Source organism: Myotis nattereri (genome assembly GCF_964212035.1).
Source record: "Myotis nattereri genome assembly, chromosome: 3".
NCBI classification, from domain to species: domain Eukaryota; kingdom Metazoa; phylum Chordata; class Mammalia; order Chiroptera; family Vespertilionidae; genus Myotis; species Myotis nattereri.
Genome location: NC_138077.1, coordinates 115,962,035 through 116,084,205, shown reverse-complemented (window position 1 = coordinate 116,084,205; position 122,171 = coordinate 115,962,035). Strand labels below are relative to the sequence as shown.

The 122,171-nt window shown below is 41.2% G+C and overlaps 1 protein-coding gene and 3 pseudogenes across 4 annotated transcripts; 2 read left to right on the top strand and 2 right to left on the bottom strand.

Moving 5' to 3' along the window:
* Positions 1–746: 746 nt before the first annotated feature.
* Positions 747–2,013, top strand: LOC308516421 (pre-B-cell leukemia transcription factor 2-like; annotated as a pseudogene). Its single transcript has one exon. The product of its transcript is annotated as a pre-B-cell leukemia transcription factor 2-like (transcript).
* Positions 2,014–21,771: 19,758 nt separating this feature from the next.
* GCC2 (GRIP and coiled-coil domain containing 2) lies at positions 21,772–101,968 on the bottom strand. The gene is made up of 23 exons (XM_081086172.1): positions 101,740–101,968; positions 101,330–101,386; positions 100,292–100,376; positions 99,108–99,175; positions 93,383–93,487; positions 89,858–92,317; positions 89,314–89,386; positions 86,687–86,787; positions 86,497–86,595; positions 68,200–68,319; positions 66,585–66,749; positions 65,207–65,311; positions 63,941–64,103; positions 50,408–50,508; positions 50,234–50,311; positions 49,568–49,705; positions 39,935–40,056; positions 36,366–36,542; positions 33,119–33,336; positions 31,154–31,348; positions 29,758–29,897; positions 27,474–27,675; positions 21,772–23,675 (listed from the first exon to the last, which is right to left on the bottom strand). The coding sequence occupies exons 1-23, from the start codon at positions 101,743–101,745 to the stop codon at positions 23,605–23,607; spliced, it is 5,049 nt and encodes a 1,682-aa protein (XP_080942298.1). The 5' UTR covers positions 101,746–101,968; the 3' UTR covers positions 21,772–23,604.
* On the top strand, positions 37,391–38,505 carry LOC308516902 (ornithine decarboxylase-like; annotated as a pseudogene). Its single transcript has 2 exons — positions 37,391–37,528; positions 37,838–38,505. The product of its transcript is annotated as an ornithine decarboxylase-like (transcript).
* LOC308515665 (large ribosomal subunit protein eL42-like) lies at positions 97,616–98,064 on the bottom strand (annotated as a pseudogene). Its single transcript has one exon. The product of its transcript is annotated as a large ribosomal subunit protein eL42-like (transcript).
* Positions 101,969–122,171: the final 20,203 nt, after the last annotated feature.

Sequence of the window (122,171 nt, the reverse complement as noted above, 5' to 3'; positions counted from 1 at the left end):
TCTAGAACGAACTTTCCAAAAATTCATCTGGAATAAAAAAAGACCCCGAATAGCTGCAGCAATCCTGAGAAAGAACAAAGTAGGTGGGATCTCAATACCAGATATCAAGCTGTATTACAAAGCCACTGTTCTCAAAACTGCCTGGTACTGGCACAAGAACAGACATATAGATCAATGGAATAGAATAGAGAGCCCAGAAATTGGCCCGAACCAATATGCTCAATTAATATTTGACAAAGGAGGCAAGAACATACAACGGAGTCAAGGCAGGTCCCAGACAGAGGGGTGGACGGTCCGAGGCCTTCGGGGCAGAGGGGCTCCTGCTTTGTGGCAGCAGTGACCGGGCTGCGCTGGCCTCGGCCACCCTCACTGGGCGGGGTGTCCTGGGCAGGGAGGCGGGGAAGAGGGGGCAGTGAACACCTCGCTGAGGCTGAGCCCTGGGCTGGAGGTTAAGTCCCGGGCCCTCCCCCCCCCCACCCCCACCCCAAGCTTTAAGGAGGGATGGAGGGCTCCTCCCTCTCGCTCACACACACCCCTGCCTGGGCTTCCTTTCTCTCCAGCTCCATTTTCTCCACCACCGGGGGCCAGGGTCTCCTGTGGAGGGCTCAGCCGGTACCCCAAGTCTCCCTTCAGAGCTGGGGTGAACCCCCGGGGGAGCCAGGAGACGGAGACACGTGCAGGGGTCAGGGCGAGTTTGGGGGGAAGTAATCAGGAGGTGAGAGGGCCTCAGCCCCCCCTCCCCCACTATGGACGAGTGGCTGCTGGGGCCACCCCCTCCAGGCAGGGGCCAGGGCGGCCTGGGGCTGGTGGGTAGGGTGCCTGGGGGCCCTGGCAAGCCTCCGGGTGGTGGGGGGGGGGGCGGGGGCGGGGGTCCCGGGAGACCAAGGGAAGCAAGACATTGGGGACATTCTGCAGCAGATAATGACTATCACGCACCAGAGCCTGGACAAGGCCCAGGCCAAGAAACATGCCCTAAACTGCCACTGAATGAAGCCAGGTCTCTTTAGCGTCCTGTGTGAAATCAAAGAGAAGACCGGCCTCAGCATCTGAAGCTCCAAGGAGGAGGAGCCGGTGGACCCCAGCTTATGCGCTTGGACAACATGCTTCTGGCAGAAGGTGTGGCTGAGCCTGAGAAGGGGGCTGGGGGTGGGGGCTCAGTGGCAGCAGCTGCAGCCGCAGCAACTTCCAGGAACCCTGTGTCCCCTGACAACTCCATGGAACACTCGCACTATTGCAACAAACTTGCCCAGATTCGCCATATCTACCACTCGGACCTGGAGAAGTATGAGCAGGCATGTAACGAGTTCACGGCCCACGTCATGAACCTGCTGAGGGAGCAGAGCCGCACGAGGCCTGTGGCACCCAAGGAGATGGGGCGGGTGGGAGCATGATACACCGTAAGTTCAGGCCACCCAGATGCAGCTCAGGCAGAGCACCTGCGAGGCCGTCATGATCCTGCGCTCCCGGTTCCTGGATGCCAGACCGCAACGCGGAAACTTCAGCAAACAGGCCGCGGAGGTCTTAAATGAGTATTTCTATTCCCACCTGAGCAACCTGTATCCCAGTGAGGAGGCTAAGGAGCAGCTCGCCAAGAAGCGTGGCATCACCGTATCTCAGGGCTCCAACTGGTCTGGCAACAAGCGGATTCGCTATAAGAAAAATATTGGAAAGTTTCAAGAGGAGGGAAACATCTATGCCATCAAGACCACCATGTCTATCACCCAGGGGGGCCAGAGCCGCACCAGCTCCCCGACACACCCTTCCTCTGGAGGCTCTGGCGCCTCTTTCAATCTTCAGGGTCTGGAGACATGTTTCTGGGGATGCCCTGCTTCCCAGGTGGAATCACTCCGACACTCGATGGGCCCAGGGGCTACGGAGATAACCTCAGGGAGGCCAGATGTACAGCCCTCGGGAAATGAGGGCAAACGGTGCTGGCAGGAGGCTGTGACCCCGTCCTCAGTGACTTCCGCAACAGAAGGACCAGGGAGCGTTCATTCTGACACTTCCAACTGATCTCACCCCTCAGGCCACAGGGTGGGGGCTCAGAGGTGACTCTTGACGAGAGGACAAAGGCATCCAGAGGATAAACCCCAGACACAGGAGAAGCACAAGATGGAGAAGGGCAAATGGCCGTCGCCCTACCCCAGCCGACTCAGTGCTAGGGTTGCTGACTACATGGCAAGGAGAAGGGGGTCCCCTAAGGGGAAGGTGGGGTCTGTCTCCTCTTTTTTCCCATCTTTTCAATCTTTTTCTCTCCCCATTTCTTACACAGAAACACACCCAGAACCCTATCTTTCAGATCCTCTCTCTCTCATAGACTCATACACAACTATTTTTTCTCTATAGACACATATACATTCTCTCTCAGACACATATACAACTCTCTCTCTCTCTCTCTCTCTCTCTCTCTCTCTCTCTCTCTCTCTCTCTCTCTTCACCCATTCTCTCTTCCCCGCCCCTTATCTGCTCTGGGATCTGTGGAGAAGCCAGCCTTGCCCAACCTACCAGAGATGCCAAAAATGGGACACAACTTCTGGACAGATGACCTGACCACGCCCCCGGGCCTCCCATCCCTCCCCCTCCAGATGGCTTTATTACCTCATATGCAGCTCATCTTAAACCAATAGAATTGCTCGGTGGGAAAAAAAAGGGGGGGGGGAGGAGGGAGGGAAGAACTTTCTAAAGGAGTCAGTAGACAGCAGAGTTAAAGAAGGAAAGAGGATGTATGAGTGAACTGTAGGAGCTATAATGAAAATCAAGTATAGTTGTGTACTGGGGACAGATTTTAAAAGTAGGAGTCAGAAAAGTAAAAAGATAAATGATAGTGAATAATTAGGCAGGTAGATAGATAGATATTAAAACAGTGGAAGTAAGTAGAGAAGAATGTATGGGAAAGGTAGGATGAGAGAGAAAAAGGGAGGGAAGAAAAGTTTTAAAGAGGAGCTGGTAGAGCTTAAAAGGAGAATGGGAAGAAGGAAGAAATGGGGCAGGGAGCAAAGCAGGTCCAAGGGAGGAAGTGAAGAAAAAAATTAAGGTGGGAAGGAAGGAAAAGGGGAGGACAGGGAGGGGTAAAGATAAAGGAAAGAAGGAATGTGGGGAGGGAGGGAGGGCAGGAGAAAGATGGGAAGAAGGATGATGGAACAGAAGTAGGAAATAAGGAGGAAAGGAAAGTTTATAAATGATGAGTCAGTAGGAAAAAGTGTTACATAAAGGAGAGAGAAAAATTGTGTGAGAGGGAGAAGCCAATAAGGAAGTCGAATACAATTGTGTGTGAAGGGGATAAGATTAAAAAAGAAAGTTAATAGGGGTGACCAGGCCAGCAGGGGAGGGCAGTTAGGGGGATCAGGCAGGCAGAGTGGTTAGGGCAGGCAAGCAGGTGAGCGGTTAGGAGCCAGAGGTCTTGGATTGCCAGAGGGATGTCCAACTGCCAGTTTGGTAAACTCCCCTGTGAATCCATCTGGACCTAGGCTTTTGTTTGCTGGGAGTTTTTTTTATTACTGCTTCTATTTCATCAGTTGTTATTGGCCTATTCAGATTTTCTGATTCTTCCCAATTCAGTTTTGGGAGATTGTATTTTTTAGGAATTTTTTCATTTCATCCACATTGTTCAGCTTGTTGGCATATAGTTGTTCATAGTATTTCTTACAATTCTTTGTATTTCTGTGGTGTCAGTGGTTACTTCTCCACTTTTGTTTCTGCTCTAATCTTTATTATTTTCTTCCTTCTACTTATTCTGGGCTTATCTTGTTGTTCTCTTTCTAGTTCTTTAAGTTGTAGGGTTAAATATTTTAATGTTGATTTTTCATGTTTTTTGAGTTAGGCCTGTAATACTATGAACTTCCCTTTCAGGACTGCTTTTTCTGTGTCCCAGAGATTTTGGATTGTTCTGTGTTCATTTTCAGGAAGTTTTTTATTTCTTTCTTGATCTCATTGGTAACCCATTCTTTGTTTAATAAAATGCCATCTTACTTACTTACTTAGCCTCCATGCATTTGAATGTTTTTGAGGATTTTTTTTTATTGTAGTTGTATCCTCTGCATTTTTAAAGAATTGACTGTACTATATATACTGTAATAGGAGAAAAAAATGTTCATAAAAGTCATTAATTTACTGTAATGAGAAATAGAGTCCTAATAATCCATTATTATTGTTTTCTATTGACATTTGATATCAATATTTGTTATCCACAATCAGTAGATTTAGTAAACACAACAAAAAAGAGAATAATATAAATCCCAAAAGTATAATTTTAATATATGTACTATATTGACATGTGTATCAATCAGCTTGAGCTGCTATAACAAAATACCATAGACTGAGTGACTTAAATACCAGAAATTTTGTCACAGTTCTCGAGACTAAAATTTCAAGATTAAAGGTCTGAATTTCTGGCCAACTTTGTTTCTAGTGAGGACACTTTACCTAGTTTTCAGACAGCCATCTTTCTGCCATGTCCTCACATAGCTTTTCCTTGGTGTGTGTGCAGAGAGAGAGGGAGAGAGGTTCCTTTTCTTATAAGAATACCAATCCTATTGGATTAGGATTCCACCTTTGTGACTTCATTTAACTTTAATTACCCCCTTATAGGCCCCATCTACAAATACAGTTATATTGGAATTTAAGACTTTAACATATGAATTGGGGTGGGGGGGGGGAGCACAATCCAGTCCATAACAACATGTGCAACATGTGTTAGAGTAGTTTTTCTGGTACCTTTGAGTTCCGGTTTATTATATAAATGTACAATTTATTTATTTATTTATTTGCTGTTAATCCTCACCTGAGGATATTTTTTCCATTTACTTTTAGAGAAAGAGGAAGGGAGGGAGGGAGGGTGGGAGGGGGAGAGAGAGAGAGAGAGAGTGAGAGAGAGAGAGATGTTAGATAGACACATCAATTGGTTGCCTGCCGGGAGCCGGTCCATCCTTGCTGTTTCAAGGGACCTGGCACATATGGCATACTGTTCTTAATATGTTTGCTCACTTTCTTGGCACTATGTGTTTTAACCAAGGTCACCTCTCTGAGAAAGGTTGTTTCCCCAGGTAGGGATTTTCCCCTGAAGTTAGGGATGTAATAAAACCCCTTAACTAAGTGCCAGGCGGGTAATTAATCACTTTAACTATGAACAATCATGCTTAAACTACATAATCTTTACTCCCTGGAATGGAGATAAGAAACGCCCTAACCTTTGGAATAGAGATTGATAGGATTGAATCAACTGGTATAAATACAGATGTAACAAGACAACAGGAGACAGAACTTAGAACACAGAACCTAGACACAGAACCTAGACACAGAACCTACACAGAACCTAGAGACAGAAGAACTTCGCTGGAGAGAACATGGCAAAAGATCCTGGACAGAAACTGGCCACAGAACCTAGAGACAGAACCTAGCGAGAGAACCTGGCTGAAGAACCTAGAGACAGAACCTGGCTACAGAACCTGGATAGAACATGGCAAGAGAACCTGACTAGAACCTGGTGACTGAACCTGGCTGGAGAACCTGGACAGAACCTGGCTGGAGAACCTGGAGAACCTGGCTGGAGAACCTAGCAAGAGAACATGGACACAGAACCTGGCTGGAGATCCTAACCAGAACTTCGCTGGAGATCCTGACCAGAACTTGGCTAGAGATCCTGGCTAGGCTGCTGATCAACTGAACGCTGTTTCCGTGTCATTCCTTCTTCGCCGGCTCCGTCCACACCTTTGGGGACCCCTGGACCTGCTGCGGTTGGACCCCAGCAGTTGCCTCCTGCACACACCCCAACTCGGCCCAGGGAACGAACCTGCAACCCTTCAGTGTGCCGGTCAATACTCTACCACTGAACCACACTGGCCAGGGGTATTTATTTTATTTTAAAGGATTATGATAAAAAACATTAATCCTATGCTCCACTTTTCTGATCCTAGGCCCTCTCTCCATAGGCACCTACTTTAAACTATTTTAGCTTTTTCTTCTAATATTTACCTTCATATTTCTATATAATATGCTCATAGATTTGTTAAATCTATTTTTTTATCATTTTGATTTACTTTTATATTAGGTAAGAATTTAGGACCCTTATGCCTCCTCACTATTCTCCTAATATAACCATTCTCCTAATATAACATCCTAATATTTTGCAAGTAGCATTTTGATATTATATTGTTATCCAGTGAGACAGAAGCAACTATGGCTATATCTCCTTTGTCATCCACCTTTTTGTTTTTTTAAAAGTTAACATTAGCTCCTCCCCCCTACATTTTCTTAGTCTCCTAGTTTCATTTCACTAATTCTTCAATAATCTTCTAGTCTTTATTTAATTTTTAGTAACTTTTTAAAAGTATATATTTTTATTCATTTCAGAGAGGAAGGGAGAGAGAGATAGAAACATTAATGATGAGAGAGAATCATTGATTGGCTGCCTCCTGCATGCCCCCCACTGGAAATAGAGCCCACAATCTGGGCATATGCCCTTGACTGGAATTGAACTCAGGACCCTTCAGTCTGCAGACTGACACTCATTCACTGAGCCAAACCAGCTAGGGCTTTAGTAACTTTTTATTTTAGAAAATTTCAAATACATGTCAAAGTAGTGAGAATAGTATTATATATATACTCTAGCCTTCATCATTAAGCTTCAAATAGCAATTCTTATTTACAGAAATGCAAAGTTAGTTTAACATCCAAAACTAATCAGTGTAATAATCAGTGTAATAATGCAAAGTTAGTTTAACATCCGACAACCAATCATTGTAAACAATCATGATTTAAAAAAAAAAAAACACCTCAACAAACTAGGTATTAAAATAAAATTTCTCAACCTGATAAAAGGACTCTGAAAATCTCTCAGCTGACATCTTACTTAATGGTGAAAGACAATGCTTTACCCCTAAGATTAGCCATATTAATAAAGGACAAAAACCTCACAATCATCTCAATAGACATTGAGGCCCTGACTGGGTAGCTAAGTAAGAGCATCATCCCAATGTGCCAAGGTTTTGGTTTTGATATCCTATCAGGGCATATATATACAAGAATCAAACAATTAATGCATAAATAAGTGCAATAAATTGATATATTTCTCTCTCTCAAATCAATAAGTCAATATAAAATAGATATTGAAAAATTAATTGACAACACAATCCCTGCAGCTGCGACTCCCAGGATGCACCAGCTCCCCTCTCTCTGGCTGGGGAAAGGGGCCGGGGGAAGGGGCGGCCACGCTCTGCTGGGAAGAAGAGAGCGAGTTTCCCGAGTTTCCCGGGGTTTCCCGCCCAGGTCTCAATGTTTTACTGGTAGAGTGACCTAGTGCATTTGTACGAAAGCTACTTAAAAGCAGGAACAGAACATGACAGCAGCGGTTGTTTCCCCCTGTCCACTGGAGTGAAGGCAGCAGCACGAAGAAATCCCCGAGCAGAGCCCTCTGTTTCGTATACTTTTAAACGAGCGGCTCCCAACAGTTTTGAAATCCTAAGAATGAACTATTTGTATATGTAAGTTATAACCCTTTCTGAGTCCAATATCTGCCAAGGCCTTACTGTGCTTCTCCAGTCACCCAGTCTTCTTAACTCTAATGTACTGACTCCCTTGGACTGTAAGTTACCACAGAAGTGGGTTAGGGATGCAGTCACTGCCCTATCTGCAGTCCAGTCTCAGCACAGCAGGCACAGTCAGTGCAATGCCCATGGACAGCACATAATCAAATAACACTCAATAAACTGTTGTAACGTACCCCACAAATCACAGAAGGACGCCTCAAGAAGTCGAATTAAAGAGTCACATTTATTGCAATGAGGGGTCATTCCCAAATCTTATAGTAGTTATTTGGTCACAGTTCCAGGGTTATATAGGCAAAAAATCACAAAGGTATTGATTACATCTCAGGGTTTGGAATGAGGAACCTGGTTCGCAAAAAAAGCAGTTTACAGAAGCAGAAATTAAGCATGTTAATTACAGTTTTGGGTCTCCGGATCACTGAGTTGACAGAAACACATCATCTGGAACCGCTGGGTTGACAGGAACACATTATCTAGAGCCGTCGGATCTCGAAACACTGAGTTGGCAGGAAGTCATTTTAGAGCCATCAAGGCAATTTAGAGTAATTGTGCTGTCCTGGTCTTAGGACCACTGAGTCAACTGGAATGCATCATCTGTGGCCACTAAAACAATTTAGGATAATTGTGCTGTCCTGTTTCCCAGGTACAGAAGAATGTGCTTCGATAACCAGTAAGATAACAATCAATGGGATAGTCATTCAATCGAATGGGATGATTTATACAATTCAGAAAATCAAAATAACCTGTCCATTGTTAAACAAAGCAAATAGGTACCATACTTCAAAACGAGGTATTAAAATAAAATTTCTCACCCTGATAAAGGGACTCTATGAAAATCTCACAGCTGACATCTTAATGGTGAAAGATTGAATGCTTTACCCCTAAGATCAGAAATAAGAGAAGGATGTTTTCTTTTGCCACTTCTATTCAACATTGTACTAGAGAATCTAGCCAAGGCATCAAGATTAGAAAAGGTTTAAAACTATTTTTAAAAAATATATTTTTATTGATTTCAGAGAAGAAGGAAGAGGGAGAGAGAGAGACATCAATGATGAGAGAGAATCATTGAATGGCTGCCTCCTGCATGCCCCACACTGGGGACTGAGCCCACAACCTGGGTATGTGCACTGACCGGGAATCAAACCATGACCTCCTGGTTCATAGGCTGACACTCAACCACTAAACCACACTGGCTGGGCCATTTTTTTAAAAAATTTAATTTATCTCCACATTAAAAAACAAACTTTATTGTTGAGAGTATTACTGATGTCCCTCTTTTCCCTCTCCCCCAATGTCACCCTCTACCTGGTTCCTGCCCTGCCCCAGGCCTTCATCACCCTATTGTCTGTGTAAATAGGTAATGCATATACGCATATAAGAGCTTTGTTTAATCTCTTCCTGCCCCCCACCCCCTTCCCTCTGAGAAGCATCAGTCTGTTGCATTTTCATGCCTCTGATCCTATTTTATTCACCAGTTTATTCTGTTCATTAGATTTCTTATTCATTTATTTTGATTTTTAGATTCCATTTTTTGAAATATATTTTTATTGATTACAGAGAGGAAGGAAGAGGGAGAGAGAGATAGAAACATCCATGATGAGAGAGAATCATGGATTGGCTGCCTCCTGCAAGTCCCCCACTGGGGATCAAGCCCACAACCTGGGCATGTGCCCTTGACCAGAATTGAATCTGGGACCTTTTAGTTTGCAGGCCGACGCTTTATCTACTGAGCCAAACCGGCTAGGGCTAGATTCAATCGTTGATAGATATGTATTTATTGCCTTTTTATTGTTCATCTTTTTTATCTTTTCCTTCCTCTTCTTCCTTTTCTTAAAGAATACCCTTCAACATTTCATGTAATATTGGTTTGATGGTGATGACTCCTTTAGCTTTTTCTTGTCTGTGAAACTCTTTAACTGACCTTCAATTCTAAATGATAGCTTTGCTGGGAAGAGTAATCTTGGTTGTAGGTCCTTGCTATTCATCACTTGAGTATTTCTTGCCACTCTCTTCTGGCTTGCAAAATTTCTGTTGAGAAATCAGCTGACAGTTGTACGAGCACTCCCTTGTAGATAACGAACTGCTTTTCTCTTGCTGCTTAAGATTCTCTCATTGTCTTTAGCCCTTGGCCTTTTAATTATGATGTGTCTTGGTGTGATCCTCTTTGGGTTCCTCTTGTTTGGGACTCTCTGTGCTACCTGGACTTGTAAGTCTATTTCTTTCACCAGGTAGGGGAAGTTTTCTGTTACTATTTCTTCAAATAGATTTTCAATATTTTGCTCTCTCTCTTCTTCTGGCACGCCCACTATACGAATGTTGGTACACTTGAAGTTGTCCCAGAGACTCTTTACACTATATTCATATTTTTGGATGCTTTGTGCTCTTCTGATTGGATGTTTTTTATTTCCTTATATTTCAAATCATTGATTTTATTCTCAGAATCCTCTACTCTACTGTTGAATCCCTGTAAATTATTTTTTATTTCAGTTAATATATGCTTAATTTCTGACTGGTCCTTTCCATTTTTTTTGGCATTCTCACTAAGATCTTTGAAAGTCTCATTAAGTCCCTTAAAGATCTCATGAAGATTCTTTTTTCTTTTTTTTAATGTATTTTATTATTTTACAGAGAGGGATAGTTAGAAACATTGATTAGAGAGAAACATCAGTCAGCTGCTTCCTGCACACCTCCTACTGGGGATGTGCCTGCAATGAATGTACATGCCCTTGACCGGGATCGAACCTGGGACCTTTCAGTCCGTAGGCTGATGCTCTATCCACAGAGCCAAACCAGTTAGAGCTTGAGTAACCTTAACCATGGTTTTGAACTCTATATCCAGAGTTGTGGTGTTTCTTTGTCTCTGCATTTTGGCTCCTTCCCTGTGTTTGTTTCTATGTATTGGGTAGGAGCTGCTTATGTCTCCTTGAGTTGGTAGAGTGGCCTTGTGTAGTAGGTGGTCTAGAGAGCCAAATGGCTTGGCCTCCCTGGTCACCTGAGTTGGGCACTCTAGGTGCACCCCTGTGTGGGCTGTGTGCAGTCTTGTTGAGATGTGATTGCTGTTGGTGTCACTGGGAGGAATTGACCTCCAGGCCACTTGGCTGTGAGGACCAGCTTTGACTACAGTGAGAGAGCTGCTATGCAGGAGATATCTCTATGGAGCAGGACTTGCTTCAGTGGGGCTTTGGTGCTCACTGAGTCTGCCTCTTGAGTGTGTCACTTATGGATGTATAGAGTTGTAATTTGCTATAGTCTGAAGCTGTTCATCAGGTGCAGAAACTCTAGGGCAGGGGTGGGCAAACTTTTTGACTCGAGGGCCACAATGGGTTCTTAAACTGGACCAGAGGGCCGGAACAAAAGCATGGATGGAGTGTTTGTGTGAACTAATATACATTCAAAGTAAACATCATTACATAAAAGGGTACACTTTTTTTTTTTTTTTTTTTTTTAGTTTTATTCATTTCAAACGGGCCGGATCCGGCCTGCGGGGGCGTAGTTTGCCCCCGGCTGCTCTAGGGCCTTCAGGGTGGTGCAGTCAGCCAGTGCCTGGGGCTATCCAGCAGGAGCTACAGAGAGATCTGCTGATTCTTCCTATTTGTATCATGTTTAGGAGTGCCCACTGAAGGCCCAGCTGTGAAGCAAGGCAGGCTGGTGCTAGTGCTGGGTCTTAGGCCTTTTATTGATAGGTTTGGAGCTCCCTGACCCAGCTGCAGCTTACTTGAGACTTTAGCAAAATCTGAAGCCTGACTAAGGATAGGCCATTCATATGCAAAAGCCGCTGCCCACAGGTTAGGTGGTGCTGCAAATTGGATGGGGCGGGGTCTCAGGGAATTACCAGGGCAGAGGTAACAGAAATGGCTGCCAGTCACACCTGTGACCATAGAGGTCCATCATAGTAACAATGGTCCCTATGAGCACCTCTGCCTGGGAGAAAGCTGCCCCCGAGTTCCTGCCCTGATGCCAGACAGTCCTCCTGTGTCTGTGTTCCCCAGATCCTCACCCTGACACTGGAGTTCAGAAGTGGGACCTTATAAGTTCAGTTCATGTGCTGACCCTTTAAGAGGATCACCTGGGTCTCCAGCAGCCTCCATGTCACTGAGCCCCAATCCCTGCTGGCTTTTACAGTCTATAGTTACAGAGACTTCTTTTCCCAGCTCTGGGAGCCTGAGCTGGGGGTCTGGTGTGGGAATGGGATCCCTTCCTCCTCACAGGGGGGACTCCGCAGAGATGATCTCCCTCCCAATTAAAAAAGCAGCTCATGTTGCCGAAACCGGTTTGGCTTAGTGGATAGAGCATCGGCCTGCGGACTGAAAGGTCCCGGGTTCGATTCCGGAAAAGGGCATGTACCTGGGTTGCGCGCACATCCCCAGTGGGAGATGTGCAGGAGGCGGCTGATCGATGTTTCTCTCTCATCGATGTTTCTGGCTCTCTATCTCTCTCCCTTTCTCTCTGTAAAAAATCAATAAAATATATTTAAAAAAAAAAAAAAAAAAAAGCAGCTCATGTGGGTGCCAGTCCAGCTCATTCCTCACTCCACCTACCAGTCTCAATGTGCTTTCTTCTTTACTTCTCTAGTTGTAAGACTTCCATTTGGCAAGCTTTCAGGCGGTTCTGGATGATGGTTATTCTGTATTTTAGTTGTAATTTTGATGTGGTCGTGGGAGGCAGTGAGTACAGGTGTTTACCTATGCTGCCATCTTGGTTCTCACTCCGGGTCATTTTCTTATTCTTAATAAATAATCACAAATGTACATTATACAAGAAAGTTTAAATTTAAAGAAGTCACCCCAATCTTATTTTTCTTAATCAGAGTAACCTTTATATTTATTCAATGGCTGGTAAAGCTTTGTTACTGCTATCCAGGCTGTACCTAGGTGGCGATTGTACAGGCAGAAGATGTACAGGTAAAATATGTACAGGAGGAGGATGTCCAGGTGAAGGTTGTACAGGTAGAGAATGTACACGATGTATAGGTAAAAGACGTACTGGTGGAGGTTATACTAGGTGAAGGGTGAGTTACATGGAGCACAGAGTGAAGGGAATACACTGACGATGTTTATTATTTCAAATTCTCCTACCATTTCTGTATTTCCTGTATTGGCAGAATGGCACTGATATCTATCTTCTAAGTTGGGACTTTTGAGAATGAAAGTGGGTGGGTGCTACTAATAATTATATGAGAACAATTGGTGTTAAAGCCACTGCTATCCTGGATAGAAGAGGATGCTAATCACTTATAAAAAGTATTGTTTAAAACGTGCATTTTGAGAATTTAAATATATTTGGTTAATAGTTTTCGGGCTTAAAAATGTTTACAAGGGGCCCAGCCAGTTTGGCTCAGTGGTTGAGTGTTGATCTATAAACCAGGAGGTCATGATTCGATTTCCTGGCAGGGCACATGCCCAGGTTGTGGGCTCCATCCCCAGTAGGTGGCATGCAGGAGGCAGCTGATCAATGATTCTCTCTCACCATTGATTTTTCTATCTGTCTCTCCCTCTCCCATCCTCTCTGAAATCAATAAAAATATATTTAAAAAAAGAAAAGCCCAGAGTAAGTAGAAGGAAGGAAATAAGAAAAGTTGGGGCAGAAATAAATGACATAGACATACACACACACAAAACAATACAAAAAAATCAATGAGACCAACCGCTGGGTCTTTGAAAGGGTAAACAGTTGATGAACTGTTAACCAGACTCATAAAGAAACAAAGAGAGAGGACCCAAGTAAATAAAATCAGAAATGAAAGTTGAGAAGTTACCCCTGACATCATGGAAATACAAAGGATTGAACTATATGCCAACAAGCTGGACTATGTAGATAAAATGGAAAAATTCCCCCAAAAATACAATCTCCCAAACTGAATCAGGAAGAATCAGAAAGCCTGAATAGGCCAATAACAACTGATGAAATAGAAGGTATAATAAAAAAAATCCCAGCAAACAAAAGCTCGGGTCCAGATGGAGTCACAGAGGAGTTTACCAAATATTCAAAGAAGAACTAACATCTATACTCCTCAACCTATCCCATAAAATTCAAGAGAAAGGAACATTTCCTCTTCTTATGAGGCCAGAATTACCCTAATTCCAAAACCAGATAAAGACACTACAAAGAAAGAGAATTATAGGCCAATATCTCTGATGAACATACATGCTAAAATCCTTAACAAAATATTAGCAAATCGCATCCACCAACATATTAAAAAGATCATACACCATGACCAAATGGGATTTATTCCAGATAATGCAAGGCTGGTACAATATTCACAGATCAATAAACGTGATACATCATATAAACAAACTGAAAGACAAAAATCACATGATCATATCAATAGATGCAGAAAAAGTATTTGACAAAATCCAAAACACTTTTTTGATACTTTCAGCAAAGTGGGAATAGAGGGAGCATATCTCTACATGATAAAGGCCATATATGACAAACCTACAGCCAATATCATACTCAATGGGCAACCTCAAACCATTTCCCCTAAGAACAAGAACAAGACAGGAATATCTGCTTTCACCACTCTTATTCAACATTAGAGGCCTGGTGCACAAAATTCATCACCTTTCACAGTTCTGGACCCCTCGGGGGATGTCTGCCTGCCAGCTGATGCCCCATGTCTGACTAAGCTGGCAGTTGGACATCCTTCTTTTTTTTTTTTTATTTTAAAAATATATTTTATTGATTTTTTACAGAGAGGAAGGGAGAGGGATAGAGAGTTAGAAACATCGATGAGAGAGAAACATTGACCAGCTGCCTCCTGCACACCCCCCACTGGGGATGTGCCCGCAACCAAGGTACATACCCTTGACCGGAATCGAACCTGGGACCTTTCAGTCCGCAGGCCAATGCTCTATCCACTAAGCCAAACCGGTTTGGCGGACATCCTTCTTGCAGTCCGGGATCTCTCACTCCTTACTGCCTGGCTTGCTGCTCCTTAGTGCTGCCACAGAAGCAGGAGAGGCTCCTGCCACTGCTGCTGTGGTACCCAGCCATGAGCCCAGCTTCTGGCTGAGCGGCGCTCCCCCTGTGGGAGCACACTGACTACTAGAGGGCAGTTCCTGCATTGAGCTGCCTCCTGGTGGTCAGTATGCATCATAGTGATTGGTTGACAAGGTTGTTCTGGTTGTTCCACCATTCAGTCGCTGGGCTTTTATTTTATAGGATAGTACTGGAAGTCCTAGCCACAGCGATCAGACAAGAACTAAAAGGCATCCAAGTTGGAAAGGAGGAAGTAAAACTCTCATTATTCGCAGATGACATGGTATTGTATATAGAAAACCCTAAAGACTCCACCAAAAAACTACTAGAATTAAAAAATTTGGCAATGTAGCAGTATGCAAATATCAACACTCCCAAATCAATGGTTTTTTTAAATACCAATAATGAATTCTCAGAAAGAGAAACTAAAAAACCAATCCCATTATATTGCAACAAAAAAAGTAAGATTCTTAGGAATAAACTTAACCAAGGAGACAAAAGGCCCATACTTAGAAAACTACAGGATGTTGAAAAAAAAGATAGAAGATATAAACAAGTTGAAGAATATACCATGTTCATGGATTGATATAATCAACATCATTAAAATATCCATACTACCCAAGGAAATCTAGAGATTCAATGCAATTCCTATTAAAATACCAACAGCATATTTCAGAGATCCAAAACAAAGATGCCAAAATTTATATGGAACCAAAAAAGACCCTGAATAGCTTCAGCAATCTTGAGAAAGAAGAACAATGTTGGAGGAATCACAATACCAGATATCAAGTTGTACTACAAAGCCACCGTAATCAAAACAGCCTGGTACTGGCACACGAACAGGCATATAGATCAATGGAACAGAACAGAGAGCCCAGAAACTGACCTAAGCCATTATGCTCAATTAATATTTGACATAGAAGGCAAGAGCATACAATGGAGTCAAGACAGTCTCTTCAATAAATTGTATTGAGAAAATTGGACAGATACATGCAAAAAGAATAAAACTAGACCACAAACTTTCACCATACACAAGAATAAAGTCAAAATGGATAAAAGACTCAAATGTAAGTCAGGAAACTATAAAAATCGTAAAATAAACCATATAAAGCAAAATCTCAGATGTCTCTTGTAGGAGTGTGTTTACAGATACATCTCTTGGGGCAAAGGAAACTAAGGAGAAAATAAACAAATGAGACTACATCAAAATTAAAAGCTTCTGCACAACAAAAGAAACCATCAACAAAATGAGAAGGGTGCCACCTTATGGGAGAACTATTTGTCAATGATACATCTGATAAAGGGTTAGTATCCAAAATATATAAGAAACTTCTACACTTTAACAAAAGGAAGACAAACAATCCAACTAAAAATGGGCAAAGGACCTAAACAGACACTTCTCCAAAGTGGTCATACAGATGTCCAAGAGACATGTTTAAAAAATGTTCACAAAGTCACTGATCATCAGAGAGATGCAAAGAAAAATGACAATGAGCTATCATCTCACACCTTTCAGAATGGCTACCATCAACAAATCAACAAATGACAAATGCTGGCAAGGATGTGGAGAAAAGGAAACCCTAATACACTGCTGGTGGGAATGTAGACTGGTGCAGCCATTATGGAAAACAGTATGGGGTTTCCTAAAAAAATTAAATATGGAACTGCCATTTGACCCAGTGATTCCCCCATCTAGGAATATATCCTAAGAAATCTGAAACACCAATCAGAAAAAATGTATGCACCCCTATGTTCATAGCAGCAAAATTTGCCATAGCTAAGATCTAGAAACAGCTCAAGTGCCCATTAGCAGATAAGTGAATAAAAAAACCGTGGTACATTGACACAATGGAATATTTCGCAGTAAAAGAAAGAGAACTCATACCATTTGCAATACCATGGAAGGACCTTGACTGGGACTTGAACCCACGCTAAGTGAAATAAGCCTGTCAGAGAAAGACAGGTATTACATGATCTCACTCATAAGTGGAATCTTATGAACAAAATAAACTGATGAACCAAATAGATCCAGAGACATAGAAGCATGGGATAGACTGATGATCCTCATAGAGAAGGGGAAGGGTGGTTGGGAGGGAGGACATCAACCATAAAACTTGTATGCATATCTGTATAACCCATGGACACAGACAATAGGATGTGAAGGCCTGGGGTGGGGAGCAGGGTTGGGCTAGAAAGTGTCAATGGAGGAAAAAAGGGGACATATGTAATACTTTCAACAATGAAGATTAAAAAAACACACCTAAGTTTATAGTTCAAGAGACTAGCAAAAGAAAAAGAAACTAAAATTAAGGTAGTAAAAGTTAGAAAATAATAAAGATTAGAGCAGAAATAAGTAAATAAAACATAGAAAAAACATTAAAAAAAACCCAATATTGATGTGACAGAGACACATCAATTGGTTGCCTCCCACAGCACCCCACTGGGGCAGGGATCAGACCTGCAACCCAGGGACATGCCTTTGATTGGGACTTGAACCCATGACCCTCTGATGTACAGGCTGACACTCTAACTACTGAGCCAAGCTGTCCAGGGCCCTTCTGAGTGTTTAGAAAGGATTTATCAGGCCTATTTTTTTTACACTATTTAAAAAATTTATTGACAGTATTATAGATACTACCTATCTTCCCCCCTCTACCTTTGTCCCCCTTTTCCCAGCCCCCAGCCCAGCCCAGGTGTTCCCTACACTATTGAGTGTCCATGGGCTATGCATATATGTATTTTATCAGGTCTATTGAAAGCACACTGATTTGGAACCACAGGTACCAGAAAATGTCTAGATGGTAAATATGACTTTCACTGGGCAAAGTGCCCTAGTATCAGAAACAGGCTCCACCACTTAGACAGGCTGTTGGGAATGAATCCCTCCCAGCTGGTGGACATAGCCTTTAAAGTTCATGCCCTGGAAACAAGGAAATTAAAGCAGGTTACCATTTTCCTAGAAACAGTGCAGGAAACCAGAAGAGGGGGGATTTGGAAGGAAAAGAGAAAGGCCCACTAGGCACCAATGAATGTGCCTATTGCAAAGTGGAGGGCCATGAGAGAAAGGACTACCCAGAACTCAAAAATAAAAATAAAAAGGATGGAAACCCTCACCTAGAAGTGTTAGGAAGAATGACGAATCTGGATGCCCAAAGGCTCCCCTAGACACCTCCCAACCTATTACCATTTCCCCACAGGAGACTGGGGTACAACTGACAGTGGGGAACAAGCTAATTGACTTCCTTGTAGATATGGAAGCTACATATTTAGTGCTAAATACCAAAGTAACTGAGAATGCATATAAGCATAACCAAAGGACACAGACAGTAGGGGGGTGAGGTCATGTGCTGGGGGGTGGGAGCAATCAGGGAGAGGTCAATGGGGGAAAAAAGGAGACATATGTAATACTTTCAGCAATAAAGAATTTAAATGAAAAAATAAACTAACAGAAAAAAGTGCAGCTGCGGTGATGGTTACTGGAGTTATTGGACAATTACAAAAACAGGCATTCCTTCAACATCTAGAATGTCAGGGTGGAGATAAAAAACTTATGCATAATTTTCTCTACCTGCCAGACTGCCCATTCCATCATTGGGTCAAGATTTACTTTGTAAACTGCATGTACAAATAACTTTTTCCTTTGAGAAATAGCAGTTATGTTTAGGAATCCTGCCCGAACATGCTCTCCAGCCCCAGGTGCTCCTGACTTACCTGATAGAACCCATAGGTGAACTCTTCCCACAAGATCTATGAACAGGTCAATCCAGCTGTTTGGGCTGACAGAACCCCAGTAGATCTGATCTATTGGATCAGCTGCTGACAGAATCTGACTGGAAATTATATACAGATGGGAGCAGATTCATGGGGGATGGCAATGACAAACCGTGTATGTGGTAGTCGCCATAGACAAGGTAATAGGAACCCACGTCCTTGCTGTAGGAACCTCAGCACAAAAGGCTGAACTGATAGCCTCACCAGAGCCTTAGATTTATCCCAGAGAAAGAATGTTAACATATACACTGACTTCATGGTAGTCCATGCCCATGGCCTTATATAAAAAGAGGGCTCTTAACTTTGGGGACTAAGGACATCAAACATGCAAGAGATTTAAAAATTGCTAGAGGCAGTGAATCTACCAAATCAGATTGCCATAATGCATTACCCAGGACACCAGGACAGTTCCAAAACAAGCCAGGGAAACCAAACTGCCGATAAAATAGTAAGACAAGCCACCCAAGACTGCCACTTCTTGGGACTTTAATTCCCCACCTGGACTTGTCAGAATTCAAACCCCATTACACAGAACAAGATGAGGAATGGGCCAGGGAACAGGGATTCTCTTAACACTGACCCTAATTCTATATGGAAGATCAACACCCATGGTATGACCTTCCTCCCTGAAGGTCCCATCCTCAAACACCTACATGAAGGGACCTGCTGTGGAAGGGATGTTTTAATGGACCTCATTAGACATCATTTGAAGGGCCCTCATTTACAAAGGGCATTCAGAAGATTATCCAAGCCTGTCAGATATGCACCCAAAACAATTCTAAGACAGAACGTGCCCCAACAGGAAAGGGAGTACAATATATAGAGTATACCCATTAGAGGACTGGCAGTTTGAATTCACACAGAAACTTTAAATTTTTTTGTTTCTGTAGACACCTTTTCTGGATGAGTAGAGGCATACCCTCTAGGACTGAGAAGGTAACTGGGGTAATAACACTTTTACTAAAAAAAAAAAAAAAAAAGTCCTTAGGTTTGGACTTCTTTACAGTGTTCAGAGAGACAATGGACTGTTGTTCAGACATCTCCCAGGAGATAGGACAGGCACCAGATTCAATGGTAACTACATGCATCTTGGAGACCCCCAATCTACAGGGAAGACTAAGAAAACAAAGCACACAATAAAGAAGACCCTGGCAAAAATATGCCAGGAAACACATTTTAAATGGGACCAGGCACTCCCTATTGCTTTGCTCTGGATTAGGATAGTGCCCAGAAGCAGACTTAAATGAAGTCTCTTTGAAATGGGAAGCCCTTCCAAGTTTCTGCTTTAAGAACACCCCCTTTAGATTTAGAACATATATAAAAAATCAAACAATATGTACCACATTTAGGGCAAACACTAACAACTCTGCACAAGGTCGCTCATTGCACATCTACTTGTCTGATGTACCCTTATACACCTGTTTCAGCCAGGAGACCAAGTGTTTTTGTTTTTTAATATATTTTTATTGATTTCAGAGAGGGAGAGGGAGAGATAGAAACATCAATGATGAGAATCGATCAGCTGCCTCCTGCATGGCCCCTACTGGGGATCAAGCCCATAACCCGGCATGTGCCCTGACTGGGAATCCAACCGGCGACTTCTTGGTTCATGGGTCGATGCTCAACCACTGACCCACACAGGTCAGCAGACCAAATCTTACTAAAGACCTGGAAGTCTTACTAAATAGCTGAACAGCAGTTAGCCAAGTAATGGACTGGTCCCTATGACCTGCTGACAACACACTCTTCCCTAAAGCTCATAGGAAATCAAGCCTTGGATCCACTACACATGGATCAAGTGGGCACCACCTGAGGAGGACTTGGATCTGACTGCTGCTGTTGATACTGCAAGGGAAAACTGTACCTGCGCTCCTGAAGGAGATTTAAAACTCCTTTCAGAAAAGGACAGCGCCTCCCAAAGCTAAGTGACAATGTTACTTGTATTTTATTATTATTTTTTACAATTGCTATACTTTATGCCCATGCTTGGATTGATAAACCTTTGTCAGCATCCCCCAAATAGTGGCTTCCTCGGCAACCTTACCCTGCTGTTGGGTGTGCCACCCAAAGCCTCACTCAGGGAATTGTTCAGTCTCTTGTTTCTAATTTTGTTATAATTTCCCCTGCACTGCTGGGCATATCCCTCACTAAATACTTGATTCGTTGTCTAAACAATAGGTCTCATTTTGGAAGCCCATCAGCAACACCACCCCTTGAAATATGAAGCAGTCTACCAGCTTCACTTGTTCAGCAGTGCCATCCTCTAGATGCTGCATATGTCGCCTTCCATAGACAGCAATTCTCCTCCCTCTTGTAAAGGCTTCTCTCTCTTCTTGACCCCCTTCTTCCTTTAGTAGATACCAAGAATCTCTGGAACCAGGGATGGGTAAGACTACATCCTTTGACAGCAGGAAGAAACTACAGAAGATAAGCCTTTATCTATTTACCCTTGTAAGAATATACGGGTCCAGAGTTCTGAAGGGGAGAATTGTTATCATAGTCAGGGAGCACAGGGGAGTCTCTCCCATTGGCCAAGATGGCACAGGGAGAGGTTCTTACACTGAGCATGCCAAAAGCTAAAAAGATGAATGGATAGGGCCCAATCACACCAAAAGCTAAAAAAGTAACTGGACAGAAAAAAAGTCCTCCACTCCCTATTCCTATAAGAACTACAGGCTTGAGCAGGAAAGGGAGATGGTCTTTTAGAAGGGAGTCTACCATTCTCCAGATCATGCCACCTGAATAAAACTCTTCCCTTTTGTACCAGCACCTATCTTACAAGTTTGGTTTTTGTTGCTGCAGGCAGCCTAACGTGTGTTTCATTGCCATATGTGTACTTTTTTTTTGTGTTGCACCATTCACCCAGTACCAAAGTTGTGTCTTTATGGAAAATGCTACACTCCTCAGACTATATATTTCCAGCTACATAATCAATTAATGTGAGGTGTAAAAAGAACACACAGCACTGTGGGCCTTTAGCAAGATTTAGCTTTGCTAGTGTGTAGTTTGGTTACACATTTGACAAAGTTTGTATAAAAGAATGTATGGTTAATTCCCAAAGTTTGTTTAAAGGAATATAATTCTTGATCTTATACTGTTTGGAGCGTAAGCAAAACTCATTATACAGAAAAGATGCCTTACATCCCAGAGAGGCTGAAATCTAAAGTGCCCACAGAAAGACTAAGCAAGGCTTGCAGTTTAAGGTGTAAGATGGTTGTCAGACATGAAGGCACCTCGGTCTACACATCACGTACCAAAAGGCTGACCTCTGTTCTCTCAAGCACCTGATATTCTATGTCCCAACTGTCTAAAGATGGTCATTAAGGACTTTGCAATTCCCACTCATAAACTAATTTAAAACCCAAAGAGACAGTATCTAAAAGAAAGAGTAAGCATGAAAACATAAATATAAACATATTTAATAGAAATATTAAAATAATCACTATATTTCCTCATGGCTAAAATCATGAAAGAATATTCCTTTTGTAATCAAATAACTTTTTAATCATGCAAAAAAGTATTTTTGTTATTACATTCATAAGCAGAAACTATATTTCAAAACAAGTGTATAGACTTAAAAAAGGCCTAGACTTAAAGAGAAAGTGGGATTTATTTAAGTACTATTACAGTTTTATTGTATGCTGTTGGCATACTTATATTCACAGTATATAAAGTAAAAAAAAATTAATCTTTTAAAGTCAGCTCTGAAATAGATGCATTTTCTTTAATACATTCACTAGTTAGTTCTGTTCTAAAACAGGAAGGAAGATAGATATATGACTCAACAAGTCAGCATCACATTTCAGTTAAATTAAATTGGAAGCCAATGTTCTGAGTAACTAAAGTACAAGTCAGTTCACCAGCTGAGAGTGAAAATTAGAATATAAATTGAAAAGCTCAAGAGAGACCTTCATAGAACATACTGTAACAAATATTAAAAATAGAATTCTCAAATTTATGATTTAAGAACACAATTTTTTTGTAGTCAATAAAATACATTCAGAGGCATCAAAAGCAAGTCATAACACCATCTAGAGTTATTAAGAAGAACTGTGACCCTGACCGGTTTGGCTCAGTGGATAGAGCTTCGGCCTGTGGACTCAAGGGTCCCGGGTTCGATTCCAGTCAGGGGCATGTACCTTGGTTGCAGGCACATCCCCAGGGGTGTGTGTGCAGGAGGCGGCTGATTGATGTCTCTCTCTCATCGATGTTTCTAACTCTCTGCCCCTCTCCCTTCTTCTCTGTGAAAAATCAATAAAATATATTTAAAAAAAAAAGAACTGTGAATTTCTAAGGGGTGTCTCTTAAATCCTTCTAATGGAAAACTTACAGAATAACATTATCTGCTGAAACATGGGAAGCACCAGTTTCATATTTTGCTAAAATGCTGAGTAATACAGTCATTGTTCTGATAAATTTTTATTTGGGGAAATGGAGAGAATTCTCAAAATAGACTCATGGCTTAGAAGTAGTTGAGCTGTAACAAGAGCCTGGAGAGACACCATGAAATCAGCCCACGGTGAGGTGGTGGTTCCATCTACTCACATTCAGTGTTACACCAGCCAATAAAGGGCTTTGACAAAACAGTGAGTTTTGATATAACTTACTTTAGAGTAGAAAAAACCCAGTTAATTTTAAAGTAAATAACTATATAAATTGTATTTTAACTTAGTCTCATAATTAACTGTAGTATATTTAACATATAGTCCCTTAATAAACAAACCAACTTTAACAATAAAGCATTTTCCTTCATGTTCTAATTAACAAATTTCTTTAACAATTTATAGCTAATTACAATCTACCAGCCCGACCTTGCAACAAATATTTGTGTAATATTATTTTAAAAGCCTAAATTCCAGTTGATATGATACCAAAATATCGCTTAATTTTAACATTCACAGTACTGCTCAGAAATAGGCAGGTCCTGAGGTTCTAGAGAACGGAGTGAGCTTTTGGTGCTTTCACCTGGCATGCGTGGATGACCACAGAATCAAAGAGCTGTGGACTGGGATCAACAGTGCAGGCTGTTGTACTTTTACTTCAAGCTGAAACTTTTAAATACAGGATACAGGGGTGGGTAAATGTAGGCTTTCAGCTATGAGTACGTGAAACACAGTTTATTCGTATATTATTTATTTGTATTACAACAGTAAACGTACTTTTGCCCACCCCTGTATCTGTGCACACATATGTACAAACACGTGTGGATATGGATATACACACACTTTTTGATGAAAGAATAACAGCAATATATGTGAACCATTTTTGCCAAATGGATTCCATTTGGTTAATAAAGAATGTTCTTTCCATCCATCTATCTAAGTCCAGACCAGCTATGCAGATAGGATGCCCATCCGGAGGAACGGGAAGCATTTTCTTCCTCACCTTTGGGGAGTTAAAAAAAAAAAAGTATTAATCTTCTCATATCATACTTCGACGTTACGAATCTTTCTGTTCTTAAACTTTCAGTATTTATTGTTTATTGTCTTTCTCTATTAGATAATTCAAAAATAAAGTCTCCAGTGCCATTACATATTATTGGAAATAAAAGTAACTTTTTATATTCTTTTAAAACAGAAGCCTTTACATAACTTAGAACCTAAAACCAATCAATTTATGGTAAACCTCAAAACAAACCCCAAACGACTGTTTTTTAATCATTTAAAAATTAGGCTTATTGAAGTATAATTTACTTCCAGTAAAATTCAACCTTTAAGTGTAGCACCACCCCAACCAAGGTATAATGTGTCAAAGTTCTCTCGTGCTTGTTTGCCAGCACCCCTGCTACTCCTTTATAACCATTGCTTTGCTTTCTGTCCTTATAGTGTTGTTTTTTCCTAGAAATTCATATAAATTGAATCACATTGTATATAGTCTTGTTGAGTCTTATAGTTGGCTTCCACTTGCACAATTCATTCAAGAACCATCCATGCTGCTGTGTGTATCAGTTCACTCTTTTCTTTTTTTTTTTTTTTTACTGCTGAGTAGGGTTCCATTGTGTGTCTGCACCAGTTTGTTTACTTATTTACCAGTGAAGGATATTTGAGTTGTTTCTAGTTTTTAGCAATTTAAAATGAAGCTGCTATAGTGGGCATGTGCTGGGGGTGGGAGTGGCTGGGGAGAGGTCAATGGGGGAAAAAGGAGACATATGTAATACTTCCAACAATAAAGAATTTAAATTAAAAAAATGAAGCTGCTATAAACATTTGTGCACAGGTATTGTTGTTTTTTGCTAATCCTCACCCCAGGATATTTTTTCCCATTGATTTCTTTTTTTACATAAATATATTTTATTGATTTTCCACAGAGAAGGAAGGGAGAGAGATAGTCAGAAACATTGATGAGAGAGAAACATCGATCAGCTGCCCCCTGCACATCTCCCACTGGGGATGTGCCCACAACCCAGGTACATGCCCCCGACCAGAATCGAACCCAGGACCCTCCGGTCCGCAGGCCGACGCTCTATACACTGAGCCAAACCGGTGTCGGCCCATTGATTTTTTTTTTCTGAGAGAATAGAAGGCAGGAAGGGAAGGAGGGAGGGAGAGAATGAGAGACAGAGAGAATCACTGATGTGAAAGAGACACATCCATTGATTACTTCCTGTACGCACCCAGAGCAGGATGGGGAAAAGAACCTGCAACTCATGTACATGCCCTTGACCAGGAATCCAACCGTGACCCTTCGGTGCATGGGCCAAGGATTTAACCACTGAGCCATGCTGGCCAGGGCTGTGCCTAGGTTTTTAATTTAAAAATTTGTGAACTAGTTCACATACCATAAAATTCACCCTTTTAGGGTATAAATTTAGTGGTTTTTAATATGTTCATGAGTTTCGTGTTTTTCTTTGTGTAGACATAGGTTTTCTAAACACCTTGGAATGGGACTGTTGCTGTACAGTGAAGGTATGCTTAACTTATCCTTCACTCCTCCCCTCTCCTCCACAGAGGCAATCATCATTACATTTAGCATGTACCCTCTTCCAGGAATCTTTCTGTGTTTTCAGACATATATGTACAGTTGGGTCTCATTCAGAGAAGCATTTTCAAAGTTTTAAATGGAAAAATTCTACAGTTTACACACCACTTTCATTTCTTTTTCTGTTCATTGTCTGGTTTTACTCATGCAGGGGGTGGGGGCGTCCCTCAGCCTGGCCTGCACCCTCTTGCAGTCTGGGAGCCCTCAGGGGTTGTCTAACGGCTTAAGTCGGACATCCTTACCGCTGCTGCAGAGGTGGGAAAGTCTCCCGCCACTGCCACTGCGCTTACCAACCGTGAGCCCAGCTTCTGGCTGAGTGGTGTACCCCCTGTGGGAGCACACTGACCACCAGAGGGCAGCTCCCGCATTGAGCGTCTGCCCCCTAGTGGCCAGCGCGCATCATAGCGACTGGTTGTTCTGCCGTCGGGCTGAAACTGGCTCTCTGACATCCCGAGGGGTCCCAGATTGCGAGAGGGAACAGGCCAGGCTGAGAGACCCCACCGCTGCACTATCAAGGCCAGGGAGGACATGGGAGATTGGTCACCAGGCCAGCTTACTGGCCATTTAAGGGGAGAGGATTACATAAAGGCACAGATACATGGAGGAGCGATTAATGGGGCAGGAGGCCTTGTAGAAGTCTGTCTTCCACAATCTGCAAGTAGAGCTTCTAGAAAGCTCTTTATTTAGGGATAGATAACTGGGCACTGACTCTGCTTTCTCCCATCAGAGGACGTGGCTTTGCTCCCAGGAACAATGAGAGCTAGGAGACTGTACACATTTCCCAATACAAAATGCAGAGATTATTGTGTGTTCATCTGGAATAAATGATATACTCTGAGTATAGGTCTTGTGACACAATAAAACTCAATCTGTGTTCTCAGATCTGGCATGTCCCTGCTCTGTCAATATTCCTGGCAGCTATTCATCTCAAGTAAGTAACCAGAGCAGAGCCAAGCTAAGATATGGTGCCTTTGCTCTTGCCCTGAGCAATTATTCTGTTCTGATAAGGTTCTATAGCCTCTACAGATCCAACCAGGCACTTACAGTGAGTATGTCAGCGTGCACTGAAGGGTCAAGGGTTCGATTTCTGTGAGGGCACATGCCCAGGTTGTGGGTTCGATCCCCTGTGTGTGGAGGCAACTGATGGATGTTTCTCTCTCTCTCTTCCTTCCCCTCTCTCTCTCAAATCAATAAAAATATATCCTCAGGTGAGGATTAAAAAAAAAAGCTTATGAGAGTCTTTGCATTTTTCCCCATTGTGTTTGTTGGACTTTTTCCTCTTTATGTGTACACAATGTTGGACCTTGGTATATAAGTAACAATATACAGTTCTGTAAATGATAACCTAGTTAGGGAGTAAAGATGTACAGAAGCAACTTTTAGTTCTGGCCAGAGCAGCAGAGCTGAGATTCCAGTTTTGCACAGGGAAGTACTATGTAATTAACATATCTGGAGAGCAGAGCTGATTTATCACAAGTTGTATCTCAAGTGAACTGCAATCTGTGAGTTGTGCTGGGATCTGAGAAGCAGGGAGCAAGCTGAGTTAACATTTACATTGCAAGTAGAGTGACAATATTTTCTCAGCAGTGTCTTCTTCATGTCACATTTTTGGGACGAATGTGGCACTTTATGTTGTGTTACTTATATAGAGATGTAACAGGCAGCAAACAGGAGCTCATAACACTTGCTTGGGGTGCAAGCTGGGCCCTTAAGAGGTGTTTATAATAAGGATTTTAATGTCACTTATCAGAGTTGGATAACCTTATTCCCTAAACTAATGCTTCTCAAATATTTGTGACCTAAACCCATAGGAAAAAAAAAGACATTTTATATTAGGAACTGACACAGTCAGACAAATAATCAATATCCATACATATACCTAGAGAGTTTTAAGAAATAATTCTTATTCTTACTAAATTCAATGTATTCTGATGTGTCTTTTTTTTTTCAAACCCTCACTTGAGGATATGTTCATTTTATGAGCTTAACAATAACCCACAACCGTTGGACAAACTAGGATATGTTCATTTTAGAGAGAGGAAGGAAGAGGGAGAGGGTGAGAAACATCAATAAACAAGATTTAAAAGTTATAATTTTAAGTCATAGTGTTAAGAAAAAGATTTTAAGTATACACACAAAGTCTCAACCATAAGACAACATTTAGTGTAAGTCATAAAACAAGTTTTAAGACTTTGCTTCACATACCTTGAGCAATTGCAGCAAGTTTTCCCTTTTCTTCAGGGCTGAGCTGTAACATTGTGTCTATGACAGGAAGAAGCCTCTCTCTTTCACTACCTGGTTTTAGGAAAATGAACTGTAGCAAGACATTCTTCAAGTACTCCAGGTTAGCTACGGACTTCTCTCGCTCTTGATTTCTTTCCAATCTTCTAACTTCACTTTTGAGAAGCTAGTATTAGAGAAATGACTTAAAAGTGGGTTTTAGGAGCTCTGGTTAAACATGGCAGACTGAACACATGCATTTTTCTTCTCTTCCCCCTGTCATGCCCCCAAAATGACAATAATGGAGAGCCTAGGAGAGGAGAAAAATGTAGATGAGAAATATCAAGAAAGTCCCAGAAAATGGGAGACCAGCTGCTGACCAAGTACCAAAGACAAAGAGGAGAGAATGGATTCCACAGAAACACAGAGAATCTCCTGCCTCAGAAGTACAGGTTACAATGGAAACTGAGGACTACATAAAGTCTATGTAGGTTAGTACCAGATGTTCCCTCTACCTGTGTACTCTCTATAGAAACTAAGCCAGAGGGCTCAGGGCTTTGGGTTGCTAAACACATTTTAAGGAGTGCAAGCCAGTCTAAGAGCAGGGGCTGAGTGAACATCTGTATCCACCACCAACCCCTTTCTCTGCCCTGCTCCCAGAACCCCCAGAAGTTAAGATGCACACAATAAAATTAAGTTTACATGATGAACAGCATTTCACGAAAAATAAAGTTTATTTTAGGATAGAGTGAAAATTCTGGAGTCCAAGATAATCTAAAATACAAGGAAAATGGAGCAAAAGATATGAAGAAGATGGTAGAATGTTAGTCTTTGAGGAATATTTCTGGGTTGAAACAAAAAAAATATATATTGTTTTAGTTCATCATTTTATAGGTTATTCCAGGAAAGTTAGCCAACTCTGTCCTAAAACCCAGGGCCATTTTAGAAAAGTGACAATAAGGTCTAAGAAATCATATGAGAATGTGTATTTGTGGAAATAAAAATATAAATAGTCACTTAGGTTCACGGGATTAGTGATTTGTTAGATGTGATAATATTTTGACTATGTGGGGAAATGTTTTTTTTTATTTATTTTTTAATAGAGATGCATACGAAAATAGTTAGTAATGGGATGTCATAATATATTTAAACAGAGGCCTGGTGCATGGATTCATGCACTGGTGGGATCCCTTGGCCTGGCTTGCTTCCTCTTGCAATCTGGGACCCCTCGGGGGAAGTTGGAGACCTGGTTTCGGCCCGATCCCTGCAGGCCAGGCTGAGGAATCCCACTGGTGCATAAATCCGTGCACCGAGCCTCTAGTATGCATATAAGATCTTTAGTTAATCTCTTTCTGCCCTCCCCCCTTCCCTCTGAGATTCATCAGTCTGTTCCATGTTTCCATGCCTGTGTGTTGAGCGTCTGCCCCCTGGTGGTCAGTGTGTGTAATAGCTACCGGTCAAATGGTCGGACACTTAGCATATTAGCCTTTTACATATATAGATGTACTGCAAATAACTGAATAACTTGGCATTAAAAAAGTTATTTTGACAAGGACAACTGGTGGTCCTGCATGGCACAGGCAGAAGCATGTGTTTCTTGGAAAGCCAGGGGTTGGAATTTTGCTCCACCATTTATCAGCGTCAGGTGTTCTCTTCAGTGCTTTTGTTAGAAAGGACAAGGGTAAAGGTCTGGTGGTTCTCACTAAATGCTATTCTTGCTAAATGTTAAAAACCCAGGGCCTGGCTCATGAGAACTACTCAACAAGTAGTATGACAATATTTAGAGAGTCTATATACCATTGAGCTAGGGTGGACTATATAATTTGTGTAATCCTCAACTGCTCCACAATATACCTTGTTCCTATACATTTCTGGTGTCTTTAAAGGAGGAAAAACTCCCTATGCTATTTTACCATCTGTGGAAAGTAGTTTAGTGCCATAAATAGCAGAATAATCTGAATAAGAAATGCTCCATGGTTTATCTTTAAATACCCATTTAAGTTTTATTTAAGTACATGTAGAATAATGACTTGTGAACATATGTCTACATTCTAAATCTATTACGTTTCTTAGAAAAAGTAGGAGTTAAAATAGTATTTATATAATAGATATAAAAGCAATTAATATTTCTTGATTTCGGGAATGTAATACCATTAGGAATCAAGATGTTATGGATACACCTGATCTGTGAATTTTTAAACTTAGATAAGTGTGTGTAGAGGGCCAAGACACCCAAATTGCATTTTCTTTGGCAGTTTTTGAGCCTTACCTTAATTTGCTCCATAAGGATTGCATTGGTTGCTTCCGTTTCCCGAAGCAGGCCATTTAAGTGATCGGCACTTTTTGTTGTGGAACTGAGCTTTTGCATCAATTCTTCTTTGGTAAATTCAACATGCCACAAAGGAGGCTCTGTAAGATGTTGTTCCAGTAATTAATTTTCAAAATCAAGATTACAGATGAAGATTCTAAATAAGAGAAATATCTTAGTACAGATATTTTGCCCTGCAATATTACATAGGTCCACTTTCTTTGCCATTCCTCTAGTCATCATAAAAGAGTTAAAAACTTACATGTTAAATGTAACAAAGACAATCTCTGTTGTAAGGCATATAACCTAATTACACATAAGTTCTATGAGCCCCAATTCTGCAATTTATTAGGCTTTTATTTATAAATCATTTTTAAAAAAAATATATTTTATTGATTTTTTACAGAGAGGAAGGGAGAGAGGTAGAGAGTTAGAAACATCGATGAGAGAGAAACATCGATCAGCTGCCTCCTGCACATCTCCCACCGGGGATGTGCCCGCAACCCAGGCACATGCCCCCGACCGGAATCAAACCTGGGACCCTTCAGTCCGCAGGCCGACGCTCTATCCACTGAGCCAAACCGGTTTCGGCTATAAATCATTTTATTAGTTTTATCACTCAACCTCTTCTATCTTGAGCTTGTGTCCTTTTACTTATAAATGAAGTAGTAACATTTACTGATCACTCATATCATGGCGCCTCAAGAATTTTATATGAGGTGGAGTAGTTATTATTCTTCAAATTTTACAAATTTTGAAAAAAGCTTAGAGTCAACAAGTAATTTTGGCAAAATCACAAAGCCAAGTCTGATTCTAGGGTCTAGTGCCACTCTATAGTGATGCTTCCATCTCACCACTATTAACTTCACTTAAGGAACCAGGAGTACAGCCTCTACCCACATCATAATCAATGATTGTGGATAATCAAGGACTCCAGATCCTGAAACTTCAGAAAGATGATAGATTCCCCCTGAATTGTGAACATTAGTTAGTATTCATTATAGGTAAGAAAAATATACCACACCTTCACTAGTATATGGAAGAAGGCAAATTTAGCACTACTGCTTTATCGAGAGGAATAAAATTGTTTCTTAGAATGGTGAGAGAATATCATACTTTGTAATACTACCTTAGAACTTCCAGCTATCTATTTCTGGCTCAAGCTTAGGCAGGACTAATTTTAATTAAGCAATTTTTTTGTTCCTTCATCCTGCAGGAAAGTTTTCCATTTGAAAACGGGTGGAACACTGAAAGAAATTTTACTGGAGTAGATATAAAAGCATTTGTAATTTTGAGTAATATTGATTAGACAAGACAGTAAAATTAAATAAAAACATATTTAAAAAGAGAAACGTACCAAGTTTAGTTTCGGGAGAATTAAGAAGTTGCTCTAAAGACTGCGTGTGAGTGCCAGTGGAAGATACAGACTCTGTATCAGTGGTCTCCATCCCTTCTCCCTCCTCCCGGGTTATACAATGCATGTCCAGCAGGGGGAGGTCTGTGTTTCTCTTTTCTCGAAGGTTCTTCACAGGTTGGTGGAAAGAAACTGGGCCTTTTTTTTTTTAAAGGGGAAGCGAGAGAGGGTTCAAAATTGATAAATTCAGCATTAACAGAGATACACAATAAAATTAAAATGATCCTAGGAATGTCAGATGATATGACAAGGAATTTGAATAAATAGAATAAAAAGTAAATGATGTATAAAAAATAATTTCTAAAATAGTCCTAAAAACTGAACTTGTAACCACACTTAGTCATTTCAGCAGAAGCTATAAATTAATTACTACTAGTTAGATATGATAAACTATTAGATAAAACAAAGCTCACAACATAGAGACCTCAACATTGGTAGAAATTCTAAAACTAGATTCCAGCTATTTTTGAGGATTAGGTATTTCAGCTGGCTGCATACTTTCTGACACAACAGACTTGCTGACGTCTGCTCAGCAAATGTTCTTGTTGATCACTGCCCTTATACCTCTACTGATTCCTACCATTGTCTGCTCAGTGTTCAGGCAAGAAGAACCTAGAGTTCTGGACAGGGAACTAATCAGCACTAATTCACGGGCAAGGCTCTCCTGCTTGCTGGTAGTGAACACTTGCAAAGAAACATACGGTTGGTAAGACACTTTCAAACACATCACATTATCGATCCCAAGAAACCTGAAGTTCAGAGAAAGTAAATGACTTTGCCCAGGGTCTCAGAGCTGGGTCAGGGACCAGAATTCTAACCCAGGTTTTTTAACTTCAAATTTCACTTATTTCCCATTCCATGAAGTTGCCTCCCATTTTCTTTTAATATATTTTTGTTGATTTCAGAGAGGAAGGGAGAGGGAGAGAGAGAGATAGAAACATCAATGATGAGAGAGAACTATTGATCAATCCACACTGGGGATTGAGCCCACAACCCGGACATGTGCCCTGACCACGAATCAAACTGTGATCTCCTGGTTCATGGGTCAACGACCAACCACTGAGACATGCTGGCTTGGTGGCCTCCCATTTTCTTTCAAACATTAGCCCTCTGGATACATTTGTTGAGGCATTTTCCTGGATTTCTGATATTTTCCTAACTGCTATTCTACTGCTGATTCTTAGACTACAATCTCTTATGCAACCCATGTTTCCCTGGCTGATTACTTCCTGTGCTGATTCTTGGCATATGTTACGTTTTCTTAAAAGCTGGTTTCTGACCCTGATGAGTGACTTTTAACTGATGACATTTTTCCATGGGAAACAGTGTTAAGTATGAAACTGATACTTAATACTAAAATGTAGCCTCATTTGGGCTGACATATTTCCATCTCTTCCAGAAAGTAGACTGCTACTGGGTTTGGCTGAACTAAAACTCCAACTAATCAGAAACTTGAGAGGGAAGAGCGGTATTGGCCAACCATCCCTGTAAGTTCAGTGCTGCTTGAGTGTTTTCAAGCCTCTTGCTCTCTTAATATTTCTAATTAAGAAATACATACATTTTGATGACTAGTGAATAACACCAAACAAATCCAGTGAACATTTAAATCTGACAGGTCATGAGACTACACAGTATGTTGGAGTCAGAGAAAGGAAATCCTCTATTACATGGAGGTTGACAAATACATGAAAATCAATATTCTCTGGTTACATAGGCTGGTTTAAGCACAATCAAGAATGGTTCCAATATCTTCTCTGTGAGCAAATCTAAAATTCATTAATCACAGAATCAATACTGGCTGTCACCTAGTAAATTTTCTATTTTCTTAAGAATTTTTGAAGAATGTATTTGAGTGACATAAATACATGAGAATATAAACAATGATTGTTTCCATGTGTACATACATACTTTTTGTGGTCGATTCACTCTTAAGCTGGAAAAGCTGAGTTTCCACCTTGGAGAGCTGTTGCTGCAAAGTTTCCACTGTCTTTCTGTGCTCGTCCTGCAAGTGCCTCACTTGATCTCGGAAGCTGCTGCGAAGGACCTCATTCTGGGATGTCAGGTGACTCACAGTTTGTGCATGTTCAGACTTCATCATCATGTTCTCTGATTGTATTGAACATAACCTGAAGGGTGACAGGCACGTAATTCATATGAGATCTTTCAACTTAAGATGCTGACTCAGCCTTTCTTAACTGGGCCCTGCAAGAGAATTAGCCCTGAGATAGGAATGAACTTCTCTCCTATGCATCTAAGATGGGACTAGCTGTGTAACAACCTGGGGAGAAATGACACTGGCTGTCATCTAGTTCAAATCCTAGTCTATGTTCCCTAGTTCAGAGAGGAACCTTGGTTGAGGAACTATGTTGTATGGTTTAGATGAGAAACTTCCTTCATAGTTTAGCAGAAAAAAGCACTATATTTAGGGCATAAATATTATACTTTTAATTAGTGCACTTTAGGTTATCTTATGTGGTAGCTCAAACAAATACAGGATTAATGTATTTTTCGATTATCCCCAAAACACACAAAAAGAACACTCTTTTGATTCATAAGGAAAGCCTTAAAGGAAAGCATCGCCTTCTGAGCGAATTAACATGACACTCCGAAACACAAAGACTTAGCTTACTATAACCGCTTCTGAATTTCCCTGCACCCAGGTACCCAATTAAAAATACAGGCATCTGGTTCTCTTCCTCGAGCCACTGAATCACAATATCCAAAGGTAATCCTAGAAGTTGCCTACTTTTAGCAGTTTTCCATGTGATTTTTATGTAGTCAGACTGATACTAGTAAGGGACCTACTATTTGGAAACTACTATTTTTAATAGCTGAGTTGTAGTATTGATGTTCTATGTTTGACGTTGGTAAAACAAAACATTATTTTTTTTTTTACACAAGGGATCCACAAGTACACTACCATAAAAATTCAAACAATACAGAAGCAATTATAGAAAAACAGTTAAATCCCTCTTTTTATTCACACCTCCCTACCCCTACAGTGTAAAACCCCAACTCCAGGGGTAAAATTCATTAATGGTCGAGCATGTAGCTTTCCAAAATCTCTTTTGTATGTGTTACACATATGGACACCATATACGGTTTTAAAACAAGATTTAGTTGCTAAAGAGGGACATATGCAATAAAGAATCATGCTTCAGAAAAGGTGCTTGTTTTATCAATCCTCACCTGAGGATATTTTTTCCATTGGTTCTTACAGAGAATAGAAGGGAGGGGGAGAGACAGAGAGGGAAACATCCATCTGTGAGAGAGATGCATCGATTGGCTGCCTCCCACATATGCCCCAACTGGGGCCAGGGATTGAGCCTGCAACAGAGGAGGGACGTGCCCTTGATGAGAATTGAGCCCGTGACCCTGAAAATATGTTTTTATTGATTTTTAGAGAGAGAGAGGAATGAGGAGAGAGAGAGAAAGAAACATTGACGTAAGAGAGAAACCCTGATCACTTCCCATATGCACCCCGACTGGTGATCAAACTCGCAACCTGGGTATGTGCCCTGACCGGGAATCAAACCTGAGACCCTTTGGTGCATGGGACAACATTCCAACCAACTGAGCCACACCAGCTAGGGCCAGAAAGGTATCTTAATTGCCAAATTCATATCAATTAATGAGTTTAAAGAATGATAATATATATGCTACCCCTTAACCCTGCATTTTTCCTGCAAGAATTTTGTTTAATATGTATCAAGGAAGTAAAGAAAGAACGATTAGCTATCATAATAATTTTCTAAGGAAGATAAAAGCTGCATTTTAGAACTAGGGTTTTCAGATGGTGTCAGTGACACTTCTGAATCTGCCTGTTTGAGAGAGGTAGAAGTTTAAGTCACACCTGGAACTGGAACAACTATGATGATGATGATGAAAGTCCTCTGTTCTTGTCCCAGCTGTTACTGGGGTGTTTATATTAATTAGGTCTCTATTTATTCCTCTACCACTTAAAAAATTCTCATACAGTAAAGTATGAATATTAAAATGTTTAAAACAGAGAATATATAAAGAAAAGGCTATTTGTTTGGGCTAGGGCACAGACAGCACAATATCATTAGAGGAAGAGAGAGAGAGAGACATCGATTTCTGGTTCCACTTATTCATGCATTCATTGGTTGCCTCTTGTATGTGCCATGACCAGGGATCGCACACACAACCTTGATGTACTGGGTCAATATATCAACTGAACTACCTGGCTAGGTCAATAATATCATTAGTTTTTCATATTTTTGGGGAAGACCCCTATAAATATCTCAAAATGCTATGAACACTGTCCAGCACTTAGAAAAGTGACTGGCACATAGTAGGTGCTCAAAAACATGTATGGAATGACTGAATTACTTCAGAGGCATCACTTGCACTTTATTTGTGTTAGCAATATAGTTAGCATTAACTTTTCTAGAGTAAAGAATAAGTGTTGGAAATTTCTGAAGTAAACATCAAGTATACACATCATTATAACATAAACTAACCTCATGGTAAACCCTGGTGATAGTTAGAAAATTGATAGATCTTTCCTGAAACTTTTGATTTATGAAATTAACATACATAAATCACACTGTTAAAAGATTAAAAAGCCAAAAAAAAAAAATGCTTTAACTTTTAAGATTAGTATACAATTGGGCATGTATTATAAACACATTTGAGATACATAAAGTATCTTTGATGAAAGACACTCAATGAAGAATCCTTTTCCTCAACCTAGGATACAACTAACATTACCACTCAATTTCTTTATGACAAGAATTCAAAGTTCCTTGTTTACAACAATCTACTTTTCTGCCAATACCCCTAATGTCTATTTATACTGATTAACAAAAGTAACAAGTTGAAGACAGAGCTGCAAAGGTAGAGGTTGCATATTCTTTTTAGCAGCTATTTTTTTACATGTTTTCCTCTAAAGAGAAAGAAAAAAATACTTGTAATTTGACACATGGTAGCAGGGTAGTGTTTTTTTGGGTTTTTTTTAAGGAAACATTCTGGCCATGAAGGCTACAGGAAAGACAGAGTATTGAATGAATACTTTCTCTTAAACAAGCTAAGAACAAAAATAACCAAAGGGAGAGTTTTAAGATAGAAACTTCAAAGGCAGAAATATTTTGCTGCTTGGGACAAACACTGTTAGTGCTGTTAGCGACCGTACTTTTCCCGGAGTTCTGCCTCTTTAGACACCGTTTCCTGCAGCATCTTGTTGTGCCTTTCTAGCAGAGTATCATGTTCAGACTGTAATGTCTGAAGTTCAGACACATTGATCTGTAAATTATTTTGGGTATCTTGTAATTTGATCTTTAGTTGGTCAACCAGCATTTCCAGGTGTTCTCTAAAATAAACAGAAATAAACAGTTTAAAATATTTTTGAAAGAAGTGAACATGATTAAAATTTTACTTTTAATCTTTCAATGTCAGACTTTTGCTATTATTATGGATGATTCTAAAGTAAATAAAATAATCAGAAGAATTCAGAGACTAGAGTTAAATATGATGCAAAAGACATTGTCAGATTTTAGATCTCAGGCACTTCAGGTTTAAACTAATAAGTTTCATATTCAAAAGGGGCAGACCATTACAAGGCATCAAAATAACATATTTTATGTTGTAGGACTATGCCATTAATTTAAAAAGAAAAAAAAATAACACAGTTCTAAGTTAATCATTATGAGAATGGTAGGTTAGATCAAGTTATAGTTAAAGAAGTCCTTGGAGAAAAACAAACAAAAAAGTACTTGGAGAAAGAAAGTCCCTGGAGAACTTGGACTTTGTAGCTAGATCTCGAATTCCAACCAGTAATTCTACCACAACTAGTACAGTACACTATAGTGATTAGTTTCTTTTTTTTTTAAGTAATGTATAAGAAAGTAGAAGGGGTCAGTCCCCTCAGCCTCTGCTGCCACCCCTCTGCCAGTGCTCCAGAGCCACTCGCCACTCGGGCAAGTGGTCTGGCGGGGGAGGGAGCGAGGCCAGTGGTCCCGCGTGCTCTGCACAGCAGCTCCATGGGATCAGCGTGAGGCGTCTTGTGTTCTGAGGACATTCCCACGGCTGCACTGAGAGAACCCATCTCCCGTGGACTGGAAATTCCTGGAGAGCTGTGTTTGTGAACAGCTGGCAGTAATTTCCTAAGTCCCATCTCTTCATTTTCCTTTGTGTTGCATTTTGGAACATCCAGAAACCATGAACACGAACAACATTAGCAATGAAGAGTTTGACTGCCATTTCCTTGATGAGGGCTTTACTGCCAAGGACATTCTGGACCAAAAAATTAATGAATTCTCTTATTCCGATGATAAGGATGCCTTCTATGTTGCAGACGTGGGAGACATTCTAAAGAAACATCTGAGATGGCTAAAAGCTCTTCCTCGGGTCGCCCCATTATGCAGTCAAATGCAATGACAGCAGGACCATAGTGAAGACCCTAGCCGCCATCCGGATGGGATTGGACTGTGCCAGCAAGACTGAAATACAGTTGGTGCAGAGTCTTGAGGTGTCTCCAGAGAGGATCACCTATGCAAACCCTTGTAAACAAGCGTCTCAGATTAAATATGCTGCCAATAACAGAGTCTAGATGATGACTTTCGATAGTGAAGTTGAGCTGATGAAAGCTGCCAGGGCACATCAAAGGCAAAGCTGGTTTGTGTAATCAACCCAGAGCTGGACAAGTATTTTCCATCAGACTCGGGAGTGACACTAGTAACTGAGCCAGGCAGGTACTATGTTGCATCAGCATTCATACTTGCAGTTAATATCATTGCCAAAAAACTGGTCTTAAAGAACAAACAGGCTCTGATGATGAAGATGAGTTGAGCAAGAAAAACTTTATGTATTATGAGAATGATGGAGTACAGGGATCATGTAATTGCATCCTCTACGCCTATGCACACATGAAGCCCCTTCTGCAGAAGAGGCCTAAACCAGATGAGAAGTATTACTCATCCAGCATCTGGGGACCCATCTGTGATGGCCTCAATCGCATCTTTGAGCATTGTGGCTTGTCCGAGATGCACGTGGGAGACTGGATGCTCTTTGAAAACATGGGTGCTTACACCATGGCTGCTGCTTCTACTTTTAATGAATTTCAGAGGCTGACTATCTATTATGTGATGTCAGGGCCGACATGGCAACTGATGCAGCAAGTCCAGAACCGAGACTTCCCGCCCAAGGCAGAGGAGGATGCCGGCACCCTACCTGTGTCCTGCGCCTGGGAGAGTGGGATGGAACGCCTCCCAGCAGCCTGCATATCAGCTCGCATTAATGTAGAAGCCATTCTTGTAACTGTTATGCGACTATAGCTTGACTTAAGGGATTCTGGGGGGGGGGGACCATTAACTTAATGATTGCTAGTTTGAAATGTCTTTGTAAGTGGGGTTGGCACAGATGGAACAAGGTGGAAGGCCTAGGTGATGGGGTCACACTTATCTGTGTTCCTATGGAAACTATATGGATGTTTGTTTTATATGGATTTTTATTCAATTCTCAAACATGCTATGAGAGCGCCCCTTAGCTGCCAGGCAAGCATTTGTAGCTTATGCATTGGCAGAACTGGCCCAAGGCTTAGTCTTGTGACCTGTTTTAACAATAAAGCACTTTGGAAATTAGGCATTGAAAAAAAGAAAAAGAAAGTAGAAGGAACATATAACACTCATATTAAAATAATGTGAACCGCAAATTCTGGCACAATTAAAAAGTCAAGTCTTGGCCGAAACCGGTTTGGCTCAGTGGATAGAGCGTCGGCCTGTGGACTGAAGGGTCCCAGGTTCGATTCCGGTCAAGGGCATGTACCTGGGTTGCGGGCACATCCCCAGTGGGGGGTGTGCAGGAGGCAGCTGATAGATGTTTCTCTCTCATCGATGTTTCTAACTATCTCTCTCCCTTCCTCTCTGTAAAAAATCAATAAAATATATTTAAAAAAAAAAAAAGTCAAGTCTTGGAAATGGTGACATGTTTATATTGTGTAAATATTCAACTTTAGCTTTAAGATGAGCTATTGATAGAGAAAATATCTCATCATTTTCATCCTATAGTTGCTATTTTTAATGGACACCTAAACAAAAATTAATACAAGCAAAAACATACAAATACTGCAGGATATTTAGTTCTATTTGGAACAGTAAGAGTCAGATGTAAAACTGCTTTAACAATGAACTTCTACTTTTAAAAAGAAAATACACATGCTGTAGAATGCCCTATCATTTATTCCTAGCATATTTTAAAATAATTTACAAAAGTATGCTAGTTTTAGGAAAGCATTAAACAATACACTATTGAAGTAGTAACTGAGATGATCATAAACTTAAGAAAATCCAATTCTAGACCAAAAATTTAGTACTTAATTTAAAACTTGTGAAATAAGTATATCGTGGAAACCTTTTTATTCTTGTATTTCTAAACTTTCAAGATTGGGAAACTTACAATGTAACTTCATCTCTGTTTCACTATGACCAGATTCTACTGCAAGGTGAAAATATTATGCCTGTATTTCAAAGCCTGTAGCCTGGTTTCACTGTTTCCTTTACACATATTTTTGAGTTTGTAACAGTGCTTTTCACAGTGATCTTTCCCTGCTGCTGTCTGGAACACAGTGAAGCCAATACCTTCCTCGTTGTTGATTACATGTAAAATACCAGTCAAAAGAAATCAAAGTAGGATTTTCAACCTACTGGGTGAAGAATGTGCCATGGGGAGAAAAACCCTGCATGTTTCCTATAATTCAGACTTTACCTTTCTTGTTTAGCTTCCTCAGTTTCACCCTGAGAGGCAGATTTATTTTTCTGTTGTTTCAGAACATTATGAACTCGGACTTTGTAGCTTTCAAATTCAGAGGTTATAGCAGCTTGTTCCACCTATAATATTTAAAAGAGAGAAAAATTTTCTATTGCATTTTCTTAAAAAAAAAAAAAATATATATATATATATATATACATAGATATACACACATATATTTTTTATTGATCTCAGAGAGGAAGGGAGGTGGAGTGAGAGAAGGAAACATAAATGATGAGAAAGAATCATTGATTGGATGCCTTCTGCATACCCCACACTGGGGATTGAACCCATAACCCAGGCATGTGTCCTGACTGGGAATTGAACCGTGACCTCCTGGTTCATAGGTTGACTCCCAACCACTGAGCAACGATGGCTGGGCACATTTTCTATTGTAACATGATCCTCTATTGTCTTTCAGAGAGTAATGCATTAAGATGACAACTTGTTTTTGAAAATGAGGACAATGGCTAACACCTTTTAGCCTTTAATTATTAACTTTGGCTAAAAATTGTGCTTGGTCTTACACTTTTTAAAAGATTTTGAATGATGTAATTTTGTCTAACTAGAGATATGCATCTACCCTGTTTTATTCCCTGTGTGGACGGAGAAAGAAGATACCTATTAAGAAGGGCTCCTGGTGGCTAAATGGCTCAAATTTTAAAGTATAAGCCTAGAAGATCTTGGTGTAGGTGAAGCACAGAGAACCCCAAACAAAAGGAATCCAAAGAGGACCACACCAAGACACAACATAATTAAAATGCCAAGGGCAAAAGACAAAGAGAGAATCTTAAAAGTAGCAAGGGAAAAGCAGTTAGTTACTTACAAGGGAGCATCCATACAACTGTCAGCTGATTTCTCAACAGAAACTTTGCAGGCCAGAAGGGAGTGGCAAGAAATATTCATAGTGATGATAACAAGGACCTACAACCAAGATTACTCTACCCAGCAAAACTCTCATTGAGAATTGAAGGTCAGATAAAGAGCTTCACAGACAAGAAAAAGCTAAAGGAGTTCATCACCACCAAACCAGTATTACATGAAATGTTGAAGGGTATTCTTTAAGAAGAGGAAGAAGAAGAAGAAAAAAAAGAGAAAAACCATGAACAATAAAATGGCAATAAATACGTATCTACCAACAACTGAATCTATAAATCGATAAAAGTGAACAAGAAATTTAATGAACAAAATGAACTGATGAGTAAAATAGAACCAGAGGCATGGAAACTTGGAACAAACTGATGAATCTCAGAGGTAAGGGGGGAAGGGGTGAGGTAAGACATTAACCAAAGATCTTACCTGTGGACACAGACAGTAGGGTGGTGAGGGCCTGGGGCTGGGTGGGAACCAGGTGGAGGGGGCAAGGTGGGAAAGAGGGACATCAGTAATACTCTCAACAATAAAGATTTAAAAAAAAGAGAGAGAAATTAAATTAAAATAAAAATAAAAAACAGCCTAGCCCTGGCCTGACAGCTCAGTTGGTTATGGCATTGTCTCAATACATCAAGGTTATGGGTTCGATCCTAGTCAGGGCAAACATAAGAATCAACCAATGAATGCATAAATAAGTGGAACAACAACTGATGTTTCTCCCTCTCCCTCCCCCCACAGATCAATCAGTAGAAAACAGGCCTAACAGCCATTTCTACAAAGGGGTCCCTCATGCAAACTGCACATCAGGGAGAAACCTGCCCTGAACTAACTGCCTCTACACTGAACTGTCTGCCTGCATGTGCTCCTGCCACCTGAGTCAGCCTATCTTATAGGAATTCCTGGAATCCTGTTTCAACCAATTGGACTAAGGCTTTCCCTAGTCCAACTGAAAAGAGAAACAGCTCTTTTCTGACCAATTAGGAATTGCCTTTTAGACCAATCAAGGACTTGGAGTCCTCATTTGCATGAGGATAGACTAACGAGGAACTAGGGGCATGGACTCCTTTCTATATAAGTCAGCTCCTCTCTGGCTCTGAGGCCACACTTTTCCATTCCACTGAAGAGTGCATTTCTCCGGCTAAGCTGAACCACCAAAAATGCCTCATTGGAACAGAGTGGACCAGACCAGCACCGGGCAAAGCAGACTAGTGAGGAGCAGAACAGAGCTGCCTAGCAGAAGAGGGGCCTGGCCAACTGTTGCCTCTTCCCAGGGCTGCCTTCACAGCAGTACTGTTGTCATAGTCATGCTGTATCACAACTGAGCTGTTTACACTGAATAAAGATTTTCTTCACTGCACTCCAAAGTGATGATTCTTGTTGGCGTGAAATTGGCACTAATGACAATTTGTTGACACCTGGTAGAATAATTTACTATCCATACATTTTATAATGACACTATTTGCCTTTAGAAATTTAGACAGATTTTCATGTATGGTGTATCCTCTTTGTATAAATACAAGAAAAGCAGAGATTAAAACTGGCTACAGAGTCAATGGATGCTGCACAGACATGCTCCCAGGACCAATGTGGAATTACAATTATAATTTTTAAAAAAACCCACCATCCTGAATAATCAACTGAAAACTAGCTGGAGAGAACCCTGATAACCAAGGACAGAAAGTGGAGGCCACATAGAAAGTGGAAGGGCGGAGGTGAGAAAGGGCTGGTTGGACTGCCACAGACAGCAGCTGAAGGTATGAAGGGGTATCTCAGCTGTAGAGGGTTGCCCTCTGGGGTCTAAACCCCAAGCTGGGCCCCCAAGTAGAGAGCACCAGAACTGAGAAAGGTGCCCACATAGCATCTGGCTGCAGAAAGCAGCAGGGTTGCTGTCTGCTAGGGAGAGATGATTGGAAATGCAGGCACCCTCTTAAAGGGCTAAGCACAGAATTCCGTGTGCACCCACTCACCTTGGTTTCTGGCAAAGGGAGGGCAGAGTAGACTGGAGCTGTGTGACTAGAAGTCAGGGTTGGGGGATCTGGGATTAGAGCTCGGAAGGCACACACTCCAGTTTCCTGTGCTGAGTGATTCCCTCACAATGCAGAGGACATCTTTCTGATGCAGACATTTGCTATACAGGCAGTTTTTTTCCTGGGGAAAAGATAGTTAACCCACCCTATTGGAAAACCCCTTGCCGCAGCATGTGGAGTTTCTGAGGCCAATTAAGAGACTGAGAATAACATTTCACCTCCAGGCAATTCCCCACTCTGTTGGAAAAACTGTTGCCCCACCTGTGGATGATTCTCAAAACTGAATCCAATCATTACGCAGGTAGAGGCAGGTCTCTGGAGGCTTTGAATATTTGCCTGATCTAATTAGTCAGAAACAGCATTTGACATTGGAAGGCGTAGCAGATCTACTTAATATAGTCACAAACCCAGACAGCCAAAATGGGGAGACAATAAAAACAACCACCAAAAGAAAGAACAAGATAATTCTCCAGAAGAAGAGCTAAATCAAAAGGGGCTTCCCAGACAAAGTAAGGCTAGAGGAGCTTATCATCACCAAACCTGCACTACAGAAATCCTAAAGCAGTGGTTCTCAACCTTCTGGCCCTTTAAACAGAGTTCCTCATGTTGTGACCCAACCATAAAATTATTTTTGTTGCTAATTCATAACTGTAATATTGCTACTGTTATGAATCGTAGTGTAAAATATCTGATATGCAGGATGGTCTTAGGCGACCTCTGTGAAAGGGTCGTTCAACCGCCAAAGGGGCTGCGACCCATAAGTTGAGAACCGCTGTCCTAAAGGGACTGCTGTAATGAGAAGAAGAAATAGAGAAGCCCAGGCATACAGAACAAAAATTGCAATAAATAAATACCTATCAATAATAACTAAATGTAAATGGAGTAAATGCTCCAGTCAAAAGACATAGGGTGAATGAATGGATACAAAAACATGACCCAACTATATACTGTCTACAAGAGACCAACCTCAACAAAGAACAAAGGATTCACCCAGAAAAAGTTAAGGGATGGAAAAAATTCTTCAGGTAAATGAAAATGAAATAAAAGCTGGGGTAGCAATACTTATGTCTGAGAAAATAGACCTCAAAGTGAGGGCCATAACAAGAGAGAATGAAGGCCACTGCATAATACTAAAGGGATCAATACAACAAGATGATATAATTCTAGTAAGCATATGCACCCAATACAGGAGCATCTAAATATATATAAATAACTTCTGGAGGATAAAGGGAGAGATTGACAGCAATACAATCATAGCAGGGTAAGTTAACACCCCATTGACATCACAATATAGATATTCTAGACAAAACATCAACAAGGAGACAGCAATCCTAATCAGTACAATAGATCAAATGGAATTAATTGACATTTTCAGAACATTTCACCACAAAGCTACAGAATATGTATTTTTCTCAAATGTACATAGGAAAATTTCAAAGATAGACCTCAGGTTAAGACACAAAGTAAGCCTCTACAAGTTCAAGAAGATTTTAATCATATCAAGAATCTTCTCAGATCACAATGGCATGAAATTAGAAATCAGGTACAATAAAAATACTAAAAAACATTCAATCACATGGAGGCTAAATAGCATGCTATTAAACAGTTACCAAAGAGATCAAAGAAGAAATGAAAAACATCCTGGAAACAAATAATAATGAAAACACAACAATCCAAAATCTATGGGGCACAGTGAAAGCAGTCCTGAGAGGGAAGTTCATAGGGCTACTGGCCTACGTAAAAACAAAACAAAACGAAACAAAACAAGAGAGCAACATGAAAAATTCAGAGTAAGTAGATGGGAGGAAATCATAAAGATCAGAGCAGAAATAAATGACATAGAGACAAAAAAAAAAAAAAAACTGGTTCTTTGAAAGGATAAACAAGATTTATGAACCTCTAGCCAGACCCATCAAGAAACAGAGAGGACGTAAATAAACAAAATCAGAAAGGAAAGAGGTGAAGTAACTACTGACCCCACAAAAATACAAAGGATTAGAAACAAAATACTATGACCAACTCCATTCCAACAAACGAGACATCATGGACAAAATGGACATATTCCTAGAAAAATACAATCTTCCAAAACTCAATCAGGAAGAATCAGAAAACCTGAAAGGCCAATAACTACTGATGAAATTGAAGCAATAATAAAAAATCTTCTAGCAAACAAAAGGGCTGGTCTGGATGGCTTCACAGGGAGTTTTACCCAACATTCAAAGAAGAAATAACACCTGTCCTCTTCAAACTATTCCAAAAAAATTAAAGAGGAAGGAACACTTCCAAGCTCTTTCTATGAGGCCAGCATTACTGTAATCCCAAACCAGATAAAGACACTACAAAGAAAGATAATTACAGGCCAATATCCCTGATGAACATAGATGCTAAAATCTTCAACAAAATATTAGCAAGTTGCATCCGGCAATACCTGAAAAAGTTCATACACCATGACCAAGTGGGATTTATTCCAGTGATGCAAAACTGGTACTGAAGTATGGTAGCAATCATCTCAGGTAGAAACTGTAGTTTAACTTTAACCCTGCTGTTTGGCTTCTGTACTTATTTGCTTTGTTTAACAATAGAAAAGTTACTTTGATTTTCTGAACTTATGTATGCTACCCCAATTGATTGAATCCTCCGTTGTTGGTGGTTTGAATATCCCATTGGTTGTGAAAGCACATTCTTCTGTACCTGGGAACCAGAACAGCACAATTATCCTAAATTGCTTCAGTGGCTACAGATAATGTGTTGCGGTTGACTCAGTGGTCCCAAGACCAGGACTGCACAATTACTCTAAATTTCCTCAGTGGCTCCAGATAACATGTTCCTGTCAACTCAGTGGTCCTAAGACCCATGGCTCCAGGCAATGTGTTTCCGTTGATTCAGTGATCCATAGACCCAAAACTACAATTTAACTAACTTGCTCAATTCTGCTTCTGTAAACTGCTTTTTTGCAAACCAGGTTCCTCATTTCAAACCCTGAGATGTAATCAATACCTTTGTGACTTTTGCCTATATAAATCTGGTGTTGGGGCTAGGTAATTACTGCGAGATTTGGAGTGCATGGCCCCCTTGTAGTCCCGGATTTTCAATAAATGTGACTCCTTAATTCGACTTCTTGAGGCATCCTTGTGTGATTTGCAGGGGACATTTCAACAGTACAATATCCGCAAATCAATAAATGTGATGCAGCACATTAACAGAGTGAAAGACAAAAATCATATGACCATATAAATTGATGCATAAAAAGCATTTGACAAAATCCAACATCCGTTTTTGATAAAAACTGTCAGCAAAGTGGGAATGGAGGGATCATACTTCAATATAGTAAAAGCATTATATGACAGCCAAGATCATACTCAATGGGCAAAAACTAAAACCATTTCCCCTAAGAACAGGAACAAGACAGGGATGCCCACTTTCACCATTCTTATTCAACATAGCACTGGGAGTACTGGCCATAGTGATCAGACAAGAAGAAATAAAAGGCATCTCAATTGGAAAAGAGGAACTAAAACTCTCATTATTTGCAGATGACATGATATTGTACATAGAAAACCCTAATGACTCCACCAAAAAACTACTAGATTTAACAAATGAATTCAGCAATGTAAAAGGATACAAACTTAACCCTCAGAAACCTATGGCATTTCTATACACCAATAAAGAACTCTCAGAAAGAGAAACTAAACAAACAAACAAACACTCATTTACCAGTGCAACAAGAAAATTAAGATACCTAGGAATAAACTTAACCAAGGAGGTAAAAGACCTGTACTCTGAAAACTACAGGACGTGGAAAAAAGAGATAGAGAAAGATATAAACAATTTAAAGAATATACTGTGTTGCCGAAACCGGTTTGGCTCAGTGGATAGAGCGTCGGCCTGCGGACTGAAGGGTCCCGGGTTCGATTCCGGTCGGGGGCATGTGCCTGGTTTGCGGGCATATCCCCAGTGGGGGATGTGCAGGAGGCAGCTGATCGATGTTTCTGTCTCATCGATGTTTCTAACTCTCTATCTCTCTCCCTTCCTCTCTGTAAAAAATCAATAAAATATATTTAATAAAAAAAAAAAAAAAGAATATACTGTGTTAATGGATTGGTAGAATTAACATCATTAAAATGTTCATACTACTCAAAGCAATCTACAGATTCAATGGAATCCGTATTAAAATACTAACGGCATATTTCACAGACCTAAAACAAACTCTCCAAAATTTTATATGGAATTAAAAAAAGACCCGGAATACTTTCAGCAATCTTGAGAAAGAAGAACAAAGTTGGAGGGATTACAATATCAGATATCAAACTATACTACAAAGTGACTGTAATCAAAACAGCCTGGTAATGGCACAAGAATAGGCATATAGATTAATGGAACAAAACAGAGATGCCAGAAATCGACCCAAGCCATTATGCTCAATTAATTTTTGACAAAGGAGATAAGAACATACAATGGTGTCAAGACAATCTCTCCAATAAATGGTGTTAGGAACACGGGACAGATACATGCAAAAAAGTGAAACTAGACAAACAACTTACACCATACACAAAAATAAACCCAAAAACAATAAAAAGTCATAAATGTAAAACCATAAAAATGCTAGAAGAAACCATAGGCAGCAAAATCTCAGACATCTCTTGTAGCAATATGTTTATGGATATATCTCCTAGGCCTGAGGTCCTCAAACTTTTTAAACAGGGGGCCAGTTCACTGTCCCTCAGACATTCCACACATGCGCACTGCGGGCCCAGGAGAAGTCGGCTGCTAAGCAGGACAAGCAGCGGAGGCAAAAACACCCAGCGGGCCAGATAAATGTTTTCGGCGGGCCGCATGTGGCCTGCGGGCCGTAGTTTGAGGACGCCTGTCCTAGGCAGTGGTTGGCAAACTCATTAGTCAACAGAGCCAAATATCAACAGTACAACGATTGAAATTTCTTTTGAGAGCCAAATTTTTTAAACAAACTATATAGGTAAGTACATTGTTATTAACTTAATTAGGGTACTCCTAAGGCTTAGGAAGAGCCACACTCAAGGGGCCAAAGAGCCGCATGTGGCTCGCGAGCCGCAGTTTGCCAACCACAGTACTAGGGCAAAGAAACCTAAGGAGAATATCAAAATTAAAAGCTTTTGCACAACAAAAAGAAACCATCAACAAAATGTAGGGAGAACATATTTGGCAATGATACATTTGATAAAAGGTTAATATCCAAAATATAGAAGAAACTCATACAAATTAACAAAAGGAAGACAATCCAATTGAAAAATGGGCAAAGGACCTAAATAGACACTCTCCAAAGTGGACATTCAGATGGCTCAGAGACATGAAAAAATGCTGAAAGTCACTGATCATCAGAGAGATGCAAATTTAAACATCAATGAAATATCACCTCACACTTGTCAGAATGGCTACCATCAACAAATCAACAAATGACAAGTGGTGGTCAAGATGTGGAGAAAAGGGAGCCCTTGTATGCTACTGGTGGGAATGGAGACTGGTGCAGCCATTATGGAAAACAATACAGAGTTTCCTCAAAAAATTAAATATGAAACTGCCATTTGACCCAGTAATCCCACTTCTAGGAATATATCCTAAGAAACCTGAAACACCAATCAGAACGAATGTATGTGCCCCTATGTTCACAGCAGCACAATTATAATAGGTAAGATATGGAAACCCCTTTGTGTCCAGTAGATGAGTGAATAAAAAAGCTGTGGTACATTTATACCATGGATTACTATGCAGCAGGAAAAAGGACAGATCTCTTACCCTTTGAGACAGCATGGAGGGACCTGGAGAGTATTATGCTAAGGGAAATAAGCCAGTCAGAGAAAGACACATGATCTTACTCATATGTGGAATCTAAGTAACAAAATAAACTGATGAACAAAATAGATCCAGAGACACAGAAACACAGAACAGACTGTGGAACCTTGTGGGAAGGTGGGGAAGGGTGGGTGGGTGGGTGGGAAGTGATCAACCAAAGAACTTGTATGCACATATGCATAGCTCATGGACACAAATAGGATAGTGAAGGCCTGGGGTGGGTGGCAGTGGTGGGCTGTAGGGGTCAATGGGGGAAACATGGGGACATACATAATACTTTCAACAATTAAGATTTATAAATACATAAATAAAGAAAAATAATTCAAAGAAATTAAGTTACTTGCACTTCAGTTTTCAAGAAAGTGAAAAAATTAAATTCTAGGATTTCCACTTTCCTGCAGTGATCTGTAAACTCCCATGACCCTTCTGCCAAGAACACATAGATAAGAGTTTTATCCTCTAACAAAGCTACTGTACTGTTTCTGTTTTGTATGCAAGTAAGTAGGCCCCAGACCCCATTCTACTAGAATATTTTTTATAATCATTTAGCCCTCAGAAAGAACTGTAACACTTCTCTAATAAAAACTTTAAAACAGTAACTTTCTTACACATGGAAATTGTAAAACAAAGTTGGAGTGAAAACAACATGTATGCATGTCCTTCCTCTTGGCAAAGAAAGAGTTATCCATGTGACAGGGTTGTGATAGGGTTGGGGTTAGGGTCAGATGAGCTGAATCTGGTATTCATTTAGTAAGTGTTCTTAAATGACAGCAAACACTAAAAAGCCAGACCACAGCCCTCAAGTGAAGTGCTACCCAGTGGGTAACAGCGTCTCCGACATGCTGCTTCTGGGTGAGGAACAAACCTTGGCAGCATGGCACTCTTCCTGAAGGGCTGCCACTTTCTGCTGGTATACGCTTAGGGCGCGCTGGTGCTGGTCTACAGAGGCCTTCAGGTGTTCATGAGCGTTGTGTTTCTCAGATGTTATTTCAGCCAGCTGAATCTGGAGGCAAAATCTTTTAATTAAGCTCTAGCAAATATGATTTTCACTTGTTAAACAGACTTTCTTTAAACGTAAACTTGAGGTTAGAGACATGAGTTTCAAATAATTAAGTGACATAAATATCAGAATTATTTATTATTGAAACATTTTTTTAAATAAATTAGGTTTCCTTAAAAAAAATCATGAAAAAGAATTCCAGACTATAGTTCAATGGAACTATATTTGGGGGTGGGGGATTCAACTGACCCCCCCACCCCAGTATCTGTCGGGGATTGGTTCCCGAAACCCAGTGTTACAAAATCCGTGGATGCCCAAGCCCCTAATATAAAATGGCACAGAAAAATGCATACAGTTGGCTCTTCACATCTACAGATGGTTGGTTGAACCTGAGGATGCAAAACCCGCAGCTATGAAGGGCCAACTATGTGTATGATTGATATACAATAATATTTAGCAAAATCCCTAAATGGTATTTTACTTCTACATGGAAAATTTTTTCTAAATCTTAAAAAGTAAAACGAATCTTACTTTATAGACTTCTACTTGCTGCTGGCTTGCCTCTAGCTCGCTCTTTAAAGATGCTTGAAGCATTAAGTGATCAGTTTCCTACAGAATAAGAATCTTGGTTAAATTTTAAAAAGAAGTTATTCATAAATACATTATAAGTAAGTATTAAAATGTGAAACTGAGGAATTAACATACTGCTTGCTTTGAATCTGCCAGTTCTTTCTTGGTTTTCATAAGCAATTGCTTGATTTTGGTGTTGTTTTCTTCATATTGTTGCAATGAAGTCTGTAGTGAAGCTAGTATTAAGAAATAATTTCAGAAGAGATGAAATTATTTTCATGAATGTATTTAAATAAACAAGTGACAAGTATTTTCTTTAACCTATCTTTTAAAGAAACTTGTCTTAACTTTTTATTATGGAACATTTCAGACATAAATGACAGTCGTGAGGATAGTGCAATAAACACTACCGTGCCCATTACCTGGCTTTAACAATTACCAACACATGGCCAATCTTATTTCACCCAGTCAGGCCCACAGGTCAAATCTGGCTGCTGTCTGTTTCTGTGAATAATTTTATTAAAACACAGGCTCATTTATTTACATATCATTTTTAAGGCTGCTTTAGTGCAACAATAAATAGTAATCTTGACTAACATGATAGAGACTACATGGCTTGAAAATAAAACATTTATGGCCTGGCCTTTATAAAACAAGCTTGCCAACCCCTGACCTATAGCCTCACCTACTCTTCCCCTCCCCCTCCTTCTTCTTTTACTTTTTTTACAAGATATACTAGTACATTCATTTGTAAATATTTTAGTATATATAGAACAGGGCAAAAGTAGGTTTAAAGTTGTTCGTATAAAAAATAATACAATAATCTATATATATAAAAGCCTAGTGCAGCCGAGGGCAAACTACGGCCCGCGGGCCGGATCGGCCCGTTTGAAATGAGTAAAACTATTGGGAAAAAAAAGACCGTACCCTTTTATGTAATGATGTTTACTTTGAATTTATATTAGTTCACACAAACACTCCATCCATGCTTTTGTTCTGGCCCTCCCGTCCAGTTTAAGAACCCATTGTGGCCCTCGAGTCAAAAAGTTTGCCCACCCCTGGCCTAGCGACTAGAATGGCAGAATGACCATAACGACCATTGGCTATAACATGCACTGTGGCAGCCAACCAGCCTGATCTGGGCCCCCATTGGCCCCACTCCCCCAGCCGGCCAGCCTCCAATTGACCTAGGGACCACACCCATGCACAAATATCGTGCACCGGGCCTCTAGCACGTGCGCGCGTGTGCGCGCACACGCACACACACACACACACACACTGAAATATTATTCAGCAATAAAAAAGAACAAAATCTTGCCATTTGTGACAACATGGATGGACCTACAGGGTGTTATGCTAAGTGCAATAAGATAGACAAAGAAAGATAAATATTGCCCTAGCCGGTTTGGCTCAGTGGGTAGAGTGTCAGCCTGCACACTAAAGGGTCCCAGGCTCGATTCCGGTTGCAGGCACATCCCTGGTGGGCAGGGGGTGTGCAGGAGGCAGCTGATCGATGTTTCTAACCCTCTATCCCTCTCTCTTCTTCTCTGTGAAAAATCAATAATATATATATATTTTTTAAAAAGATAAATACTATATGATTTTACTTATATGTGATATAAAACAACAAATAAATAAATAAATAAACAAACAAAAAAACCAGACCCACAAATATAGAGAACAAGCTGATGATTGCCAAAGGGGAGAGGGGTGATAAAAAAAAATAAATAAATAAGACAATGACATTTAATGACTTCCATTTTTTCTTTAAATAATAAAAAAGAAACCTGAACAAATATGTGAAAAAAACCTGTCTTCTGACATTGGACAGTAAGCAATGTAGTACTGTGATCCCTAAAAGGAGGTAAATAACAAATGAGGTAAAAGCCCTATTATATAGTCCCTGTTCTCTGCCTGAAGCAATTTTTAAACTATGGTGCAGGAAGGGAATCCCAAACAGAGCAGAGGTCTTGCAAAGATTAACAGGAATAAAATAATGCATAGAGAGCTGTAATCTGAGTAATTCTCAGATTTTATACAGCACTATAAATTGTTCATATTCCTACCAGCTACAGTAAGAAATGTTGTTGAGTACATGGGCACTCAGTAGTCCTCAGATGATTCCCACCTTAATATTGGGACTGAACTGGATCGTTAGGAAAGGCTATTCTACACTTGTCCTAAAGAAGATGAAAAACAAGCCACAAAAGGATAAAACTGATCCACAAATAACTTCTTGTCATACAAAATTTAACTCTTCAAATGTATATAAAAATTTTAGCATTCAAAAATGTCAAACTCACATCCAATTAAAAGATTATTTCCCATAAAAAAAGCAAGAAAACATTACTCATAAACAGAAAAAAACCCCACCCAATCAATAGAAATAGAACGAGAAATTACAGAAATGGTGAAATTAGCAAACAATGAAATTAAAATAGCTACAATATTCTTAAGAACTTAAATAAAACCATGAACATAAAGTAGAAATAAATGAAAAATAAAAACAAAAAAACAAATGGGAATCTGGAGATAAAAAAATACAGTATCTAAAGTGAGAATATCACCAAATACGATTAACAGATTAGATAGACACTGCAGGTGAGAGAATTGAAAGACATAATAATGTAAACAATCTATAAATAAGCTCAGAATATAAAAAAAAAGAAAGAAAAAGGAAAATGAATAGATTATGACTGAGTTCTAGGACTTTATCAGTGGTCTAATGTGTGTAATTGGATTCTTGGGAAAAGAAAACAAAAGGAGGTTTATATACAAAATATTAAAGAAAATAATCACCAAAATTATGACAAACCTGAAGAAAACTATAAAAACTCCATACATCGAGAGAAACTAAGATGGCGGCATAGATAAACACCGGGAAATAGTCGCCCCACACAACAATTGAAAATTAGCCCAAAGGACGGAGCAAACATCGTCCAAAACAACAGGAAGGCTGGCTGAGTATAATTTCTACAACTAGAAGAAAAGAAAAGCACGCTGAGAGCCAGAGGAGCTGCGGAGGCTGAGTGCAGAGGTACGCGGCGGAAAGGGGGTGGCACCTGAGGACGCGGCTGTCTTTTTGAATCACAAGCTCCCAACTGCTCTGATCTCCGGCTCCGGGAAGTCTCTGGGGACCCAGGTCTCATATGGGGAGAGGCGGCTCTCTCAGGCGGCAGCGGGCGAACTTGGGGGCAGATTTCCCTCGGAGGTGCTTGCAGCCATTACCGGGACATTGAGACGCGCGACTCCAGGCACGGAGAATCAGCCATTGCTTCTTTCTACGCCCTTTGACTCCCTGAAGCCCCGCCCCACCCGGGCTGCGGCAGAGGCTTTTGCATGTGAATGCCCCAGAACTTTGCAACCTGATAATTACCTAACTGCAGCCGGGCCAGCCAGACCCGGAACTTCCAAGAGAAGGCCCAAGGCCCCGCAGCGGCTTGCATTGCTTCACAGCTGAGCCTCTTCGTAGTTCCTGCTGTGTGGCCTCAGGCAGGGGCTGAATTAGCACCTCCTTAGATCCAGGAGCCACTGTACCCAGTGGTCAGAGGGGGTCCATTCTCCCACTTCAGACACAGCTGCTTCCCACAGCCAATTGGCCTGGAGGTCAATTCCTCCCAGTGATCCTACAACAAGCGAGGCACCAAGAGTGCACCAAGAGTGTCCACCCCAGGTAACTGGGGAGGCTGAGCCACTGGGCCCTACAGGACACCTGGCGCGCAGGGACACTCTATCAACACAGGGAAGCAGCCAAAATGCGGAGACAGAGAAACAGGTCACAATTGGCAGAAACGGAGGAGGCCAGACGACTGGATATAGAGTTCAAGGCCACGTTTATAAGGTTTGTCAAGAATTTCATGGAAACCGCCGATAAATTTAATGAATCCCTCAAGGAGTATGGTGAGACCATGGAGGTCATGAAAAAGGACCAATTAGAAATTATGCATACACTGACTGAAATAAAGAATACTTTACAGAGCTCCAACAGCAGACAAGAGGATCCCAAGAATCAAGTCAAAGATTTGAAATGCAAAGAAACAAAAAATACCCAACCGAAAAAGAAAAAAGAAAAGAGATTCAAAAAATATGAAGATAGTGTAAGGAACCTCTGGGACAACTTCAAGCGTACCAACATCAGAATTATAGGGGTACCAGAAGGAGAGAGAGGGCAAGATATTGAAAACCTTTTTGAAGAAATAATGACAGAAAATTTCCCCCACCTGGTGAAAGAAATGGACTTACAAGTCCAGGAAGCGCAGAGAACCCCAAACAAAAGGAATCCAAAGAGGACCACACCAAGACACATCATAATTAAAATGCCAAGAGCAAAAGATAAAGAGAGAATCTTAAAAGCAGCAAGAGAAAGACAGTCAGTTACCTACAAGGGAGTACCCATCCGACTGTCAGCTGATTTCTCAACAGAAACCATGCAGGCCAGAAGAGAGTGGCAAGAAATATTCAAAGAGATGAATAGCAAGAACCTGCAACCAAGATTACTTTATCCAGCAAAGCTATCATTCAGAATGGAAGGTCAGATAAAGAGCTTCACGGATAAGAAAAAGCTAAAGGAGTTCATCACCACCAAACCAGCATTATATGAAATGCTGAAAGGTATTCTTTAAGAAGAGGAAGAAGAAAAAGGAACTCTTACCATTTGCCACAGCATGGATGGAACTGGAGAGCGGATAAATACCACAAGATCTCACTTATTTGTGGAATATAATGAACAACATAAACTGATGAACAAGGACTGATCCAGAGACGGAGAGGCATTGATTGGACTGTCGGGCCTTGGAGGGAAGGTAGGGGAGGGTGGGGGCAAGGGGGAAAGATCAACCAAAGGACTTATATGCAAGCATATAGGCCTAACCAATGGACACGGACAACGGGGGGGTGAGGGGGTGAGCGGGGAGAGGGGGGGTAGAGGGTACACATATGTAATATCTTAATCAATAAAAAATATTTAAAAAAACAAAAAAAAAAACTCCATACATCAAAGAAGTTCAATAGCCTTGACCGGTTTGGCTCAGTGGATAGAGTGTCGGACTGTGGACCAAAGGGTCCCGGGTTCAATTCCGGTCAAGGGCATGTACCTTGGTTGTAGGCACATCCCCAGTAGGGGGTGTGCAGGAGGCAGCTGATCGATGTTTCTCGCTCATCGATGTTTCTAACTCTCTATCCCTCTCCCTTCCTCTCTGTAAAAAAATCAATAAAATCTATTTAAAAAAAAGAAGTTCAATATATCATAAATACAAACAAGGAAAAAATGCACAAACACATATCTTAAAGCTCTATACCCAGCAAAAGTATCCTTCAAAAAGGAAGGCAGGTTAAAGTTGTTTTCAGACAAATGAAACACAAGAGAATTCCATGCCTGTAGCCTGTGTCAAAAGATGTATTAAAGGAAGTTCTTCAGGCATAAGGAAAGTTATACCTTTTGGACAGAATTGGGATATATATGCAGGAGTGAAGAGCACCAGAATGATAAACATGTGGCTGAATATTAAAAACAAATTCTGTAAGTTTTTCATTTCTTTAAAATGGGTTGATAAACACTAAAATGGTCAGATAATAAATATCATAGGCTTGCAGGTCATGCAGTTTCTGTGACAATTACTCAACTGTGCTGTTGCAGCATGAAAGTAGTAAAAAATGATATAAACAAATGAACATAGTTGTGTTTCTACAAAACTTTTATTTATAAAAATAGACAACTGGGCTGTGGGCCACTGTTCACTGACCTAAAAGATAACTACTTTCAAACAAAAATAACAATGTATTGTAACACATGTAGAATGAAAATGTATGACAAAACAGCACAAAGGAGAAAAGGGGAGACAAATAAAGAGTGCCATGGTAAGATTCTTATATAACACTAGAGGCCTGGTGCACAAAAATCTGTGCACTGGGAGGGGAGGGGGGGGACCCTCAGCCCGGCCTGTGCCCGCTCGCAGTCTGGGACCCCACGGGAGATAACGACCCGCTGGCTTAGGCCTGCTCCCGGGTGGCAGAGGGCAGGCCCAATCCCTAGGTGCAGCCCCTGGTCGGGCTCAGAGCAGGGCCGATTGGGGAGTTGGGGTGCCGCCCCCTGTCATGCACAGAGCAGGGCAGATCGGGAGGTTGTGATGCCACCCTCAGTCACGCTCAGGGTAGGGCCGATTGGGGGGTTGGGGCACCGCCCCCTGTCACACTCAAGGCAGGGTCGATGGGGAGGTTGCGGTGCCACCCCCTGTCACGCACAGAGCAGGGCCCATCAGGGGGGTTGGGGCTCCATACCCGGTCATGCACAGAGCAGGGCCAATCAGGGGGTTGGGGCGCTGGCCCCTGTCACGCACAGAGCAGGGCGGATCAGGGGGTTGAGGAACTCCCTCCTGTCACTCACAGAGTAGGGCTGATAGGGGAGTTGGGGCACTGCCCCCTGTCACACTCAGGGTAGGGCGGATCAGGGGGTTGGGGCACCGCCCTCTATCATCCACAGAGCAGGGCCGATCAGGGGGTTGGGGCGCCGCCACTCTCACACTCAGGGCAGGGCCGATGGGGAGGTTATGGCTCTACCCCGTCACACACAGAGCAGAACCCGTGGGGGGGGGGGAGGGTTGGGGTGCCGCACCCTGTCACACACAGAGCAGGGCCCATCAGGGGGTTGAGGCGCCACACCCTGTCGCACACAGAGCCGCAGGGCGATCAGGGGGTTGGGGAGCTCCCCCCTATTAGGCACAGAGCAGGGCAGATAGGGAGGTTGTGGCCCCGCCCCCTGTCACACACAGAGCCGCAGGGTGATCAGGGGGTTTGGGCACTGCCCCCATCACGCTGATCCCGGTGCCGGGAGGCCTCGCGGCTCTGCTGATCCTGGTGCTGGGAGGCATATTACCCTTTTACTATATAGGATAGAGGCCTGGTGCACGGGTGGGGGTGGCTGGTTTGCCCTGAAGGGTGTCCTGGATCAGGGTGGGGGTCCCCACAGGGGTGCCTGGCCAGCCTGGGTGAGGGGATGATGGCTGTTTGCAGCTGGTCACACACCCTTCAGGGTGGGGGTCCCCACTGGGGTGCCTGGCCAGTCTGGGTGAGGGGCTGAGGGCTGTTTTCAGGCCGACTGAAGCTCCCAACTGCTCCTTTTTTTCTTTTTTTTCTTTTTTATTCTGGGCCAGCTTTAGCTCTGGCTCCAGCTCTGAGGCCTCTGCTGCTGAAAGAAGGTATCTGGTTTGTTTTGGTTCTATAATCAAAACAATGTATAACTCCAGCTCTGAGATCCAGGCTCGCTGAAAGCAGGTTTCTGGGGTTTTGTTTAGCGTCTATATTCGTTACAGTGTTTCTTAAACTGCAAGCTCAGAGGCCGGCAAGGCAGGTGGGGAACGTTGGAGTCCTCCATCACTGAAGCAAGCATGCCTCATGTTAGTTTCAAGCTGCCTGGCTGCCGGCCGCCATCTTGGCTGGCAGTTAATTTGCATATCTCGCTGATTAGCCAATGGGAAGGGTAGCGGTCGTACGCCAATTACCATGTTTCTCTTTTATTAGATAGGATACTAGAGGCCCAGTACACCACATTTGTGCACTCCAGGATGGGGGTCCTTCAGCCCGGCCTGCGCCCTCTCGCAGTCGGGGAGCCCTTGGGGAATGTCCAACTGACGGCTTAGAATCCCTCCCCGCCTAAGTGTCAGTCAGACATCCTTAGTGCTGCCACAGACGCAGGAGAGGCTCCTGCCACTGCTGCTAGGCTCGCCAGCTGTGAACCCGGCTTCTGGCTCAACGGCACTCCCTCTGTGGGAGCACACTAACCACCAGGGGGAAGATCCTGCGTTGAGCATCTGCCCCCTGGTGGTCAGTGTGCTTCATAAATTGGTATAGCTAATAAAAGAGATAAAACAATATAAAATAATTATTTCGAAAGATGGCAGAAAAAGTAAAAGGTTAAGAAATTGTAAGACAAATAGCAAACAAACAGCAAGGTGAGAGACTTAAACTGAATCATTTGTTAATTAAAAATAAATAGCTTAAACATCTCAATTAAATAACAGACTGTCACCTTGGAGAGAAAAACAAGACTCAACTACATACTTAAGAAACACTTTACAGCTTTAGAAGATGTTGGCATAGGTATATACCTGTACATGCCGCCCCACACAACCACATCAAAACTACAACTAAAATACAAAACAGCTATCATCCAGAACAACGGGAAAGCTGGCTGGGTGGAAGTTCTACAACTAGAAGGAAAGAAAAACGTGCATTTAGACTGGGTAGGAGGTGTGGAGGATCCAAGAGCAGAGGTACGGAGGCACACGAAACGGGCTGTAACTGGGTGCGCGGTTTTTTTCAATTGGAAGGGAGATACAAGCTCCCTGACTGCACTGAACCCATTTCCGGCAAGACTCTGAGGACCCAGACTCCTACATGGAGAAACTGGACTGTCTAGCAGCGGGTCAGAAAGCAAGTGTGGCTTTCTCACAGAGCTGCTCGCAGGGATCATTGTTATTGTGGGGGTGCGGGACTCGGGGACGCGGAGACCCGGAGACGCGGAGAGGGCTGATGGACAGCCATTGCTGTTTGCTCTGCTCTGATGATTCTCTGAGACCCCGCCCCACCAAATGTACAACCCACCAAAGCTGTGCGCAGCGGTGCAAATGAATCGCCTGTCCTTTTGCAGCCTAACCTAACAAACTGCAGCTGGGTCAGAGAGCTCCAAAACTTCCAAACCCCAAACAAAGAGGAGAAATCTGCAGATCTCGCTGTAGCTCCTGCAGGGTGGACTCACCCAGTAGCTGACTTTGCACCTCCTTGGAGATCCAGGAGCCAGTGTACCCAGTAGTCAGATACCAGATTTCAACTCCTCACATCCATAAGTGACACACTCAAGAGGCAGACTCAGTGAGCACCAAAGCCACACTGAAGCAAGTCCTACCCAATAAGGGTGTCTCCAGCACAGCAGTTCTTCCACTATAGACACAGCGGGTCCTCGCAGTCAATTGGCCTGGAGGTCATTTCCTCCCAGAGATACCAAGAGCAGTCAAGGCTTAACTACAACAAGCCTGTGCACACAGCCCACAAAGGGGTGCTGCATCAAGAGTGTCCACCTCAGGTGATTGGGGAGGCTGAGCCACTGGGCCCTATAGGACACCTAGCACACAAAGACACTTTATCAACACAGGGAAGCAGCCGAAATGCAGAGACAAAGAAACATGTCACAAATGAAAGAAATGGAACCAAGCAAACTACTGGATATAGAGTTCAAAACTACAGTTATGCGGTTACTCAAAAATCTTCTACAAACCTCCGAGGAACTTAGTGAGACCTTCAAGGATCTTAATGAGAATGCCAAAAAAATGGAAAGGACCAGTCAGAAATTAAGCATACACTGACTAAAATAAAGAATAATATACAGAGATCCAACAGCAGACTAGAGGATCCCAAGAATCAAGTCAAAGATTTGAAATACGAGGAAGCAAAAAACACCCACCCTGAAAAGCAAAAAGAAAAGAGAATCCCAAAATATGAAGATAGTGTAAGTAGCCTCTGGGACAACTTCAAAAGTACCAACATCCAAATTATAGGGGTGCCAGAAGAAGAGAGAGAGCAAGATATAGAAAGCCTATTAGAAGAAATAATGACAGAAAACTTCCCCTACCTGGTGAAAGAAATAGACTTACAAGTCCAGGAAGCAAAGAGAACCCCAAATAAGAGGAATCCAAAGAGGACCACACCAAGACACATAATTAAAATGCCAAGGGCAAAAGACAAAGAGAGAATATTAAAAGCAGCAAGAGAAAAACAGTCAGTTACCTACAAGGGAGTGCCCATATGACTGTCATCTGATTTCTCAACAGAAACTATGCAGGCCAGAAGGGAGTGGCAAGAAATATTCAAAGTGATGAATTGCTAGAACCTACAACCAAGATTACTCTACCCAGCAAAGCTATCATTCAGAATGGAAGGTCAGATAAAGAGCTTCACAGACAAGAAAAAGCTAAAGTAGTTCATCACCACCAAACCAGGATTATATGAAATGCTGAAGAGTATTTTTTAAGAAAAGGAAGAAGAAGTAGAAAAAGGTAAAGATAAAAATTATGAACAACAAAGCGACAATACATATCTATCAACAAGTGAATCTAAAAATTAAGTCAATAAAAAAAAATCTGATGAACAGAATAAACTGGTGAATACAATAGAAGCAGGGGCATAGAAAGGGAGTGGACTGACAATTATCGGGGGGAAGAGGGTGTGAGGGGTGCAGGAAGAGATTGGACAAAAATCTTACACCTATGGATGAGGACAGTGGCGGGGGTAGGGCATGGGGTGGGAATCAGGTGGAGGGGAGGTATGGGGGGAAAAAAGAGGAACATCTGTAATAATCTGAACAAAGATTCATTTAAAAAAAAAAAAGAAACACTTTACAGATTTACATACTTTGAAAGTCAAAGAATGAGAAAAGATATGTCATGTAAATAGGAAACAAAAGAAAGCTGAAATGGTTATATTAATATTAACATCAAAGTGGACTTTAGAAAAAGAAATATTACCAGTGATAAAAAAATGACATTTCACAATCATAGAGGCATCAAATCACCAAAAATGACCAACTATATATGTAAAACCCTAATATGCAAATAGATCAAATGGGGGAACAACTGAACAACCAGTTACTATGACGTGTGCTGGCCGTGGCGCATACGGAACATGGTGAGCATTGGCCGTGGCGGATGGTGGAGCAGCTGAGCAGGGGTGCCAGACCAAGGTGGGGCGCCGGTCGCTGTCATCAGGACAAGCCTCTGGTGGTGACTGAAAATTCTTTGCTTCCACGTACTGTCGTCCCGCCTGGCGCTCGCACCTGCTGCTGGCACTTGCCCTGCTCCCACCCGCTGCCGGCACCCAGCGCTGGCCTCAATTGCTTGGTGCCATCAGTGGGTGCGAGTGGCAGCTGCCAGCCCTGATCATCCCTGAGTGCCTCTCCACCTCCCCCTGCTCCTGAGGGGTGATCGGGGCTGGCAGCCACTGTTCACACCTGCTGTTGACACCGGCCCCAATCGCTCCACGCCATCAGCGGGTGCAAGTGGGGCTGGCGCCATCAGCGCATGGGAATGGCGGCAGTGGGAGCGGGGCTGCCGGATAGGGGACCAGGGGTCATGGCAGGAGGGGGCATGGAGGATGGGCCAACACCCACCCGTGCCCCCCACAGTCTCACGGCTCACAGTTCCTTTCAAGGTGCATGAATTTGTGCATTGGGCCCCTAGTACTAAATATGCATGTAGCTAATTCTGGAGTTTCTAAATATATGAAGCAAATTCAATAGGAACTGATAAGGGTTAGCTACCTAGCTTAATGAGGCAGACAGGAAGGGGAGTGTCCAGAGAGGATGGAGGCATTTCTGGCCTGAACAATTAAAATAGCCATATGGTAGATCAAAAGCAGCCCTAACCTGAGCAGCCGAGAGAGCCATAAGGGGTAATGAAACATATCCCGCTAGGACAACTGAGAGATAGCCATAAGGGGGATCAAAAGCAACTCCAACCTGAACAGATAAGATGGACAATGTTGCAAAGTAAGGGGGAGAGGCAGTGAGGGGCACTACTTGGGCTTTAGACTTTGAAAGTAATACTACGTAGCAGAGTGACCAATGAGGAAAGCACAGGACTCCTAAATTAAGGAAGAGTCCAATTAGGAAGGGTTAAGACCAGACGAAGAACTGCAGCCTTTATAAACCAGGAGACAAAGACTTAGCAGAAACAGATTTTGGATTTAGATTTTTTTCCCATTAGAGAGAGAGAGAAAGCAGACTTTTGCCCTTTGGGGACGCCCCCTGCCTAGATGGAGTTTGTATATGCTTCCAATAAACTTCTACATTTTTATTAAAGAAATCTTTTAGTCCATGAGTTTATTCTTCAAACTTCACAGGGCAAGGACCCACAGGAAGAATCTGCACTCTGAGCCCCATGTTTCAGAACCAAAAAGAAAAAGAAATTCAGAATTATGGTGAGAGAATTCAACATACCTCTCTCAGCCCTTGGTAGAACAGTAGTGAAAAATCACTAAGGATGTAGAAAACTTAACCTCTAGAGTGTCGGCGATCGCGTTCCTCCTGTCTATCCCCAAAAGTGCTGGGAGCGCTATCACACTCCTCCTGCAGTGTCACTATTAGATGCTAGTAGTTCACTCTTTTTTTTTTTTTTTTTTTTGCAGGTGCAAAAGGCGAGGCCCATCAGGCCCCCCCCCACACATCTGAGGGTGGATGCCGGGCCGGAGCTGGGCTGCCGCTCAGTAGTTCACTCTTTATTGACAGATGGCACCTAAGTGCAGATTACTTATGATGCCGAATGTCTGTAGTTCTAAAATTGACCACTGGCATTTATCTGCCTAATTTTCATAATTTTTCCCCAAACTGCTGTAAAATCAGCAAAAATGCCTTGGCAATTTTAGCATAGTTCCTAGGATATTGTTGGCACTTAAAGGGTTAAACACTGTCAACTGACTTGATCTAATTGACATTAGATAGAACAATCTATCTAATAACTAATATAGACTTACACATTATTTTCAAGTGAATGAAACATTTACCAAAATAAATCATTCTGGGCCATAAAACAAAACTCAGTAAATTTAAAAGGACTGAATCATACAGAGTATGTTCTCTAACTACAAAGGAATTAGGTTAAAAATCATTAACAGAGCACGAGCTGATTTGGCTCAGTGGATAGAGCATCAGCCTGTGGACTAAAGGGTCCCAGGTTCAATTCTGGTCAAGGGCATATGCCTGGGTTGCAGGCTTGGTTTCCAGTAGGAGACATGCAGGAGGCAGGCAATCAATGATTCTCTCTCATCACTGATATTTCTATCTCTCTTTCCCTCTCCCTTCCTCTCTGAAATCAATAAAGATATATTTTAAAAATTAAAAAAAAAATTATTAACAGATAGCTATCTGAAAATTCCTTTAAATATTTAGAAGAGAAACAACACACTTCTAAATAATCCATGAGTCAAAGGAAATGAAAAAAATATTATGGGCTGAATTAAAATAAAAATACAACATATCATTCTGTGAGATGTAGCTGAATGAGCTAGGTCTAAAGAGATATTAATGTAAGCATTAATTCCATTATGGATAAAATGGAATATAATGACCTTAAAAAGAAAGATTTCACTGCTATTTAAATTATCCCACTCTGCTGACAATAAAAAAATCATTGACAAAGACCCCCTTTTTATTTTTGTATTACTCACATAGCAGGTACTTATGAAATACTTAAGTGAATGCATTATTCACCAAAATGGGCTGTCAATGTCTGGACCACAAATGGTTTTACAACTTTTCTGGTCCTTAAAAATGGTTAGCACTGTGTGAAAGACCTGGTTGACAGTCAAAAACTGGTGAAATAAACAAGTAATGTTGCTCTACTGTACTCTGTTATGATGAAGTTATTGTTAAGTTAAAATGAACTGTGTTTGCCGAAACCGGTTTGGCTCAGTGGATAGAGTGTCGGCCTGCGGACTGAAAGGTCCCAGGTTCGATTCCGGTCAAGGGCATGTACCTTGGTTGCAGGCACATCCCTAGTAGGGGGTGTGCAGGAGGCAGCTGATCAATGTTGCTCTCTCATCGATGTTTCTAACTCTCTATTCCTCTCCCTTCCTCTCTGTAAAATATCAATAAAATATATTAAAAAAGAACTGTGTTTTACTCACTCATTTCTTCTTGTAGGGCTTCTTGTTTCTGTTTTTGAATTTTTACTTCTTGCTCCAAATCTTCTATCTTGCTGTTTTTATTAGTTAACTTTTGATTTAGTTCTTTCATCAAACGTTCATAATCAGCTATTTCCATATTCATCAATGTGGTTTGTTGGGCATCCTGCACATATTATAAATAAATGATCCACAAAATAAAAGATTAGTTAATTTCAAATGTAAATTTACTAAAATGATGCCATAGGAATAAACAGATTCTACTATGCTTTTCTGAAATAAAGTTTATACAGTAATGAAGAAATTAAAAGTTGAATACTTTGTAATTTCAAAATGTGTTTTGTAATAGTTTATTTAATCTAACTTTCTCAGTTTCATTGTATCTCTTATTTTTTATTAACCTCAATTGGTAGTTATTCTCTTATTGGGCTCTTATTTATAAATACTAATATTTTAAACAGCTTGTACAGTACTTTTCCTATTAGCCTCATCTTGGAAAAAGTTGAGAAAAATAAGCCAAAGTTAAATCTTCATGTGTCATACAATATTCATGTACAAAAATAAAATACCAACCCAATATCCAAAATATCCAATAATTCCTGAGCCTAGATTCTTCTGGAGGGATAGGCATTCAGAGAAATAAGTTCAATTTTCAATATTACAAGGCAAGCAATTTATAAATGACTAGAAGTCCGGTGCACAAAAATTTGTTGGACTGGCGGGGGGGTCCCTCAGCCCAACCTGTGCCCTCTCACAGTCTGGGACCCCTCGCGAGATAACCACCTGCTGGCTTAGGCCCGCTCCCCTGGTGGCAGATGGCATGCCCAATCCCGCGGTGTCTGCCCAGTCTCCCCTGGTTGCAGATGGCACGCCCGGATCCTGCACTGGGTCAGGTGGCCGCTCAGATCGTGTTGCTGCCTGCCCTGCCCACCCCACCCCGCACACGGCAGGCCCGGATTTCACGATGGGGCAGCTGGCAGCTGGGGATCGCGCTGCCACCAGCCCCAGGTGGGGCGGCGCAGCAGGATCTGCCTGCAGTATGCAAATTAGCCACCATCTTTGTTGGTTAATTTGCATATCGTGCTGATTAGCCAATGGGAGGTGTAGTGAAGGTACAGTCAATTACCATGTTTGTCTATTATTAGATAGGATTATTTTAGTACAGCAAGTAAGTAACCATGTGTTTGAAAGATTTCTTTTCCATGTTTATAGAATAGTTTAACAAAGATAATTACTGACATCAGTTATGAGTCTGATGTTTTATTTTACCTTTTTAACCAGTTCTAATTCTTGCATGGTTTTCTGTAGCTGTTTCTTTTCCTTTTGAAGTTGTAGCTGAAGTTCTTCAAGTTCATTTACAGAACTGGCATGCTCCTAAAATTAAAAATTAAAAACCCCCACCCCCCACCCCAAGCCAACCAACATTAAAAAGGTATTTGTAAGGAACTATAAAATCTGACATAATAAAATACAAAGTGTTTGAAATCTTTCAATATTTAAAAAATATACAGGCAGTCTTTGGGTTACTTCGGACTCGATGTACATTGTTTTGTGGTTGTGTCGCCATCTCCCATTTACAGTATTTATAAAAAAAAAGTTTTGTCATTTTGAAATATGTTCATATGTGCTTTATGGTTTTTATTATTTTTTACCACAAAGGTCAGGAATTATTATCTTTTACATTTTTTTTACTGTTTCACTTCATTACTGCTGTGTATGTGCTCCATGTGAGTGACATAGGTGTTTATATAGGTGGGTTCCGACTTACGGCGAAAATCACGTTACCTTGCACCATAGGAACGGATCTCCAACATAACCTGAGGACCTACTGTACACTCAAAAGTCATAACTTGGGTTCTGAAATTCATAGTTAGCATACATTAAGGAATTAATGAATTTTGCTGTATTAACAAATGCTATTCAGTAATCTTTCCATCTTTTTTGTTGTTATTAATCCTTACCTGAGGATATTTTTTTCAATTTTTTTTTTTTTTAGAGAGTGAAACAGGAAGAGGGGAATAGAGGTGGGGTGGGGGGAAAGAGAGACACATGGATTGGTTGCCTCCTGACCAGGACTGGGATTGAACCTGAAACTGAGGTACTGTGCCCTTGACTGGGAATTGAACCCATGACGCTTTGGACCATGGGCCAGCACTCTAACCACTGAACCAAACTGTCCAGAACAATCTTTCCATCCTATATAATAAAAGGTTAATATGTAAATTGTCCCTATGGGCAGGAGTTTGACCAACCGGGAGTTAGACGTGCGCTGACCACCAGGGGTCAGTGCGAAACATGGTGGGCGTCGGTGACACGGTGCTGGCCATGGGAGGCAGTGGAGGTGCTGCTGGCCCCGATGGGCCCCAATGAGAGTGGGACCACGGTGGGGTGGTGGAGCAGGTGAGCAGGTGGCGCCAGGCCAAGGCAGGTGTGAAGGGAGGCCCTGGCTGACAGCAGGGGGAAGGAAGGACCCGGCTGGTAGCGGCAGCAGGCAGCCAGGGGAAGGGAGGCCGTGGCCGGCAGCTGACAGCCACTAGGGACCCTACCTGTGCACGAAATTCGTGTACTGGGCCTCTAGTCTTCTAAATAATACTTTGATAAAAACATCAATGTATAACATGAATTAATCCCACAGGACTATTTTTACCTTTATCTTCTGCTCTTTCTTAAGTTTCTCAGTTTCCAATTCTTTGTCTACCATTGCTTTGGCTTTTTGGACCTCTAAAATCTGTACTTCCAATAACTTGACATTAGACTGTAGTGTTTCAACATGAGCCAGGAGATCATCATTGTCAGAATTTAATTTTTCACACTAGAATGAGAAATTACTGATTATTGTATACACACACAAAATATATACAGGAATGAAAGAATAAAATGGTATATTAACGCCCTGACCAGTTTGGCTCAGTGGCTAGAGCGTCGTCCAGTGGACTGAACAGTCCCAGGTTAGATTCGGTCAAGGGCATGTACCTTGGTTGCGGGCAGGAGGCAGCTGATCCATGTTTCTCTCTCATAGATGTTTCTAACTCTCTATCCCTCTCCCTTCCTCTCTGTAAAAAATCAATAAAATATGTATTTTAAAAAAAATGGTATATTAACAAGAATGTTGCGCCGAAACCGGTTTGGCTCAGTGGATAGAGCGTTGGCCTGCGGACTGAAGGGTCCCAGGTTTGATTCCGGTCAAGGGTATGTACCTGGGTTGCGGGCACATCCCCACTAGGAGATGTGCAGGAGGTAGCTGATCGATGTTTCTCTCTCATCGATGTTTCTAACTCTATCCCTCTACCTTCCTCTCTGTAAAAAAATCAATAAAATATATTAAAAAAAAAAAAAAAGAATGTTGCCATAGTGTTAAAAAATGAAGATTTCAAAATCAGTTTCAAAGAATGACAATGTTAAGTTGAGGATAAGTTTTAAACACTATAATTGTGGACATTAATTTGGCAAACAGTATAAAAGACTAGGAACACTGGCAGATAAAATGGCAAAAATGAATCAAAACCAAGAAATCCCGAAGGGAACTGAGATTAGAGCAAGCATGTCAAACTCAAAGACTAACAGGGGCCAAATAAACAAGGTTTAAGTTTATGTGGGCTACAAAAAAAAAAAAAAGCTTCAATTTTCATAGAAACGTAGGTTTATTTCAATAAAGACATGCTGAATACAAAGGGCTGAAATAGAATATTTTAATAAGAATTAATATTTTTTCTTGAACATTAACTTAGCAAACACAAATTAATAAGTGCAAGGCAAATAAACCTATTTTTCTTGTTCTCTGAAAGCAAAGTATTTCCTGTTTTGCACACCAAACTAGTCAGTCCAAGACTAATGAGATGGCAGTTGGCTGCTAAAATATTCGCTGCTAGTATTAGTGGAGAGAAATGGTGTGCCTGCGCATAAGGGAAATGAATGCAACACAATTACAGTAATCAGTCATTAGGGAACATTGTAGTTCATTATTAATAGTTATGTATAACAGGATATTGTAAAAATTAAGTTAAAAATTTTTATTTAAACATTTCTTACATACCACTATATTGGCTGGACTGCAAAAATATTCGTTGTGGGCCACGAGTTTGACATGCTTGGATTAGAGCAGTAAGTAAGATAGGATAGTTGCTAATTTTTTTCCCAATAGTGGGAAAAGAAAATGAAATTAAGTTTCTGCTTATGTATTAATTTTATTTTATGCAAATATACTGAAAATGAAATCTACTTATTATAATTTTCATGTATGCATTTTCTCAATTTAAAGTTACCTGAAAAGTTGAATTCCTTAATTGTCTTGTAAGGTCTTCTACTTGATGCTCAAAATTATTAGCACGTTCTTTTTCTATATCCAAGTGCTCTGATTGCTTATCATATTCCAGTAAAAGGTTCTTTAATAAAAGACAAAATAATTTAATTTTAGGATATTATTATACACTCAACCAGTCAGACTATAACATCAAGCCATCTTTATATAAGGTTTATGAGTCCATTCTGGAAGCTTAAACATTTACCTAAATTCAACATTTGACAGAATACCTATTTGGCATTATATAATAAAATTATCATAATTCAGATTATTTTAAGTATGAGGGGACTCTATTGAAGGGGAAGAGGATTTTATATTTATACTAGTGGCCCGGTGCACGAAATTTGTGCACAGAGGGTAGGGGGTTGTCCTTCAGCCTGGCCTGCACCCTCTCCAATCTGGGACCCCTCGGGGGATGTCCAACTGCTGGTTTAGGCCTGATCTCTATGGGATCAGGCCTAAACCAGCAGTCAAACATCCCCCTCACAATCTGAGACTGCTGGCTCCTAACTGCTCACTTGCCTGCCTGCCTGATCACCCCTAACCACTCGGCCTGCTGGCCTGCTCACCCCCAACTTCCCCACTAGCTGGCCTTTTCGCCCCGAACTGCCGCCCCTGCCGGCCTGATTGGCCCCAAATGCCCCCCCACCAGCCTGCCCTCGCCCCCAACTGCCCCCCCTGCTGGCTTGCTCACCTCCAACTGCCCCCCTTGCCAGCCTGAATGCCCCCAACTGACCGCCACTGCCGACCTGCTTGCCCCCAAAATGCCCTCCCGCCAGCCTGCTCACTCCCAACTGGCCCCCCCCACCCTGCCGGCCTGCTCTTCCCCTACTGCTCCCCCACCGCCAACCTGATCACTTCCAACTGCCTTCCCCTCCTGGCTTGATCGCCCCTAACTGCCTCTGTCTCGGCCCCGCTGCCATGGCTTTGTCCAGAAGGATGTCTGGAAGGTCTCCCAGAAAGTCTCCCGATCTAATTAGCATATTACTCTTTTATTAGTATAGACAGAGGCCTGGTGCACAGGTAGGAGCTGGCTGGTCTTCCCTGAAGGGGGTCCCGGATCAGGGTGGGGGTCCCTTTGGGGGGCAGGGCCGGCATGGGCAAGGGGCCTGGGGTGGTTTGCAGGCTGGCCAAGCCCCCATCGGGGTGGGGGGTCCCCACTGGGGGGGCATCGCCAGCCTGGGCTAGGGGCTGAGGGCCGTTTTCAGGCTGGCCACACCCCCTTCAGGGTGGGGGGTCCCCACTGCGGGGCAGGGCCAGCCTGGGTGAGGGCGGTTTGCAGGCCGGCCAAGCCCCCGGCTTTGTCCAGAAGGTCTCCGGAAGGCCTCCCGGTCTAATTAGCAAATTGCTGTTTTATTAGTATAGACAGTAATTTCCAAGTTAAATCCTCGATTCATCAACAAAAACAAACTTCTGAAATGTAAACAAAATTTGAGGAAGGAAAAAAAGTTTAACCTGGTCACTTATTTAGTTCCACCTAAAGAATTCTGATAAAGGAAATGTTTCAGGTCTAGTCTAACATAAAGTAAAAGTGCTAATGGTAGAACATGAAAAGACATATAAATACAGCCCCTTACATCTTATAGTAAAACATTCAATATTTTCTGAAGACTCTAAAACCAAATGAATTTTTTGGATAGTCCCACATGTCCATTATTCCAGGACAAAATGCCCACAGAGACCTTTCTGCTACATAGCAGCCAATCAGGTTACTCAGCCAGAAATATGTAAATAAGCCCTGACTGGTTTGGCTCAGTGGATAGAGCACGGGCCTGCAGATTGAAGGGTCCCGGGTTCGATTCCAGTCAAGGGCATGTACCTTGGTTGCGGGCACATCCCCAGTAGGGGGTGTGCAGGAGGCAGCTGATCAATGTTTCTCTCTCATTGATGTTTCTAACTCTCTATACCTCTCCCTTCCTCTCTGTAAAAAAAATCAATAAAAATATATTAAAAAAAGAGAGGAATATGTAAATAAGACTCACTGTTTCCAGATTGCCTATAGTTTCTTCTCTTTACCCTCTCTTCTAAATCCTGTTTTTGGCTTTGTTTCTGGACAACTACTGGCTGTTCTCCTTCACATAAATGAATTTGTGTGCAAAATGACTAAGAAAATGTTTCTCAGTTTTCTTTGAAAAGTGACTTTCATCCAGCCCTGGACCTCTTGAGTTTTTGGCTAACCTTCCCAGGCTCCTCTGGTGGTCTCATGCATGGATTTATGTGTTCTTTCTGGTTCTGGCCAAATCTAATTTTGTTTCTAATTCTGATTTATTCATAGTCAATTACTATCCAAACTGGTGACAGAATCTGAGGTTCTATTTTATGGTCTACCTATTTATTCATTGGCAAAGGCAGGAATTGGGAATCTAAAATCTGGCTTATAAATTTATTTGTCCATGTTCATTTGTCTGAGGATTCTGACAAATCCTAGCATACATAAATATGGAATTGAGAAATCATGTCTTCTATCTCATAGAGAGATGATGGCATGCTTATTTTGTATTTATGTGGATTCCTCTAAATTAAAAAATCAAAGGTCTTTATCCTCTAAGACTCTGTCTAATGTTTTTACTCATTAGGGTTTTATTTTATTTATTTATTTATTTATTTATTTATTTATTTATTTTTTAAATATATTTTATTGATTTTTTACAGAGAGGAAGGGAGAGAGATAGAGAGCTAGAAACATCGATGAGAGAGAAACATCGATCAGCTGCCTCCTGCACATCGCCTACTGGGGATGTGCCCGCAACCCAGGTACATGCCCTTGACCGGAATCGAACCTGAGACCCTTCAGTCCGCAGGCCGACGCTCTATCCACTGAGCCAAACCGGTTTCGGCTATTTATTTATTTTTTTAATTAAATCTTTATTGTTCAGATTATTACATTTGTTCCTCTTTTTCCCCCCCCCCATAACTCCCCTCCTCCCAGTTCCCACCCCACCCTCCGCCCTCACTCCCCACCCACTGTCCTCATCCATAGGTGCACGATTGTTGTCCAGTCTCTTCCCGCATCTCCCACACCCCTTTCCCCCCCAAGAATAGTCAGTCCATTCCCTTTCTATGTCCCTGATTCTATTATAATCAACAGTTCATTCTGTTCATCAGATTATTTATTCACTTGATTCTTAGATTCACTTGTTGATAGATGCATATTTGTTGTTCATATTTTGTATCTTTACCTTTTTCTTCCTCTTCCTCTTCTTAAAGGATACCTTTCAGCATTTCATATAATCCTGGTTTGGTGGTGATGAACTCCTTTCGCTTTTCCTTATCTGTGAAGCTCTTTATCTGACCTTCAATTCTGAATGACAGCTTTGCTGGATAAAGTAATCTTGGTTGTAGGTTTTTGGTATTATCACTTTGAATATTTCTTGCCACTCCCTTCTGGCTTGCAAAGTTTCTGTTGAGAAATCAGCTGACAGTCGTATGGGTATTCCCTTGTAGGTAACTGAGTTTCTTTCTCTTGCTGTTTTTAAGATTCTCTCTTTATCTTTTGCTCTTGGCATTTTAATTATGATGTGTCTTGGTGTGGTCCTCTTTGGATTCCTTTTGTTTGGGGTTCTCCGCGCTTCTTGGACCTGTAAGTCCATTTCTTTCACCAGGTGGGGGAAGTATTCTGTCATTATTTCTTCAAATAGGTTTTTAATATCTTGCTCTCTCTCATCTTCTGGCACCCTTATAATTCTGATGTTGGTATGCTTGAAGCTGTCCCAGAGGCTCCTTACACTATCTTCGCATTTTTGGATTCTTTTTTCATTTTGCTTTTCCGGTTGGGTGTTTTTTGCTTCCTCGCATTTCAAATCATTGACTTGATTCTTGCGCTCCTCTGGTCTGCTGTCGGGAGTCTGTATAATATTCGTTATTTCAGTCCGTGTATGCTTAATTTCTAGTTGGTTCTTTATCATAACATCGAGGGTCTCATTAGTTTTCTTGAGGATCTCACTACATTTATCGGCGGCTTCTAGAGAGTTCTTAAGAGACCTTAAAAGTGTGGTTCTGAACTCTATATCTTCCATTGACAATTTTGTCCTGTTTCTTTGTCTCCGCATTTTGTTATGCTTCCTTGGTGCACCCCTTAGTGGTCTTTGTTCGTGGTCTTATAGTTAAATCTTGATTGTTGTAGCTAATTCCAGGGAGGGTTTGACCTCCAGGCCAAGTGGCTATGAGAGTCAGCTGTGTCAGCAGTGAGAGAACTTCTGTCCTCTAGGGAGGTGCTAATCTAGCCTTTGCCTGAGGCTATCCGGCAAATGCCTCTGTGCAGGGCATGGGCGGGGCGGGTCGCACAGGATCAACAGGGTGGGCCGAAGAGAGCAGTTATGGCGGCTCTCAGTCCTGTCCCCAGGGGCTCTGCCTCTCTGAGTCCCAGCAACCGCTGCAAACCTCGGAGAGAAAGCTGCACTCGCTCTGACCGAAGCCAGACAGTCCCGCTTCTCCCGTTTGAGTCTGGGTCCCTAAAGACTTGCCCGGATCTGGAGCTCAGAGTCTGCGACTCCCTCCCGATTGAAAACGCCAACCGCGCCCTCAGCCGCCAGCCCGCTCCGCGCACTCCGCACCTCAGAATTTGACTTCAGCACTGCGCCTCCTCTGAGTGTCCGTATGCGTTTCTCTTTCCTCCTAGTTGTAGGACTTCCACTCAGCCAGCGTTCCAGTGGTTCTGGGTGATGTCCGTTCAGTCTTTTAGTTTCACTTTTGAAGTAGTTGTTCAAAGCAGCAAACTCCGGCGTTAACCTATGCCGCCATCTTGGTTCTCCCCTCATTAGGGTTTTAAACGTTGTCAATAGCTACCCTTAAAAATGGTGGAGATGGTGAACTTTTTTTTTATTTTACCCCAATTTAAAACATTTAAGTATTTAACAAAACCAAGGGGGAGTAAATGGATGCTACACTGGCACGTTCCCAAGACCACTCTGGAATTATAACTGAAATACAAAAAAAAAGAAATCTTGAATCTTGAATAATCAACTGAGGACTAACTGGAGAGAACCCTGAAAACCAAGGAAGGGAAGTGGAGACTGCATAGAAACTGGAGGCCAAAAAAGGGCTGGCCAGGCACCCGCAGACAGCAGCTGAAGTTCTGGAGGGACATTTCAGCTGTGGGGGGTTCCAACCAAGTACTCTGGGGTCTACACCCCAAGCTGGGCACCCCAGCAAAGAACACCAGAACTGAGAAAGTTGCCAACATAACATCTGGCTGTGAAAAGCAGAAGGGTTGTTATCTACCAGAGAGAGATGGCTGGAAATGCAGGCATCCACTTAAAGGGCCAACACACAAAACTTCATGTACAGCCTCTCACCTTGGGCTCCGCAGAGGGAGGTCACAGTGGATTGGAGCTATGTAAGCAGAAGCCAGGGTTGGGGACAATGGAGTTAGAGCTCTGGAGACAGACACCCCTATTTCCTGTGCTGAGTCATTCCATCAGCAGCAGAGATCATCTTTCTCAGGCACACATTTGCTAGCCAACCAGCTTTTGCGTGGGGAGCAGACAGTTGACCCACCCTATTAAAAAACCCCTTGTCCCACCCTGTGGAGTTTCTGTGGACAATTAAGAGACTAGAATAACAATTAGCCTCCAAGTAGAAGCAATTGCTCCACCCTATTGGAAAACCTCTTACTCCATCTGTGGATGATTGCCAGAGGACTACTCAAGACTGAATCCAGAGAAACCAAGATGGCGGCATAGGTTAACGCCGGAGATTGCTGCCTCGAACAACCAATTCAAATTACACTTAAAAGACGAACGGACATCATCCAGAACCACAGGAAGACTGGCTGAGTGGAAATTCTACAACTAGGAGGAAAGAGAATATCATACCCAGACTCAGAGGAGGCGCAGTGCTGAAGTGAAATACTCAGGTGCGGAGTGTGTGCGTGGACCGGGCTAGCGGCGGAGGGCGCAGTTGTTGTTTTCAATCAGGAGGGAGTTTCAGACTCTGAGCTCCAGATCCCGGTGAGTCTCTAGGGACCCAGACTCAAACGGGAGAAGCGGGACTGTCTGGCTTCGGTCGGAACTCGAAGGCAGCTTTCTCTCCGAGGTTTGCAGCGGTTGCTGGGACTCTGTGAGGCAGAGCCCCTAGGGATGGAACTGAGAGCCGCCATAACTGCTCTCTCCTGCCCACCCTGTTGATCCTGAGCCAGAGCGACCCACCTGCCCCGCCCAAGCCCTGCACAGAGGCATTGCCGGATAGCCTCAGGCAAAGGCTAGATTAGCACCGCCCTAGAGATCCAGCACAGAAGTTCTCCCACTGCAGACACAGCTGATTCTCATAGCCAGTTGGCCTGGAGATCAAATCCCCACCAGTATTACCTACAACAACCAAGGCTTAACTACAACAAGACTGCGGACAAAGACCACAAGGGGGTGCACCAAGAAAGCATAAAAAATGCGGAGACAAAGAAACATGACAGAAATGGAGGATACAGAGCTCAAAACCATACTTTTAAGGTCTTTCAATAAGTTTCTAGAAACTGCCGATAAACTTAATGAGATCTACAAGAAATCTAATGAGACCCTCAATGTTGTGATAATCAACTAGAAATTAAGCATACACTGACTGAAATAAAGAATATTATACAGACAGCCAACAGCAGACCAGAGGAGTGCAAGAATCAAATCAAAGATTCGAAATGCGAAGAAGCAAAAAACACCCAACTGGAAAAGAAAAATGAAAAAAGAATCCGAAAATATGAAGATAGTGTAAGGAGCCTCTGGGACAGCTTCAAGCGTACCAACATCAGAATTATAGGGGTGCCAGAAGATGAGAGAGAGCAAGATATTGAAAACCTATTTGAAGAAATAATGACAGAAAACTTCCCCCACCTGGTGAAGGAAATAGACTTACAGGTCCAGGAAGCGCAGAGAACCCCAAACAAAAGGAATCCAAAGAGGACCACACCAAGACACATCATAATTAAAATGCCAAGAGCAAAAGACAAAGAGAGACTGTTAAGAGCAGCAAGAGAAAGAAACTCAGTTACCTACAAGGGAATACCCATACGACTGTCAGCTGATTTCTCAACAGTAACTTTGCAGGCCAGAAGGGAATGGCAAGAAATATTCAAAGTGATGAATGCCAAGAACCTACAACCAAGATTACTTTATCCAGCAAAGCTATCATTCAGAATTGAAGGTCAGATAAAGAGCTTCACAGATAAGGAAAAGCTAAAGGAGTTCATCACCACCAAACCAGTATTATATGAAATGCTGAAAGGTATCCTTTAAGAAGAGGAAGAAGAAAAAGGTAAAGATACTAATTATGAACAACAAATATGCATCTATCAACAAGTGAATCTAAGAATCAAGTGAATAAATAATCTGATGAACAGAATGAACTGGTGATTATAATAGAATCAGGGACATAGAAAGGGAATGGACTGACTATCTTGGTGGGGAAAGGGGTGTGGGAGATGCGGGAAGAGACTGGACAAAAATTGTGCACCTAGGGATGAGGACAGTGTGGGGGTAAGGGCAGAGGGTGGGGTGGGAACTGGGTGGAGGGGAGCTATGGGGGTAAAAAAAGAGGAACAAATGTAATAATCTGAACGATAAAGATTTACTAAAAAAAAAAAAAAAAGAAATCAACATGGAGAGAGAAAGGAAGGTAGGGATTGTCATGGTAATGTAGTTTCAGCTACTGCATGTTGGAACAGTAGTCAGGTTAAGGAACTTTGTGGTCCTCATTTGAAAAATAAAAAAAGAAGAGGGTGTTTAACATTGAGAGGGTATACAACTGAGGATTCAATATTTTGACTGTGGTAATTTTTTACTTCCATCAACCCTCTAAGGCATTGAACTGATGGGAGAAATAAAACTATGCTTTACATCAGGGGTGAGGAACCTTTTTTTCAGCCAAGGACCACTTGGATATTTATAACATCACTAGTAGCTCTGTGCACGAATCTGTGCGCCAGTAGCTTGCTGCTGCCCTCCTGTAGCTCTCTGCCCGCTGAACCAGCCCTCCTGTAGCTCCCCCTGCCCCCCCCTCATAGCTTGCTGCCCGGCCCCCTCCTGTAGCTCTCTACTGCCTACTTGTAGCCAGTAGCTCGCTGCCATCCTCCTGTAGCTCCCCCCGCACCCCTCCCCCGTCATAGCTTGCTTCCCTGCCCCTCCTTTAGCTCTCTGTCACCCGCTTGTAGCTCAATGCCCCACTCTCCTGCTGATCCATGATCTGTTCATTACACAGTCATTATGTAACAACCATTTGCATATTATATCTTTATTATATAGGATTTTCAGGCCATACAAATTATCCTTAAAAATTAGCCTGCTATATTTGGTCAAATATTTAATTAACTCACCCCTAATGCTGTGGCAGGGCCAGACCAAATGATTTCTCGAGCCTTATATGGCCCATGGGCTGGATGTTCCCCACCCCTGCTTTAAATCATTACAACCTGAAAATATTTCCCGAGAACAGACACAGGCTGGCTCCACGTTATCGCCAGTAAAAACTTTTCCTAAAGTGGCAGTGGCACTTAATCCTTGTTAAAGTAGCTCCTTTAGACCTCTGTACAAGATTTAGGTCCTCAACAAAGAATTTACAGCCTTTTACTCTGAAGACCATCAAGCTAGATCTGGGAGAGCTGTAATGGCATCTGAATATGTGAATATGTAGCATTGGGGCACAGACCCCTATGTACTGAGATAGTTCAGTTGCTGACTGACTGGAATGTAACTTGTACAATCAAAATTGAGGTGCTGCGAGCGAGAGAAAATCTATTGCCAAACCCCACAAATATTGCCCCCATCAGTGAAAAAAAATCCCTTCTGAACCACATATTTCTAACATTTAGCTCCATTATAATTTTATGAGACCACTGTCATAGATTTGGTCTGTCATTGACCAAAATTTCATTATGTGGTACATGACATCCATTCACTTACTGAAGGCCATCTTGGTTGCGTCCAAGTTTTGGCAATTATGAATAAGGCTACTATAAACACCTGTATGTAGGTTTTGTTTGAATTTGTTTTCAAATCATTTGGGTAAATACCAAGGAGCACAGTTGCTGAATCATATGGTAAGAGTAAGTTTAGTTTTGTAAGCAAATATCAAATTCCTTCCAAAGTGGCTGTACCATTTGGCATTCCCATTAGCAATGAATGAGTTCTAGTTGTTCCATGTCCTTGCCAGCATTTGGCAGTGTCATCTTTTCAGACTCTGACCACTCTAACTGGTGTATAGTGGTATCTCATTGCTGCTTTAATTTGCATTTCCGTAATACTATATAATAAAAGCCTAATATGCAAACCAACTGGATGGCAGATTGGCGGGGCCGGCAAGCGGGTGGTGTCAGGCCAGCCAAGATGGGTGCCAGTGGGCAGAGGAAGGGATGGCAACCAGCAGGCAGCAGCGACCGCTGGAGTCGGAGGGACTAGCGGCGACTGGTGGAGTCGGAGGGGCGATTGGGGGGCATGGCCGGTTGCTTGCCGGCTGGTGCCGTCCCGATTGCTCCACTGGTCACCTCCTGCAGAGGGAGGCCGGACATCCCCCAAGGGCTCCTGGTCTGCAAGAGGGTGCAGGCCTGGCTGAGGGACACGCCCCCCCCCCCCAAGAGTGCATTAATTTTCATGCACCAGGCCTCTAGTAATATATGATATGGAGTATCTTTTCATGTTTATTTGCAATCTATATATCTTAAGTGAGGTATTTGTTAAGGTCTTCAGCCCATTTTATAATCAGGATTTTTTGTTTCTTCTTATTGTTGAGTTTTAATAGTTCTTTGTATAGTTTGAATAATAGTCCTTTATCAAATACATGTTGTTTGCAAATATTTTCTTCTAATCAGTGGCTTGTCTTCTCATTCTTTTGACACATTTTAATTAAGTTTAGGTGTTAATTACTTCATGGCCTTTAGTGTTCTATCTAAAAAGTCACCACCATAACCAAGGTCATCTAGGTCTTTCTTATATTATACTAGAGGCCCAGTGCACGAAAATTTGTGCACTGGCGGGGGAGGTAGAGTGGGGGGGTGTCCCTCAGCCCCACTTGTGCCCTCTCATAGTCTGGGACCCCTCAGGAAATAACCACCTGCTGGCTTAGGCCCACTCCCGAGGTGGCAGATGGCAGGCCCGATCCCTCGGTGCCTGCCCCGCCTCCCCAGGTGGCGCACACGGCAGGGCCAATCTGGGGGTTGGGGCGCTGCCCTGGGTCAGGTCGAACACGGGGTGTCCCTGGGGGGGTTGCACACGGGATGCCTGGGCGGGCTGGCCGATTGCTGCTGCCCCGCCCGGCCACCCCGGGTCGGGTCGCACAAGGACGCCCGCCGCCCTGGGTCGCAGATAGCAGGCCCGGATGGCGGCAGGGCAGGCGGGATGGCGCTGTCCCACCCTGCCTGCAGTATGCAAATTAGCCGCCATTTTTGTTGGTGGTTAATTTGTATATTGCGCTGATTAGCCAATGGGAGATGTAGCGAAGGTACAGTCAATTACCATGTTTGTCTATTATTAGAAAGGATTCTAAGAGTTTTATAGCTTTGTGTTTTATACTTAGGTCTATGATCCATTTTAAGTTAATTTTTGTGAGGATTTAATATCAATAATCTTTTTTGTTGCATGTGGATGTCTTATTGTTCCAGCAGCACTGGTGGAAGATCATCTTCGCTCCATTGCCAAAGATCTGTTGATTATATTTATACTAGAGGCCCGGTGCATGAAATTCGTGCCCAGGGGAAGGAGGACCCCTCAGCCCAGCCTGCACCCTCTCCAATCTGGGATCCCTCAGGAGATGATCAGGCCTAAACCGGCAGTTGGAACTCCCTCTCACAATCTGGGACTGCTGGCTCCTAACTGCTCACTTGCCTGTCTGCCTGATCGCCCCTACTGGCCCCCTTGCCAGCCTGACCACCCCTAACTGCCTCTGCCTGCTGGCCTGGTTGCCCCCAACTGCCCCTGCCTGCCAACCGGGTTGCCCCCAACTGTCCACCCCCTCGCTGGCCTGGTTGTCCCTAACTGCCCCCACCCGGCCAGCATGGTCACTCCTTATTGCCCCCCCCACCGGCATGGTCGCCCCCAACAGCCCCCCTCTGCTAGCCTGGTAGCCCCTAAATGCCCCCCACCAGCCTGGTCAACCCTTATCCCCCCCCCCCGCTGGCCTGGTTGCCCCCTACTGGCCCCCTCTGCCAGCCTGGTCGCCCTTAACTGCACCCCCCTGGGAGCTGGTTGCCTCCAACTGTCCGCCCCCCTGCTAGCCTGGTCGTCCCTCACTGCCCTCCCCCTCCCCTGCTGGCCTGGTCGCCCCCAACTGCCCCCCCACTGGTTTGGTCACCCCTCACCCCCCCCCTCCAGCCTGGTTGCCCCCAATGCCCCCCCTGCTGGCCTGGTCACCCCTCACTGTCTCCCCATGCCGGCCTGGTTGCCCCACACAGCATGCTGTTCAGTCATTTGGTTGTCCCTCCCTAACTCCCCTGCTGGCCTGGTCGCCCCATGCAGCCTGCTGCTCAGTCATTTGGTCGTCCCTCACTAACGCCCCTGCCGGCCTTGTTGTCCCACTCAGCCTGTTCGGTCGTCTGTTCGACTGTACATTCGATTGCGATGGCCCCTGGCGCGCGCGCGCGCGCGCTCTCTCTCTCTCTCTCTCTCTCTCTCTCTCTCTCTCTCTCTATATATATATATATATATATAATGTTTCTGGGCTCTCTATTCTGTTCTATAGATCTGTCCATTTTTTTCAGCCACAATCTTGATTGTTGTTGCTTTATAGTAAGTCTTGAAGCCATATGATGTTAATTCTCCCACTTTGTTCTTCAATATGCCTATTCTGGATCTGACCTGCTGAAAGGCATGTCTACTAATTCCCTCAAGTTTTACCTGATAAAGTCTTTATTTCTACTTCACTTTTTGGAGGATAATTTTTCAGGGCACAGAAGTCTAGGTTAGTGGGGTTTTTTTTTTCTTTCAACACTTTCAATATTTCATTACATTCTCTACTTTCTTATATGTTTTCTCATAAGATGAATGTAATTCTTATAGGTAAGGTGTGTTTCCTTACCTATATTGCTTCTTTTTTCATAATTTATCTTTGATGTTCTAAAATTTGAAAATGATATGCTTAGGTTTAGATTTTTTTTGGAGGTATTTATCATGCTTAGTGTTCTCTGAGCTTCTGGATCTGTAATTTGGTGTCTAACAACGTCACATTTCCAAGTTAAAAATTTCAGAAAATTCTCAGTCATTACTGTGTCAAATCTTTGTTCCTTTCTCTTTCTTCTCCTTATGACATCCCATTATGCATATATTATTATACTTTTTGTAGTTGTCTCACAGTTCCTGAATATTCTACTCTTGTTTTCAATCTTTACAAATCTCTATTTTAAACAAATATATTGACATACATGATCTGCCTCTGTAGAAAATTAATAATACATTAATATGTAAAGAAGCAAGTTCCTAATGGCTCATAAAAGATAAAGTCCATATTTAAATTTCAGGTGTGTTTAAAAAATGGATTTGTGAGATATCTGTATATATTAAGGACACTAATATCTTGTCATATTTTCATGTTAATTTCATATTGTCTTTAGTTTGGTATATTTTCTTTTGTAACTTCTTTCATTGCTTTTAAGTTTAGAAAAGTATTTCATATTCAGAAGTCAAATGATCAAATATTTTATTGTAGGTTTTAAAAATTTGCTTTTATTTTGACAAAACTCTATAATCCATCCAGATTTTATTTTAGTGTGGGGAATGAATTAAAAGTCTACCTAGATTTTTCTGAAATAGTTTTCTAATTCCTTCTTCCTTGGTTTCTGTGCGATAATGTAAAGTGTGTAGGAGAGAGGCTACACACTTTGTGTGTTGTTATGCAAAAGTCACTAGGTCTTCTATTAAATTAATGCTTTATTTTTGCACATCATTGTAGGTTTGAAATAAATTTTATTGTCTGCAAGATGTCACTTTTCACTTCTATTCGTGCTAACTTGTCCAGATTGCCCTACCGAACAACCCTAGAGGGCTTCTGACCAAGATGGTGGCATAGGTAAACATGGTACTCACCTCTTCCCACAACCACATAAAAATGTAAGTAATCTTCAGAATAACCATCATTCAGAAATGCCTAAAATCTGGCTGGCTGGCAGTCCTACAACTAGGAAATTAAAGAAGCCATACTGAGACTGGTAGGAGGGGAGGAGTCATAGAACAAGCTGGTTCCACAACCACATGTGATGGTTTCAAATCAGGTAGGATATCCTGGCTACGGAGGTACCTCCTGAGGAGCAAGGAGTACCAGACCCACACCAGACACCTCAGCCCAAGTTCCAGTGCCAAGAAAATAAGTCTCCATGAATTCTGGCTGTAAAAACCAGCAGGGATAGTGGCTCAGTGAGATGGAGGCTGCTGGAGTCCCAGGCAGTTCTTAAACTTACACAGACTCACTTCCTCTGAGCTCTAGCGCTGGAGCAGCACCTCAGGGACATACGAGGAGGAACTAAATTGTCTGGCATCAGGGTAGGAGCTACTGGGGCAGCTTTCTCCCAGACAAAACTGCTGGCAGAGGTCATTTTCCCAATACCCCAACTAACAGGTGGGTACCATATCTCAGTCTCCATCAACCTGGCTCACACTGTTTGCCTTGCTCTGGTGATTCCCCGAGACGTTACCCCTGCCCAACTTGCTAACTCATCCAAGTTGTTTCCAGTTACTTTTCCATACAACTGGCCTCTCTTGCCTCATGCTTCAGAATTTCCTAAAATCTCTCAGACAAGCAGCAACCAACATCAGCATACCCTGTACCTCTCAATAAGTGGCCCCAGGTCTGGCACTAGTGGCAGCCCTCTTTTGGTTCAGATCTTGACCTCTGCTGGGCAACTCCAAGCCCAACACAAGTAGCAGCCATCTGCAGATCTCTCTGTAGCTTGTGACAGGTGGCCCCAGGCAGGACCCAGGCAGTGGCTGACTTTGCACCACCCAGTAGGCCCCAAACCAGTCCATCCAGAGGACAGCATCAGACCAGGCCAGATTACAACTCTACCACATCCACTAGTGACACACCCAAGGGGCAGACTAGGTGAGCACCAAAGCCCCACTGAAGCAAGTCTTGCTCCATAGGGTAGGCTCCTGTATAGCAGCTCTTCAGCTATAATCACAGTTGGTCCTCACAGCCAATTGGCCTGGGGGTCAATTCCTTTCAGAGATACCAACATCAAAGAACACTCAACTACAAAAGGACAGTGCACACGGTCCACACAGGGGTGCACCTGGAGCACCCAGCTGGGCCACAGAACCCTATGAGACAACTAGTACACAAGGCCATGTTACCAAGTCCGAGAAACACAGCTCTACCTAATACATAGAAACAAACACAAGGAAGCGGAAAAAATGCAGCGACAAAGAAACATATCATAAAAGGAAGAACAGGAGAAACCTCCAGAAAAATAATGAAATGAAATGGAAGCAAGCAAACTACCAGATACAGAGTCAAAACAATGTTTATAAGGATGCTCAAAGAACTTAGTGAGAACTTCAACAGCATGAAGAAGGTCTTAGGAAGTATAAAAAAGAACCAGTCAGAAATGAAGGATTCACTAACTGAAATGAATAATAATTTACAGGGCATCAACAGTAGAGTAGTGGAGAATCAACTCAAGAAATTGGAATATAAGGAAGCAAAAAACAAAGAATCAGAACAGCATAAAGAAAAAGGAATCCAAAAATATGAAGATAGTGTAAGGAGCCTCTGGTACAACTTCAAGCATACCAACATTCGCATCATAGGGTCATGGGAAGGAGGGGAGCAAGAAATCAAAATTTGAAAAAATAATGACAGAAAATTTCCCTTACCTGGTAAAAGAAATAGACACACAAGTCCAGGAAGTGCAGAGAGTTCCAAACAAGATAAACCCAAAAAGGCCCACACCAGGACACATTATAATTAAAATGCCAAAGGTTAAAGGCAAAGAGAGAATCTTAAAAGCAGCAGAGAAAAGCAGTTAGTTACCTACAAGGGAGTGCCCATATGACTGTCAGCTGATTTCTCAACAGAAACTTTGCAGGCCAGAATAGAGTGGCAAGAAATATTCAAAGTGATTAAAAGGAAGGACCTACAAGCAAGATTATTCTACTCAGCAAAGCTATCATTTAGAATTCAAAGTCAGATAAACAGCTTCCCAGACAAGGAAAAGCTAAAGAAGTTTACCAGTATTACATGAAATATTAAACAATCTAAATAAAAACAATAAAATAGCAATAAGTGCATATCAACAATTGAATCTAAAAATCAAAATAAAGGAACAAGCAGAACAGAAGCAGATTCATAGATACAGAGAACATTTTGACAGTTGGCCAGATGGAAGGGGGATTTGAGGGATGGTTAAGAAAGGTGAAGGGTTTTAGAAGTTCAAATTAGTACTTATAGTCTTGGGTATAAAGTACAGCATAGGGAATATAGTCAATAATATTCTAATAACTATGCCCTAGCCAGTTTTGTTCAGTGGATAGAGCATTGGCCCGCTGACTGAAGGGTCCCGGGTTCAATTCCGGTCAAGGGCACATACCTTGGTTGCAGGTTCCCTGGCCCTGGTCAGGGTACGTGTAGGAGGTAACCAATCGATGTGTCTCTCTCACATGGATGTTTCTCTCTGTCTCTCCCTTTCCCTTACACTCTCTCTAAAAATAATAGAAAAATATCCTTGGGTAAGGATTAACAATAACAAAAAAATAAAATAAAAATAATATTCTAGTAACTATGTATGATGTCAGATGGTTACATTTTTTGGGATGAGCACTCAGTAAGTTTTATAATGTCTAATCACTGTCATGTACACCTGAAACTAATATAATATTGTATGTCAACTATAACTGAAAAATAAAAACTTATTTTAAAAAACTTATAATATTAAGTGAAATTGTTTTAGAACTTGTAAACAAAACTGAGAACTAATATTTCAAGTAATATTGAGTAATCCTACATACGTTTTGCAGTTTTCTTCATTAAGTTCCAAATTTTATCATTAAAGTTCTTCATGAAATTTTATTTTAGGCTACTTTGGGTTTTTCTTCATTTAATCAAATCCCACTTGATTATGGCCTACTCCCTATCTACCTTTACTTTTCTATACAGTATCCATCTTGTATTTTTGTCTGCTTGTCTGTTATTGCCATTGGAATGTAGGTCTTAACATGGCAATAACTTAGTATATTGGTGACCATCTCCCCAGTACTCAACCCAGCTGTAAAAATATTTGCTAAAAGAATAGATAAACAATGGTATTTATTTTGCATTCAGTAATTTTGTACTCTCATTTTAAATTACTTTATTTTTTATAGTATTCTCATTTTATTTAGGTAGAAAAGCATATTACCTCCAAATAATAATACTTTCATTTCCCTGTCAGACCTGTTGTTTAAGCTTCAAATGGCTTATTCACATGGGCAGAACAATTCCTTTATAATAAAAGCCTAATATACCAAGTGTCCGGTTGTCCGTTCAACCAATCAAAGTGTAATATGCTAATGATATGCTAAGGCTGCTCAACCATTCGCTGTGACGTGCACTGACCACCAGGGGGTAGAGCTCTGACTGGTAGGTTAGCCTGCTGCTGGGGTCCAGCTGATCGGGACTGAGTATGATGGACTGGACACACCCTGAAGCCCTCCCGTGGTCCCTTCCCTGCTGGCCAACCTCCCGCGTCCCTTCCTGGCCCTAATCGTGCACCAGTGGGGTCCCTCAGCCTTGCCTGTGCCTTCTCACAATCTGGGACCCTTTGGGAGATGTTGGCCAGGCCGAGGGACCTCACTGGTGCATGAATTCGTGCACTGGGCCTCTAGTCCTATATAATAAAAGCCCAGCGACTGAATGGCAAAACAACCAGAACAATCAGTCAACCAGTTGCTATGACGCACACTGTCAGGGGGCAGATGCTCAATGCAGGAGCTGCCCCTTGATGGTCAGTGTGCTCCCACAGTGGGAGCACCGCTTGGCTGACCAGGATGCTCCCTCAGCAGGCTGATCCCTCAAGCCATGCCCCACACCGGTGAAGGCCTCTAGTATTAAATAACTAGTGACCCGGTACACGGATTCGTGCACATTGAAAAGAAATTAATTAGAAGGTGGCCGTCAGGGCGGGACTGGTCAAGATGGGCCAGATATGCCCTGGAGCCAACCTCCCACAGCCCCTCCCCGGCATCTGTGGAGTGAGTGGGGTACCTCCGGCAGGTGAGGTCCCTCGCCCTGGCCTGCGGGGATCAGGCCGAAACCAGCTCTCCAACATCCCCCAAGGGGTCCCAGAGTGCAAGAGGGCACTCTGCAAAGTTGCTGTCGTACAGGGTGTGGAACGCAAACGCAGGTGTGCAGTAAACCAGATTCGGGGCCGACAGTGCCCCAGCAACAACATAACCCATGGCTGAAGGTGGAATTATGCGGCCCTGCGAGGAATAGGGGTCCCTCCTCTCTGATTTCGGGGTGCATCACCCAAGAACCGTTGCTGCCAATTCCCTGCAGCTCGGCAGCTCCTGCGTTGAGCGTCTGCCCCCCTGATGGTCCATGTGCATCATAGCAACCGGTTGAACGGTCAGACACTTAGCATATTATTAGCCTTTTATATATATAGAAGACAACAGTAATAATACCATCTTTTTTGTTCCTAATCTATATATATAAAAGCCTAAGTTACCAACAACCAAGTGATCGACTGGTTGCTATGACGCGCACTGACCACCAGGGGGCAGACACTCAACACAGGGGCTGCCCCCTGGTGGTCAGTGCACTCCTATAGCCAACCTCCGGCGGTCCCTTCCCCTGGTTGGCCGGCCACCCTGATTGGCCCCCATCGCCAGCCAGGCTGAGGGACCCCACCCATGCATGAATTCGTGCACCAGGCCTCTAGTTTTATTATAAAATCCAAAAACAGAATCTTAATTTTAAAATACAAGGCACTATTTAAAGCATAGCTACTTAAAATCTTGACATTATGATACATTATACAAAAACGATTTACTAAAGACACAAGGTGATTATTATAGACAAAAATTTCTAGTACATTCGTTAGCTTAGAGCAGCCGTGGGCAAACTACGGCCCGCGGGCCGGATCCGGCCCATTTGAAATGAATAAAACTAAAAAAAAAAAAAAAAAAAAAAGACCGTACCCTTTTATGTAATGATGTTTACTTTGAATTTATATTAGTTCACACAAACACTCCATCCATGCTTTTGTTCCAGCCCTCCGGTCCAGTTTAAGAAGCCATTGTGGCCCTCGAGTCAAAAAGTTTGCCCACCCCTGGGTTAGAGGTTACAAATAAATCTTGTTATTGAAGTAACTTTTTACCTTATAGCTTTCTGCTCCTTGAATTAGATCTCTCATGGAAGTAGACAACTGATCCTTTTCTGAATGAAGAGATTTGAGTTCTTCCCTTAGAGTCTGGGCCTATTTTAAATATATAATAGATAGTTTTATGGATAGAAAAGTTGATTTTCTAAAATATAAGGTTTTGGAATTTTGCATTAAGTCACCTTACCTCTCTCCTGCTAGAATCTAGTTCTTTCTTTGCCTTCACAGCAACTAGTTTTATCTTATTTATTTTTTCCTCTTTCTCTCTGGATTCTTTTTTGAGGTACTCTAAAAACATAAAATGAATGGCTTATATATGAACTCAAAAGGAAAAAAGGAAAAATATCCAAATTTACTTATTTTAGCTCTGGAAAAAGTATTAATACCTATTTTTTTAAGTGAAAGCTTAAGTATTCATTATCTAAGTGAGGGAAACAATGTAAAAAATTTCCATTTTCTTCTATCCTCCATAATAGTCTACTTTTGTTTTTCAGGCATTTCATAACTGTCTAGGAATTGGAGAGGCTGTTAGGACATCTTTAACCTGAAAAGATTTCCTGGAAACACCCATATACCAAGATTTTAGGTGATAATTTTCAAACAAGGATCAAGTAGAAGTTATATTGTTATTAAGTTATATAACCAGATGAAGTTATATAGTCATGCTCCCTAAGCATACCCCTCTTGGTTGGTCTTATTCTTACAACTAAACCTGTAATGTGTTCTATGTATCCAGTCTTGACCTCTCCCCTTAATTTCTTTTTAAATTTTTATTTTATTTTATCTTATCTTATCATATGCTGACACTCAACCAACTGAGCCATACTCGACAGGGCATATTTTACTTTTTGATGGTATCACTGCTTAACTTTAGTTCTATCCCTGCTTATTAATGTAGTTGCACCTGTCTTCAAATACACTGTACAAATACATCTGGCTGCTACTGATGAACCATCTGTGTGTGTGAAACGCAGGACAGTTGTTTCAATTCTGCATTTTGTCCTATATCTTCTCACCTACTCAGGCACCAATGTAGCAATTCTTCTTTATTGTGCAGCAAACTTCCTCCTCTATTAGTGTTTCTCCAATTTATAAGCATACAATAAGAAAAATATCGAGAGATTAAGCTCATGAATAAATAATGAATGCAGTTAAAGAGGGTTGCAGTCATGATAGGATAGATGAAACATCATACACACACAAAAAGGCAAACCACATTTCCTCTGTGGATATTGTCCCATCTCTTCTTTCTTTTATAGCAGAACTTGTAAGTTGTTTATATATGCTCTCAAATTTCTCTTCTTCCATTTGTTTCTTTAACTCACTTCAATCAGGATCTGGCTTTGGCTTATCATGAGAACTATTACTACCAAGTTACCAATGACATCTAGGTTGCTTAATCCAATGGTTAGTGCTTAGTACTAATGTTACTTGGCCTATCATAGCATTCACATGGTTAAACATTTTTCCCTCTTGAAACACTTGAACTTCATTTGCCTTAGCTTCCAAGACATTTTATGCTCTGGGTCTTCCTACCTCCCTTCTTTCCTTCTCAACTTTCTTTGCTGTTTCTATCTTTCTGATTTTTAAATGATAGAGAACTATCTCTGGTCCTCATCCTTTTTCTACACTCATTTGCTTAGTGATCTCAATCACATGGCTTTTAATGACAACTATTATGTTGATTACAAATTTTTATCTCTGATTTAGCTTTTTCTCAATTCTGGATTTGCATATTTAGCAGTCTATTTGACATCTCCACTTGCATTGGTCCTTATACTTAATTTATTTAAAACTGAGCTAATGATCTCCCTAACCTGACTTGCCCCAATCATCCATTATAGAAAACTGGGTGTCATTCTAATCTCTTCCAGCTACCCTCTCCCCTTCTCTCTGCCAATTTAAGTGAGCACTAAAATGAGGAATTATGGGCACATTACAAACCACTAAGTATTTGTTTGTCTTTGTTTATTTATATTTTTAAAAATATATTTTTATTGATTTCAAAGAGGAAAGGAGAGGCTGCCTCCTGCACACCTCCTACTGGGGGTCGAGCCCGCAACCTGGGCATGTGCCCTTGACTGGAATGGAACCCAGGACACTTCAGTCCCCAGGCCAATGCTCTATCCACTGAGCCCAACCACCTAGTGCTGTTTCTTTGTCTTTAAAAGAGCTATCCCATAATGATGAGAAATAAAGTCCTGACTCCTCTGCAGGTGGCACTGGTGTGTCTATGCTCAGACTCCTGCCTCCCCAGGAACTTCTAATATGCTCCTTGATGGTATATATGTTAACATACAAGCTCTTGCTGTTTCCTCTTGCTAAAATACCTTCCTTTTGTGGAAAATTTTTCATTCTTCAAGACACACGAAAAGTAGTTTATACTGTGATGTTTTTCCTAACTTAAAACAGGCAGTTACTTTTAGTACCACCAGCACTGTACCTTGCACACACATCAAACTAATGTAATAACAGCCCCTTATGGCAGTGAGCTTTTTGAAGACATGACCTGTATCTTAATCACCTTTCTATTACTAGTGCCTAGGTAACTGGGCATTCAAATACTTTGTTTATTTAACCATGGAACCATTTATAAATAAAATCATATCAGTCCTTTACTTGGATTAAACAAAAAGTGACAGTTTTGAAAGAGAAGACAAACAGATGGCAAAGGGGCAAGAAAGGGGATATTAGGAAGAGACAGCTGCTTATTATGATTTAAAGACTTATTAACTGGCTTCTATATTTCCCAACCTACTTTAACCCTAAGGAGAATCTGTATAATTGTGACAACATATGCAAAACGGTACTTACCTATTTTTTCTTCTAGTTCTTTTACTAAAGGAAGTTGATTATTTTCTACAGAAGGTGATTTCTCAAAGGAATCCTAGATTTTATAGGAAACAAAAAAACAAAAACAGAATCATTTTATTCCTAATGATGAATGGGCCATCATGTTAAATATTAAGAAAATCATTATTAAAGAATCCAAACAAAAAGCAATTTGGTGAACAGTCTTTTTCTTCCCTTGAGAGACCAGGTAATATTGACCTTAAAAAAGGTAATACGTACCTCACACAAGAATGAAATTCGAATTTCTTCATTCTTAGTGCAGTTTTGCTGTTGACTAAATTATACAATTACACAATATCACTTAATCTTATGCAAGATCATAATTCTAAAATGATCCAAAACCAAAAAGTCATCATGAAATGTATTTTTCAAAAATTTCCCATTTGAGTTTAAATGCCAAAAATTTAAATTCTGGCTTTGAAGTGTAAAAAAGTTTATATATTTTCTAGAGCTCACAATTTGAACTAAGAATTTATTTAAATTGATAAAATTCAAATTAAAATACCTTTAATATCAACTCTGCTTTCACATCTTGCAATTCAGATTCTTTTTGTTTTAGTGCTAGCCTTAGGTTTTCAAGTTCCTTTATAAAAGATTTTTCTTTTTCATTATGGATTTCAAAGTTGCTACACAATTTTTGAGACATTTCTTCAACTTGAATTGAAAGATTCGAATTTTCAAGCCTTGTTCTTTCATTAGCATTTTTCATTTCTAGAAGATCAGACTGCAGGGCCTCTTTTTCTGACCTAGTTTCTTCTAACTCTTTCTTTAAGAGAACTTTCTCTTGTTCATAGTCTCTCAGTAAAGACCTAAGTTCCTCATATTGAACTATATTCTCCTCCTCAAGGCACTTAATATTTTTTTCTAACTCTAATACCTTTTTATCATATTGAAAGAGCAAGTTATGTTTTTCCTCATTTGTTTTAGCTAAGGATTCACCTACAGCTTGTAGAACATTTGTAACATCTTGCTCTTCATTTTCTTCTACTTCCAGCTCCATTTGTTTAAAAAAACCATACAACTGAGTTTTGACAAATAACTTCTGGGCTTGCTCATTTTCAAACAGTTTATTTAAATTATCTCGCTCTTGAACTGTTACCTGAAGTTTCTTTTCTAATTCAGAAATGTGTTCCTTAAGAATAAAATATTCTTCCTTTTGAGACAATAAAGCTTCCACATCTCTATTCAAATTATTCTTTTCTGAACTTAGCTTACTATTTTCCTCATAAAGAGACTTCACTTCAGATGACAGTGCTTCCTGGTTTTCAGAGAGAGTTTTCAATTGAACCATAAGCTTTTCTAGTTCTTGGCTACTCTGGTCTTTTTCTTTTGAAGTTTCTTCGAGTTCTCCTGTCAGTTCATTTATCTTTTGTTCTAGTTCACTGTTGTACTGGGTAGTTTGCTGCACTTTTTCCGTAAGTTCTAGAATTAATCTTTCTTCCCTTTCACATTTTATATGGAGATTACCCATTTCTTCATGAGAACTTTTAATTTTACTTATGAAATTATCTTTTTCTTCTGTAAGAGAACTTATCTTTGCTTCAAATTCTTGTAACATGGAATCTCTCTGACTGAGGCTAACTAAATATGCATCGTTCTTTTCTTGAAGATTTTTTATGGCCTTTTCAAGTTCTGGTACAAGTTCTTTTTGTGACAATAACTTTTCATTTTCTATTTGGAGATGATTCACAGTTTCAAGAAGAGCATCTTTTTCATTGAAAGCAGTTCTGAGCTTCTGCTGAAGGTCATTAACATCAGATGCTTGTTGTTGCTTCATTGATTCAAACTCTTGACTTATTTTTCCAGCAGATTCCCCTAGTTCTGCTTGTAAAATTTCCATAATATCTCGCAAACTTTCATAATTTAATACTGCTTCTTGCTTTCCTTGCTGTAGGCTTTCACACTGCTCCTTAAGACACTGTATTTCAAACATTAATGTTAATTTTTCTTTCTCTGAATCTGACAAAAATGTCTCATGTAGTTCTGATATTTCTTTTTGCTGTTGCTCCTGAAGACTCTGTATTTCTTTGTTATGCTGTTCTGTAATATGGCAAAGTTGTTTATTTGAATCTTCTAGTTCAGATTTTAATTTTTCGATTACACAGCCCTGTTCTTCTTTAACTAGCAATAATTCATTAATTTTAAATTCTAAATCTTCCCGCTCATGAAAAAATTCATCCTTTATATGTTGGGCATCAATTTCAAGTTTTAATTTAAGATTATTCATATAAATTACCTCATCTTTTAAGATATTATGTTGAGACTCTAGTTCTTTTAAAGTATCTTCTAAGTGTTTGACTTTTTCATTTACTATTTGTTCTACAAAAGTATCTTGTAAGAGCAAAGAAGACATCTGATTTTCTTGGTTTGCATTTGAGGCTTTCCCTAAGTTTTCTAATTCATATTTTTCCTGAATGTCCTTCTCACTTGCCTCACACTGTTTGACTAAGTTCTCTTTTAGCTGGTTAAAATTATTGGCTTCTGCTTCTTGTTCTTTAGCAGATGCTGCATTTTGGCACATCAATTCTTTCACTTCTTCTTGATGTGTAGCTTTCAACTGCATAAGTTTTTCTTGCAAACTATCAATATCTTTTTGGTAATGCTGAGAATTAGCCTCAATGACTTTTTGAAGATGAGTAATTTCTTGCTCCTTTTCATTTTTGGCAGCTTCTAATTGATTTTTCAGATATAAAATTTGCTCCTCAAAGGCTGCCCTAATTTTCTGAATCTCTTCTTGCAGGTTTTTAACATTATCTTCAGAGTCACTCTGAAATTTAAGTTGTTCTGAAAACTCTAATTGTTTTTTTTTTTCTTCTTCCAATTCCTTCAGCAATCTAGCTTTATCTTCACTGTGTTTACAATGTACTGCCATTAATTCATTTTTCAAATTTTCCATTTGCTTCATACAGTTCCTTTGTGACTGTTCAAACTCCTTGTGGATATCTTCCATCTTATTTTCAGAATCCTATTATAAAAATAAGTACATAAAAATTATTTTCTTAGCCCTGGGCAGATAACTCAGTTGGCTAGAGTGTCGTCCCAATATGCCAAATGTGAGTTTAATCACTGGTCAGGGCACATAAAAGCAGCAACCAATGAATACATAAATAAGTGGAATCACAAATCAATGTTTTTCTCTCTCTCGTAAAAAAAAAATCAAGACATAAAAATTAAAAATAATTATTTAATTAAGAAAAAAGAAACCCCTGTCCTCAAGAAAAGTATTCGTCACAGGCTAAGTAGAGAAAACAGGAAAGTACTTAGAAAAATAGGACACTGGTATTCCAAGAATTCTACTTAGGGTCTGACTACCTTAAATATGACAATATATATCAACAGTATTAATACCATTCAGAGTAATAACTAGGAAATTTATGAATTTAATTTTCTTTTAACAGGAAAAATTATGTAACTTGTATTACATCACAAGGCTTTAACAACTATCTCTTGAGTAGAATAATAAAAGCCTTTTTGGAAAAATTTGCCCAGACCCAAGAGGTAACTGCATATCCTAGAACTGAACAGATAATAGTATTTAGAATATGTGTGAGGTTCGACCTACATAAATACTTTTTCATAAAATACATACTTTTTTTTTCTTTTTTACCCCATTTTTATTAAAGAATGACATTAACCCTAGCTGATTTGGTTCAGTGGATAGAGCATCAGCCTGCAGACTGAAGGGTCCTAGGTTTGATTCTGGTCAAGGGCACATGCCCGGGTTTCAGGCTCAATCCCCAGTATGGGGCGTGCAGGAGGCAGACAATCAATGATTCTCTCTCATCACTGATGTTTCTTTCTCTCTCCCTCTCCCTTCTTCTCTGAAATCAAAAAGGAAAAAAAAAAGAATGCAACAAAGAAATGTTAGCTCTATCTCTTGTAGTTGAGTAATTTATTTTTCTTTTTAAATATCAATTTATTTTCTTGTTTGTAAACTGTTAAAGTCAGATCAGATGCTTTTTAAGATCTTAAGTCTAAAATTCATTACCACACTATATAAGTTAATAAAAAAATTAAAATATTGCCTTACCTCAACCTGTTGCTTCATTTTAATATTTTCCTTCTTCAGAGAAAAACACTGTTGCTCAGTCTCTGCTTTTTCCAGAAGAACAGCATCCAGATGTTCAGACAATGCCTGTTTGAAACAGGATTCGTTTGCCCGAGGTTAAATATAATGGATTGATCCATGCATAAGTTATCTCCTCACCTTTTCCAAACCACACTAAAAGAAGAATGAAAGATTTTAAAAGGAACATACATAAGAACAAAGAGAAAAGAAGAAAGGACATGAGGATATGTGAAATTTCAACATATTTTTGGAAAACTGAAAGTGGAAGAGGAGGAACTGAATTAGAGAGAGGAAGAAAGCTATAACCTAAGGGCCTTTGCAGAGAAACACTTATGAGAAACTAGAAATACTCTAGAGAATTAAATGCTCAGGAACTGGAGGCAACAGATATTGTTGAAGGTACAATGTATACTGCGTTCAAAAATTGGGGATTGGGTGATAGTATGAATAGGGAGTGGTTAGAATAATAGGCAAGAAATTTACCCATGTCCTGTCTCCCTCAGAGACAGGGTTATTTTATTTTTAAAGATATATTTCCTTTCTTTCTTTCTTTTAAAAACTGATTTCAGAGAGGAAGGGAGAGGGAGGGAAAGATAGAAACATCAATGATGAGAGAGAATTAAGATTTGCTTTGACAAGGAGCAAAATCTGGTTAGGAAACGCAGATGCGTGAAATCCTAGAGAAGCCACTAGGGCAGTGGTTCTCAACCTTCTGGCCCTTTAAATACAGTTCCTCATCTTGTGACCCAACCATAAAATTATTTTCGCTGCTAATTCATAACTGTAATGTTGCTACTGTTATGAATGGTAATGTAAATATCTGATATGCAGGATGGTCTTAGGCAACCCCTGTGAAAGGGTCATTCGACCACCAAAGGGGTCGCGACCCACAGGTTGAGAATCGCTGCTCTAGGGGAAAATAAGACCTGCCCATAGGCGATCAGCCTTCTCCCACACACCCTGCACTGGAGACCGAGCCTACAATCCAGACATGTGCCCCTGACAGAAATCGAACCCGCAACCCTTCAGTCTGCAAGCCGATACTCCATCCACTGAACCAAACTGGCTAGGGCAGAGACAGGGTTATTCTCTACAGATATTAAATAGGTGTGGAAATTGATAAAATCGAAAACAGTTCAAAAATTACAGTCAGCTAACAAAGCAGACAACCTTTAGTAAGACTGATCAAAAGAAGTCTGAAGCAACAAACAATATAATGAATAAAGGGGGAGAAATATCTACATATAAATCAGAGATTAAATAGAGTATGTAATATGAACAATTATTTGGCAATAAATTGAAAACTGGAATGAAATGAATAGAAATTCCTAGAAAAATGTAGCTTTATTAACTCAAGGCAAATAATTAAAAGTTTAATTAACACCACTCTATCTACTTAAAAATCAAACCAGCTATTTAAAATTGTCCACCAAAGAAAACAGGAGAAATAGATAGCTTAACTGGTGAGTTCTATCAAATTTTAAAAGAACAGATTATACCAATTACATATGAACTTGTTCAGACAAAGTGAAAAACAAAAAGAATTCCCAAGTTATTCTATAAAACTGGCAAAAAAAAAAAAAACACTTCATCGTCCATCATCCTTGAATTGCCTACCTCTGGACTTATATCCTATATAATAAAGAGGCAATATGCAAATTGACCCCCACACCTTCACAAGATGGCTGCGCCCACAGCGGAGGCGGGGTTCCCGTAATGAGCAATCAGCAGGGACCTGAGGCTGCGTGGCACCAGGGCAGGGACCTGAGGCTGCACCCCCCGCCTGGTGGGGCTTGACGGGGGACCTAAGGCTGCGCCATCTGCCCTGGGCCAGGGGGACCTAAGGCCGCGCACCCCCACCAGGCCGGGGAACCTGAGGCTGCGTCCCTCACCCAGCAGGGCTTGACGAGGGCCCTGAGGCTGCATCCCCCGCCTGGCGGGGCTTGATGGGGGACCTGAGGCTGCGCTCCCTGCCCAGCGGGGCTTGATGAGAGTGAGGCTGGCCGAGTCTGGATTTCGCCCAATGGGGGTGGGGCAGGTCGGGTCTGAATCTCGTGCAATTTCAAGGTGCACGCGGGGGAGACTTGACTCTGGGTCCCGCAGCGTACCCCAGACTCTGACAGGAGGAAGATTTTCATATACATTTTACTAATTTTCTTTCAGTTCTGACACTTCTATTATAGAGAAAGGGCAAATAGCAATATTAAAATATTTCCTCTAATTAATTCCCTTTTAATGTGCATGAATTTCATGCACCGGGCTACTACTGAAATAATAAAGAAAAACTGTTATTTAAAAAAACAGAGATGTAGGAAGTTTAGACTTCGATGTCAAGTTATAGCTATTATTCAAACACTAGAGGCCCGGTGCACGAAATTCATGAAGGGGGGGGGGGGGGAGTTCCCTCAGTCCAGCCTGCAACAATGCCAGCGTCCCTCATCCCGGCCTCTGGCCCAAGGACCCTTCCCTCCCCTCCCTCCACGCGGCTGGGGAACGGACGCTGGGCTTGTGTTGCCGGGGTGAAGCTGCCAGTGTCCCACCCCGGCCACAATGGGCGCTGCCGTCTTTGTCACGGAGTGAAGGCTAATTTACATATTACTCTTTTATTAGGTAGGATGAGAGCAGAATAAATCCATTTGAATACATAAGATGACAAAAATTTTCCTCCCATGCATCCATTCTTAGGAAGCTATAGAAGGACATGCTATACCAAATGAGAGGGTTAACCAAGAAGGTGAAGACATGTGACCTAGAAACAGAAGGGCCAACATAGGAAAGCAGTGTAGAAATTCACAGAATCATGGCAAGAGGCCAAGTCCAGGAAAGCTGTGCAGCAATACTAGAGAACCACCAGATCAAATTAGTGCAGGAGAGTACTAATTTGACCATTTGGAAAACAGAAGTCATTGTAAAAGACAGCTAAATTTTTGCCAAACCTTTACTTTCTGGGACTTGTGTGGTTAGGATAACATGGGTTAATTATTAAACTAATAACCTGCCCTAACCAGTTTGGCTCAATGGATAGAGCGTCAGCCTGTGGACTGAAGGGTCCCAGGTTCGATTCTAGTCAAGGGCATGTACCTTGGTTGCGGGCACATCTCCAGTAGGGGGTGTGCAGGAGGCAGCTGATCGATGTTTCTCTCTCATCAATGTTTCTAACTCTCTATCCCTCTCTCTTCCTTTCTGTAAAAAATCAATAAAATATATTTAACAACAACAAAAATGTCTCCTGCAAAAAATTAAAATAAAATAAAAGGCAATGTTGGCTAACTTAGAGAAATTTTCTAATATCATCTCTAGGAACAGTTTTGACAGAATAGGAGAATACACTGATTGGTGATAAGGAACAAATAAGGGGCAGATATTTAGGTATTCTAAAATGGAATTTTTTAAAAAGTATTTTAAGAACTAAGAGTTAAATAATACAAATTAGAAGAGAATCTTTGTGGTTTTCTTTTCAAATACAAAAGCCTCCTTCTGGTGTGCATACATAAATGTGCATAAAACATTCCCACAAACACATAGTAATAATGATAATGAGCCCTAGCCAGTTTGGCTCAGTGGATAGAGCGTTGGCCTGTGTACTGAAGGGTCCCAGGTTTGATTCCAGTCAAGGGCATATGCCTGGGTTGCGGGCTCGATTCCCAGTAGGGGATGTGCAAGAGGTAGCCAATTAATGATTCTCTGTCATCGTGATGTTTCTATCTCTCTCTTTCCCTCTCCCTTCCTCTCTGAAATCAATAAAAATATTTTAAAAAATAAAGTAATAATGATAATGAATAATTATCAAGTACTTATGTGACAGATCCAGTTCTAAGTGCTGTACATTTATTTACTCATAATACTCTAAACAACCCTATAAAAAATAGGTATTATTATCTCTAGTCTACAGTTGAAGGAACTGAGTCACCAAAATGAAGAAACTTAGCCATGGTCACACAGCTGGTAAGTGGCAGAGCAGGCAGGGATCTGAAGATCTGACAGGCAGTCTGGCTCCAGACTGTACTCTTAAATACCATGTAGTTGTACATTGGCCAGAACTGATTAAGAAAATAACATAATGACGAGATAAACAAAGAAAACTACTATGAATTCAGTAATATTTAAATAAATCAGTTCATTTTAAATCCAAGTGGTATTTGTGCATGCCATTCACTATATACTATTTTAGCTGAATAAAGAACAAAAGTATATTGCATGAGATGCATAGGGATTTAAGACCTCCTGTAGTAACTTCCTGGAAGTCATTCTTTCTTTCTTTCTTTTTTTTTTTGAAGTCAACATATCATGATTTTATTGTCATATAATCAAACAAAATATGAAGCTTAGAACTGGATCACTTGACCCTTTCTTTTATCTCCTCCCAATTCAAAATGCTTGCATCTCTTAATAGCCAGCATTCTCTTAGATCTGCAGTTAGGCTCAACTCATTCAAGCCTCAGCACAAACTTCTTTGTAGTTTTAGCCTTTTTTCAGAAAATCGGCTTAGTCTGCCCACCATAGCCACTCTGCTTCCTGTCATAACGCCGTTTTCCCTGTGCATACAGAGAATCTCTGCCCTTCTTGTACTGTGTTAACTTTATGGGGTTGATGCTTGCCATACTTCTTACAGAAAGTTCGGTGGTTTTAGGAATGTTCACCATTTCTGCGAGAGCTATCAGCAGGGAAAGCTCTGGGAGTCCTTCAATTGCTCACTGCTCACAAGTTTAGAGCCATCTAATAAGAGTGTAAGATAACATATAATAAAAGAATAGATCGCAAAACTCAAATTATAAATATGGAAAAGCAAGGAAAAATGATTGCAGAGCTTTGAGAAGCAAAACTTTCAAAAGGTTAGGCCAAGTGGGGGAAGGAAAAAGTATTTAGTTATTAGGGTTAATGGCAGGTGATAAGCAACTCAGGTTCTTAAGCAGAATAACAGGGTAAAAATAACATTCTGTGATCTGGCAATTGGATATAGCAGTAAGAAGAGAAAGAGAGCCTAGTTAGGGGTTATTAAAATTAAGTCACATATGACATGAAGCGCTTCACACAGAGCCATGGACATGGGGAGAAGGAGGGTGAACTACTGCATTATCTTGAAGGAAAAAAAAATACTTCTCTGGTGACTGACACACACACAGTTAGAGACAGGAGAGCTGAGGAGTCTCTAATGTTAAAGGCCTCGAAAATGGTGCTGTCCCTGGTTGTCCAGAGAAGAGGATAGTCATGTTGAAGAGCAGACTCGAGAAATGAGCAAAAATTTTCCCCCCAATAGCTAGAAATTCACCTGTGAGATATGGGTCAGTAGTCAAGCCCAGGGATACCTATCTACTACTGTAGGTTAAATGTATATATAAATGATCAGCCCCCAAATCAAGGTTCTGGCTTTCTGAGGGGGAGAGGGAAGAACAGGGCTGAGACTGAGTCAACAACCATAGTTACAGTGTGTTTGATGAAAAGGAGAGGGAATAATACTTATTTCAGAACAGAAAGGAGCCAGAGCTCATTTAACCCTCTCTTTTTACAGTCAGCCAGAGTGATTACAAACTTATCTAAGGGCAGAGAGGAAGTGGAGAAACAGAGGCAGAAAGCTAGAGAGTGCTCCAGGAGGCTGACGGCCCTCACGGAAATCTGATAGGTCATTAGACATTTCCTCTAAGTAAATAAATCAAAATGAAAGCAATATTCACAACTGTTTCATCACCTTAATAACTTCATCAGTTCCTCCAGCAACAGGTTTTGATTTGAGTTCTTCAATTTCTTTCTCTAATTCTAAACAATTATTTAAAAAAAAAAGAAAAAGATTCCAGTTCAGAAATAAAAAATAACTGGCTAAAGGAATAAGTACATTCTTAAAATAAAAAATAAAAAAAATCACTATAAATAAGAATACATTTTAGAAGCAGCAAATAATTTAAGAAAATATTAACCCATTATTATCTGTTATTTTCCTTTTTATTATGAAAAACTCCAAATATATAAAAGTAAAGAGAATAGACTGATTATTCGTCATGTGCCCATCACCTTGATTTGGCAATTATTACATAGCCAATCTTGTTTCATTCTGACCTGCATTCACTTTCTCCTTTCTATCAAATTTTTGAAGCAAATCCCAGACATTATTATTTCAGCTGTAAACAACTTCTTACTGTAGAATCTTAAAGCAACAACTAACCTCATATTAAACATACATGTTAATCTATTTCATCAACTCATGTCTAGGTCTGGGGCCTAGAACACCTTTCCAAATAAATTACTCTCTCTATCACAAATTGATCCAACCTCCCAAAACATAATTTGATTTTTCCTAACAGAAAATAAATCTTGGCTTTTAGGCTGGGCAGTTAACATTTGTTAAGTCACTGAAAATTTAAGCACTAACCCACACATACTAAAAAGGATACTAATTTATTCATCCTTTCGGAATATAAAGAAAGGCAAACTAAATAAGGACTCAATCAACTTCAGCAAATAAATATAATTCAAAATTCCAGAAGTGGAAATCTTTTATTACTTTACTTAGGCCTTGTTTTACTTCTTTGGCTCACAACCTTGTGTCTCTAACATTTCAACTGACTACTCTAGAAAACATGCTTGACTCAGAAGAATATACAATCTAAATTAAGTTAAAAAAAAGGTGCTTAATTCAACAAATTGTTTTAAATATCTTCCTGTATTTTAATAATTCAAAGGAACTGCAGTTTAGAGATGTGAGGTTAAAAAAATAATCAGAGGCAAATAGAATGTTAAATAACAAATTCCATTACACTGTCTAAGATTTTACTGGATTCACTAGTAAACAAAACAAACAAATGTACTATTAAAAAACTAATTTTTAACTATGATTAAATAATATTGTGATTAAGATAAACAGTTTCATCCCAATACCTGTGCATCTTGAATTAGCTTTCTGTATTAGCATCATTTGTTTCTTGGCAAACTTGATAAGATCTTCCTTGGGCAATGTTTCCAGCTGAAAGATGTAGTGACATTACCAATTTGTTATAATTCATGTTTCTACTATACTGCAAAAGAACATCACATCTCCCCAAAAATGAAAATCCTACTGTAAGTCAACCAAACACTACATTTTTAAAAATGAGCAAATGCAACTTCAATTATTAGTTAAGCAACTACTAGGAAATGTAAAAACAGCTCAGGTCTTACAGATATTGCTGAAAGAGATGAAGACACTTTCTCCGTTTTGATTTTTTTAATTGTAAATTAGGGGACAGACTAATCCTACTTAAAGTTCTTTAGAGCTGTAAAAGTGTTTCATTCTATCCAAGACAAGTCTTTGGCTACATGAAAACATGTAAGCATAATTCTTATAGCAATAAGATGAATCATGTTGCATTACGGCTTCAACTAAAACTCAGGGAAAATTACTTAACTTGTGGGCTCATCTGTAAAACTGGGGAACAATGGTAGTTATCTCATGGTTACCATGAAGCTGAAATGAAGGAGTGTTTAGAGTGCCTGAAACTTAGCATGCAAGTGATAAACCGCTATCCTTGAGAATCAGTGAAGGGTAAACGGCTGTACAGGGCCATGAAAATTATACAACTGAACTCTCTTCCCATCATAGGAGAAGCCTACAGAACAGAGTCCTTGACTCTTATCTACCCATGTCTGCCCTTTCCACTACACTATATGAATCGTCATAAATTAGACTGCTTTGTTTATATCTGAAAAATTGCAGAATTCTCAGCTGTGCTAACCAGGCACAGGAAGTCAACAAAAAATCAACTCTTTTCATACCAGTAAACTTGAAAAGGGAACAGGTGGGTGACTGTGTAAATTAAAAGGGAAAGCCCTTGGAGAAAGGCTATTTCTTTTGAACCCGTCCCGCCCTCAATGCCACAGTTTTCCAATTCATCAGCCTTCTACTCTCCAGGGAGCCTGCTAGTCAAGTATTCTCTTCACCTTCGATTTCCCGGCTCCAGGCGTGGCTGGTGAAGCCACTCCATGTTGGACAGGATCCTGCAAAACAATCAAACCCAAGTGGTCAAACTGTTTTCCTAATCGGGAACAGAACGCGGAACCTTGAGAGGGAAAAACCCTTCCGTGGGATCAGGTGGAGGAAACCTTTACCGTGAGAAAGACCTGGGGAAGGAGGGGTCTGTCGCTGGGGCTGATCGTAGCAATCGTGTAGGGGCGGCTCTAATGGGCCTGGGACAGCGAGGGGCGGATTCGGGGACGGTGGGAGAGACTGCGGGGAGCTGCTGAGCCCTCATCCCGGGCCTACCCCCGCGTCCAACCCGGGGCCGCAAGGCTCGGCGAGAAGGCGGTGGGCCCCAACCCAAGTGCGCCGCTCAGGGCTCGGGCCGCGTTACCTCCATGGCGGCTCGCCCGCCGCGGCCCCTGCAACCACGCAGTCCCCAGCCCGCAGCTCCGGTGCCGACTGGAACTTGCGTCTGCGCCGGCCTCTGACGTGGCCCGATGGCAGGTCAAAGGTGGCGCGCCTCCAGCGGCCCCACCCCACGCGTCTCCATGGCTGCGCCCCGGGCGCTTCCGCTTCCGCTCCTGCGGCTGCTAGCTCCTCCCGATGCCAGCCCCGCGCCCCGGGGCACCTCCCGGGGCTGCAGACCTAGGGAGGAGCCCCTGAGAGCCCAGTCACAGGGGTGAAGCTGGGGGCCGATCTACATGGCCAGTGAGTCAGTAACTTCCCTATATTGACTAGTAGTGAGCTAATTAGCATAGGGATTTACTGTTACTTGTGTGAAAGAAAAGGGGCCACATGCTAGTCTGATTAACTCAAGGAAAAGCCTGCATGGCGGCCTTGCAAACTCAGACCTAAAGTAACCACAAAGGATGGTCTGAAATTAAAACCTTTTGTTAAAAGCAGTTTATAGTGGGTAGTCATGTCCTTGGCCAGTGTCTTCCCTGACAAAGATCAACTTCGATCTTTACTGAGGCTATTGGCTTTTTGCATCTGAGATAACAAACCTGTGGGATGTCAGGGTAACTTGTAACTTCCCTTTTCCCAGACCCCTCAGGGCACAACAAATGGTGCCAGGGCACAGACCACAAATTCCCACACTGTTATTGTTATCTGTTAATTGTTGCCTTTTCCCACCTATGTAAAAGAAGCATGTATTTATCATTTTACTTTTTTAAGAAAATACATTTTTATTGATTTCAGAAGGGAAGGGAAAGGGAGAGAGAGAAACATAAATGATGAGAGAGAATCATTGATAGGCTCCCTCCTGCACACCCCTTATTTTGCAGAGCCCGAAACCAGGGCATATGTCCTGACTGGAATCAAAGCACAACCTCCTGGTACTGTTATGCCCAGATTTCAAGATCCCCAAAAGACCACACCAGGGAGCCAGCCAGTCTGATGCAAAAGCAGAGAGTCTTTAATACAAGCTCGCTTGGTCTTCCCCCCACCCCCACCTCCACCCCCGCCCCCGCCCCCGCTTCCATTACTGGATGCAAGAGAGCCAAGAGAACAAAGAATTTATAGGGCTTGGGGTTGGAGGTGGGGGCAGGGTGCAGCTAGGGTCTGGTTACACAAAGACAGGGGGGGTGGCTAACATACTTTTGGCCTTGGGCTAGTTCCCCCCCCCCCCTTTCCCATTGGCCGAGATAAGGGCAGGCTGAGTAACTGATACATTCTGTGGCTTTTTCTTGGGAGAGGGGTTAAGGACATAGCTACCAGTCCTGTTCTGTCCTTTCAGTACATAAGTTGACACTCAAGCACTGAGCCACACTGGGCTTTTGCCCACTTTTAAATAGGATTTTTTGTCTTATTGGTGTTGAGTTTTATAAGTTGTTTATATATATATTGGAGATGAACCCCTGGTCTGATGAATCATTGGCAAATATATTCTCCCATACAGTAGGTTCCCTTTTAATTTTATAGATGGTTTCTTTTACTGTGCAGAAGCTTTATAGTCTGATGTAGTTCCATTTGTTTATTTTTTCCTGTGTTTCTTTTTCCCTTGGATACATATTGCTGTGAGAAATGTCTGAGATGTTACTGCTGTGGACAAAAGGGGCCACATGCTGACCTGACAAGCTCAGGGGAGGCCTGCATGGCAGTCTTGCAAACTCAGAGACCTAAAGTAACCACAAAGGATGGTCTGAAATTAAACTTTAACGAAAACAGTTATGGTGGCCAGTACGTCCTAGGCCAGTATCTTCACTGACAAGGTCAAGCTTTGCCTTAACTGAGCCTATCTGTCTTTTTGCATCTATGATAACATACCCTTGAAATGTCTGGGTAACTTGTAACTTCCCTTTTTCTGGAGCCCCTGGGGCACAACCGAATGTGCTGGGCGCCAGGATACCACAAATCCTTCATTATCATGTTAATTGATCCTGCACCCACCTAAGTATGTGTCCATCATTTTACTTTTTATCCAATCCCAGGGGTTTCCCTGCTTTACTTTATCCTTCCTCCTTAATCTATCACCAATGAATTTCATGTAACCCACCTATGTCCCTCCTTTGATTGCAAATGTATAAATACAATGTAACCACCATTCTCGGGAGCATTATCTCAATTCGTTGAGGTTCTGCTTCCCGGCATATGTCGACAGTTTGGCTCAAATAAACTCACAAAAATTCTTTACAGGTTTCAGTGGTTTTTTTACGTTAACACTGCCTATATTTTCTTCTAGGATTTTTAAGTTTTCACAACTTATATTTAAGTCTTTTACTCATTTTGAGTTTATTCTTGTGTAAGATGTAAGTTCATAGTTTAGCTGCATTTTTTTGCATGTTGCTGTCCAATTTTCCCAAAACCATTTACTAAAGAGACTGTTTTTACTTCACTGTATGCTCTTGTCTCCTTTGTCAAATATTAATTGACCATAAAGGCTTGGGTTGATTTCTGGGCTCTCTGTTCTGTGTTAGGTCGGAGAGACCCCAGGATTGGATACATGCAGACGTGTGATGAGATAATGGACTTCCCCTGGAATTTCTCACAGATCAATGTGCCAAGCACAGATACCAGCTTCTTCTCCCTGAATCCACATACCCCCACACAGACACTAACTTCTTCCTGAATACCTTGCTGACCCCCTGAAACTGAAACTTCCTCAGCTGAATACCTCAGCTCATGTCCCTGCCCCTCACCCAACCGCAGTATAAAAAAAGCACCCCCCTCCCTGTTGGCATGAATCCATGAGCCCTGTCTTTGGGGTACGTGGGTCTCCCGGGGACGCAGAAATAAAACTTTTATTTTTTTTTCTTTTTCTGATTCACTGGACTCTTATTTCCTATGCCGCCTCCTGAGCCACCTAACCTAACATTCTGTTCCATTGATTTATATGCGTGTTCTTGTGCCAATACCAGGCTGTTTTGATTACAGTGGATTTGTAGTATTATTGATATACTAGTAGCCCAGTGCACAAAAATTTGTGCACTCGGGGGTGAGGGTGAGGGGTGGGGCCAGACCCCTCAGCCCGACCTGCACCCTCTGTCATGTTCTTGGACCCTGGCCACTACTGGCCTAGGCACAGGCCTACAGGCTTGGGGTGGCCTGGCTCCCGAGGCCCCAATTTATCAAGAGAACAAAGTCGGCGTTAGTTACAGCCCTCACTGAACCCAGTACAGTGCATCTGTGCATACAACTGCCTCGTTCATGTGCCTACTACGCCCTACTGAATTACTAACATCTTGAAGACATAGATCTGTCTTATCCTGCTTCACCTTCAGTGCCTGGCCTGGTGCCAGGGACCTGAGAGGTTTTGCTGAGCGAGTGAATGAGTGCATGAATGAGGGAGTGAATGAGTGAATGAATGAGCAAGTAAGTGAATGAGCAAGCAGCTACCGGTCGGGATTGTTCGCACTCCACTCTGGGCTACCTGACACAAACCCTGGGCAGTTCCCGCCCTGCTCCCAGCGGCCCCACTCCCCTCTCCCAGCTGCATAGTATGCGCAGGGCAAAGGCGGCTCGGGTGTGCGTGTTGGCAGATCGGTGCATTAGCACCTGCCAGCCACAGATCCCCACGGGAAGGCCGTCTGTGGGGCAGCCGGTGTCTGATCGGTGCATTAGCACCGGCCAACCCGGGATCCCCGCAGGAGGGCTGTTTCTGGGTGTGGCCAGTGGCGATCGGTGCATTAGCACCTGCCAGCCACGGATCCCCACGGGAAGGCCGTTTGTGGGCGTAGCCAGTGGCTGATTGGTGCATTAGCACCTGCCAACCTGGGATCCCTGCAGGAGGGCCGTTTGTAGGCTAAGCCGGTGGCTGATCAGTGCATTAGGACCTGCCAGCCACATATCCCTGCGAGAAGGCCGTTTGTGGGCATGTCTGGTGGCGGATGGCTGTGGTCCCGCAGGCCAGCCCTGGGTCGGGTCCCATATGGGCTGCCTGCCACCCTGGTCACAGATAGCAGGCCCGGATGGCAGGGGGGCAGATGGGATGGCGCTGTCTCGCCCTGCCTGTAGTATGTAAATTAGCCACCATCTTTGTTGGTGGTTAACTGCCATCTTGGTTGGCAGTTAATTTGCATATCACCCTGATTAGCCAATGGGAAGCGTGTCGGAGGAACAGTTAATTACCATGTTTGTCTATTATTAGATAGGATGGTACTGTGATCCCTCCAACTTTATTCTTCTTCTTCTTTTTTTTTTTTTCAGGTGATCATCATAGCCATGTTCTCTAGCCAGGTTCTCGAGCCAGTATCTCCAGCCAAGTTCTGGTTTTATTGTCTTTTTTTTTTTTTTTAGTAAATCTTTATCGTTCAGATTATTACATTTGTTCCTCTTTTTTTCCCCCGATAGCTCCCCTCCACCCAGTTCCCACTCCACCCTCTGCCCTTACCCCCCCACTGTCCTCATCCCTAGGTGCACAATTTTTGTCCAGTCTCTTCCCGCATCTCCCACACCCCTTTCCCCACCAAGAATAGTCAGTCCATTCCCTTTCTATGTCCCTGATTCTATTATAATCACCAGTTCATTCTGTTCATCAGATTATTTATTCACTTGATTCTTAGATTCACTTGTTGATAGATGCATATTTGTTGTTCATAATTAGTATCTTTACCTTTTTCTTCTTCTTCCTCTTCTTAAAGGATACCTTTCAGCATTTCATATAATACTGGTTTGGTGGTGATGAACTCCTTTAGCTTTTCCTTATCTGTGAAGCTCTTTATCTGACCTTCAATTCTGAATGATAGCTTTGCTGGATAAAGTAATCTTGGTTGTAGGTTCTTGGCATTCATCACTTTGAATATTTCTTGCCACTCCCTTCTGGCCTGCAAAGTTTCTGTTGAGAAATCCGCTGACAGTCGTATGGGTATTCCCTTGTAGGTAACTGAGTTTCTTTCTCTTGCTGCTTTTAAGATTCTCTCTTTGTCTTTTGCTCTTGGCATTTTAATTATGATGTGTCTTGGTGTGGTCCTCTTTGGATTCCTTTTGTTTGGGGTTCTCTGCACTTCCTGGAGTTGTAAGTCTATTTCTTTCACCAGGTGGGGGAAGATTTCTGTCATGATTTCTTCAAATAGGTTTTCAATATCTTGCTCTCTCTCATCTTCTGGCACCCTTATAATTCTGATGTTGGTACGCTTGAAGCTGTCCCAGAGGCTCCTTATACTATCTTCGTATTTTCGGATTCTTTTTTCATTTTGCTTTTCCGGTTGGGTGTTTTTAGCTTCTTCGCATTTCAAATCTTTGCCTTGATTCTTGCACTCCTCTGGTCTGCTGTTGGGTGTCTGTATAATATTCTTTATTTCAGTCAGTGTATGCTTAATTTCTAGTTGGTTCTTTATCATAACATCGAGGGTCTCATTAGATTTCTTGAGGATCTCAATAACTTTATCAGCGGTTTCTAGACAGTTCTTGAGAGACCTTAAAAGTGTGGTTCTGAACTCTATATCTTCCATTGACAATTTTGTCCTGTTTCTTTGTCTCCGCATTTTTTATGCTTTCTTGGTGCACCCTCTAGTGGTCTTTGTGAGCAGTCTCGTTGTAGTTAAGCCTTGATTGTTGTAGTTAATACTGGGGGAATTTGACCTCCAGGCCAACTGGCTGTGAGAGTCAGCTGTGTCTGCAGTGGGAAAACTTCTGTCCTCTGGGGAGGTGCTAATCTAGCCTTTGCCTGAGGCTCTCTGGCAAATGGCTCTGTGCAGGGCTTGGGCGGGGCGGGTCGCACAGGATCGACAGGGCGGGTGGAGGGAGCAGTTATGGCTGCTCTCAGTCCCGTCCCCAGAGGCTCTGCCTCTCAGAGTCCCAGCAACCGCTGCAAACCTCGGAGAGAAAGCTGCCCTCGCATTCCGACCAGTGCCAGACAGTCCCGCTTCTCCCGTTTGAGTCTGGGTCCCTAGAGACTTGCCCAGAACTGGAGCTCAGAATCTGAGACTCCCTCCCGATTGAAAACGACAACCGCGCCCTCAGCTACCAGCCCACTCCACGCATACCTCTGCACCTTTGTATTTTCCGCACTGCGCCTCCTCTGAGTCTCATATGCTGATCTCTTTCCTTCTAGTTGAAGAATTTCCCCTCAGCCAGTCTTCCTGTGGTTCTGGGCGATGTCCTGTCCGTCTTTTAGTTGTATTTGTGAAGTGGTTGTTCAAGGCAGCTAACTTTGGTGTTTACCTATACCTATCTTGGTTTTCTTCTCCAACTTTATTCTTCTTTCTCAAGATTGCTGAGGCTCTTTTTGATTTTTTTTTTTTTTGGTTCCATATAAATTTTGGAATATTTATTCTAGATCTGTGAAATATGCCTTTGGTGTTCTAATAGGAATTTCATTAAATCTATAGATTGCTTGGATATTACAGACATTTTAATGATGTAGATTCTCCCAATCCATGAACATAGCATATGCTTCCACTTGTATGTATCTTTCTCTATTTCTTCTTTTATTTTGTTTTGTTTTTGTTAATCCTCACCTGAAGATATTTTTCCATTGATTTCCAGAGAGTGGAAGGACAGAGGAAGGACAAGAGAGAGAGACACAGAGAGAGAAACATCAATGTGTGAGAGATACATCACTTGTTTGTCTCCCACATGTTCCCCTACCAGGGCCCAGAATCAAACCCTCAACCCAGCTATGGATTCTTGACAGAGAATTGAACCCTCGATCCTTTGGTCCTTGGGCCAACACTCTAACCACTGATCAAACCCACCAGGGCTGATTTACTAATATCTTGTTGAGGATTTTAGCATCTATGATCATCAGGGATATTGGCCTGTAAGTCTCTTTTTTTGGAGTGTCTTTATTTGGTTTTGAATTAGGATAATGTCGGCCACGTAAAAAGGGCTTGGAGGTGTTCCTTCCTCTTGGATTTTTTGGAATAGCTTGAGGAGTATAGGTGTTAGTTCTTTAAAAATTCCCCTGTGAAGCCATTGAAACTAGGGCTTTTGTTTGCTGAGAATGTTTTGATTACTGCTTCAATTTCATCAGTTGTTATCTTGGCCTATTCAAGTTTTCTGATTCTTCCTGATTCAGTTTTGGGATATTGTATTTTTCGAGGAATTTTTCCATTTCATCCACATTGTCCAGCTTGTTGGCATATACTTGTTTATAGTATTTTTTTTTATTTTTTTTTTTTACAATCCTTTGTATTTCTGTGGTGTCAGTGGTAACTTTCCAACTTTCATTTCTGATTTTATTTATTTGGATCCTCTCTCTTTGTTTCTTGATGAGTCTGGCTAATGAATCTTGTTTATCTATTCAAAGACCCAGCTCTTGGTTTCACTGATTTTTTTTTTGTAGTCTCTATGTCATTTAGTTCTGCTCATATCTTTATTATTTCCTTCCTTCTATTTACTCTGGGCTTTTCTTGTTCTCTTTCTAATTTATTAAGTTGTAGGAATAAATAGTATATTATTAATTTTTTATGTTTCTTTGTGGTAGGCCTGTACTACTATGAACTTCCCTCTCAGGACTGCTTTTGCTGTGTCCCAGAGAATTTGATTGTGTGTTCATTTTCATTTGATTTCTTTCTTGATCTCATTGGTAACCCATTCATTGTTTAATAACATGCTATTTAGCCTCCTTGTGTATAGTACGCAGTTACAGTGTTTTGGACAGGTTCCAGCCTTGGACTGACGAGAGGGCACAGTCCTCTAATTGCCACGTGCAAGTCCTAGCTTAGAGGGCAGAGCCTTCCAAGCACAATTATAGCCAACAGCTATAGTTGTAAGCATGAACCTATGGTCCGAACATGTGGTCCCACGTTCTTGAGTGATATAGTTCAGGTGCATGTAGTTGAGTAGGATTGAAACCCACAAGAATGTTGTAAACATCTTGATCACGCCCTTACTTTGCCTCATGGCATCTACTATAAAATAAAGACACAGCTTGTGGGCGTTGGCGCTGTCCATCAGAGGGGCAGCATCCCACCGAGACCCAGCTTTCATTCTCTTGTCTGTCTTTTCTAAGCCTTTCATCGCCCCCACTCAGGGTCACTGAACCAGGCTGAGCTGGCATGAGTATGCCATGGCTGTGCCGGCTCCCCACATATGGCGCCCGAACAGGGCTTGAGTTTGGGGGGAAATTAAAAGTAGTCAGGTGAAAGGAGGCTCCCTTGAAGCACGTGCAGAGAAATAGAGAAATAAGTAGAAATAAGCAAAGTAAAAGTAAAAAGTAAGTAAGGTGGGGAGCAGAAGTGTAATAATATCAGCTCGGTGTAAAACTTGGGAAATTCAGGATCCCAGGAAGGGGATCATCAAAAACAATGCTTAATTGAAGCATTTTTAAATTTCTTAAGGAGAGAATAAGTAAAAAATAGACAAGAAATAAGGCAGAAAAGCATAAAAAGGGGATCCCTAAAAACAATGCTTATTGGAGCATTTTTAAATTTCTAAGGTAGAAATAAGCGGTAGAAATAAGCAGTAGATGTTAGAAAAAAAGCAGTAGAAATAAGCGGTAGAAAATAAGAGATCTCTTAGGTTTTGTTAAGCTAAAGATAGGTAATATAGAAAATAAGATAGATACAGATTAAGTGGAAAACTAGAAGTAGAAGATAGTATAGGTAAAATTTTGGTAATTTGTTTGCTGATAGGCACTGGGCCTCGTGGGGTTTTGCGGGTTCAGTTACGGTGTGGAATTTATGGGGATTGCAACCCAGGAAGGTTTGGGCAGGGACAGCCAAGCCTACCTATAGTTCACAGATAGAGGTAGAAAAGAAGTAGAAAATAAGCGGTAGACGTTAGAAAATAAGTGGTAAGAAGTAAGCGGTAGGAAGTAAGCGGTAGGAAATAAGCTGCAGAAATAGGAGCTAGAAATAAGTAGAAAATAAAATAAAGTAGAAAATAGGTGATACAAAATAAAGTAGAAATCTTCTAGGTTTTGTTTAAGCCACTGTAAAGCAAAATAATGGCTGTGGTTGATGTTTAAGGAAATAATTTTTATTTTAGACCTAGATTGTAAGCTCTTGCTCTGGGCTTTGATTATCTTTGCTTGTGACGGGATAGCTCTCTGGGACTTTGGGTCTGTGTAACACCCCAGACTCAGAGTTCGAGGTCTCCAACTCTGCAGGACCGAGGGCTACTCGTTTCCATGCAGCGATGGCTAAAGAAAGAAGCTGCAAAGGAATCGGACTTCCACCCGCGTGGATGGGGCTGATTTGACTGGGCCTAGTGCCGACTCAGTGCCAAGGCCAACCGTCCAAGCAGCCTAATCCAGGGGACCAGTTTTGCATCTACGACATATTTACATCAGCGGCATTTTACTATGCAAGTGACCGAGATGCCAACATGGGGACAGCTGAAGAAGCTAACAACTGAGGCCCGGCAAATGGCAGAAAAGCAAGGAGTAGAAGCTGCTCCTTCAGCTATGTTTATGACTCTGTTAGCATTGGTTAGCTGCCAGTCTTCTGTAAAGTCTTGTGCAGCCAAATCTAAGGACTCTAAGTAAGATATCCTGAAAATGTTAACATGTTTGTAGTTTGGTTTTGCATTGGTATTGCTCTCTTATTAGGCAGTTTTGTTCTCTCTTGTTAACATTGCTATGTTTATGGTTTTGTGAATAGCCAGAAGTTTGTTTTGATGTTTTGATTATGCTGAATAATTTGTTTAGAGTTCTTTGATAATGTAAATAGACGTGTTTAAAAACAAAAGCAAAGGGGGCTATATGAGGCGCGGCTACAGTGTTTTGGACAGGTTCAAGCCTTGGACTGACGAGAGGGCACAGTCCTCTCATTGCCACGTGCAAGTCCCAGCTTGGAGGGCAGAGCCTTCCAAGCACAATTATAGCCAACAGCTATAGTTGTAAGCATGAACCTATGGTCCAAACACGTGGTCCCACGTTCCTGAGTGATATAGTTCAGGTGCATGTAGTTGAGTAGGATTGAAACCCACGAGAATGTTGTAAACATCTTGATCACGCCCTTACTTTGCCTCATGGCATCTACTATAAAATAAAGACACAGCTTGTGGGCGTTGGCGCTGTCCATCAGAGGGGCAGCATCCCACCGAGACCCAGCTTTCATTCTCTTGTCTGTCTTTTCTAAGCCTTTCATCGCCCCCACTCAGGGTCACTGAACCAGGCTGAGCTGGCATGAGTATGCCATGGCTGTGCCGGCTCCCCACACTTGTGTTTGAATGTTTTGGAGGGTTTTCACTGTAGCTGATTTCTAATTTCATGCCATTGTGATCTGAGATGTTTGGTATTAATATAATCTTCTTGAACTTGTAGAGACTTAGTTTGTGTCCTAACCTGTGTTCTATCTTTTGAAAATTTTCTGTGTACACTTGAGAAAAATATATATTCTGTAGCTTTGAGGTGAAATGTTCTGAAAATGTCAATTCCACCTGATCTAGTGTGTTGATTAGGATTGCTGTCTTCTTGTTGATTTTTTTATCTAGAAGATCTATCTAGTGATGTCAGTGGGGTGTTAAAGTCTCCTACTGTGATTGTATTGCTGTCGATCTCTCCCTTTATGTCCTCCAGAAGTTATTTATATATACTTAGGTGCTCCAATTTTGGGTGCACATATGTTTACCAGAGTTATGTCATCTTGTTGTATCAATCCCTTTAGTATTATGAAGTGGCCTTTCTTATCTCTTGTTATGGCCTTCACTTTGAAGTCTACTTTGTCAGATGAGTATTGCTACCCCAGCTTTTTTCATTTCCATATGCATGGAATATTTTTTCCATCCCTTCACTTTCATAATGTGTGAGTCCTTTGTTCTGAGGTGAGTTTCTTGTAGACAGCTTGTATGTGGGTCATGTTTTCTTATCCATCCAACTATCCTATGTCTTTTGCTTGAAGCATTTAAGCTATTTACATTTAAGATTATGATTGATAGGCACTTATTTATTGCCATTCTTATTCTTTATGCCTGTGTTCTTCTCTTTCTCTATATTTCTTCTTACAACAGTCCCTTTATTATTTCTTACAGTGCTGGTTTGATGATAAACACATTTAGCTTTTTTTTTTTTTTTGTCTGCAAAGCTCTTTATTTCACCTTGAATTGATAGAGTAGATTTGAATTCAGTCCCTGGTTTCAATTACTTTGTATACTTCATGCCATTCCCTTCTGGCCTGAAGTGTTTCTATTGAGAAGTCAGTTGACGTTCTAATGGCAACTCCTTTGTAGGTAACGTTCTGTCTCTCTCTTGCAGCTTTTAGGATTCTGTCCTTGTCTTTAATGCTTGCCATTTTAATTATTATGTGTGTAGGTATGGGTCTTTGGGCTTCATATTGATTGGGACTCTCCATGTTTCATGAACTTGAGTGATTTCTTCCTTCAACAGATTAGGAAAATTTTCTAACATTATTTCTTCAAACAGGTTCTCTATTCCTCTCAGATTCTGCTCCTCCTGGCATTGCTGTAATGTGAATGTTGTTATTTTCATGTTGCCCCAAAGCTCTCTTAGATTCTCCTCCTGCTTTAAAAGTTTTTTCCATTGGGTGCTTTGAATGGGTGTTTCTTTCCTACCTTGTCTTCTAATTCACATGGATTCACTCCTCAGCTTTTTCTAGTCTACTGTTGAATCCTTCCAGGGTTTTCTTTATTTCAGCTATGTCATTCCTTATTTCAAAATGATTCTTATTTATTGTTTCAAGCTTTGTTTTCATATTGGTGTAGCTGTCATTAAGTCCCTTATACCAGTAATTTTCATCAAGTTGCTTGTATTTCTCACTGAATTGTTTGAGCACCCTTATTACCATTATTTTGAATTCTTTATCTGACAAATTTCTTCTATCATTTCATTTAGTTCCTTTTCTTGTGATTCCTCCTTTCCTTACATTTTGGGGTTGTTTCTTTGTCTCCTTATTTTTGCTATCCCTTTGTGGTTTTTTTCTATGTATTATATCAAACTGTTATGTCTCACAGACTTTGTGGGGTGGTCTTACGTATTAGGTGTTTTGTGAGACCCACTGATGCAGTCTATTATATCTCCTGAGCTGGGTGCTCTAGGAAAGTCCCTTGCTTGAGTTATTTGGGTTCTCCTATTGTAGTATGGTCTTGAATGTTATTGTTCCATTCATGGATGGAGTCCCCTTTCAGGCTGCCTTACTATGTGGTTCATTCCCAACCACATTATGCAAGCTATTATGGATGCTGACCAAACAGATAAAAATACAACACAAAACAAAAGAAACAAAGCAAAACCACATACAAGACCCCTACAGCACAAACAAAAGCAACCACCTGATAAGAGAGAATTAGGGAAGAGAAAAGAAAGCAATAATGATAGAATAAAAAAAGAAAGAAAAAATCTGAGGACAAAACAAAACAAACAAACAAAAAGTACAAAAAACACACACAAAACCAACAATAAAGGGGGAGGGAAAGAATATGTAGATGCAGAGCTGAAATAAAGAAAATAAGAATTAGGAGAGTAGGGGAAGGAAAATGGTTTACAATAAAGGAGGAAGAAAAGAAAAGAAAGAAAAATATTTGAAAAGGAAAATAGAGGAGAAAGCAGATAGACCTAAAATAAGAAAAGGAAAAAAAAGAGAACGCAGGAGAAAAAGAAAAGAGAGAAAGAAAAGAAAAAAAAATTGAGTAGTAAAAAAAAAGAAGAAAGAAAAGTAATTGAATAGAAAAAGGGAAGAGGAAAATTAGATATATGAACAAAACAACAGACTAGAATAAAAAATCAATAAAGAAGATAGATAAAGAAGATACATTTAAAAAGGGAGGGGGAAAGGAAAGAGAGAAAGTAAAAAAAATAATAATAAGGAAGAAAAAAGAGAAAAGGAAAAAAAAAGTGAAGTGGTGTTCGTTTCACCAGAGTTTAATGCCCCATGGGAGCTCCCTTTGGATCTTACTCTTTTGATGGTTGTGGCTGAATGTTCTATCTGCCAAGTTTGGGTTTCCTTTGAGGTACTTAGGTGCTAATCAATGTCAGGAACCTGGTTAAAACCCCCAAGGAATCCACCGTTTGTGTCTGTCTCCACACTTAGCCGCAAGCAGGAGGGGCCAATCTGTCCTCTAAAATAGGTTTGTTAGCAGCATGGGGCCCAGGGCTGGGTCAGCAAACTTCCCCTGGTTCCCTGGGCTTTGCTTCTGCCTGCCTTTGCTTTCTCTCCAGCTGTCAATCTTAACCACTCAAAAGTCTATTTCTGAAAGGGCTTTAGGTGAGGGAGGCATTGTTTAACTTTTATGGAATCTATAGGTGTGTTTCTCTGTCCCAGAGCTACTCCTCCACAAGTGGCCCAAAATATTAGTCTGCCCTCAGCTGGGCAGAGATCCTTGTATGGAGACCAATGGGATCAGCTGGAAACCTGGAGCTTCTATTAGCTCTCCTATGGGGGGAAAGTATCAGACAGGTTCCCAGGATAGTGGAGCGGATGGTCTTTCTCCCAATTCAGTCACTGATGCTCCCTGAGACTGTTCAAACCCACAGGCTTGGCCTCTGCTTTTGTTTCCTCTGAAAAGGTCAATATACAGAGTGTGGCATACAGAGCTCCTAAGAGTGGGTCAGACTGTATCACCTGGGGGTGAGGGGAGGGGGTTTCTTCTCCTGCCCTGCAGCTACTGGGAGCTGCTAATTTCTCTCAGGTACATGGCCATTTCCATTTGGGGGGGCCTATGACCAATTATTCCTGGCTTATGCTTTTCCCTATCTCCCATTAATATTTCCTATCCTAGTCTCTCCTTAGGCACCTTGAGTCCATGCTTCCCTCCCTGAACCAAACCTCGGTGAGTAGCTGCAAATGAAAACTCTTGTGCTCTGGGTTAAAAACAAAAAATGTAATGGTGGCTTTCTCTCTGACTGGCTCTGGTCTACCGGCTCCAGACTCTGCCAAGGCCAGCAGCCCTGCTGCCTTTCATGGCTGGATGTTCCGTGGGCTGCTGGTCTTGGCTCTGGTGCTCTGGGCTGTGGAGCCCAGTCTGAGTTCCCGGCCTCTGTCTTCTGAGGGAACAGACCCTCTTATAGCCAGGAGCTCCTTCCTTACTCTCAGCCTATTGACCTGGCTCTCCTGGAAGTTGGGTCAGCTCCTCTTGCAATGTTGCCCTTTCTACTGGTCTCTACGTGTTTTCTTTCCTTCCTTGATATACAAGTAAGTCTCCTTAGCAGGGCCTCAGTTGGTAATTCCAGGTGAATGTTCTCCAATTTAGTTGTATTTCCATTCAGGCCCTGGGAGGAGGTGCACAACAGGTCTGCCTACTTGGCCGCCATTTTTCCCCCACCTGTAGTTGATTTTTCCATTTGACTTATTTCACTTAGCAGAATATCTTCAGTCTATCCATGTTGTTGCAAATTCACCTTTTTAATAGCTAAGTAGTATTCCAGTGTGTGTGTGTATGTGTGTGTGTGTACACAGATATATGCACATACCACATCATTCTTATCTATTTATCCATCTGTGGACACTTAGGTTGTTTTCATATCTTGGCTATCCTATATAATAAAAGCCTAATATGCTAAGTGTCCAGTCATCTGTTCAACAAATCAAAGTGTAATATGCTAATGATATGTTAAGGCCGATCAACCGCTCGCTATGATGTGCACTGACCATCAAGGGGCAGACGCTCCAACTGGTAGGTTAGCTTACTGCTGGGGTTCAGTTGATCAGGATTGAGCAAGATGGGCCAGACACGCCCTGGAGCCCTCCCGTGGCCCCTCCCTGGCTGGTCAACCTCCTGCATCCCTCCCTGGCCCCAATCATGCACCAGTGGGGTCCCTTGGCCTGGCCTCTGCCCTCTCACAATTTGTGACCCCTCAGGGGATGTCAGAGAGCTGGTTTTGGCCAATCCAATAGGCCAGGCCAAGGGACCGCACTGGTGCATGAATTCATGCACTGGGTCTCTAGTTGTAAATAATACTGCAATGAACATAAGTGTGAATATATCTTTTCAAATTAGTGTTTTTATATTATTTGGATAAACATTCAGAAGTGCAATAACTGGGCCATATGGTAGTTCTATTCTTTATTTTTTGAGGGCTCTTCATACTGTTTTCCATAGTGGTTGTACAGCAGGTCCTCAAATAACATCATTTCATTATAACATTGATAAGATGCCATAGGAATTTAACTCTTATTTGTATCAATTAGCCTTGGTAAATTGGTTTCATTATATATTGTTTCCATAAAGTTACAGTCAATCAATGGTGTTATGTGAGGACTTACTGTACTAATTTACATTCCCACCAACAGAGTACAACAGTGTACCTTTCCCCACATCTTTGACTTTTGTTGTTTCTTGTCTTTTTGATGATAGTCATTCTAGTGGTGTGAGGTGATATTTCATTATGGTTTAGTTTGCATTTTCCTAATAACTAGTGATGTTTAACTTTTTTGCATTTGCCTGCTGGCCATTGGCATGTCTTCTTTGAAATATGTCTATTCAAATCCTCTGCCCATTTTTAAATCAGGTTGTGTGTTTATCTTGTTGTTGTTGAGATGTATGCATTTTAAAGTATATTTTGGATATTAACCCATTATCAGATGTATGATTTGCAAATCTCTTCTCCAATTCGGTAGGTTTCCTTTTTATTTTGTTGTTGGTTTTCTTTGCCATGAAGAAGCTTTTTAGCTTGATGTAGTTCCATTTTTTTTTTTGCTTTTGTTTTACTTGCTGTTGGAATAGAAGCCACAAAACATTGCTAAAACTGATATGAAGGATCTTGCTGCTTATGTTTTCTTCTGTTTCTTTTTCACTGCTTTAGGTTTTCAGGTCTTTAATTCAGTTTGAGTTAATTTTTGTGTATGGTGTAAGATAGTGATCTAATCTTATTCTTTTGATTGTGGCTGTCCAGTTTTCCTAATACCATTTATTGAATATTCATTGTATATTCTTGGCTCCTTTGTAATAAATTGGTAGTCTGTATATGTATGCATTTATTTCTAGGCTCTTGATTTTGTTCCATTAATCCATGTGTCTGGGTTGTTGTTTTTTTTTTTTTTTTTAACCAATACCATACTGTTTTGGTTACTATAGCTTTGTAGTATAGTTTGAAATTAGGAAGTGTGATATCTCTGGCATTGTTCTTTTTTCTCAGGATTGCTTTGACTATTTGGGATCTTTTATAGTTCCATACAAACTTTAGAATATTTTTGTTCTATTTCTGTAAAAAATGCTGGTTGGATTTTGATAGGGATGACATTGATTCTGTAGATAGCTTTCAGTAACATGGCCATTTTAACAATATTGATTCTTCCAATCCATGAGCAAAAAATAACTGCAAATTTCTTTGTGTCTTCTTCAATGTCTTTCAACAATGTCTTATAGTTTTCAGTGTTCAGATCTTTTACCTCTTGATTAAATTTATTCCTAAGTATTTTATTGCAATTGTAAATGGGATTTTAAAATTTCTCTGATTTCCTGTTGTTGGTGTATAGAAACACAGCAGATTTTTGTGTATTGATTTCATAGCCTACAAGTTTACTGTATTTGTTTATTAGTCCTAACAGTGTGTGTGTGTGTGTGTGTGTGTGTGTAATCTTTAGTGTTTTCTATATATAAAATGATGTCATCTGCAAATAGTCATTTACAAACAGCTTTTGTTCTGTTTTGCCAATTTGAATAACTTTTGTTTTGTTTCTTCCTTGCCTGATTGCTCTAGCTAGGACTTCCAATAGTATGTTAAATAGTAGTGGCGAGGGTGGACATTCCTGTCTTGTTTCTAATTTCAGAGGGAAAGCTTTTTTGTTTTTCACCCCTGAGTCTGATACTTGCTGTGGATTTGTTATATATGGCCTTTGTTATCTTGAGGTACATTTCTTCTACACCCACTTTGTTGAGTTTTTGAAAAATCATAAATGCATACTCAATTTGTAAAATGCTTTTTCTGCATATATGGAGATAATCATATGATTTTTATTTTTCATTTTGTTAATGTGGTATGTCACCTTAATTGAATTGCAGATATTAAACCATCTTTGCATTTCTGGAATAGAGCTCACTTGATCATGTGGCAAGATCCTTTTAATGCATTATACTCAGTTTACTAATATTTTGTTGATAATTTTTGCATCTAAATTTATCAGAGATATTGCTTGTATTTTTTTTCTATTTTCCTTATCCTGCCTCTTTATTTTTTGGGGAAGAGTTTGAGAAGAACTGGTATTAAATCTTCTTTAAATTTTTGTTGGAATTCACCAATGAAGCTGTCTTGTTCTAGACTTTTTTTGGGGGGGGGGGGGCGGGTTATTACTGTTTCAATCTCCTTGATAGTGAACAGTCTATTCAGGTTTTGTACTTTTTCATGATTCAGTCTTGGAAGGTTGTATGATTCTAATACTTTACTTATTTTCTTTCTTTTTCTTCCTTCCTTCCTTTCCTTCCTTCTTTCCTTCCTTCCTTCTTTCTTTCTTTCTTTTTTTCTTTCTTTCTTTCTTTCTTTCTTTCTTTCTTTCTTTCTTTCTTTCTTTCTTTCTTTCTTTCTTCTTTCTTTCTTTCTTTTTGTGTATAGTTGTTTATAGTAGTCCTTTGTATGATCCCTTGTATTTCTGTGGTATCCATAATAATATCTCCTCTTTCATTTCTGATTTTAGTTATGAGAGTCTTCTCTCTTTATTTCTTAGTGAGTAGCTAAAGGTTTACCAATTTTGTTTATGTTTTCAGAGAACCAGCTCTTAGTTTAATTAATCCTTTTATTGTCTTTTCAGTTTCTATTTCATTTATTTCTACTCTGATTTTTATTATTTTTTTCCTTTTACTACTGAGTTTGGGCTTTGTTTGTTCTTCTCTTTCTGGTTCCTTTAGGTATAAGGTTAGATTGCTTATTTGAAAATTTTCTTGTGTCTTGAGGTGGGTCTGTATTGCTATGATACCATATTTGCTGAATACTATAGTATGTGATATGTCAATTTTTCTTTTTACTCTATGTGTGTTTTAAAAAGTTCTTTGCTTTCCTCATTGACCCAACAGTTGTTTGGTAGCATGTTATTTATATTCTACATTTTTTTGTTTTTTCTAGTTTTCTTCGTATAGTTGATTTCTAGTTTCATACCTTTGTAGTCAGAAAAGCTTCTTGCTAGGATTTCAATCTTAGATTTATTGAGAATTGTTTTGTGTTCCAACATATGGTCAGTCTTTGAGAATGTTTCATGTGCACTTGGTAAGAATGTAAATTATGTTGCTTTTGGATGGGATCTTCTATATAGATTGATTAAATCTATCTGGGCTAAGAATGTCATTTAAGGTTTACTTTTCAGGTCTTTCTGTCTAGATGATCTATGCATTGAGTTTCTGTCAATTTCTCCCTTTAAGTCTGTTAATATTTGCTTTATATATTTTAGTGCTTCTATGTTGGATATGTATGTGTTGATAAATGTTGTCATCTTGTTGAATTGTCCCTTTTGTCATTATGTAATGTCTATCAGTGTCTCTTGTTACCTTTTTTGTCTTGAAGTCTATTTTGTCTAATATATGTATTGCTACACCTGCTTTCTTTTGGCTACCATTTGTTTGGAGTATCATCTTCCACTTAATTTTGAACCTTTATCTTTAGAACTGAGATAAGTCTCCTGCAGGCAGCATATAACTGGGTCTTGTTTTTTAATCCATCAAGCTACTCTTTGTTGGTGAGTTTATTCTATTTACATTTAGTGTAATTATTGATATGTACATTGAGGGCCTACTGCTGAAATTTTACTGTCTGTTTTATATTTTCTCTTTATCTCCATTGTTTTTTCTTTTCATGTTTCTTTTTGCCATTATAACTTGGTGGTTTTCTATGATGTTTTTCTCAGTCCTTGTATTTTATAATTTGTGTCTCTGCTGTAGATTTTTGTTTTCTGGTTAGCATATAGTTTGTATGAAATGTCTCATAACTAAAAATGTTCTTTATCTGCTGATAGTGTTTTATCTTTACTTGCCTATTATAAGTTCTGTCCTTTTCTTCATCCCTTTTTATTTTTTGTTGACACATATTATCCCTTTTATGTTATAAATTTATTACTAAATTGAAGTAACTATTTTTTTTAAGTGTTTTCTTTTTCCTTTTAACTTTTTCATTGTTGTTAATCCTCACTTGAGGATATTTTTTCCATTGATTTTTTTAGAGAGAATGGAATGGAGGGAGGGACCAGCAGCACAATCACATCTATTTTTTTTTCTTCATTAAATCTTTATTGTTCAGATTATTACATTTGTTCCTCTTTTTTCCCCCCATAACTCCCCTCCTCCCAGTTCCCGCCACACCCTCCGCCCTCACTCCCCACCCACTGTCCTCATCCCTAGGTACACAATTTTTGTCCAGTCTCTTCCCGCATCTCCCACACCCCTTTCCCCCCAAGAATAGTCAGTCCATTCCCTTTCTATGTCCCTGATTCTATTATGATCACCAGATTATTTATTCACTTGATTCTTAGATTCATTTGTTGATAGATGCATGTTTGTTGTTCATAATTTGTATCTTTACCTTTTTCTTCTTCTTCCTCTTCTTAAAGGATACCTTTCAGCATTTCATATAATACTGGTTTGGTGGTGATGAACTCCTTTAGCTTTTCCTTATCTGTGAAGCTCTTTATCTGACCTTCAGTTCTGAATGATAGCTTTGCTGGATAAAGTAATCTTGGTTGTAGGTTTTTGGTATTATCACTTTGAATATTTCTTGCCATTCCCTTCTGGCCTACAAAGTTTCTGTTGAGAAATCCGCTGACAGTCGTATGGGTACTCCCTTGTAGGTAACTGAGTTTCTTTCTCTTGCTGCTCTTAACAGTCTCTCTTTGTCTTTTGCTCTTGGCATTTTAATTATGATGTATCTTGGTGTGGTCCTCTTTGGATTCCTTTTGTTTGCGGTTCTCTGCGCTTCCTGGACTTGTAAGTCTATTTCTTTCACCAGGTAGGGGAAGTTTTCTGTCATGATTTCTTCAAATAGGTTTTCAATATCTTGCTCTCTCTCATCTTCTGGCACCCTTATAATTCTGATGTTGGTACGCTTGAAGCTGTCCCAGAGGCTCCTAACACTGTCTTCGTATTTTCAGATTCTTTTTTCATTTTGCTTTTCCAGTTGGGTGTTTTTAGCTTCTTCGCATTTCAAATCTTTGCCTTGATTCTTGCGGTCCTCTGGTCTGCTGTTGGGAGTCTGTATAATATTCTTTATTTCAGTCAGTGTATGCTTAATTTCTAGTTGGTTCTTTATCATAACATCGAGGGTCTCATTAGATTTGTTGAGGATCTCATTAAGTTTATCAGCGGCTTCTAGACAGTTCTTGAGAGACCTTAAAAGTGTGGTTCTGAACTGAATATCCTCCATTGACAGTTTTGTCCTGTTTCTTTGTCTCCGCATTTTTTATGCTTTCTTGGTGCACCCCCTAGTGGTCTTTGTGTGCAGTCCTCCTGTAGTTCAGCCTTGATTGTTGTAGTTAATACTGGGGGGATTTGACCTCCAGGCCAGCTGGCTGTGAGAATCAGCTGTGTCTGCAGTGGGAAAACTTCTGTCCTCTGGGGAGGTGCTAA

What these genes read in the sequence shown, in the direction of transcription:
- GCC2 (XM_081086172.1), bottom strand. An exon ending in AGCCCTACAAGAAGAAATGA is followed by an intron (nt 50,509 to 63,940) that starts GTGAGTAAAACA and finishes TCTTAATACTAG; the next exon opens with CTTCACTACAGACTTCATTG. An exon ending in GAGTGAATCGACCACAAAAA is followed by an intron (nt 31,349 to 33,118) that starts GTATGTATGTAC and finishes AAAAAAAAAAAG; the next exon opens with GCCCAGTTTCTTTCCACCAA.